General features: G+C 39.2%; 3 protein-coding genes across 12 annotated transcripts in view; all 3 read right to left on the reverse strand.

Moving 5' to 3' along the window:
- Window positions 1-46649: 46649 nt before the first annotated feature.
- LOC121855586 (2-acylglycerol O-acyltransferase 1-like) lies at window positions 46650-72232 on the reverse strand. Of its 3 annotated transcripts, XM_042350623.1 has the most exons (9): window positions 72138-72232; window positions 68771-69371; window positions 68236-68433; window positions 65204-65272; window positions 64294-64474; window positions 62047-62131; window positions 59228-59402; window positions 52917-53116; window positions 46650-52487 (listed from the first exon to the last, which is right to left on the reverse strand). In XM_042350623.1, exons 2-9 carry the CDS (start codon window positions 69346-69348, stop codon window positions 52333-52335), a joined length of 1641 nt encoding a protein of 546 aa, XP_042206557.1. In that variant the 5' UTR covers window positions 69349-69371; window positions 72138-72232; the 3' UTR covers window positions 46650-52332. The 3 variants fall into 3 exon arrangements, with proteins under 3 accessions (XP_042206557.1, XP_042206556.1, XP_042206558.1); XM_042350622.1 differs by lacking the exon at window positions 72138-72232 and having other exon boundaries at window positions 68771-69519; XM_042350624.1 differs by lacking the exons at window positions 62047-62131; window positions 72138-72232 and adding an exon at window positions 62215-62299 and having other exon boundaries at window positions 68771-69519.
- An 8419-nt stretch (window positions 72233-80651) lies between these two features.
- On the reverse strand, window positions 80652-110122 carry LOC121855467 (G patch domain-containing protein 2-like). 7 transcript variants are annotated; one of them, XM_042350409.1, is made up of 12 exons: window positions 109995-110122; window positions 108811-108893; window positions 106043-106218; window positions 105060-105291; window positions 102031-102228; window positions 100240-100434; window positions 99011-99227; window positions 95420-95509; window positions 94706-94804; window positions 93115-93281; window positions 87781-87974; window positions 80652-82491 (listed from the first exon to the last, which is right to left on the reverse strand). In XM_042350409.1, the coding sequence occupies exons 1-12, from the start codon at window positions 109998-110000 to the stop codon at window positions 82340-82342; spliced, it is 1809 nt and encodes a 602-aa protein (XP_042206343.1). In that variant the 5' UTR covers window positions 110001-110122; the 3' UTR covers window positions 80652-82339. The 7 variants fall into 7 exon arrangements, with proteins under 7 accessions (XP_042206343.1, XP_042206345.1, XP_042206346.1 ...); XM_042350411.1 differs by having other exon boundaries at window positions 108811-108878; window positions 109995-110116; XM_042350412.1 differs by having other exon boundaries at window positions 102031-102207; window positions 109995-110116.
- A 5373-nt stretch (window positions 110123-115495) lies between these two features.
- The window catches only part of LOC121855537 (lachesin-like), a 99223-nt gene continuing 70539 nt past the window's right edge, over window positions 115496-144179 (reverse strand). The window contains exons 4-9 of one of the 2 annotated variants that reach the window (XM_042350520.1): window positions 125302-125430; window positions 123375-123575; window positions 122551-122634; window positions 120832-120888; window positions 119560-119778; window positions 115496-115810 (exon numbers count right to left, since the gene is read on the reverse strand). In XM_042350520.1, the coding sequence (XP_042206454.1) occupies window positions 115719-115810; window positions 119560-119778; window positions 120832-120888; window positions 122551-122634; window positions 123375-123575; window positions 125302-125430 (782 nt within the window). In that variant the 3' untranslated portion in view covers window positions 115496-115718. The remainder of the gene's footprint in view (window positions 115811-119559; window positions 119779-120831; window positions 120889-122550; window positions 122635-123374; window positions 123576-125301; window positions 125431-144179) is intronic. The other variant, XM_042350521.1, reaches the window with a different exon arrangement.

The following is a 144179-nucleotide window of genomic DNA, read 5'->3' on the forward strand; positions in this document are numbered from 1 at the left end:
GGGAGGAGGAGAATAATGGGAGGATGCAAATGAATCAGGAGAAGCTCAGAAACGGGGGGAATGAGAGTGACAGAGACAGACAGACAGATAAACTAATATTTGTGTGAGGGGAGGAAGGGGAAGGGAGGTGAGAATAAAAAGGAATTAAGTGGGGAAAGGATGAATAATTTTTCAAGTGATAGGCCAGAGAGAGAGAGAGAGAGAGAGAGAGAGGGAGGTCCGCCCTAACCAAGAACTAGGTTAGGTTAGGGTGAAATGAGTTGGGTGGCTAATCTTCAGCTGATCCAATTATACTATTACACTATAGGCTGTGAGGGTTGGGTGTCAGGTGGGATCGTGTTAGAGATTCAAACACACACACACACACACACACACACACACACACACACACACACACACACACACACACGCACGCACCTCCTACACCCTGAGAGGACAGACACAACAGCTTCATAAGGTTACCTGGCGTATCCTGTAAAGTTGATCTTCCTTGACCACCACTGGCAGGAATGTTGAGCGTAGCAACTAACCTTATAAATAGCGTAACGTGAGGGCTGGCTGCCACGACCCCCACCAGTCAGCCAGCCCAGCCCAGCTAAGCCAGTCACAGTGACCTTGGTTCTGCCCCCCCCCCTCCTCATCCCTCTACCCCCACCACTACCAATTCACTATCAGTCCACCATAACAGCTTTCCCTCCCCCTCCTCCTCCTCCTCCCCCCTCGTCGTGTAATTATGAGGACGTCACCACCTGCCTGCCTACCTGCCGGAATTACTAGACGACCTGCCTGGTGGTGTTGTTGTCGAGGGCTGAGGAGAGGTGAACTGGATACTGGGTGTCTAGGGCCGGATGCTGGGATGAAGAGTCGGATGCTGGGTTGTAAGGTCAAATAACGTGCTTTAAGGGCCGGATACTGCGATGAAGGGCTGGATGCTGGGTTGTAAGATCAAATACCGTGCTTTAAGGGCCGGATACTGGGATGTGTGGGCAGAATGCTGGGTTCTAAAATCAAATGCCAGGTTTTAAGTGCCGGATACTGGGATGTAGGAGCCGGATACTTGATTCTAAGGCCGGATGTTGTGGTTTAGGGATCTAGGTGCTGAGGGGTTGTGTGTTATATGGCAAACTTAACGTGATATGCAATAGGTGGAGACAAGAGCATTAAGAGATGGGTTATGGTCAACACGCCCCCTTCCTCCTCCTGTTCCACGGCCCATCCCTTCCTGTTCCATTCTTCCCTCTCTCTCATTTCTCGTACTTCATCCCTTCTTCATCATCTCCCTATCATCGACTGTTTTTTTCTGTTTATTTCTTATCATCGTCTGTTTTTTTTTCTGTTTATTTCTTATCATCGACTGTTTTTTTCTGTTTATTTCTTATCATCGACTGTTTTTTTCTGTTTATTTCTTATCATCGTCTGTTTTTTTCTGTTTATTTCTTATCATCGACTGTTTTTTTCTGTTTATTTCTTATCATCGACTGTTTTTTTGTTTATTTCTTATTATCGACTGTTTTTTCTGTTTATTTCTTATCATCGACTGTTTTTTTTCTGTTTATTTCTTATCATCGACTGTTTTTTTTCTGTTTATTGTCGTTTTTTTAAGTGCCTCAACTACCACTAGGGTGATTCCCGACGACTAGTGACCAACTGTACCCGACGACTAGTGATCAACTGTACCCGACGACTAGTGATGACGACTAGGTGACCAACAGACGACTAGTGACCAGTGACGACTAGTGACTGGTGACGACTAGTGACCAACTGTACCCGACGACTAGTGATCAGCACAGTGACCACGACTAGTGATCAACTGTACCCGACGACTGTGATCAACTGTACCCGATGATAGTGACCAACTGTACCCGACGACAACAGTACCAACAGTGATAGTGATCAACAGTACCCGACGACTAGTGACCAACAGTACTTGACGAGTAGTGACCAACTGTACCCGACGACTGGTGACCAACTGTACCCGACGACTAGTGATCAACTGTGCCCGACAGTGATCCTGTACCCGATGACTAGTGACCAACTGTAGACTAGTGACCAGCAGCCCGACGACTAGTGACCAGGTGACACTTCTCGACTGGGGACTGTCGCACGCGCCATACTCTGACGTCATTGGCTCCACAGTGTTGCCATATTGATGAGAATACTTACTGTTAGTTTTCAATCTGTACTTCAGCTACACAGTATGTGTGTGTGTGTGTGTGTGTGTGCGTGTGTGTGCGTGTGTGTGTGTGTGTGTACTCTTATCTCTTCTCTTTCTCTCCCTCAATCAATCATTCCTCCTCTCTCCCTCACCCTCATCTCCCCTCACCCCCCCCCCTCCCCCTCTCCATCAATTACTCTCACTAATGAAAGTTTTCCAGGACCGAGATGATATACCCCTAAGGATGATACGTCATAATTATAGATGCGGGCGGGATGCTGGGGAGGGCGAGGAGGAGAGAAGGAGTAATGGGAGGAGAAAGCAGGAGACAGGAAGAGTGAGGAGAGGAGGAGGAGGAGAAGGAAGAGAGTAATAGGAGAAAGCAAGAGAGGAGGAGGAAGAGGGAGGGGGGAAGAAGGAGGAGGGAGGACGGAGGAGGAGGGAAGTGGGGTGCTGAAAGACGTTACATTAGGAATCATAACAGGATACAGCCAGAGAGAGAGAGAGATGAGGGAGGGCATACACACACACACACACACACACACACACACACACACACAACACACACACACACACACACACACACACACACACAAACACTCAATAACACCAGCAAATAACAATAACAAAACACAGTAACATCAGGATTTAACATAAAAAGATCACGAACATCATAACAGATCACCTGACCTCTGATGACCCCGTATTTACCACTGCTCCTTGACCTGTGTTCCTACACTTTCCAACGCCGCTCCCACATAGCCTCTCTGCTCACTAAATAGGAGATCTAGAGACGAATGGACAAGCAAAGTGTGTGTGTGTGTGTGTGTGTGTGTGTGTGTGTGTGTGTGTAGACTAATACTGACTGTTGGTGAGAGGTGCACACAACACGGTGAGGAACAAGTCAATACATCCTGGTGTGTGTGTGGTGGGGGGAGGACACACACTTCCTAGGTACCCCATCACTACACTACCCACCACCACCACCACCACCACCACCACCACCACCACCACCCCACTACTACCACCACCACCACCACCACACACCACCACCACCACCACCACCACCACCCACCACCACCACTACTACTACCACCACCACCACCACCCAGCTGGCGCCAACAGAGAGCGATAAACATTTCTATTCACGGTACTATATTTAGCAACAACCTACGTCGACTCTGTTATTAACATGACGTATTATACCAGTGGCACGGTGACGAAAGAGAGATTATTATTAATGCTCTTGATTTCAGTGTAAATTCGATTATTGTAAAAAATTTGAGTACTGTATTTACACGCCAGGTGGTATGGTCTATACTCATTAATAAAGAGGACCAACACACAAGCGCCAGGGAAATTTGGTACATATGCGTCATGCTTGCAGTCGTCGACACCTACATAGCTTCTTTCTGGACTCAGCCCAAAAGGGGATTTTACTTGTTGAATATGTAGGTCTGTGGAGGCTTTCAGGTCGATATATTTTGAGCATCGGGGCAATATTGAGATATTTATTGGTATTATACATCGGTGTTAAAGTAACTAGAAAAGATTATTAAGACGGGGAGGTGTTGTGACGCCATGAGAATAAAATAACCGCTCATCCCCTGGCTGCCTCAGTAACGGGCGCCAATTATTATGTTTTCTATGGGACGATTCTTATTACGTTCATCACGCCACCCTATTTGACGCTGCTAGTGACGCACATTATCTGTTTTAAAACATTCATAAGCGTCACAACACAGACCCAAGTCTTGAAAGAAATAGAGGAAATGAAAGAATGTCTGTAAGATATAAACCAAAATCACTACCTTAAAAAATATTAACATCTCAACTAAGCAAATTCGGAAAAAAACAAAGAATGTGTTGTAAATATGAGAAACACTGCATACAAGTTACAATTGCGGAAAAATATCATAGACAAAGAACGGCGGCTCGTTGGCTAGCCCCGACCCCAATACAACGAGTCAATCCTGTCTGACCATCAATAATAATGACAGTTTTCAGCCACGCCACACCAAACCCCACGACGGTCAAAACACAGATCAGTGACAAAAATATGTGATTGTCGAATTGATTTGTGACCTTGTGATAATTCCACTTACCATTTTTTTAAAGTAATTCATTGTTATTTGTGAGCGTTGTCGTGTTGTCATTCTCCAGCCTGACGCACTGATGACTGAAACTCAACTAGTCTCTCAGGCGGATCCAGGAATATCAAAAGGAGGGGTCCATAAGTTGTGGGTGGGGGAACATGGTGAACGCAGCGAGCCCACCCAACGGGAGGGGGGGCATAAGCCCCCATAATTTTTTTGAAATCTGACCAATATCATGGGCATTTTGAAGCCATGTGCACTTGATATTAACAGATATTTTGAAGTCCATAGTAAAGAAGCATAATGTATTATCTAAGACCCTGCTGTCATATGACACCACAAAAATTGTGATCAAGTCCCAGGTTGCTGACCTGAATTTCTGCCTCATTTACACACAATTGCAGGGTCTCAATAGTTTCTCTTACTTTGACAACACAACGTACTTATATTGTTTCTCACTATTAATCTTTTTTTCTTTATGGTTCTTATTATTATTATTATTATTATTATTATTATTATTATTATTATTATTATTATTATTATTATTATTATTATTACATTTTCGCCCCCCAGGCCCCGATGTGGGTCAATGACCTGTGCCCGGGTGTATAACAATGATTATATGGGTGAGGGAGGTGGTGAGAGGTAATTGTTTACGTTTGAGGAGAGGATGTGAGGGGGGGGGGTACAGGACTAACGGTTTGTGGTTAGAACATAAGAACATAAGAAAATAAGGAGTCTACAATAGGCCGGTTGGTCTGTGCATGGCAGCTCCTGTCGAGAGTTACTACCACTCTCTATCATCCATGAATCTATCTAGCCTCCTTTTGAAACTTTCCAGAGTTCCCGCACTTACTACAAAGTTGCTAAGCTTGTTCCACTCGTCCACCACCCTATTTGTGAACCAGTTCCTTCCTATCTCCCTCCTAAACCTAAACTCATCCAACTTAAAATCCGTTGCTCCGAGTCCTATCCTGCTCTGATATTATAAGAACTTTATCTATATCCCCTTTATTGATTCCTTTCACCCACTTAAATACTTCTGTCATATCTCCCCGCACTCTTCGTCTTTCTAGGGAATGAAAGTTTAGTTTCATTAACCTATCTTGATATGGAAGGTTTCTAAGTCCCGGAATCATTTTCGTCATTCTTCGCTGCACCAACTCTAGTGAATTGATATCTCTTTCAAGACAAGACTTGACCAACACTGGAGCGGGTTCAGGTACATTCAGGAGCCGGTGCATACCCAGTACTTGCCAACAGTGCGTGACAGAGACGTGACCGATCGCCCGGGCGGCTAGCGAGCCGATCTTTTGGTGAAGAAGATAAATGAAAAGGAAAAGTAATCAGAGACGTGACCGATCGCTCAAGCGGCTAGCAAGCCGATCAGTGGCGAAGAGGATAAAAGTAAAAGGTAAAAGTAAAAAGATATCCAATCTATAATAAAGGCACCAGAACTGAACCGCATAATCGAGGTGCGGCCTGACTAGCGCAAGAAAGGCGGACATTCTCGAGGCCATTAAACAAAAACAGGTCGATTTAACAAACTGCATCCAAAAGTCATCCGTTGGGATGATAAAAAAATTGAGGAATGGACGCACAGCGAACAAACCACGAATCTGAGGGATCCCCCCCAAAAACCAAAAACAAGATACAATGGACTCCCTACGTAAGGCAGTGAAAATAATGCAACATAACGTCCTCCACTGGAGAACTAATAAATTCAGTTTGTCCAGCCAATACAACCAAGTTGACGCAGATATTATACTCATAAACTCACACGGCCAAAAGGCGGCTGAGGAACTGAAAATATTTGGTTACAGGATCCATATAACAAATCTATCAGAGGAGCCAAATGACGGGGTGGCCATCGCCATAAAAAGAGATGTCCACCACAGAATCATAGACGACTTCACCTCTGAAACTCTCGCTGTTCAAATCAACTTGACCACAGGGCCAATCATAATAGCCACAACCTACCTCCCACCACTACCTGCCTTACGGGGACTTCCACAGACTCCTATCATACCACCACCCAACCTACATCATTGGAGACATGAACGCCAGACATCCTCTACTAGATGGTAAGAGGACAACTAACAATGTTGGAAGAGGCCTCGATGGCTTCATAACAAACAAAAAAGCCCAACTAATAGGCCCGGACTTCCCCACGTTCTACAGTAGGAACTCAGCCACTACTCCAGATATAGCAATAACAAACGGCAGAGGCTTCCACAACTATCTCTTTGAACAAGGCCCTGTAACCTCCAGCGACCACCTACCTATAATCATGACCATCTCAGTAACACCAATAACTATACCAGCTACACCACGGAGGATCGCCAAGCAGACCGACTGTGAACTATTCAACGAAAAAGCTACAGCCGAACTTGAGGCCAAGGACATGACGATCCTGCAGACCATAGACAGTCAGCCGGTGAACAAAATAGACGAAGAAATCAACACATGGTGTGAAGCCATAGGAACAGCCTACCAGGAGGCCACACCTCTCAAACGCAACAGAACCCTCCCACACCCACAACAGACTCCAGAACTCATAGCCCTCACAAACCAGTTCTAACTGCTATAGCAGAGAGCCGAAACCCATGGTTGGGACATCGTAAGCTACAATACATACAGAGGAATACGGGAGGAAATAAAAACAAGATCTCTGGAACAAAGCAACCTTAAATGGGCCGAAATAGTTGAACAACTCTCACATACATACAACGATCCAGGAGAGTTCTGGCGTCGAGTTAAGAGATTGAAAGGTTGCAGCCGTAACGAGTCATCATATATAACTGACCACGCAGGAAGTAAAATATATGACGACCAAGACAAAGAACCCATATTCAGGGACATGTGGAGGAGCATCTTCCGAATCACAAATGAAGAAAACAGGGGATTTGATGGTATCCACGAGGAGCTCGTCCTTGATGAACTCCGGGGCCAGACACACCGCACTCAGCCTTCCCCTGAAATCATATGGGAGGATCTGAGAGTGGACAGCCCACTGTCCAAACCAATCACCTCGGAAGAACTCAACACAGCCATCTCCAATACCAAAAATAAAGCCCCTGGTTATTCAGGCATCACCAAGGAGATCCTCAGCCACATAAACCCGGCCATGGAGATACTGAGAACCACAATGAACGCTTGCCTGACCTCGGGTTACTTCTCAACTAAATTCAAAGAGGCCATTATTACCCTAACACCAAAACAAGGAAAGAACCCCGCCGTCCCACTAAACTACAGACCGATCTCCCTCCTCGAAGTACCTGGGAAAATCCTAGAAAAAATCACCAATAACCATCTGAGAAATCACCTGGAAACAACAAACAGAGTCAACTGCAGACAATTCGGGTTTAGGAAAGGGAAGTCCACCACAACAGCGATAGCCCTAGCATGTGAAAACATAGCCAGAGCCGCGGCGAGTGGTAGACAATGTAATCTAACTCTCCGGGATGTAGCGAAGGCGTTTGACAAAGTCAGGCATGACTGTCTAAAATATAAGATCCTCCAACTCGGACTTCCCACCAACATTGAAAAGTTGCTTTGCAACTTTCTTGACGGCAGAAATGCCAGACTGAGGGTAGGACAACACAGAGGAGAGACCTTCCCACTCATGAGCGGAGTCCCTCAGGGGAGCGTCCTCTCCCCCACCCTATATATTATCTACACAAGTGACACCCCGCCTCCCACTAAAATAGGTAAAGAAGATATTATGCATGCAGACGACATCACTCAAATAACAACACATCAAGGAAAATCGCGAGCGTTACAGGCCGACAACACCAGGCGGGAATTAGAAAGGGTAAATAATTACGAAAAACAATGGAAAATCCAAACCAGTCTCCCGAAATTCACAGTGATACCCTTATGCAGAAGGAAAACCCATCCACTAGTAACCAATAATACCCAGATAGAATACAAAAGCAGAGGCACCCTCCTGGGCCTGCATATATCCACGACAGGTTATTCCCATCATGTCCACACTAGGAAGGAAAAGGCAAGAAGAGAGCTGAGAAAACTATACCGCTTTAAAGCGCTTCCTGAGAAAATAAAACTCCGCCTGGTGACATCATTTATCACACCGATATTAACTTACCCAGCAGTACCTCTTCATACTATGAGCACCACTCAAATATTAAAATTACAGGTAGTCCAAAATGAAGCCCTAAGATTCGTCACAGGTGAAAGATGCCCCTTCACCAGAACCACAGCCGAGATACACAGAGACCTGAGAATAAAACCCATCAACCAGCAGCTGCACACCCTGGCCAGCAGAATCTGGTAAAAGATAGAACGATCAGAGCAAGAATTCCTTCAAAGACTCCCACCAGATAACGACAATAACCATACATGGTTCCCAAAAAGTTACCAAATCTCAAAAGGTCCATTACCACCCCAGATCTACACGGCCAGGCAATAGACAACCTCCCTAGACCAGCATCCGCCAGTAGGGTCGGCGGAATATGAAATAAGGCCCTTAAAACACCCATATATGGGACAGGGTAGGATGTCTAGTGCCTGTACCGACAGACAATAACTAACCCATGACACAACCCTAACACACCATTAGCTTAGCTAGGCGGTCAGCTCGCCCTCTCTTACCTCCTCCTAAATTTCTTCAATTTCTGAACTATAACTTCCTTCCCCCACCTCTAATCTTCTTTCACCCCTTCTTTCTCTACAAAAAAAAAAGCTTACACCAAGGGGAGACTCAGGGAAGCTGGTTAGGGGGACTAAGATATCAATACTTCACAGAGGGGAAATATAGGATAGTTATTATATATATGACTCACCGTATTACTGTATAATACCAAGACAATTATAACACATCACTCTTTCTCAAGAGGGGACGGATGAATTAGGACTCTTATTAACGGTAACTGTATTTATTGAATTAGGGTTTAACAGCTATACTTCAAAATAATAAACCTATGTTCCTAGCTAGTTAAACGGGGACCACGTATCTCACAACAAATGGGAACCTAAGGATTTACCAAATAGAATACACCAAAATACCTGCCATGTCGTCACTACAGACGTCCCACACCTCCCTACACAAAATTCCAACACAGACTCTGCTATTCAAACTGTGACAGCCTACAAAAGGACGCCACAACTTTCATGATGTCACGCCTCATACGCTTTCTCATTGGCCTAAGACAGGCCTAAGGTCTTCATACTATTGGCTTAAAATTGACGGGAACTCTCAAGTGGCGGCAAACTCATGACATTGTTACCGGTGGGCTAATCCCCGCAAAAATAAAATAAAATACTTTTTACTTTACAAAAATGCCTGAGTACAATACTGCATTAAAGAAAAAATATTGGAATTTTCTGGTGAAAAGGGGGTCCGGTCCCCAGGACCCCCCTGGATCCGCCTTTGTTTCTATAACTCCTTCAACCTAAGTACAATATATTTAATATATTGATTAAGGTCTCTTAATCTTTGAGCACGATGAATTAGTCCCTTGAGTATGATGTCATAATACTTTGAGTACTGTAATGAGACAAAACTCACAAGATAATATTACATACAGGTAGAATATTTATAGTAGAAGGAATGTAAAGAGAGGAAGCTTTTGGTAGCATGACCGGGATGTTATCTACACTGCGTCAATACACTTATCTTATCTCATATGTCAATACACATATATTAGTATCACGTAGTTCTTAAGGGACAACTTGTTAAACACCTCTTCGATACAACTATTTATTAATTCACTCAACGACACGGACACATCAATATCAATATTATATCAGAGTTCTTAGTACATTATTTTTACGTTACTCGACACGGACTCGGACACAAACATGAAAGGAATACACTTCCCACAGTAGGCAACTCACCCTAGGGATAGTTCTGACAAGACTCACAATTGACCTGACGGAGGCCCAGTGGGTGCTGGCTGGGCTGCCTCCTATGGGTGACTCTGCTTAGCTGGTGACGCCAGGGGGTCTGGTCGGGAAGTCCCCCTCCCGACCTGAGGGGAGGACGAGCGTGACTCTGTGCGAGTGAACAGAATGATGACCCGAACGGGAGAATCAGAATGACCAGAGTGACAGAATGACAATCAGCCGAATGACCTGAATGAGGAATGCCCTCGTGGGAAGGACTGCAGGTCCTTTATATGGGCCCTCAACAGCCGGAGTTTGACCTCTGCCAATTAACACTAAACTGGTTAGATCTGGACAGCTGTGTTCAGGTGTGGTCATGCCCAGGTGTGTCTTGGAGGTGTGGTTGTAGGTCAAGTCCCCCGCTAACTCAAATCATTAGCAGACGAGGTCAGATCCCTTGGGTCCCGACCCAAGGTGTGTCAACCTGGTATGTGGTGGTACCACGAGGTCTATACACTTACTGTTATATGTGTTGTAATTCTCTGGGCTGTAAGCTATGGTCTTGATATTCATTCATTACAGTACGATGATCTATTATTTCCTTTCAGTATAATGATTTATGATGGTGGAGGTGGTGATGGAGATAGTAGTGGTGGTGGAGGGAGGTGGTAATGGGGAGAGAGGAGGAGGACAGGTGGTGAACAAGAAGACAAGGAGCAGGAGGTGAAGGAAGAAGATGTGGAAAGACGGAGAAAAGGAAAAGAAGACGAGTAGCAGGAGGAGGATGAGGCGGTGGAGGTGGTAGAACGTGGAGGAGGAGGTGAAGGACTTACAGGTAGGAGCTTTAAGTAAACAAACTGGGCCCTGCAGTGTGTGTGTGAGCCTCGTTGCCATAGATGGTCAACTCCCTTGTGCTGTTGACACCAAGTCTGCTGCTCTGATGGACACCAAGGCCGCTGCCAGTCCTCCTTTCTATTTTGTCACCAGAGAGAGAGAGAGAGAGAGAGAGAGAGAGAGAGAGAGAGAGAGAGAGAGAGAGAGAGAGGACAGCAGGAATACCAGACAGTATATATTGTAAACTCTTTCTCCCGTTTTCTCCATATTCCCAAAAGAATATTTCCACATTTTCTGTCAACATACACAAATAATCCCAAATATTCTCACACCATAAACGAATATTTCCAGATTTTTTTCCATGCCATTGCCAGACAAGGTAAATCTGCCCTACTTATCACCATTTTACCGCCAAAGAGAGGTCGCTTTAACCCAGATTTACACACACCCTCGGCATCAGTTTCGCGCGATGTTTGTCTTGGTGTGAGTCATTGTTGATGTTTGAGGTTAGAGTCCCTTAGTCCCAGGATCACAGATGGTCGTAAGATGAATGCCTCGTACCATAAGATTATACCTGATTGGTTGATACAAGGTGGGAATATGTAAGATTATATGTGATTGGTTAACTTTCAGAGGTGAAGATATAATAACATACCTGATTGGTTGACATAAAGAAGTGAAGTTATAAAAATGTACATGATTGGTTGACTTAAACAGATCTGAAGATAAAAGAACATACCTGATAGGCTGACTTTAATTAAAACACGTAAATAACCATAAAATAACACTTAAAATCTCCCTTAACTAGAAACATTCACTTAAAACACCTGCTCAAATTAATACACAGATTGTTTTTAAGTTTGTTTCATATGTTTGTGTCAGACAATATGACACAACGGACTAAGGATTTTGACAACCCTACCGAGACAACAGGAGTCACAGTGTTCATTCTGAAATTGATCGATCACTCTCTGTATAGATACTTTTTTTCCCTTGTGTACATTACGAGTGATATTCTTTATATGAACTTTTAGGAAACTTGACCTTGTTATTTCCTCTATGTTATTGTTCATACTTTTGTTTTGATAATTTCTTGGTATTCATGTATTTCTTTTATTGTGTTTTGTTAAATTATTCGGTCTATCTATCTACAGTACCTCTCTCTCTCTCTCTCTCTCTCTCTCTCTCTCTCTCTCTCTCTCCCTCTCTCTCTCTCTCTCTCTCTGTCTGTCTGTCTCGCTCTGGCTTACTTAACCTGCATGTGTTGACGTTTATCTTGGGCTTAAGTCAACATAAAGGCTTTCACCTATGTCCCAACCAACTATCTGCTTCCCTCTCACTTCACCTTGCATGCCTTTTCTCTCTCTCTCTCTCTCTCTCTGCCTACCTACTGTGCATCACCAGGACTCCTTGCTGTCGACTAATTAACCTACTACTACTACTACTACTACTTCTACAAAAGTCTTCTCTACACCCGTTCCATCACCCCTAAGCCTCTCTAAAGCCACTGTTTACGTCACTCCTCCGTTATGAACAAGCCACATCGAAATTTTATCTGAATGAATTCGCTGGGTTACTCCCCCCACCCACCCCATCCATCCACTACTCAGTTTATTTTCATTCACAACTTTCTATTTAGCGATTGTCTAAATGAATGAATCAGTCAGTTTAGGATCGATCCGTAATGTGTGATTGTATTTGTCAGAAATTTGCATGGGATTACGTGGAGAAGAGCCACTGCAGTTTATTTCACCTGATGGTTTAATACCTTAACGTTACCTATGGGGTTAGATTAGAGATAAATTAAGATTGTGGGTTAGGTTAGGTTAGGTTAGAGTAGGTTAAGTAAGCATTAAAATAGTCAATCTTAAGGTAAAATAATCAGGGAAATTAATTAATCTTCGTATAATCTCATTTATTTTATATAAACACCAGTGAAGAATTACAACAGAGGCCTAACCAAACCTAACCAAACCTAACCAAACCAAACCAAACCTAACCAAACCTAACCAAACCTAACCAAACCTAACCAAACCTAACCAAACCTAACCTAACCTAACCAAACCAAACCTAACCAAACCTAACCAAACCAAACCAAACCAAACCAAACCAAACCAAACCAAACCAAACCAAACCAAACCAAACCAAACCAAACCAAACCTAACCTAACCTAACCAAACCTAACCTAACCAAACCCTAACCAAACCCTACCAAACCTAACCAAACAACCAAACAACCTAGCCAAACCAAACCAAACCTCCAAACCTAACCAAACCAAACCTAACCAAACCTAACCTAACCTAACCAAACCTAACAAACCAAACCAAACCAAACATACAATAAAAAAAGGTGTAAATGAGTCACTTTGAGGTGTGTGGTTTGGAGGACAGATTGAAACCGTATATTTAGATAACAAACTATAGTCACAGGCTGAACAATAACAACAATACTGATATGATTATGTACCTTTGTAACTGGTTGAACGCACCTTTTGTAAGTGTGGTTGAACGCACCTTTTGTAAGTGTGGTTGAACGCACCTTTGTAAGTGTGGTTGAACGCACCTTTTGTAAGTGTGGTTGAACGCACCTTTTGAAGTGTGGTTGAATGCACCTTTGTAACTGGTTGAACGCACCTTTTGTAAGTGTGGTTGAACGCACCTTTGCTAAGTGTGGTTGAATGCCTTTTTGTAACTGGTTGAACGCACCTTTATGAAGTGTGGTTGAACACCTTTTGTAAATGTGGTTGAATGCACCTTTTGTAAGTGTGGTTGAACGCACCTTTATGGTGTGGTTGAACGCACCTTTTGTAAGTGTGGTTGAATGCACCTTTTGTAACTGGTTGAACGCACCTTTTGTAAGTGGTTAAACGCACCTTTGTAAGTGTGGTTGAATGCACCTTTGTAAGTGTGGTTGAACGCACCTTTTGTAAGTGTGGTTGAACCCCTTTGTAAAGTGTGGTTGAACGCACCTTTTGTAAGTGTGGTTGAACGCACCTTTTGTAACTGGTTGAACGCACCTTTGTAAGTGTGGTTGAACGCACCTTTTGTAAGTGTGGTTGAACGCACCTTTAAGTGTGGTTGAACGCACCTTTTAGTAAGTGTGGTTGAACGCACCTTTTTTGAAGTAGTGGTTGAACGCACCTTTGTAAGTATGGTTGACACCTTTTGTAAGTGTGGTTGAACGCACCTTTTTTGTAAGTGTGGTTGAACGCACCTTTTGTAAATGTGGTTGACACCTTTTGTAAGTGTGGTTGAACGCACCTTTTGTAAGTGGTTGAACGCACCTTTGTAAGTGTGGTTGAACGCACCTTTTGTAAGTGTGGTTAGACGCACCTTTTGTAAGTGTGGTTGAATGCACCTTTTGTAAGTGTGGTTGGACGCACCTTTGTAAGTGTGGTTGAATGCACCTTTTGTAACTGGTTAAACGCACCTTTTGTAACTGGTTGAACGCACCTTTTGTAAGTGTGGTTGAACGCACCTTTGTAAGTGTGGTTGAACGAACCTTTTGTAACTGGTTGAACGCACCTTTTGTAAGTGTGGTTGAACACCTTTGTAAAGTGTGGTTGAACGCACCTTTTGTAGTGTGGTTGAATGCACCTTTGTAACTGGTTGAACGCACCTTTTGTAAGTGTGGTTGAATGCACCTTTGTAAGTGTGGTTGACACCTTTGTAAGTGTGGTTGAATGCACCTTTGTAACTGGTTGAACGCACCTTTTGTAACTGGTTGAACGCACCTTTTGTAAGTGTGGTTGAACGCACCTTTGTAGTGTGGTTAGACGCACCTTTTGTAAGTGTGGTTGAATGCTTTTGTAACTGGTTGAACGCACCTTTTGTAACTGGTTAAACGCACCTTTTTGAGTGTGTCTCAGGGTCATCAGGGTATGTTTTGCTCACCAAGTCATGATTTCCCTTTCAAGAAGCGTTACCTCCAGGAGAGAGAGAGAATAGCGCAGACAAAATAAGAGAGAGAGAGACAGACAGACAGACAGACAGAGAGGCAAAGATGAAAACCTGAACATTGACTGGAACTTCCATGTAACCTAAACTAACCAAACCAAATCTAATCTAACCTAACCTAACCTAACCTAACCAAACCTAACCAAACCAACCAAACCTAACCAAACTAACCTAACTAACCTAACCTAACCTAACCTAACCTAACCTAACCTAACCTAATCTAACCTAACCTAACCTAATGCATGGTAAGTATAAGGAACAAGATAGATGGTGGGGATTACACACACACACACACACACACACACACACACACACACACACACACACACACACACACACACACACACACACACACACACACACACAAGGTAAACAAGACATGTACACACCGGCGTACGTGTTGTTTACCTGTTTGCTCCTCTTATCCTTCAATTATACGCTGAGGAGAGTCCACAAGCCACGAAAGGAAGAGAGTGTGTATACGTGCTGAAGTACTGTATTCAGAACAGCTTCACTCAGCCCATATTATGACTGTAGAGGAGAATATAATGTGGGGAGGAGGTGGGGGTAAGTAGGGGAGGTGGGGGTATGTAGAGAGGTGGGGGTGAAGTAGGGGGGAGGAGGTGGGGGGTAAGTGGGGGGAGGTGGTGGGGGGGTAAGAATGAAGGTGGGAGGTGGGGGTGTAAGTGAGGTGGGGGTGAAGTAGAGGGGAGGAGGAGGTGGGGGTGAAAGAGTAGAGGTGGTGGGGGAGTGGTGTGGGTACGTCAAGAGTATGGCACTGGTTTGGCACTCCTACACGCTCATTATTACTCCTCAGTATAGGACAGTTACCACCACTACAACTATTACTACTATAATCATTACATTAAGTTATATAAAAAAAAAAACATTATACTTGCACCATGTTTAGAGTTGATTGATTACACTGTATCTCATCTGATGGGTCGTGCCGGAGTTACTCATTTATTTTTTTTTTTTACGGGCATTACTTTTGCAGGCACGAAGGTCACTTTATAATGACCCACATCAAGGCCATGGGGGCGAAAATATAATAAAATACTGATAATAATAACAATACTACGACTACTACTAATAACAATAATAACAATAAATAAAAAAAAAAAAAAAAATAATAATAATAATAATAAATAGCCATAATAAATGCAAACTAAAAAGATCAATAGTGAGAAACAATATATGTCAATAGTAAGAGAAACAATTGAGACCCTGCAATTGGGTGTAAATGAGGCAGAAAGTCAGATTATTATCAACTTGGGACTTGGTCACATATGGCAGCAGGGTCTCCCATTAGACAATACATTATGCTTCTAATAGCTTCCCAGGTGGTAATAGCTCCCTGTCTGTTAGCTACCTACTATACCTACAGTACTATTTCGTGCTAGAGTTACTGATTGCTCGTGCTAGAGTTACTGATTGCTCGTGCTGGAATTCCTGATTGCTTGTACTATCTCTGTTTACTTATAAATATATACTTGCTTTGTTTAGACTTACAAATAAAGAAACAATGAATATATGCATTGTTTACGTCTATCAATAAGTAAACAACGGATTTATCCAGTCAAGAAGGGTGTGAGAGGCAGACCACAAGTGACTTGGTTTGTAGACAGGACAGCCAGGGGGTTACCAGTGAGTGTGTGTGGTGCAGCTGACCTTGTGGCGAACACTGTCTGGCCCAGGAGCAGAGGGAGGGAGTGGTGGGGGGAGGGGGGGTGGGGAAGGGGGATATATGGGAGGGGAGGGGATAAGGGAGGGAGGGGAGGGGATATGGGAGGGGAGGGGAGGGTGGGGGGAGGGGGATATGGGAGGGAGGGGGAGTGGGGGGGAGGGGGGAAATGCATTGTACTGTTGTCTCTTTGTTGTCATGTTCGTTGGTTGAACTCAGAGGGGGGAAGAGGATGAGAAGGTAGGGGAGAGGATTGGAGGAGAGAGAGAGAAAAAGGAAGAGGAGAGGGGATGGAGAAAGAGACAGAGAGGAGAAGGGAAGGGAAAGGATGGGATGGAGAGAGAAGGTTCTGGGAGAGAGATGGAAAGAGAGCGGAGGGAAAGAAGGGGAAGAGAATGGAGAGGGTTTGAATTTTTTGCCATACACAGCAGCTAGTTTATCGTACACCCCCATTACCATCCAGTGGGCGGTAGCGTCATAAACAATAATAATTTCTGAGTAGAGTCACAAAGGGCCCGGTCAGTAATCAGGATATTGTGGCGGTGAATATTAAACACCGCGTCCTCTAATTTGTTTTAGTACTGTATGTATAAGCGCCAGAGTTGTGTGTGTGTGTGTGTGTGTGTGTGTGTGTGTGTGTGTGTGTGTGTGTGCTGACGTAACGATTATATAAAATTTTCAACGCTATGGCTTTCAAGGCCTTTTAAGGTGAAGACGAGTCATAGGTAGGAGAGTGGGGGTGGGGGGGGGGGTGGGGGTCTAGAGTGACGTCACATCCTCTTCAAGCAGTAAACAAAAGGAGCGGAAAAGGTATGGGGGAGGGGGGGGAGGATGTTATGATTATACGCGTTCGTAGTTCTGGGCAATTTGGTAAATGTCATGTTGTTCTGAGTAACTTACCATGATATCCCGGCTTTATCAAGTGTTGTAGGAGGTTAGGTTAGGTTAGGTTAGATCAATTTAATGCTAGGTTAGGTTAAGTTAGCGTTCAGATGTGTAATCAACAGGTGAGAAAAGCTATACGGGGCTATTCTTCAGACGACCTAACCTACCCTAACCTATCCTAACCTAAACTATCTTAACCAAATCAAACCTAACCTAACCTAACCAAACCAAGCTTAACCAAACCTAACCAAGCTTAACCAAACCTAACCAAGCTTAACCAAACCTAACCTAACTATGGGGATAAGAGCCAGAGCGTCAACAGTGATGGTTCGTGAGTCCGCAACACCTGCCGCTCACCTGTTGCTACTGACCCACGTCCTCAGCCTAGCGGGTGCACTGACCTCACATACTGCCTCCCCTCCCCTCATCCTTCCTCTTCAACTCCACCTTTTCTCGTCTCCCTCCTCTTCTTCTCCATCTCCCCTCTTCCTCTCCCTCCTCTTCTCCTCCTCCTTCTTCTTCTTCCTCTCCCTCATCTTTCCTCTTCAACTCCACCTCCTCTTCTCCCCCCCTCCTCCATCCACTGCTCATCAAGCCGTCCCCCACTCCCCTTCACGTGACCTGGCATGGCACTACACACATCCTGTTGTGTGGCACAGTGCCAAGGGTAACCACTCTCTCTTTATCTCTTTCTGTCTCTCATCTCTCTCTCTCTCTCTCTCTCTCTCTCTCTCTCTCTCTCTCTCTCTCTTCAGGTAACAAGATGAACTGTAAACCACAACAATTACTTTTTAAGAATCGTGTGAAGATTAACCTCAACTTAATCACTCTAACACTAACCTAACCTAACCTAACACTAACCTAACCTAACACTAACATTAACCTAACCTAACCTAACCTAACACTAACACTAACATTAACCTAACACTAACCTAACCTAACACTAACACTAACATTAACCTAACACTAACCTACCCACACCCCCAAGTATGTAAAAAGAAACTGGGTTGCCTAATCTTCACGTGATCCACTTTAATCTTCGCATAATTAAGGCCCACTAACTATGACTGTCACCCCACCATTACAGTAGTTACAGCCAGCAAGCGACTGAACCTCAATCTGTGTGTGTGTGTGTGTGTGTGTGTGTGTGTGTGTGTGTGTATATGTGTGTGTGTGTGTGCGTTAGTGTATTGTCTGTGTGTGTGTGCACGTTTGGCAGCACTAACTGTAGTAAAAATATGTATAAGGTCACACACACACACACACACACACACACACATACACACACACACACACACACACACACACACACACACACACACACACACACACACACACACACACACACACACACACACACACACACACACACACACACACACACTTAGTTTGCACCGGGTGACACAATTGCACTAAGTTACGTGGTCTTTAATCTGATCGATAGATCCTTAGATAGATAGATAGATAGATAGATAGATAGATAGATAAAGATCCACCGTAATAATACAACTATGAGTATAGAAGAATAATATAGTAAAAATAATAATAATAATATAGAATTCCACGAGAGAGAGAGAGAGAGAGAAAGAGAGAGAGAGAGAGAGAGAGAGAGAGAGGGTGGGGGGGCAGGGTGTCCACATTGACCTTTCACCCTTTACAGTTTAATGAGTAAGGAAAACACACACACACACACATACCCAGATGACGCACCTAGTGCAGACACACAGAGCATCCCCTACCTCCCTCCCTCCAACACCCCTGGCCCTCTCCACCCTATCTCCTCACCACCTACACCCTACAGTAAGTCCCTCCACCACCTCCTCTTGGCACCCTACGTCACCCCCACACCCCTATACGTCACCCCTTACACCCCACATCGCCCCTCACCCTATACGTCACCCTCTCACACCCTTGTGGTCACCCCTTACAATTCCCACACGTCACTCTTGCTAATAATTATGCTTACACCCTACGTCACCCTTACACCCTACGTCACTTCACACCCTATAATGCTCACTCCTTACACCCCTACACGTCACCCTCACACCCTACACGTCACCCCCACACCCTACACGTCACCCCCTTACACCCTACACGTCACCCCTTACACCCTACACGTCACCCCTTACACCCTACACGTCACCCCTTACACCCTACACGTCACCCCTTACACCCTACGTCACCCCTTACACCCTACACGTCACCCCTTACACCCTATACGTCACCCCTTACACCCTATGCGTCACCCCTACCCCTCACCACCTGCTCCCGGCGCGTCAGCACTTACAAGGGTTCTGGGAAGTCTTCATCAACCTGTGGCAATTCGCTAACTCGTGACTGTGGTGACCAAATGTCCTGACACATCGAAACTAGGACTGTGTTCAGCCTGGCCTCAGTACGCAGTAGCATCCCACAACACGTCACAGCATAACACGAGACAGTTGTTTAAGTTCGAGTTGAGAGTTGAATGAGATGAAATTTACCGCCCCCTTCATTTATTTCATCCCCCTAGGATTAATTATTAACCACTCTAACTTAACCTAACAATCTAACCCAATCTAACATAATTTAACCTACCTTTGCATAATCTAATTTAACCTAACCTAACCAAAACAAACCAAACCTAACCTAACCAACCTAACCTAATCTGAACCGCAATAAAGAAAAAAGATGTCAGTATATACATTTTCCACCCCCCTTATACCAACCACGCGCCCTCCAGTTTGGGACCAGCGCACAGTCACGGGTACTGCAAATTTACATAACAAAATAGAATTCTAACTTACACTAAACCCCTACAACAATTCTCCAAAGACACACGCCATTTCCCGCAGGAACAGGTCTCAATTGTCTATTCAATGGCTAAAGACGAACCTTGCGACACGAGGAACAGAACATGAGCATTCATTGGTGTCTTGGATACCTGTCTTACTAACCCGACAAGGAATGGCGTATTTGTATTGTTATATGAGTCTTCTTGTCTCGTATGTACATGACTTGACTATAAGACTTGTATTAGGTGTGTGTGTTTGTGTGTGATGCCAGACAAATATATACAGCGCATAGATCTCTGTATAAAAGTAAGAACATGTGAAAACGAATAGTCAAATCAGTGGAGAGAGAGAGAGAGAGAGAATGTAAGATCTGTGAGGTTAGGTAATGTTATCCTTGACCGAATGTCTGTCTGTGTATACTGAGAATGTTTTACACCGTATTTAACCACGTATATCAACTACTGCTTGCTCAAGACTATACTACTACTGCTGCGTCACACTTCAAGGACAGACGGAGAATTGTCGTTTAGCTATGTCAGACAACGCAAGGACCTGATACTTCTATTGGGACGACCATTTCACTCAAAAACTCAATTATTCCTTTTAGCTACAGAGATGGCACTGAATTCCATCTTATTGCACTGAGTAAATGATCTACCCCAAATTCTCCAGGCTTCTACGCCCTTGAGTCTTCATGCTTCTACGCCCTTAACTCATGAGACATAAAGGCAAGCATGAACTTAGCATGCTTCCCTGTTGGGCGCTGTAAACGCTTCTGCGCTTCACCTTACACAAGGATGTAGGGGGAGGGCCCAATAATTTTTTTTTTATCCATCTCAGTCTCTGCTTCACCCAGACTCGCTATCCTTCTATCCTTATCATCTATGCCAAATATCTCACTTATTTTATGATTTTTTTTTTGTATTTCGTTGCCATTATCAGTTTTTCGTTCGTTTTAAGTCAGTATAACGTTCATATAAAAGAGACTCTTACAGGCAAACATCGTCGCCAATCTAAAGTCCAGAAGAGTGCAGCCCGCAGCAAGGCGAATCATGACCACGAACAACACTCCCTCCCTCCACCTGCCCTTCACAGCTGGACATGGTCAGGGCGAAACGGGAAGTAAATATTAATGTAATAGGCGGTTTATTGGAGCACGTACTCGCGATACTACACTAGGCGAAGTTACCACTATACCGGGAGAGGACAAGACGAGACAACGCCCCTGTCTGCTCAGTATTAACCATCTCATCTGCCCCTTCACCTAATTCAACCATAGTCAAATTAATAGTAATGATAAGTGTTCGTTCATTCTGTTGATAGTGAGTCCAAAGTGTCGGTCAGTCGTCGCTAGTCAGGTCTCTCTCTCCATGTTGTCCTTCCAAGGTCTTCCTGGTCATCAGAAGCGACCGGCCCCACCCAGCTCATTCTCTAAGGCCAGTCTATCACATCTCCATCCCTCACCCAGGAAAAATAACTATGTAACAAATCTAATTACATTCCTTACTCTGTAATAGTTACTGTCTAGTGTACGTATCTGCTTGGTGATAAAGATCTTTGGTGTTTTGCACAGAAATACTCATTAATAAACTTTGTATTTATATATGAGTTTTATTTAATGTTTAGTAGTTGATGTCTACTGTAGTGTGTGATCTTTACAATACACACTCAGTACCGTAAGTAGTTGAAGCTTAGTAATACAATTTCAAAATAAACATCCATAGTTATTATCAATCAATACTTCATAATAGCAAAACCCGACTAGCAAGACTTAATAAATAGTATAAGCTTGATGGTATTCCGTTTTACAAAGGTTACACAATAATAAAACATTAATATTGTCTTCAACTAAGTTCTTTGTAGGTTGACCTTTAATACTGTAATTAAAACATCCGAATATCGTTATGAAATCACTGAATCAACTCAATTCAAACACTAAAGTCATCTTCCCTCTCATTCGTCACACCAGACCACAAATACTCCACAACTGGACATTGGTATAACTTCTAATGATGTCAACACGAGGCTATGCTGGTGGTATAACAGGTGGCGGCGGGGTAGGTGAGATCAACCTCGTCTGCGGCTATACTGGTGTCCACAGCCTACCTACCCTCCGTCACACTTGCTCAATCCCAAACATTTTACCAGTTTACCGAGCGAGTAGACGTGTTTGTTTTCCTCATGGCCCCTTCTTTATAACTAAACTCTATGCTCTTGGGGTAGTTGCGTAAAATTTGCACGTGACATATATAATTGAATATGTCTTCCTTTGAGCGAAGTTAGTGCAGATAAACGGGGAGGTTTTCACAATGGTTCACTTAGAACCTGAGAACTGATTGGTAATACAAGCAAACGAGCGTGTGGTTGTATGGTTTGAGTTTTTACAGCAGCCAGTGTATAGTTCGTCAGCAAACACATATATATCGTCGGGTTATAACTCCTAGCTGAAGAACGTACGTCATAAGGTCTGACATGAACAGGTTCTGGCGCGCCAAAAAAGACAACGGTACAAGTTGATCTGTTGTTGACTCTGTGAACTTCACCTCCCAGCGACCACTGCTTGCACAACACTTCCCGTCTCACCACCTACAATGGCCTAACTCAAAGTTCCGCAGTTCTTAGCCTTCATAGCCTGCAGTGAAGACACCACATTTAACGAAGCGCAGTGCCTTGAATGTGTGACCACGAGAGCATCAAGCACAATGAATGATGAGGTATAGGAGATGACTATCGCATGGCATGAGGGGCCCGCCAGTAAGGCTTATTGCTCATGTGAATGATGTTCCAGCAGGGAGTGGGAGAGATGTGTTGGGGAACAGGGGGAGGGGCAGTGCCGGATTTAGACCTGTGGAGGCCCATGGGCAGCTTCTTTGTGGAGGCCCCCCTCATTATAACTACCCAAGAGGGTGGGGTGGCGAGTGAAGCGAGCCTAAACATCTGGGAGTTCCTGGGGGGCGCTGTAAGCCCCCCGGGAAAATTTTGAAATTTGAACACTTCTTTGGAGAATTTTGAAGCCATATGCAGTTATATTAAAAATATTAAAAATATACGGTTCATAGGAAAACCAGGTATTCATGAATTTCAAGGAGTAGCTAGCCTAATTTCTATCACGCTTCTTGCTGAACAAAGTGAACATAGTTTTACGTGATGGAATAGATAAACATGAATTTTAAAGAATGAAAATAAAAATAATCCAAATGAATAAACAAATAAATAAAATATTGTAATATGTGGAGGCCCCCAGATTGTGGAGGCCCCTGGGCAGCTGCCCACTTTGCCCACTCCTGAATCCGGCCCTGGGGAGGGGATACTTATCGTAGAGTGGGGGGGAGGCGGGGGAGGGGTCTGTCACATGCGCCCCCTGACGTCATCGGCTGAATCACCAGCGTGGTGTGTACAGAGAACGGCGGTCGTGCCGTGCCCTCCAATGCCCTCGGTGAAAACTCTAGGAATTTCCTGCGTCTGAGATGGTTTTCAGCTGACAATTCCTGGGGGAAAATTTTGTATTATGATGAAAATTTAAAGAAAAACAAAAATGAAAGGAAACTGACGAAATAACGTTACTGGACAAATTCACTTTTCAAAATCAGTGCGTTCGTTGGAAAAGGACTTACTGTACGTTAACCCCAGAACAAAAAAAACTAGTTCTGTTACGACCACAGATCCAACCAAGAAAGATTTTCCCCTTGCTTTGTGTTCCTTGTAGGTTTCCTTAATTCAGTGGACACATTATAATGGCTACATTTTCTGGATCCCGGAACAAAGATACAAGATCCGTAAGAATACTGGCCGGATGTAACAAGGTAAGGGGTGTAATGTGAAGGCAGACACACCCACCTACACAGACAAGGGAGTGTTGGCCACCATAGTGTTTGTATCCGTAGCCTCACCGGGATAACGTGTGGGTTAGCTGAGGTCCCGGACGCACGTGAGGGTATCATATGTTTACCACAAAGAGCCGGTAGCGTTCACTGCTCCTTGTGGCTCCCTCACATGACTCTTAAGAAATTCTATTATTATTATTTTTATTACTGCTGCTACTACTACTAACAACTATTATTATCATTATTAGTAGTAGTATCTCTATTATACTTCATAGTAGTAGTGGTGGTAGTGCTATGAGTAGTTGAGTACTTATTTTTCACTTTTTGGGACGCCTACAATCTCTTTCCTCCAAATATGCAGGTCCAGGGTGACACACACACACACACACACACACGCACACACTTTCCCTTCACTCGTTTTCCAGCTGCTGTATCACATCCAACACTAACACACTCAACACCCACACACTCAACACCCACACACCCATCACCCACACACTCAACACCCACACACTCAACACCCACACACTCACCCACACACACTCAACACCCACACACCCATCACCCACACACTCAACACCCACACACTCAACACCCACACACTCATCACCCACACACTCAACACCCACACACCCATCACCCACACACTCATCACCCACACACCCATCACCCACACACTCAACACCCACACACTCAACACCCACACACTCATCACCCACACACTCAACACCCACACACCCATCACCCACACACTCAACACCCACACACCCATCACCCACACACTCAACACCCACACACAACACCCACACACATCACCCACACACACCAACACCCACACACTCAACACCCACACACTCAACACCCACACACTCAACACCCACACACTCATCACCCACACACTCAACACCCACACACCCATCACCCACACACTCAACACCCACGCACCCATCACCCACACACCCGTTCACCACGACACCACCCCTCAGCCACTGTTATCACCCAGGTTATCACGTGTCCTGAAGCTGTCACAGAACACAACACTGAAACGATGGAAGTAACACAAACAAATCGAATAAATAATAAAAAAATAATAAAAAATAAATAAAAATCACCGACAAGGTAGGATTTGGGTGTTCTTATGTTCAGTTCAGTGAGAATTATAAAGATGGTGTATGAACGGATATATGATACGTATTTATTGATTTTATACAGATTTATACACGTGACTTACAGTATGGACGGCCGGGCCCCCCTTAGAAAACTGCAGCGAGTATAATTTGATGTCTCACTTGTGGGTAATGTCAACATGCGCAGCGGTGAAGCCCATGCAGTGACGAAGCGCTGGACAGTTTAGTGAGTAACCGATAATTAATCACACCAGAAGCTACGTCGTCTCCCCCAACAAAGTTTATTTTTATGCATATTTCGAGAATTTTACATTAAATCCGTCTATATACCGTAGCCAATAGAAAAGAGTCGACTGAATTACAAACAACTAATAGCGAGCGATGATGCCCTAATGTTGCTAAGTATTTCATTTCCAGTGTTATCATCCATACGTACATGTAATAACCCAGCCAGATGGACCTATGTTGAGAAGTGACCCGCCGCAACATGTTAACGTGAGACGCCTTGGGGGTGTTTTGGTCGATAAGAGAGATATAAGTTATCATCAACACACCAAACGAGATGGTCAGTGGGTTCGACAGTACATGAAAATTCCTGAAGTAGATAAGGCTCTTCCTCATGGCTCTCCCTCAAGGCTCTCCCTCATGGGTCTCCCTCAAGGCTCTCCTTCAAGGCTCTCCCTCAAGGCTCTCCCTCATGGCTCTCCCTCATGGCTCTCCCTCATGGCTCTCCCTCATGGCTCTCCCTCAAGGCTCTCCCTCAAGGCTCTCCCTCAAGGCTCTCCCTCATGGCTCTTCCTCATGGCTCTCCCTCAAGGCTCTCCCTCAAGGCTCTCCCACATGGCTCTCCCACAAGGCTCTCCAACAACACAAGGACGTGAAGATTAGCCCCAACTTATTTCGCTTGATGATTAAACACACTAATGCTAACTAGAGAGGAGGTTAGGTTAGGTTAGGTTAGGTTAATCTTAAGGTAAAAAACAAGCTGGGGTGGTTAGGTTAGGTTCGGTTAGGGTGGCTAATCTTAAGGTAAAATCAAGCTTTGGTGGTTAGGTTAGGTTAGGGTGGTTAATCCTAAGGTAAAATCAAGCGTTGGTGGTTAGGTTATGGTGGTAATCTTAAGGTAGAAAACAAGCTGGGATGGTTAGGTTAGGTTAGGTTAGGGTGGTTAATCTTAAGGTAAAAACAAGCTTTGGTGGGTTAGGTTAGGGTGGTTAATCTTAAGGTAAAAACAAGCTTTGGTGGGTTAGGTTAGGGTGGTTAATCTTAAGGTAAAAACAAGCTTTGGTGGGTTAGGTTAGGGTGGTTAATCTTAAGGTAAAAACAAGCTTTGGTGGGTTAGGTTAGGGTGGTTAATCTTAAGGTAAAATCAAGCTTTGGTGGTTAGGTTATAGTAGTAATATTAAGGTAGAAAACAAGCTGGGATGGTTAGGTTAGGTTAGCGTGGTTAATCTTAAGGTAAAAACAAGCTTTGGTGGGTTAGGTTAGGGTGGTTAATCTTAAGGTAAAAACAAGCTTTGGTGGGTTAGGTTAGGGTGGTTAATCTTAAGGTAAAATCAAGCTTTGGTGGAGGTTAATCTATAAGTGATGCAACATTTTTCCCACTGTAGGTATCTCAGTCGACTCAGATATCACTTATCGCAGAGGGAGTCTTTATCCTCAGTGACACGGTCCAGAATAGTGTCAAGAGACATACTGATAACGCTTCCCTACTTCTCTCGACACTTTCCTACATCTCTTGACACTTTCCTACTTCTCTCGACACTTTCCTACTTCTCTCGACACTTTCCTGCTTCTCTCGACACTTTCCTACTTCTCTCGACACTTTCCTACTTCTCTCGACACTTTCCTACTTCTCTCGACACTTTCCTACTTCTCTCGACACTTTCCTACTTCTCTCGACACTTTCCTACTTCCGTCAACACTTTCCTACTTCTCTCGACACTTTCCTACTTCTCTCGACACTTTCCTACTTCTCTCGACACCATTTCCACACCATCTACCACATCATCTACCGCACCCACATCCTTATTACCACTACAAATCTTCAGGTGATCCAATTAAGCTGGGGTGTCTAATCTTCAGGTGATCCAAATAAGCTGGGGTATATAATCTTCAGGTGATCCAAATAAGCTGGGGTATATAATCTTCAGGTGATCCAAATAAGCTGGGGTATCTAATCTTCAGGTGATCCAATTGCTAATCTTCAGGTGATCCAATTAAGCTGGGGTGTCTAATCTTCAGGTGATCCAAATAAGCTGGGGGTATCTAATCTTCAGGTGATCCAATTAAGCTGGGGTGTCTAATCTTCAGGTGATCCAATTAAGCTGGGGTATCTAATCTTCAGGTGATCCAATTAAGCTGGGGTATCTAATCTTCAGGTGATCCAATTAAGCTGGGGTATCTAATCTTCAGGTGATCCAATTAAGCTGGGGTATATAATCTTCAGGTGATCCAATTAAGCTGGGGGTATCTAATCTTCAGGTGATCCAATTACTTAAATTAGAATGTTAAGATAAAGGAGTTGAAGAGGACTCTGGATGGTGACTAAGCTTTAACGACATAACGAGAGAATAATGACCTTAATGACCTTCACTACGGTTTAGAGTACCTGTGATGACCACCTTGCACAGGATGTAAGGAGGTGCCCAATAAACTAGCCCCCCTCGTGGACAATCTAAATCTAAACCTGTAATTAACTACTAGAAGAGATCTTTACACACGTTAGCGCTATCATCGTTATAATGTGGTGGTTAGGTTAGGTTTGGTTAGGTTTGGTTAGGTTTGGTTAGGTTAGGTTTGGTTAGTTTAGGTTAGGTTTGGTTTGGTTAGGTTAGGTTTGGTTAAGTTAGGTTAGGTTAAGTTAAGTTAGGTTAGGTTAAGTTAGGTTAGGTTTGGTTAGGTTAGGTTTGGTTAAGTTAGGTTAGGTTAAGTTAGGTTAGTGCTGGAGGAGAGGAAAACAAGCGGGGGAGGTATAGTAGAGTTAAGACGAGCTAGCGGTAAAGGGGGATTGGTGTGTTGGCAACTTTGACCTTTCCGAGACACCGGGAAAGCCATGGTGGTCTGGCTGGCTGGTTGGCAATAAGTGAGTGTACCAGGCAATGTTAGGTTAGGTTAGGTTAGGTTAGGAGATATGTGTAGGGGAATTTTTAGGGTGAACAAGGGTTAATTTTTTCCCTGTCGGCTTCATCATGGCTACCTAGACATACAAACAGTTCTCACTTAACCTCAATTCTTACGTTCTTTTCTGTTTTCACGTTATCTTAGTTATATCTCTCTCACCTGCCACCCAATTATCTCACATTAAACCCCTATAGATCCATATACAACCATCCCTGTGATATAAACAAAGTGACTACACCACACACACAGTATTATCTCGTATCAAACACTAGCAACACGTGTATCAACTCAAACTCATCCGCCTGCAACTTTCACCTAATGGCGGGCCGTGGGCAAATTCCGCAAGCGACCACCCTATCATCTTGCCATCGCTCGGGCTCTGAGACGAAGATTAATATAAGAAAAACAAAATCTCTATAACTTGTAAAATTATAGGGAAATAGTTACTCTCTTGTATGGAAATAGACTAAAGGACCTATAATACTTAGAACACGACTAAAGTACAGATGCTAGACCAGTTCCTTACTACACGACAAGGGATTATTTATTTCCTATAATTAACAATACGTAATCGTGTTAGGGGGGAAGTTCAGGATGTGTTTGGCAACTTCGCTCTTATTCTATGATCGGTTCACGTATCCTGGTAATATGATTCTACCTGACGAGATGTGTATGAGAGAGAGAGAGAGAGAGAGAGAGAGAGAGACAATCCCCACAATGAGAAACTTGCTTTAATCTCAGGGAAATAATATATATTTTAACTGCAGAAATTATCATCTTAATTACCTATTGACAAAAACAACGCTCACACACACACACACACACACACACACACACACACACACTCACACACACACACTCACACACACACACACACACACACACTCCTCCCACATGAACCACAAACCAACACCATCGACCACCAGACATACTACACCTTGATAAGCCTCCCAACAGGTCAGGAGCATCATCAGCTGACGCAATACCCACAGGAGTGATTGTACGCCCCATTACCCTGTATTGTAATCACTGATAAGGTAGAGTTCTATTAATCTAATCACTTGTGTACTGTAGAGATAAGTAAAGCGAAAACAATACTGTATAGTGTATACTGTTTTGACGTGAAGGGTGTGTGTGTGTGTGTGTGTGTGTGTGTGTGTGTGTGTGTGTGTGTGTGTGTGTGTTTCCATTCACTAGCCTTAGAACTTTACATTTTTTTCCACATTAACTTGGATTTGCCATTTTTCAGTCCATACTAAAAGCGTGTTTAGGTCTTCCTGTTATTTTTCAGTCCTCATCAGATTGAATTTACGCCCTATTTTGGTGTCGTAAACAAATTTACTTATGCCGTCCACGCTGATACCTATGGCGTAAATGCGTGTAATAAATAGCAACGGTCTAAGCACTGAGCTTTGGGGTACACCACTAGTGACGTTAACCACAATTTGATTTATTAACATTTATGCTGTATCTCTGTTTCCTGTCCTGTAAACACATCCTAATCCACTTAATAATTTCCCGTCCAGTGCCATGAGCCTCCACTTACGTATTTTGTCTTTTGTGAGGGACCCTGTCAAAGGCTTTACTAAACTCTAGGTATATTACATCATAGTCGTGTCCATCGCCCACTGATTCGAAAACACCTGAAAAGAATGATACTAGATTTGGCAGACATGGACGCCCTCTGGTAAACCCAAGCTGAGTCATTAATCAACTTGTGTTTTTCTGTTAACTTCGAACTGAATTTATAACTACAACTTCCACTACTTTATCCACAATTATTGCTGAACCTCGCGGGCGGTAGTTTGAGGGTATTTATCTATGTCTCTTAGAAAATCGATATAAGAGCATAAGAACATAACAAAATAAGGAGTCTGCAATAGGCCGGTTGGCCTGTGCATGGCAGCTCCTGTCGAGAGTTACTACCACTCTCTATCATCCATGAATCTATCTAGCCTCCTTGTAAAACTTTCCAGCGTTCCAGCACTTACTACAAAGTTGCTAAGCTTGTTCCACTCGTCCACCACCCTATTTGTGAACCAGTTCCTTCCTATCTCCCTCCTAAACGTAAACTTATCCAAGTTAAATCCGTTGCCACGAGTCCTATCCTGCTCGGATATTATAAGAACTTTATCTATATCCCCTTTATTGATTCCTTTCACCCACTTCAATACTTCTATCATATCTCCCCGCACTCTTCGTCTTTCTAGGGAATGCAAGTTTAGTTTCTTTAATCTATCTTGATATGGAAGGTTTCTAAGTCCCGGAATCATTTTCATTATTCTTCACTGCACCGACTCCAGTGAATTGATATCCATTCTATAACAGGGGCACCAGAACTGAACACCATAATCGAGGTGCGGCCTGACAAGCGCAAGATATAGTTGCAATATGACCTCCGCACTCTTATTACTTACACTTCTGGATATAAAACCTTATACTCTGTTTGTCTTATTTCGAACATTAACGCAGTTTTCTAGGCCGTAGGTCCGGGCTTACAGGTACCCCCAAGTCTTTTTCACAAGTCGACTTCTCTAGGTTGATGTTGTTAAGGCTGTATACATTGACAGTATTTGTTCTTCCAATATTAAGTACGCTGCACTTGCTGGTGTTAAATTTCATTTGGTATTTTTCTGACCACTCCTGCAGTTTATTTAAATCCTCCTGTAATGCATTTGCATCCTGCCCTGAACTAATCTGCCACCCTATTTTGGTGTCATCCGCAAACTTGCTTATGTCACTGCTGATCCCAGTACAGTATCTTGATCGTTTATGTAGATTATGAACAAGAGTGGGCCCAGTACTGACCCCTGGGAAACCCCACTGGTTACACGACCCCATTCAGATTTAACACCATCTACACTGATCCTCTGTGTTCTATCGGTGAGCCATGATTTTCTTCAATTTAAAACTTTCCCCTCGATACCATGAGCCTTAACTTTCTCAGAAGCCTTTGATGCGGTACTCTGTCAAATGCTTTGCTAAAGTCTAAGTAAAAAACATCGTAATTTTCGTCATTATCTACTACCTCGAAGACTTTCCTAAAAAACGTCAGCAGATTTGTTAGACAAGATTTTCCCTTTGCAACCCATGTTGAGAGTCGTAGATTAATTTGTTTTTCTCTAAATGCGATCGGATGCTATTTGCTATAATTGAATAAAGAAATTTCCCCATTACTGACGTCAAACAAATCGGCCGGTAATCAGCTATCCTCCGATTTTAATAACATTAAACAAGTTCATCAAGGGTAAGGTCTTTCTTGCTTTAATGTAGGTTATATGTTTGTTATTCGAAACCCATATTGAGGTCATCCACGTTTGTGATACTCCAGCTGCATTACCCAGTCACTTACAACTAAAAGTCATGCAGCTATACCAGAATTTTTTTAGTCAGGATAGAAAATATGGTATAAGTCACTATAAACACAGCGATAAATTCATGCTTAAAAAATTTCAAGACTGATTAATTAATATTCTACAGTGTTATCAGCTGTCTTAAATTACCCAGAACTTTTCCCTAGCCTGTGTATGTATGTGTGTGTGAGTGGAGGAATTACACAAAGGATCCCTCAAAATAGTGTGTGCTTGTCGATACAGTATAACATAATCAAAGCTTAGTGAGTCACATGACTTCCTATAAACTTAATCTCATTTTCTGACTTCCTGACAATATTTAATTATATTTTTATTCAATTGGATTCCTCAGTTCTAATTTCCTCTCCTTGAAATATCGTAGTAGTTTAGGCTCACAAAACGAAAATAATTACTGGATGGGTATCACTGGGGAGGTGCAAGTCTGCCGCCATATGCAGAAAGAACTTAGCGGCAACGTAAAAACTTCACACAATCTATGAACTTGCTCTAGACTGTAGCTTCTAGCGGGACGAATATTAGATCATCTGAAGATTAGTCCCTTAACTATACTAACGCTAACCTATTATAAGATACCTAACCAAACGCTAACCTAACCTTACGCTAACTTAACCTAACCAAACGCTAACTTAATCTAACCATACAATAATTTAACATAACCATACGCTTACCTTACCCGAACATAACATATGAACCATGAGACCAAATATGTATAAAAAAATATAAACTCAGACAGGTAATTTAATCAATTTTTTTCCCCTTATGGTCGAATATAATTATGTTTCTTTTTACTTTTTTGTGTAAGTACAGTTTCTACTATGCTTGGCAAATGATTAAGAAGCATTGAATGTTAATATAGGACGAGGTTAGCCACTCAGCAAAGCCACAGGTACTGAAGAAAGAACTGTCACAACCCACGCAATCCGGTTTAGCGGGTATTTCCCCCCACGACGAAGCCATGATCGTCCAACCAACGTCTGGACGAGAGCAACAATACCGCCGCTACCGTGAACCATGATATTTATTTCTGGTATCTTAAGCATGCAGACCGCTCATACTGAAAGTTTAGTTGTTATGGAGTTGTAGCATATTATACGGTGTGAGGAGAGGAGAGGGGGAAGGAAATGAGAAAAGAGGAGGAGAGAGAGAGAAGATAAAAGGAAGGAAATGCGCCAAGAGGAATTTTTTGAGTTACAGGAAATGCCAATGCCAAGACATTTGTAATTTATTCATTTGTTTGAAAATATATTGGTAATAATATGTATAATGCGAAAGTAAAAGAAACTGAGGCTTATAAAACTACTTTAGATGTCTTGTCAAACAATGAAGAAAGTATATTACTGTGTTTTGTGTTAGTACATTGAGTGACCTCTGAGTCAAGGCTAGCGACCGTTACCAGCAGCAGGGGTAGAGCGAGCAGGATTAAGAAGCGTCTCCCTCGCTATCACAGTCCCGGAAAACACAACTTCAAAATGGAATAAAGATCACATTTCATAATACAAGACTCCAAAAAAAAAGATTATTAGAAAATAAACTTGATATTAAAAAATTGGCGTCAATGGACTCGCATAACTGCAGGACCGCGGTAATATTATGAAAATATGAAATTATATGTTCACTAAACTCTAATGTATCCAATGTGCTCAAAGACCGATTTAATCTCTCTTAACTTTTAATTATCATCGACGAGGAGTATTAATTATTCTACAATACGGGTTTAAAGACTTTAGTTATTGAAGCGTAGTAATACAGTACATCATAACGGTAACCAAATTGCTGAAGCACACAAAACTAAACAGAAATAAGTTACCTTAATTGGTGTCCAGTGAATGACATAGCTTGACACGACGCACGGAAGATGGCGTTAGAGACATCCAACAACATGCTGCGAAATGAAGGAGATAATAATATATTGTACACTATGTCATCTTTCTATTGATTGTCGCCCAGTGAATGAAGAAACTCGCTTGGGTACACATTTAGTTATCGAAGTTCGTACATAATAATAACCAGTTTAATAAAATCTAATCCCCAGGTAGCGTTAAGGTGTTTACATCATCGGAAATTAAATCCCAAAAAACTACACTACTTTCCAGTGTTAATGAGAAGACTGACAAATCCAGTGTACAGATTCACCTTAAAATAACAAACTAATCTTAGTCAGTTACCTTTCACATCTCCTTATACAATAAAAAAAAATATTTGCTGTTCGAACCAAAATAAAAAATAAAATAAAATAACCTAAACTAACTCGTGTGTCTGCAATGTTCATACTTTAAAACGATTACAAAGCAAACAGTATAACGACAATCACTTGTTTTTCGACTTTCTCTTTAGCATACGTTACTGAATTATAAAACTCTGTACTATTTGTTGTTGATTTTTGCCTTATAAGTTGAGAATATAAACATGATTCTAGGTTTTTTTCGTCTTTGCATAAACGAATCGTCAGAGAAAGTGCTGAATCACGAAATTTCAACCAAATACCAAAACAAGTTCCAGGGACTGATAAAAATTTCACGTTCTGTAATTATTCAGTAAATTATAGGCAAAATTACTTAACAAATATAACTAATTAACAAATTATGGGTAAAATTTACTTAACAAACTAATATAACTAATTAACCAGTAGGAATCCTTAAAAGAAGAACTCCGAACATTTTATTTTCAGTCCAGTAACTGTTCAGTACACTAGCGAGTCCTGGAAGAATAAAGGTATTACTAGTACAGTTACCCAACACAATTCTATCTCTCATTAACACGCCAAGGATATAATAATTACCTAACCAAGTGATCTGATCAATAAACAAGTAGAAAACCGTTGGGGGCTATAAGACACTGTGTACGCTGTTCCATCGAGTGTTCAGCAACTGTGCACGTAGACGGGTCATGGTATCTCGAACAAGGACGGCAAGTGCTAAGAGGTTCTTGGAGGAGGGAAGGGTGGAGGTGGATAGAGAAAACTAACCAACCTCTGCCTACATACTACCAATCATTCGAACACTACGTCCATGACTGAGAAAATAGAACCTTTTAGAGACAAGTCCAAGCATACTTTGGGTACACCGGCACAGCTTTTTATCTCTGATGGCAGAATAGCTGATATATTAAAACTGTACCCACATTTTGCACCTAGTAGCTAAGTCAACAATTGTGTACAGAACTAAACACGATGTACACTTAAACTCCCCTAATGCAGGTGTGAATTATGTCAACTCCTTTGTATTAAACAAACCACATACTAGAAATACTCTAATATCTAATTTAATAATATCCTAATCACTGGAAACTGTTATAGACACCCCCTTGTCTGTGATAAAATTCAAATTAAAGTTTCAATCACTCCTCCTCTCCTTTCCTCCCTCCCTGCCTCCCACTCCACACCTCATCATGCTAGTCCTACTTCTCTCCCTCCACTTAATACCGGTTACTTCCTCCCTCCCTCCCTCACCACTCACCCCTACGCACCACGGAGGTAGCCGACGTTACTTGGAACCCCTCCAGGTGTTGAGGCCTGAGGGTTACACAAGTGTACCCTACCCAGCCCCTGCAACACCTTACCGCGCGGGCAACACTTACCACGCAACACACACACACATGACAAGCAACACTAAACAGAAAAAATGGTTACGTGTTAAGTTGATGTGGCCAATTACACTTATAATTAAAATCTATTGTATTCTATAGGTTTTCTTTGAATTCGTGTGACATATATGTGGGACCATCATCATCAGTAGTGATTGAAGAACTGTATTATTATTATTATTATTATTATTATTATTATTATTATTATTATTATTATTATTATTATTATTATTATTAGATCATAAGACACACAGCTCGCAGATAAACAGAAGGTAACTTAGAGAGAGGAAGATTGTCAAACAGCTGTAGAGAAAGACGACGATAGTGCCAAGACAACAAGCAGAAATATCCCACACATACTTGCTTTCACCCTCACACACACACACACTGTAGTATGAAGCAGTATGGCGACCTTCACCCTCGTTCACCACCTATAAATAACACTCGCAGTTTTACTAGTTTAAACTTGACCTCCGCTGACAACCTTCAAGTTATTTTCTCCTAGTACTGTCGGGGAGGGTGGAGAGGGGAGGGTAATGCTAATTGAGTCATTGTTGGTGTATGTAAGTATGAGAGAGTAGACATGTGTGTGTGTGTGTGTGTGTGTGTGTACGTTTATTTACCTCGCGTGAAATTACTGTATATGTATATTAATGTAAGACTCCAGCATTTTGTCTACACACCCACACACACACACACACACACACACACACACACACACACACACACACACACACAGACACACACACACACACACACACATATACACATACATAATATACTGTATAAATTTTGTTCACCTAATTCTGGTAATCAATATTCAGTGTAAAATGTCAACACCTGTATACAATAACACCAATAAAAGTTTTGTCCTTATTAAACATCACCCAACAGCTGTCATCCCCTAATACTCGTGTACACCATAAACACATACACACTACTGACACCACACGTACACAAGCACCACCACACGTACACACATTACCATACGTTCACAAGCACCACCACACGTACATACACAAGCACCACCACACGTACACACGCATCACCACACGTACAAGCACCACCACGTACACACGCATCACCACACGTACACAAGCACCACCACACGTACACAAGCACCACCACGTACACAAGCACCACCACACGTACACACGCATCACCACGTACACAAGCACCACCACACACACAAGCACCACCACACACGTACACAAGCACCATCACACACGTACACACGCATCACCACACATACACAAGCACCACCACACATACCAAGCACCACACACTAGTAGGTCACCCAGTTTGTGTGGATCATCTGCTAATGGCATCCTTCTTGGTGAACGCCTCTACCTTCATTACTGACCAATCAAACACTCTCCACCCCCAGACAATTTACCCCTTCCCCCCCCTCTTAACCCCTTATATCTCACCTCAACCCCTTATCTCACATATTACCCCCCTCATCCTCCTATCAAACCCCTTATCTCACCTCTTCCCCCCTCCTCATCCTACCCTCTTCCTAACCCCATGCCTCCCTTTCTCCCATACCATCCCCATCCCATTTACCTCCCCTACTCCCCAACCTACTTATTCCCCCCTCACCTTTACCTCCCCGACAACCTCTCCTCTCCCCAGTTCATCAGGTAAGTGGGTCAGTGACGTACATTAGGTCAGAGGTAAGTCAGAGAGATGGAGTTCCTCAATTGTAGTCGCCACTGAGGTAATGTACGAGCACTTACAACTAAATAAACCCATTTACAACGTTCTTAATCTTTACAGACATTTTATTTTATTTTTTGTTCATCTCATTCTATTAGTTATATTTTTTTAATATCTTTGAACATTCAATTAAGCATTTTCAAGTTTTTTTCGGTTTAATTTACAATTTATAACTTACATGAACGTTATGTAAGCACATTTCTCCATATCAATCTACTTTTTATTTTATATAACATTAAAGAAGCATATTATGCCATGTTATTCTACCAATTTAACATTTTTAATCTATTGAAGAATTATGTACCCATATTTCTTCATATATTTTTTTTCAAGCATTCGCGATGCATCTAACCACCACGTAAACATATTCAGGAATTTATGTAAACGGATAAATGTATCAAATTAATTGAACTCGCTGTTGTGCCTGTGTTTACACCTCCCTCACAAGCCTTAATGCCGGTAATCATGGAAGTTAAAACACCCCGGGAATGGCTACTCCATGACTCGACGTACGTTTAACACATTATTTTGCCATGTAAATCTTTGGCGTGTGCAATACAATTGATACCCTGATAATAGTGGCGCTTTAAAGCTGTGGATTTAAGGATACAGTTATGTTTGGAGATTAGGAAACTACAGTATACCCGCGTAGTGAGGAGGGAAGGTAGCTTCTTGGTCGGTCGGTCTGGCTGCCTCAAGAATCTAAGTAAAGAAGTAATACAAAAAGAAAAAAAATCACAAAATGGTGACTTTTTTCTATGACTTTTTTTTCTATTATTTTTTTTTCTGGTCACCGCCTCAAAACACAACCCGAAACCTTGTACATGGATTTAAATATTCATAACTGCGAATGACTGGTGAGTGCCTGCATGTATGAGGTTAACATTTAACCAGTATACTCGAATATACAAACCTAATAATATTACAACCTCTAATTAAAGTTCATATATAGATAATTGGGGTAATGGTTCGTGATTGTACTGGACTAGGCTATCAACTTGGTTTTCCATCACTCACGCAAGACAACCTACCACGACGCAGCGAACAGAAAGGTGTTGATATTCTGATTTGTGTTGGTGTTTTCCATGAATTTTAAGATAATCACTATAATTTAGATGGTAATCACTTGTGCACATAATTATTCTCCTTCCAACCCCTCCTCCTTTATTTTTCTGGTATCGTTTCTCTCTCCTCATTCCGTTCTATTTTGCTACTGATAGTGAGTGTTCTGTATAACTAGGTATATTTTTCCTATAATAATAATTTAACACTTAAAACTCAACAAAATGAAAGCACAAGGAAGATAACAACCAGAGCATAAATACCTCAAGCAAATAACCAAATTAACATAAACTGGCAACATCTCCCGCCCAAGCTTCAAATGTTGTCACAGTTATTAATGCCATCTGTGTAATTGGATAGTATCATAAATACTGTACCACCATATGCTATAACTGAACTAACTTCACGGTATTTCTTTTTCTCCAAGGCTAAAATATAAGTGTGTGTGTGTGTGTGGGTGTGTCAACATCTATGAGTGCAGGGCCAGATGTGTACATAAGGATGTATTTATATAAGGCCATAATCATCAACACACACCTAGTTAAGCTCACTACAGTCTTAGTAAATAAAGTTACTCAATCGAGAAGAAATTAACCTTCGAGTGTTGACGATCAGTTTTTGAAGTCACTGTCTGATGCTCAACAAATACTAGTACATTTTTTCTCAGTATTTACATAATAATTTCCTTCAAATAAATCAATCACGGTGTAAACAGGTGTTAAGAAACGATCTCCAAACAGCGAGCCTCGACTGTAGATAACGTTACCACCCTCTTACATTATATATCTAACATTATAGATATTTGGGATTACGGTTTGACAATAAGATATAATATATGCAGCATATCACGTACCGCAATATAATGAGATATACCATTAAGACGACAAGAGGTTCAGTATTTATGATGGTATATGCGAACGGCTGGTAAGTTGGTTGTGGTGTATTCGTGCAGACAGTTCCGACTTTAAAATATTAAAGTAGTTTAATACCTGTGTTATTACTATCACAAGGCACAATACTGTCGTCGTTCTCAAAAGCTCTGTTATACGAGACTGCCACGTTATAGGAACGAGAACAATCATAGAATTTCGGTACGTTTCAAAAAGCTTCGTGGACTTAGGCAAAAGTTGAGTCATCATCCCAGAGTACTTCAGTTGAAACACACATAACATTCTGTGCATTGTTACACTGATAGTATTATAATGCTAAGCTCATTAAACGTTCACAAACACATAAACATACGTAGACGTGATTGGAAAAAAAATAGATTGGCTAAATTCTTGTCATTATTACATTATTCTGTACCTAGTGAGATATACCTATTGTGAACGTGAATAGTGAAACATTTGGGTAAAACAACAATAAGATTAAATTACCAGTGTATGTGTACTTTCCTACTCGTGTTTAAGCAAATTTTATTACTTCCATTCTACATTTCTTCGTGTTTAACATAAACACGTATGCCAAACAGTGACTGGGAGGTGCGCCAACAAACGGAAATGTACCCAACACGTGTGAAAGGTGTTGTCAAACATCAGAGCATGTGAGACACTGAGAGAGATACCCCCGCTATTACCTCGCCAGACCATAACACGGATAACAAGTGCACATTGCTGGTAGGCGGCGCTGAGGTAATAGGAAACCTATTACTTAGCGATGCCATCAGCAGGGTGCTGACAACAGGTCCTGAAGGTTTTCGAAAACATGAGTTAAAATAATTAACATCTCCTTATAACTTACAACTTCTTTCTACCGGTCTGATACATAATTATGTTATCAGACACCCTCCCTCTCTCCTTTTTTTGCATGCAATGAGCATTACGAATTTACGTTAGCAAGTATAGTGCTGTACTGCATATAATAATATTCAGATTAGGATTTTCAGATTTACCCCACGAAAACGCTATACAGTATACACACACACACACACACACACACATATATATATATATATATATATATATATATATATATATATATATATATATATATATATATATATATATATATATATATATATATACTATGGAAAGAAGAAAATTGCGCTTTCAATTCACATCTTCAGGGTGAGTACATGTGAATTACACGAAAGCGCTTGGGAATTTCTGTTTTCTTCTTTCCTTGTTATCATATACCTAGATCACGCGCACCTACAGTAATTTACTTGCATATATATATATATATATATATATATATATATATATATATATATATATATATATATATATATATATATATATATATATATATCCACAGACATTACCGAATAATTACCTTTCCGGGGAAAATTAAGGAATCTTACCATGGGACTGTGTCTTAAATAAAATTATGGTTATACAGTACGTGGAATAAAGAAGGAAACATGGCTGCTTGTTCCATCGGCAAAGTTCTAGGAAATAACTGGCAGGAGGATTTCTGAACGAAAGTATTTGGACCTTGTTATTGATCGACTGGCAGCGGGTGAATGAAAACCGTGCTCGTTAAAATAGAAATGAACGTAATAAACAGGTAAGGAAAAAACTAATAACAATTACACGAGGCAACTAATTTAAAAAAACAAATCCGTATCATGGTTCAGAGCAGCACTTACAGTTTATTTGTTATCAAAAAAATAAATCTTACAAATTCAAAAACTGAAAATTACTATTTTTCCTGTTATTCCTGTCACGTTTTTCCACGTCATCACTAAAATTCAATAAAGAATGAAAACAATCATAGGAAAACACAAAAAGTATTCAATTAGCCATTTGTTATTTTATTTCATCCTTTTATGTGTTGTATTGTCCTAAATTAGACATTTCAGTAGCGATTTGTTTTCATTCGCCAGTGCCAGGTAAACAGTAACACGAGGGGATATATTTTCCTCGTAAATCCTTGTCTTTTGACCGAAACTTATAGGTAATAAAAAATCTTCAATACAATGCCCTCGACAAAAACGTAATTTCACTGTAATAGCTATCTGAAGTATTACCAAAGACTTACCAGACCAATAATGTGAGAGTTATCACGCCATGGGCCCAGTATTTCTATGGGTTCTGAATACTGAATTTTTTTCGTAACTTAAGATGTGCGATTTAAGACAGAACACTCAAATTAAAGTCCAAAAAGGCATAACAAATACAATGACGATCTAGTAACGTTCCCATAGCATCAGCCAGGGATCATAATTAGCGTGTAGAAACTTTATGAGGAGGGCTAAGTTACGCCACAAGGCCTATCCTATTTCTAATCAGTCAGGCTGGGTGCACGTGCCCATCCCACCAACGCGTCCTTCAAGTCATCAGGCTGGGGATGGACCACAGACTGTGAGCAGCATACTTGATTACAGGTATACCGTTAGTGCGTAAACTCGTTCCTGGTTGTCGGACAAAATCCCATCTTATTACGATATTAGGAAATTAAAGAAAATTGAAGCGATAGGATTATGTAGTATAAGTTTATTTTTATCAATAGTGAATCACCTAGTAGGATCTTGTGAGACTTTGTTTGTGTTCTTGATTCTTGACTAATAAGTGAGATAGATACTTTTGGCAGGTTATCTAAACACACTAAAGAGAAAATTCTGATTAATTCTTTAGTATTTCTTTGCAAAGCACAGTTACTGAAAAGATACACCAATAAAATTAAAATTCCAGGACATACCATAACACATTTCCCAATGGTTGTTTTGACACTTCTTTCTGAAAGCAACGACCTTCCATTCATAATATTTATACTACAGCTATTTATCGCGATTCTGAGTAAAAAAAAATAAAACAGTCCCCCCAACTAAAACTTACTATAATGTAACAATGTTTAATAGCTGTTGGTTTTAATCATCACAGTACATACATGGTCTAACACGCTCAGAAAACCCGAGTATTTCACACATTGATCATATTTAGTGTACAGTACAGTACTCAAAAATGTCGTGTATCTTACCAGAGTTCTCTTACCTTCCGCTGTGACCTTGACGTAGTCCACCTGTCACCAATATTAAACAATATTTCTCTCAAGATGTTGTGCCTGTGTGCAGTATTTATCTAAATTGGTTCTTTAGTTATAGATGTATTTCCTAACATACATACACACAGACTGAATCAACCAAAATAGTTCCCACCTCTACCATTGTTAAAAAACAACTCGTTTAAATCCTTTTAATTACCTCTGTTTTAAATGGCATGAGTCAAACGAGGACCCAACCATACCAGTCAAGCAGCAAGGCTGATCTAAATACAGTACTAACGCGACCTTGAGCCTGTGTTGGCTGTTACACGCACCGCACAGCAGAGTACATAATATTAACTAGTTCGATCACTTGGTATTAGCTTCAAACACGTGAGAAATTTTTTAACTTTTAAGAGATGCAAACATCTGTACAAGTGAAGTCTATCGATTGTCCTCAAAATAATAGCAAGCACAGGTAGAATATTTTAGGATGCCAGTGAATACTCTTTCTTTACCAGCTGGCTAACTTACCAAGTTGAGTTTTGTGCCTGCAGTGATGCCACTGAATAAAGCCACCTACCAGCTAGCCAACGGTAAAAAAGAAGTCAAGATTAAATATATAGCCCAGGTAGGACGATACCAGTGTTGCTATTTGTACAGTCTCACCCAAAAGTTCATTTACTCTCCCAGCCAGCAATTGCTGCACTGCCTGCTTCAGCTGTATGAACTTGAGTCTGTTACTTCGAACCTTTAGATTCATTTGTATCGGTTTCATGTTCTGGTTGGTACTGAGACAGTTTCAAACATCTGAAGCAGGTGCTGCACTGCCTGGGAGAGTTAACGAACTTTTGGGTGAGGCTGTACTTTGGTGAATTTAGGCCAAAATACTGTATACCAGGATACACCGTGGGGATTAGTATATACTCCAAGATACGTGAAGAAACTACGACCTGTTGGACGGTGTTTGAAACAACTTAGTGAGTAACAAGCATAACTTATTAAAATATCAAATGAACAAGTGCAACGCTTACTGTTATTTTTTCTTAAACTAAAGTTTGTCATTATTTGGATTTTTTCTTTGAAACAACGAATTCATGTGTAAGAATGCACTTAAAATCAAGGAGACCTTGCTTATAATATTCATATTATCTGCAAAGACTTGACATTGAAGGGTAATTCTGTCTTTATTTGATTCTATACACGTTATAAGATCACTATGGTAAATATAACAGCTTTTAATATATTCCACTTATTGAACATTATAAAGAACATGACACCTCGCAGGGGGAGTGTAGGAAAAACTTGGTGCAGTTAGTAACGTAAATTATCGCATTACAAAAACAGATCCGTAAGGCAGGCTGACGTCAGGCCCAAGGTCATAAGAGCCACAGGACTAAGGAACCACGTAGGTGACATAACAGTGTACTTACTGTGATGTGAGACACTTGAGACATAACCTTAGGCAGCCGGGCAGTCAGTGTTTATTTCACGACACTGTTTGGATGGTGGCCGTTCGATTCTCATTAACAAGAATGCAGTATGTCATTTCAAGACAATGTAAAAATAAAATATCTGCTCCAAAATAGTGTGCACTTACAGAAATTTATTAAAAAAAATGAGAATGCCTTTCCCAAAATACATGTCCTAAAATTACACTAAAATTACCTAAATATAATCCATTTATACTAAAAAAAATCCATTTTATTGATTTTAATATTGCTTTTACCACCAATAATAACTGTAATTGTAACAAAATATATTAAGAATAATTATCCAAGTAATAGGCTATGAAATGTTAAATACCTGAAGTGTAAAAATAAGTACAGTTCTGTAATGATAAATATTATATAAACAATAGAATTGGAAACAAATACCAATGAGAAGTAAAAGTAAAAGCAATAACACCTCAAATGAAATAAAAGATTAGTTAACAAAATTAAGAGTAAAACGGGAGGCATGAGTAATAACGGATACAATGACAGGGGGAAGTAACAGGAAATAGAATTGATGGCAGGGCCGGATTCAGGAGTGGGCAAAGTGGGCAGCTGCCCAGGGGCCTCCACAATCTGGGGGCCTCCACATATTACAATATTTTATTTATTTGTTAATTCATTTGGATTATTTTTATTTTCATTCTTTAAAATTCATGTTTATCTATTCCATCACGTAAAACTATGTTCAGCAGGAAGCGTGATAGAAATTAGGCTAGCTACTCCTTGAAAATCATGAATAACTGGTTTTCCTATGAACCGTATATTTTTAATGAATGCTATTGTTTGTGTTGCTAATAATATATTTAGAATTCCGGAACTCCAAGATGTTTAGGCTCGCTTCACTCGCCACCCCACACTCTTGGGTAGTTATAATGAGGTTGCCCATGGGCCTCCACAGGTCTAAATCCGGCACTGATTGATGAGGTGTGAGGTAGGGTGGCTCTCTCTTTCTCTCTCAAATACAGGTACGGTGAAATGAAATATCCGTATACAGGTACAGAATTGACACTCGTTCGCCTTGTCCCGCTGAGAAAGTTGCTTAGATATCCGCCAAACACCTCACATACATATTGTGGTGTACACATCAGAGAATGGTTGGTCACTTGAAAACCTATTATATAAATATGTGTGTGTGTGTGTGTGTGTGTGTATGCTAACAAAATCCTATTAAAACTGAAGTCACTGTCAGCAGGACTTCCGTGGTCTTAAGTACAGTAGTCACCCTGACCTCCGAGGTACAATAGTCCCGAACAACAATACTATCACACAATAGACGGCGGTGACGCACAAATGCCATGACAAACCTCAACCCTCGTACCACAACCATTAGCACCACTAATAATTATACAACCAAACCACCACTCCATGACATCATTAATTTCACCACCATCTCCAGTATTGCATTCTCATAAACCTCCACCACTATCCTCAGTACAGGTTAATAAATCATCACAACAAACTTTTATCTCATAAGCAAATACTTCCACCTATTTCAGCTGTTGTTGTTGCTCACATGCGCTCTCTCCACTAGGATCGTTAAACACCTCTTGTAGTTTGTACACAAGTAAATGAATCCAATTCACAAAAATACTATTTCTGCCGATGTTGTTCAACACCAACATCAGTACTGCTGCATTCCATGAAATAATTTTTTTTTTTAGAATTTAAGCATGCATCATAGATTAGTAAATAATGTACATTTCGTATCAACTAAAAATTAAGAGAAACTTAGCTTGACTCTTTTGGGGGTTTGCTGGCTGTCAACGGCCGATATTTGCTGGAAAAAAATTATATATATATATATATATATATATATATATATATATATATATATATATATATATATATATATATATATATATATATATATATATATGTGTGTGTGTGTGTGTGTGTGCTGATTTTCGTATGTAGTTAATAGACGTATAATATTGTAAATATGAGAGCTGGTGTTTATGCCAACATGTCACTCACCAGGTCAAGGTGTTCCCACTCACAGACATTCACCCTCCTCACACCCAAAGGAAATTCTTTCGTTATTTAAAAATCATTCCTTGACGAGCCGGCTCGTTTTTAACTTATACGATTTTAATTTAGAACTTTATTAAGGTAATGACGTGATTTATGTAAAATAGCTGTATCCTACCAATCAGGTACAGTTATTTATATTATTTAGTTACAGTCGTTTAACTTAATATTATTTGTTGTTGTCAAAGCATTCCAAAAAATTTTCCTACCTCACAGCCTGGTTTAAAAGCAGACACCATTCATTGAGAAATTATCACACTTTAAATTCTCAAACCATGACAGCATCACCAAGTTAGTACCAAAGCCAAAGATCTGTCCCTCGTGTCGTGAAAAGTAATGTGATCAATGTAAATAGAATAAAGTAAAAAATACACTTATAAAGGTTCTTCATACAAAGAACTGTACCATAATAGATTATTAACTTGATGAAATGCCTACGTACCCAGTAACACGGACGAGTTGATAAAAGAAGTGAATTCTAATTAACCACCCAAATTACTAGGAAGTCAGAAACTATATCTTGGCGTGATGTGGTAAAACTATCCCCAACGAAGTTAATACAAAACTGACTCATAGTAAAACAGTAAAATTACCAAATATAAACAATAATAGATTTGTTGTTTCGCAGAAAGCCATATAACGCCCGAGTGTTTTTCACGCGTAGAATGGCCACGTGATGGTGCCGAGACTTGCCATGACACCTGCGAGTTAGAACTTAAGACTGCCTTTAGCACAGCAACAGTATGAAGTCAATACTGTAAAAGTTTATACAAAGGTTGGAAACACATGAAAGTATGGAAAGATTAAAGGATTTAGTGTTACATGACTAGTGTTTTGTCTTCCTTATATCTACAATACAGTACAAGCTTGATGCGTGACGGCCAAATTCACCCCCCCCCCCACACACACAAAAAAAAAATTCTCCAAACATTCTACAGTACTGTGAATGTGAAGATACAGTATTGTACAACATGAATTACAAGTTCTTGTATATATAAAGGTGCAGTAATGTACTATACAGTATTTAATTATGTTCGCATTAGTCTGTGAACGTGGGAAATTTCATTACAAAATTTTACAGCATATCTGTTAGTCTTTTTATTTGAGAAATTGCAATACAAAAGAATAAAAGGTAACTGAATCAGGCAAACAAAGTACACAAACTATTTTACTTTATTGCAGAAAAAATTTCCATTACAGGAATGCATCCACAAGAGAATACATCTGTCTGTATTAGTACACAGTTATTCATCAACCCCACTTTTCTGTTCACCCTTACGAGTCTCCTACATAATTCATGTTGACAAGCTGAGCTAGCACCAAAAATCAATATTCAGTATCACATGCACTCCTATACAGTATACACGTATTTTGTGCTATTATCCAAGAGTCCTAACTTTGTGAGATAGGGAGACAACTAAATCCCTTATCATGATCATAATCCTGCATTTAAAAACACTAAAGAACTTCAAGGGATATTACATATACTGTACTGTATAATATACTGTATATGGTACCTTTTCATACATTTAAGTCTCCTCCATAATCTGTTTTGATTTGCTGTGGCATAATGGCCTGAAGAAGACAAGTTGTATTAATTATTTATATTTTAAAATGAAACTACTGTACTACAAGGAATCTGAACAGCTCACCTCTTAAAACACCTTAAATCCTCTATATCAGTAAATGTAAACTTAATCAAAACACTTGACATGTGTACTGGAAGTATTCAGTTGTCATAAGACTCTGATAAGTCTACAGAAAACTTTCTTTGCTGTCCATCAAAAATACATGTCTAGTTTAATAGGTATATTTTTGGTTTTATCTAAGGAAAATATTTAAACTATTCACATCTATGAACTTAAAATACAGAACTTTTCATAACCCCCCAAAAATGCAATAAGTATGAGAATACAACTCAACAGCAGCCATAGTGGTTACTGATGTATATTTCATAATTATTACTTGTTATTCTGAAACCAGGTCACCTCTGGGATTTGCTTTTCTGATACTCACAATTGTTCCTACAGGTGGCAATCTTTCAACATGAACTTACATCAACTTATCACAAATGAGCACCACATATTCTAGGTGAATACCAGAACAAAAACAACAATAATGTTACTCTACAGATCGAGTACACAAGTGAACACAGCAATAACTGTACACCACAAGCTTAGTACATAACTGAACAATGATAAATCCTGAGTACAACAAAAGAAGGGGGCAGGGGGGTCACAGTAAACCACTCACTCATGGTAATACAGTATCTCACTTACACAACATGTACTTAACAACAACAACAACCTCACACCACACAATTAAAACCCAGCCTCCTCCTTAACCTGATAATAAATGCAGTGTCATGGAGATACAAGCAAATTACAGTATTGTACCTGTAATCTGTGTACAAGTATCATATTTACCATAGTAACATAAGGCAATGAGAAGTGAAGAAATTGGTAACTATTAAATATAATATTCACTAAAAATTAAAGACAGGATTTAAGTAGTAAAAGCCCTGTCCTTTTTCATTCAAAATTCAGTGAGTTTTTCTAAACAATGGTGTATTTTTTTATTCAAGGAGCCATAAGTATTTTATCTACAGAGCAGATTTACCCCTTCACTACAGGCACACTACTTTTAAAAATTTATTTGGCTAAAACCAGATGATTTTATTCAGCTCAGAAGGGGTCCTGCACACAAAGGCTCATCTCAAGGATCTAAAGATAGCATGATACTGTTATTACTGACATGCGTGAACAGAAGGCATTAATACAGTACAGTAATATGATTTGGGGAAAAAAATTGACTACTGTCATACCAAATGTGAACCTTTAGGGTCACCCCTAAACATTGTACTGTAACAAAAATTCATCTGGTTTGGGCATTTTTGTTTCCCCATTCCAAAGGAATTTTGTACCAGGATCAACACCACAAAAGTTTACAAATGGGAAGAAGCAGTTATCTTCTGACCTATAAACTCCATATTAATATCTTTTATACACACATAATTTCAAAACCAGTATATCTTGCTATCTCTGAACCCTCAAATAACCTTTTAAACTGTCATAAGAGAAGAATAACCAAGAGTTGGCCACATATTGTACATTGTTGGCTCATGTTGGTTGGAAGGTTATCTCTGTCAGTTAGAATGATATTAAATCAACTAATGCAGCTAAAAATGAACACTTGTGGTAGAAAGAAAAAATCCTTAATTCTTAAATACAGACAAATGTTTAAAGTAAATAACACCCAAAAACAACAAATTTTTCATTCTAATTTTCACACTAAATATGAACTTAAAACCTAGGCAAGTCTATTTTGTCAAGGCTCTGGTGTTCACGTTGTTCTATGTGCAAAAAAAAATTATCATCCATGATCTATAGTTATAATTTCTTCTTTAAATTAACAATTATACACAAATGCACATACAGCATAATTCAATTACATTTCCATAAAGATAAATGGGCACATTTATTTCTTCAACATATATACCGGGTATATCTTTACATAAACTCAACAAAAACCTATGGAATAAAAGTTCAAATAAAATATGATTCTGTCACTCAATCCATAGAACTAAACCAACACAACCCATAAACTTCAAGAATTGCCTCTCATATTCTGTTACTCTTGCAAATCCTTTATGTTATGATGCACAGTTCCCAGAATCAAGAGACCAGATTTTAATACATCACCATCGTTAAAGCAGAATATCGTAGATAGGGAGATCTTAGACCGTGGGATACCTGTATTAGTTTCACTTGGGTGACTTTATAATCCAATTTCTTTCATATTTTGGGACAGCAAGATATTCAGACCTTAACCAACTGAGTATGATGATTAATCTATCATTTCATCATGCAATTAAACCATCATCTTGCTTAACCACCATTCTCACAGTTTAATAACTTTTCTTTAGTAATTAAACCATGAGCTAAAGGTGTTATATCAACTTCCTTTTAAACCATCTTTCTCAAAAGGCTATACTCCAGGTAACAGTGAAAATAGGTGAAGGGATATCTTTGGAATGAGATGTGGCATTCATATACAGTATAACGTTTCAATGATTCTTAACCATAAACTATATTACTGGTATGCAGCTGGAATTCATTTATCAACAATATCATATGTCTATATACTGTACTATATCTACCTTTAAAATAGGCTTTAATATAAATCCTTTTCCTTATAAACTATGGAATATTTAAGGTTGACAGATTTCTCTACAAATATTAAATTCAATGATCAAATAAAAGCATGTTACTGGGCTTGAATGACAGGCAACAGCAATTCTTCTTGTAAACAAATTCATCACTAATTATGATATTTAGCAAGTACAGAAAAAAATAAAATACTGTACATCAACAAAAATTACAACAAATTCTTGCCTATTCAGTAAAAACTAATTATATAGATACAGTATATCTTTATTTCTCTTTGACATTTTTTCAGAGGGTTAAAGTAATGGGGGAACAAACACCTCAAGAAAGAAGAGTAATGGCTGGGTACAGTAGAATAGCATAGAGAGCAACCCAAAATATCATTATTTCAGCACCACCAAAGAACACAGTTACTATAAGAATCGGCTACTGACAAAAAAGTTGGATGACCTACAGTAATTTTCTTAAGAGGTCATTTCAGGAGTTCAAAGTGGCATGATATTGTTCTTGAGCTTGTGTGTGTGTTCAGGAGATATCAGTGCATCTATGGGACCAAAAATCACTATTGGTATTCTGTATATTAGCATTTTATTTTGCCATCCTTTTAACGGCAACATGTTTCTTATGAGACCACCGGTACAACTGCAAAATGCATCATGAGAAACAATTTGTATTTTTTTTTAAATTGTGCATCATTCAAAACACTTGACTTGTGTCCCTTCCTAGTAAGCCTCCTAACACTACCCACACATTTATATGGCCAATCAGTTGCCTGTGTCATCATGGAAGTGGCATATTCGATACTGTTAGTGGTAATCTGCCCCCACCACTCCTAGCACCGTAGCTCAGCCCCACACCACTCACTCACACTCCACCAAAGTTGAACAAATGTAAGTAAATAATTCATAATTTTTATTCTTTTGTTAACCACAGTCTCAAAGGTTAAAGTTTCACAGCTAACCTAACTTTAGTGACTTTGGTCTCATAAATGTACGATCACCATCCCCTGTTCACACACAAGCTCTAAAACAGTTTTGTACCATTAATAAACCCCTAAAATGTCCTTTAAAGGGAAGACAAATTGCTTTAAAATAAAAACAGTCATATCTTATCCTAGATGGAACAGATATACAGTAAGTTACTTCAGCTTAACTACCTAAAGCTAGTTATATAATTAATCTCATTTTCCCAACTATAAGATGATACAATTTTCCACCTCTAAATGCATATTAAAATAGTGAGTGAATTATTTCCCAACATCCACTACACAACTCTGTCATGGTAATAATGAATCTAGTGACAGGTATAAAAGGAAGGTTATAGTGTAATCAAATACATAATTTCCTCTACAGTCCCTATAATTCTACATACGAGTTATATACGTTACTCCAGAATTACACAGAGAAAGTGGAAATAAGCTTAAATTCAACTGTGTTTCCTTAAACCTTAGATCAGCATACAGGACATCTCAGTAAGTACCAGGTAACAGCAAGTATATTATCAAAAAACTCATTAAAAGGAAAATGTCATTCACAGAAAAGAATAAGGATAACCCACTTTATGACAGCATTAAATAAAGATGCAAACTTTTTGTCATCAATAAAATATTGTACTGCTTAATCACAACCAAAATTATCATCAAAACAACATTAAAATTATTACTAACAATCTAAGTTAAAAAAATACATTAAAAATTAGTGTAAAAACATACCGTATATAACATGCCATCCAACCTCTAAAAACTAAATAGAGTTAACAAATAAAATAAAATATACATAGTAATAAAATTTTTGCTCTATGGTCAGAGTACTGTATGACATGTGTACAAATATACACTGGTTACTTACAAGGATATATACTGTCCTGTACTGTACTGGGAATTATACTTTAAAAAATTCAAGATGACGAGGCCTTCTATTGTTGGGATCATCACAGAGCTGTGCACGAAAACATTTCCTCCATTATTCTTCTAGAAGTTTAATGTAATTCCTAACTTATATCAATAACTTCCACATAATTCATGATACCTTATTCATATAAATCTATAATGAAGATACAATATTACAGTACGGGTAATAAATACAATATCACCTACATATTCTTGCATTGATCTTCAATATTAACAAAAAATATATAATAATCTATTTCATATATTGCACCAAGTTCCTCAGATGCGACAAAAACTCTTGGTAATTTCCTAACCAACCATTATCCACTTACATTTTTCTGCTTATAACTGTCACTTTTTCCCCCCACAAATAAGCAATTACCGTCCGTAAATTTTAAATTCCACAACTTACATTTCTATAAACATTGCAATTTTCTTAAGGCATTTTGAATTTACCACAGGATTCCACATGTATTTAATCTAATTAAAATATTAAGGCAATGCTGCATGATCGCAGCCACAAGACATTGTTCTAAAATTCTCTACAAATTTTTAGATTTTTAGATTTGGAAAGCAAGATAAATTATGGTCCCAAAGATGATGGTTAGATAAAGCAAATATACTTAGAATTAATAATGCCCCCAAATTCATAAAATACCTGGCTGTAATGCAGCCTCAAATTTCTTGCACGCAAGACATACTCAAACAAATGCAGTATTTAATTATACTTTAAAATGTTCATTCATAAGCTCTTTCAAACTTAAAAGCTGGAATTAGTTTTGTCTTCTTCAAACAATCTTAATGTCACATTCTGGGAACTCAGAATACTTGTGTTTGTACTTGTTATAGAGATCAATCACAGCATTGACATAAGTCTCATGTAAACCCACAATTTCCTCCTTAGTGGGGTTCTTCACCAAGGGGACATCAATTGGAGTGCCAACTGAAACAAAAGGTGTCAGATTAACCTAAATAAATAAATTCTTAAGAACATATAACCTTATTCAATGATTCATAGGTTCCTCAAAAAATTTGTTACTTGAGAGGTATAGAATATAAGCAGAAACTGTGGATTTCCCTTGTGTTAGAAAGAAAACATCTACAGTACAATCTTCATGATAAAAACCTGGTGTCAAAGCAGAAACAATAGCCTATAGTAATTGGTAACTTAACATACCGGTGAAAAATAAAACTGAAGGAATAAGGTGCATATGGACACTAATCAGAAGGCAGAAATTATGAGTATGGCAATGTACGGGAGATACATTAACTGCTTTGGGTAAGAAGCTAAGTGTGTTTAAATAATTTATTCATTGCACTTCTCATCACACAATACATATTCCAAAAGATCTACACAGACAGTATTACTCACCAACAGTATAGATGGGCTTGCGGAAGGGAACAATACCCAAACTGTACTGAAACACGCCTCGGCCAATAAACATACATGGAGCCAAGCCAATGAGTTTTTGGAGAGCATTTTGAAAGCGACGTACGAATGAACCCTCGGGATTTGCAATTTGGTCGTAAATCTCATTTTCACCAAAAGAAAACATTGGTACAAGTGAAGCCCTGAAACAGAATAAAATCAATATTTTTGTATAAAGATTGGGTAAATCTTGCAACCAGGGACAAACTTAAGATAAAAGATGCCCAGGACTAGGGATCAGATTAGGGATATTTTTGGTACTTTTATACTTTTAATATGCTACTATCCATCTATTTTAGTATGCATCTGAATACTGAAACTGCATATTTGGATAAAACATAATGAAATATATATGTAAGACAATCAACATTACTCAATCAGAATAAAACTTTTCAGGCTTTCTCATATGCAAACACATGTACAGGGTATAATAACACACACTATCAGATTCTTAACTCATACAAGAAAGATTAGTGAAACACTGTGTCCCATGGTGGTTCAATTCAAATTTTTCATAAACATCATTAATGAGAATGACCAATGATGATAAAAATAAACTGTCTTCACTGATTCCAACTTCTGTATTTCATTGCACTAATAAGTCCCGTAATATTACATTCACATCCACCCCTCAGTAAAAATATATACAGGAGTCTGGAGCAACTGAGAGACAGCCTACACTGCCTGCTTGTCCATTACAATCTGGGAGCTCCTGTAGCAATGTTGCCAATTGGGGAACATTAACAAAAGATCATCGTTCAATCCTTCTATGTTTGACAAAGTTTTACCATACAGTATTTGTTTAAAAAAACGGATCAATTGTATTTTTATTTCTAAGTTTTACTACACTGATTTTTATTATCCATTTTCAATTTTAATATACAGTAATGGGGGCACTGGTCAACTGCCCTGTTTGCCTTACCTTTAAGTCAGCCCTGCTTGCAATTGCATCACAATCATGCGCATTACATCAATTACACGGGGGGGCATTATCTTTGTGCAATACACTTTTATTTTATCGACTGCCAGGTGAGCCAACCAGAGGCATGTAAGAGTGCTGACTAACAGCCACGTCGTATATTTCTTTACCAAAAACTTTTGTTCCTTCATTGTTATTAAGAACTTCTCTCTGTACTATGTTCGTATATTTGTATACTGAAGAAATGCAAAGTGCAGAAATGACTGTCTCCCAAAGATGGCAATTACCTAAACATTTCCATTCCGTTATATGTACTGTACTGTATTATATTCTATAATAGTTTTTGCACAATCTGGGACCTCAGGGAAGACTACCACTACACATTCATAATCTAATTACACACTGCCTTTAGAAGGTGAAAGAATTAATTTCCTTCATTATATTAAAAAGGCAATACAGCATGCCCTGACAATTTGTGGATTTTTAATTCGTGGACCTCGATTATTTGCGTATGACACCCTGGATGTACCCAAGAATGTCTAAGGGTAGTTTTAAAATTGTTGGCATTTTTGCGGTCGAGACAGGGAGCCATTCATTCTAGAGACAGTAATTTCTTTTACCTATATTGTATATATATGTGTGTGTGTGTCTAGACACACACACACATATGGCGTCACATCTTGTGACGCCATAACGTCACAAGATGCCCTTCATCAAACTTTGGGTAACTTTTCACTGTAACTGAAGAAGAGATCCATAAATTTGCAGAAGTGCATATAAGTTTAATGGATTTTTTCCAGTGTACAGTACTGTACAGGATGTCCCCAAAGGAACTTTTAAATGGTTTTCAAGAAAACCCTGACTAGTTTGTACCAAATTTTTATTTTTGCTTCACATAATCATTGAAGCCAATTAACATGCAAGGCATGAAAGTCTGAAAGTTTACTTTAACAATTGCTAGTAAAGCAAATGCAACATTAACCCCTTCTATGACCAGCTACCCAATAAGGTGAAATCCAGAGGGTTGTTAAATGTACTAATCAACCCTCCAGAACAAATTTCACACGCAGTCTTACCTAATTTTCTTCATGTGATGTTGGCTGATGTGCCATGTTTTCACAAATGCCTTCTTGGTAAGGCCCACAAGCAGTTGTGCACTCAAGTCCATGTTTTTTGAAGCTACATCTTAGTGTGTCAGAGTGAAACAGTTGCAGTGGATCATTTTCGGAAGAATGTCTGGTGCAGGTCTCTTCTCCATCATGATTGGAATCAGTTGATTCTCTTTATCTTTCCAACCCCATTCAGTAGGGTCCATGTCTCCATCAGTGCCCATCGACAACATAACCTGATAGTAACCCCTTAATGAGTGACCTTTTGTCGCCAATACAGTTGGCAGAAGTCTTTCAGACGTGACAAAAGTCTTTGCCCGTGCAACTTTCTTACAGAGCGCACTACACCTAATGGATGCCAGAGAGTCACTTTGGTTTCCAATGAACAAGGAAACCATTGCCTTGCAGCCAGTGTTTCCAACAGTCACCTTGTCTTCCTTAGGTGAACAGAAACCTTTCGAGCAACTACGAAAGGCAGAATCACCCTTGATGATTTTTTGGAACCCAGCCTTTTTTCCAATCCAAAAGATTCTTGAGGTTGTGTCACAACCTGTGAATGCATGCACAAACAGCAGATCAGCACAGACATCATCACCTAATAGTCACTTTAGAACTTTTAAATTGTACACATGAGGTTTGGATTTATCTGAGCGGTAGAAAAGATCTTTGTTATCCTTATCTGTCTACGTCTACATCTCCCTCAGCATGTATGACATGGCAGCCTTTTTGCAGTAACCATTCAGAGATTAGACCGATCATGGCCTGCTTGTTGGTATCATTTGAGAGAAAGTCCTCCTTTCGCCTAACAAACTTTGTTGCATCAGATGTTTTGACTGTGTTAAAAACCTTATTTTGACTTCATCGCTGATAGGTGTTGTCCTTGATGCTTGGTCCTCCCTCGGAACTATCAAATACGACTGTTGTATGGCCATAGCAATTTAGCATAAACAACGTCACCTATGATGTCATCAAGATATAACTTCTGATGTTCAATCCAAGATATTGGAATTATTTGGGTACCATCCTATTTAAAATATGGAGAAAATTTCATATTTATCATGGTTAAAACCTCTGAAATGAAGCCCATATTAGTTGAAATTACCCATTTGTTATATTTGCAGCCATCTTTTTTTGACGTCATTTATTTACACTTTCTGGTGCTCCAATTTTGGCCAACTTTTTATATGTTATGCAACAAACCATAAAAAAGACACCATAAACACACCATAAAACGATCTCTTATCAATTTTTTGGGGTACAGGGCGTCCTCGCTTAGCGTCGGGGTTATGTTCCTGAAAACGCGACATTATGCGAAACAACGTTAAGTAGATCAATTTTCCCCATAAGAAATGGATAAAATACGGGAGTTACCTTCCCGAGCCTCCCTTTACCCAATATAAAAAGCTACATATACAGAAAATCATTGCCATTTCTATAGAAAATAGTAAATAGAACTACAGTACTAAGTTTGTATTGGTACTCACCGATGGGCGGAGGTGGTAGAGCGAGTGTGTGGTGGATAGTGGAGCGAAGGAGGAGGATGGCGGGAGCGGAGGAGGAGGGTGGCAGCGGAGGAGGGCTGGAGAGGAGGGTGGTGAGTCACTGAGACTCTACAGCTGCCGCCTCCTCCTCCTCCTGCTCTGACTGGGGTTTCTCTGCTGCTACTTGCTCCTCCTCTGCTGCTGTTTGCTCCTCCTCTGTTGTTGTTTGCTCCTCCTTGGCTGCTGGCTGTTGTGAAGAAGCTCCTTCTGCCGTCCCGTGACAAAAAAATTAATCCAGTGTTGACTGTTTGGTGCTACTCATCTTCTTCTCCTTATAGATCTCGGTGTAACAACCAAGACTGTCCTCAATGCTGCATTGAACCTTTGAGCTACGTTTTCCGTTTGGGTCATCATCTAGAAGCATTTGCATTGCTTACTGGAACATGTTCAACGATTCTGTCAACCTCTTGGAAGTTAGCGTTCGTTGAGGTTCTTCTTCGTCGTCTTCAACGGGACTGTGTTCTGTTAATTGTTGCAGATCTTCATTGGTGAGCTCTTCTGTATGGGATGCCAGGACGTCCTCAATTCCTCTGATTCCAGCTCATCAATGCCTGCCTGTCTAGCCAAGCTGAGGATATCCCTATTCACAGCTGGGACTAAGTCCGTGAATCCCATAAAACTGTTGATGCACTCGGCCCACAGTTTACTCCACACACCATTCAGGCAACTTTCTGAAACCTCTTCCCATGCCTTGCCAATGTTGTCAATTGCATGAAGAATGTTAAAGCCGCGCCAATATTCATGGATTGTTGGTTTATTTTCTCCGTCTGTAGCCTTGAGCAGCTGGGGCATGGCACAGCGTAAATAATACACATTGAATGTGGCGATGACGCCTTGGTCCACAGGCTGCATCAGTGCTGTCGTGTTGGGAGGCAGGAATACTGTACAACTTTTACACTGTCATGCAAGTTGTCGAGATTGGGAGGATGAGCTGGAGTATTGTCAAGGATCAGAAGAATTTTTAAGTTAAGGTTCTCCTTGGCACAGTATTCCTTCAGTGCAGGGACGGCTTACACGTTTAATCACTGGCTAAATATGGCGTCAGTTATCCATGCCTTTTTGCTGCCTTGTAAATAACAGGAAGGTGATACTTAGAATAACCATTCAGGGCCCGTGGGTTGGCAGCGTGAGATATCAGCATAATCTTCACCTTGAAGTCACCGGCAGCGTTCGCGCCAAGCAACAGCATCAAGCAGTCTCTTTTCTCCTCCTTGGAGATATAGGTCCTCTCAGGCATCCTCTTCCAAGAGAGACCAGTCTCATCCACATTGAAGAATTGCTTCAGTGAGTAGCCTCCTTGCTGGATAATCCATTTGAATTCTGGTGGGAATGTCTCGGCAGCAACCGTATTTGAACTGGCAGCTTCACCAGTCATCTTTATGTTGTGGAAGTTATGAAGGCGCTTAAATTGTTGAAACCAGCCTCGGCTGGCCGTAAATGTCTCTTCCTTCGATCCTTCACCCTCTTCTGCCTTTAAGTCGTCAAACAAGGATCTGGCCTTATGCTGGATAAACATAAGGCTCACAGGGGCATTGCGTTGATTCTGGTCCTCCATCCACATTGCCAGCATCTTTTCCACCTTCTCTATCACAGTGCTTCTAGTGCGAGTCGTCTTAGTAGCACTCAGAGAAGAACCACTTCCAGCACTAACCTTAATAATCTCGTCAGCGTTGGTCCGGATAGTACGCACCGTTGTGGGGGTTAGACCAAGCACAGCGGCTATGTCCACAGCACGTTCCCCGTTTTCAATTCGGGTTAATACATCCATTTTCGTAGCAAGGGTAATGGTCTTACATTGCCTCTTCACTACAATAGCATCAGTAGCACTTGATGGGCACTTGGAAGCCATTTCGAATGGTTAGAGTACAGTTTTAGAGCAAAAACACTTAAACACACACGAATGATGTAAAGTCGTAACAAACTGGCTTGGCGTCGCTGTGAGTGAGGGCAGCACGCCGAGCCGAGAGAGCGTAGCGCAGCCAGACAAGAGCGTGTGATGCGCCGTGGAAAGTAGTGCGTGATGACGCAAAACAACGTAGTATCGGATCACCGGGACGTTAAACGAATTTTTGGTCTCTAAAGTTCAGCGACGTAGTACCGAAACAACGATAAGAGGGAAGACGTTAAGCGAGGACTTACTGTATCCCTTTTTTTTTCATATTTTGACCCGTCTATACCATACTATGCAACAGAATATTATCTAACTAAAGGAAAAATAACTTGTACAACTATTATGCAACAGGTTACACAATATACTTTTATTATTATTATCATCATCATCATCAATGTTCTACGGCCATTTTCCACAATTGTGTGAGTTAACCACGATTACTTGATGGCAGTTGTTGGGTAAAACCAGAACACGATGTCCCATCAATCCTATTCACAACAACAAACCTAGAGCACCATCCAAGAAAATGTAACAAACACCAGGGGATGGGCACTGCTTTAGTGACTGATACTATCAAGCACGCTGAACCAAAGTTTTACAATTATGACATTCCTAATACCAACCCACAGGGTGGAAACAGTTGGCAAGGTAATCATGACTATTCATCTACTTTATATATCAGCAGATTACTGCACAGAAAAACAGGCTGAGGATTAGTGGTAAAACAGGAAGTTATGCAAAGAAAGAATCATGTCTTGGTAGACATGAAAAAATGAGAAAAGTCAGGGGCTCACCCATGTCTGAGAGCCATCTTGCAGAAACCTTTACGTTTGTTGAGGTGTAACACAACCGAGCCGGGGTGACAATCAAGTGATTCCTTAGCCCCACCTACTACCAAGCAGAGGGCACGGCCAGAACCTTCTCGGCCTAACAGGTAGTCCATACTCTCCCTTGTAGCACTCACTGCACCTGATATATGGATGGGAAAATACTGTACGTTTATGACAGGAAGTTTGATCAAGCACTCGATCCAGTTAAAATTAGGAAATACAAAATAATGTTAAGGGTATAAGGTAAAACATTACAGATACTGTAGAGTGTACTGCCAACAAGGTTTATATAAGATTCCAAAGTAGGTACGATTACCTTTTTTCATATACAGTAGTTTCACTTGAAGGACTTTGTAAACCTTACCTCACTAACCAAAATACATGTATGTGTGTGTGTGCACAATTACTGGGTACAGCAATAACTAAAGACAAATAATATCATGATTGTATAAAAAAAAAGTATCATCACTGTGCATCTCTGAGCCTGTCTGTATTTTCTGCTTTCTACATAACCTTCTACATCTTGGAAAGGAAGTGCTGATTAATTATCAATGAATACCTGAGGTCCATTACCTTCACATCCACGTGATGCAGTAAAAGCCACAACAAAGAGGGAGGAGGAATACAGTATTACACTAATGTCAACTAACAACTACATCATCAATACATTACAACTCTTGATAATTTCTACTGATAAAACAACTACAGTATAGTCTGCATTTACGCGGTCAATTGAACCCGTGGAGGTCCGCGGAAAACGAGAAACACGTAAACGAAATAACAGAACATGTGGGATTAACTGAAATAGAGACTGGGCCCACCCCCAAACTCCACTTTTTCCGACACAATACGTACCTTGTAGTAAAAATAACATCTTAATTTTATGATGGTATGCACACACAATTAATATTTAAGAGAAATATAAAAAATATTAGGTTTTTTAACACGTTAGTAGAAAAGATGGGTCGGCACACATGGATGGCAGCTGGTTCCGAGGCAGAGGGCAGATTAGTTGCCCTCCGGTGAATCACTTTCACTACTCGCAGAGGTTTGCAGGGCCTCCCAGACAAACCTCTCAAAGTCCATATCCTCACTGTCACTATCACTGACTTGGGCTGGCTGTGGTTGTGGTGGGTTGCGGGCGAAGAAGTCCTTAATACTACGGTGACGACTAGCATTGATGTTGTCGAGATAGATCTGGATATACGGCTCCATAACTTTCGTCAGATGGTTATTAGACTCTTCATACTGATGCTTGTCTGGGTCGTTGTCAAGGATGAGCTTAATTTTCTCCCCTAACTCGATGATTTCCTTCACATAATCATGGCTTGGTCCAGGTAATTCAAGGTTTTTCTCGGGTGGTGGGGGTCCAGCGGAAGCCATTATGAGGGGAATAGCGGGCACAAGAAAGAACTGAATACACGGACTGAGAACAATGAGACTAGCCCGGCTAGGTCAGCACTTCTACCTTCTGGTGGCAGGGCACGTCATGTTACATTAGACCAATCACGGCTAGCGGCGGAGGGAATGCGTGGGTGGTAAGGATGCGTGGCCCAATCACAGTCTGATACGTCATATGACGTCAGCAATAACGTAAGAGCGACCTAATGCGCACCCCCTCACTGCGCCGCTACCCGCGTATGGTGAAGAATGGACCACGCGAGTAAAAAATGGCGCGGCGCGTCTGCACCTCTCCAGCTGCTCACCGCGTAAATGATGAAATTTACCGCGTAATTAAAACATTTCATTCTGGCAAGGCACCGCGTAAATGACCAAACGTGTAAACAAAAACTGCTTAAATCCAGACTATACTGTATTACTTTTTCACCAATACTATGAACACTATGTCTTCATATGGAGGATGTACAACACATGATCTTCAGTTAATATTTTCGTTAGTATACATCACAGTCTACCATTCTAATATGAAATTTCCTTACCATCTCTTTGCCTCTCATTCATTACTCTCAATTACTGCTTTGCTATGTATTTCTAACCATACAACAAATGTCATCCATATTGTGTCTCTAATAACAGCCTCATTAGCCAATCAGTTATGTTTCCTAAATATGTGACAGTATGTGATCTGGGGAGTGACTGACACCATAAAGCAAAGAGGAACCCATGCTGGTGATACAAGCTGCTGTCCAGTTACAAATTCTGAAAGTTGTCACCTGAGAACAAATGTGGTTAAAATGTAATCCATGCAAGGCCTTGTGAAACAGGATTTATTCACAATATATCAAATAGTGCATCTTCACACTAATCATATTTTAATTGCCAAATTTCTATTAAAATTTGTAAATACTACACCCATAAATCATTTACTATAAGACCTTAACAACAAACTAAACACTTATATTTAAGTTATGTGTACAATTTAAAATCTTCAAAATGATGACATATTAATATTACAAAACATCTGTATTAAATAATCATATAAACAGGAAGCTCAATCTAAATAAGTTGTGAGAAAACAGAATATTTCATACCTGAAGATGTAAAAAGCCTAAGTCATGCATGCCAAATTGATGAATATAAATTTTTCTCATTTATCAATCATGCACATCATATGCTGCTCTATAAACAAGTTATACAAACACAAATACTGTACTACAGTACTCTACTATGGGCTACAAACTGTCTCATAAACAGGTGGAGCAAATACTGTTATATACTGTACTGTACTACAAATCCTTAAGCAATACAGCAAATAATGCCTATCACAGGAAGATCCAATCAAAGATACTGTATATTGGTCTTCCAAACTCAAAAGTACTAACCAGAGGCCATGAAGAACTCTCGGTAGAAGGGGAGGAGGAAATGGCCTTCCAAAGTAAGCAGGTGAGGAATGCAGCCCGGGAAAGTCTGTTGTGATAGATGCACACAACATGAATTAATGAAGCGAGTTTCAAAAGAGTGCATTCCTAATATTACTCGAGTGTACTAACCAGTGGACATGAAGTATTCTCTGTAGAAAGGAAGAATGTATTGTGCCTCCAGTGTTAGCAGATAAGGTGTGAATCCTGGGAACCTCTGAGGTAGCAGTGCAATAAATAAGAAAAGTATATTAGTAGCCATGTCAAGCTTCACTCAGATGAAGCAGAGGATGATGACCTTCACCTTGAGACAGATTCAAACGCAGAAAGGATAATTTTCAACCAAGCATTGTTTAATACCTCCCAAGATTTTATCATCTGTTAACAACATGCACAGTTAATAAATACAGAAAGCAGTGAAGGATGTTCCATCCCAAACCCAAAAGCCAATATTTTAAACAAAATTTTCTCGTCTCTCAATACAGGGAAGCACCAGTACACTAATATTTATAACTTGCCAAAATTCTAATACTGTACAAGAATATATGTATATGTGATGAATGCTCCCCAAACAGTGTTAGACCAGACACAAAAATGCCAATTTTCGACCTTGAATCCCATAGTTTGACCATATTCTTCAAGATCAGTCATCTGGGGGATGTTTGTGACACATCATCTTGTTGACATTAACCTTTTTTAAATAATCATTAGAAAACTTTTATTGGAATAAAATTATTAAGACGGGCACAAAATGCAGGACAGACAAAACAGCAATTAAATGATCCTTTTTTACAACTACAGTATCATATTTTCTCAAACAATATACCAAAGAATTGAATAACTTTCACCCGTAGAAAGAAAATAAAAAGCTCAAAGTAACTGGGCTTTACAATCACCAACATTCTCTGAAAATGAAAAAGATGATAAAATAGCACTTACCTGGACCAACAACTGTGACCTCGAACTTTGACAGACATGAATTTTGTGTTCTACAGTTTTCTAATGATAATAAGTACTGTACAGTATTCATTTGAAATGTCATCAAAATACATCTATGAATACAAAAGTTATGTTTGGGATAAACTTTTGACCTTTGACCTTCAGCAATAAATTTAACTTTGAATTTGGGTGCTTTTTCCCATTGTCTTGCCCAGAAGTTTTATTCTGGTACCTAGAATTATGTAAGAGTTATCAGTATGCTCTAGAGTCAGACAAAGTTTGACCTAGACCTTTGGCACAGGCATCTAAAGTACACCAGAACACAAGAATGGAGGAAACTGCAGCGGTCCTATTCGTCCATACTGGGCAGTCCCATTTACACCCAACCCCTATTGCTCATATATCCATCCAACCTGTGTTTGAAGCTATCCAGCGTATTCGAGTTAATGATGATGTTTGGTAACTTGTTCCACTCGTCCACTACTCTACTTCCAAACCAATGTTTACATATTTCACGCCTAAATCTAAATTGTTCTAATTTAAAACCATTGTTACGAGTTCGCTCCTGGTTGGATAATTTAAGTACATTTGTAATGTCCCCTTTGTTCAGCCCTGACTACATCTCTCGAGGGAGTGCAAGTTAAGATGCTTACCGGGTAGGTGCTTTACACTCTATTTACCGGTTGTTAGGCTCTGATTGCTGATCCTGACCTTCATCACACCAGGGAGTTGTTCACTACACATCTTTCTTATTACAGCACTGTATTTGTAAATTGTTTAATAAAGTTATCTTGAGAAGTTTCAAAGTTGTGTGAACAATAAATATGATGGATGGATTTAAATACTGTACATACTGGTGGATGGAAGTATGTAAATAGTGTACAGGCAGTACAGTACACACAGGCATTCTGACAGAACAAAAGGACCAATTATACACTCCTCCAGTTTTCAGAGAAAATAAAGAAGTAAATACTTTATCTACTTTTTTTGTACTAAACATAACAAAGACTGTCACAAAAAAGCAGGGTACAGTACCACTTTGCTATCTGAAAAAAAATGGCACTGCATTCTATTTCAGAAGCATGAACATGGAAAAAGTCCTTTTGAAGTATAGGAAAAAGTCCTTTTGAAGTATAATATGAATTTGAACATATTTGAAAGTGCATCCAGTGGTTGGAAGAAAATAAAATAATTTTTTCCATAACATTAATTGAAAGATCATGGCGACCCATTTTTTTATTATCATTCAAATCTGAGAAAGTAATTTCCCACCTTACTGAAGTCTGTTCCTTCTGTGGCAAAATGACAAAATGCTCCAGCAGATAGGACACCATGGGGGTGGTAGCCCATAATGTAATTCTTGGAAGGATCGAGGTCAGCAGTCTTTATAAGGTGAATTGGGAAGAAGTCTCGGTAATGTTTCCACAGACCCCAGCGTCTCAACCATTCAAACCTGAAATGTCGGCACAGTAAAATGGATGATCATAATGATTGAGCAAACCTAAAACACTGGTACACTACAGTACAGAAGTAAGGGTGTCCACAAACTAGATATACTGATCAACCTAAACTACTGATACAGAAGAAAGAACGGTCAAAACAAGATGCACTGAACCCTAGCTATTTCTATATTGTCAGTGCTCTGGTCAATCAAATAATCATAAAATGCCAAATTATCCTAGGATTTTGGATTTTTCCCAACTTGCCTCAAAATTTTATATATTCATGAATTTTATATGATGTGTGTTTTGAAGTTTGACAATGGGAAGCCTAGCATGAGAACAACCAAACACCATCTGAAGAATAATGTAAACCATATTGTACTCAAGAGATACAGTACACCTCAATTTAAAATTAATATTAATACTTGTTCAGGTAAAATATGTAATGATCTAGTATGTAACACATGTGTAACATAACAGCAATAAAGTATAGTTTATTATAATATTCTGTAGTGTATTAAAACATTAACTTCATTTACAATATTATGGATATTGGAATACTTTTCAATTTCATCCAAGTTTTGTGGGTATAAGTTCCACATTACAGTACTTTTTAATCTCATTTTGTCTGCAACAGTAAATTTTGGGGGTAATACTTTTCACTTCTTAGTTTTACCATTAAGAAGACAAAAGCTGTGAATTGAACTTTTGATAAACTTACATAAATGAGCAACACTTACCTCCTACCACCTCTGTTACAGACGGTGCGATCTCCCAGGAACCACGTCAAGTAGCAGAGGGAGACCCACCTGCAAAATATGTAATACAGTACAGTAGTACATCATTTAATAAATAATGCTTCTCCAGAATTTTTTTTTAATTATTCTGTTACCAGGCATAACTTATAAAGGTACCCAATAATTAATATAAAACCATTACTGTACTATAATGCATAAAAATCTAAATCTGTGTAAGATATACCATACTGTAGAGTCATCCACACAACATCCAGAGCACAAGCCCTCATCGTGGGAAACTTCAATCACGAGACAATAGGCTGGGTGAATCTTCCCACACAAGACGAGGGAGAGGAATTCCTCGATGACGTGTTGTATATGGACTTCTCCAATGTGTTTGACAAGGTCCCACATGCACGAATAGTCTTTGATCTAGGCACACAGCATCACAGGCAAGATTTTGACGTGGATTAACAACTGGCTCGAAGACAGGCAACAAAGAGTGGTAATAAATGGAGTACACTCGCACCAAAAGTATCGGTGCAGGGTGAGATCGACGACTTCCGAAACAATATGTATACACTGTGATATGTCGGGAAGGTTGGTAAGTGTATCCTCATACCACCCCCCCCCCTCCACTAGGTGTTGCCATATGGCTGACAATCAGTGTGTTTGTTTCCTCTTTTCGGATTGTTGCTTTGTGTCGACTGGATGATGAGCGAGGGTTCAGTCTCGGTGAACGTGGGTATAAAACAGAGGCAATATGAAGCAGTAGGGATCTACACATGCCAGACGACACGGAAACCTCAGAGGGAACACGAGGAGCTATTATTGCCCTTCATAACGAAGGGTTCGGCGTCCAGATATTAGCCGGCGGGTTGGTGTCCACAGGAACACCGCTGCACGATGGATTCGGCGATACCTCGAAACTGGTGCTACAGACGACAGGTCTCGGAGCGGCCGTTCACGCTGCACCACCCCTCAGGACAACCAGGTTGAGTGGTTTATTTGGTAACATAAATTAATGTGGCAATATTCACAGGTACTATCAGAAATAATTTTGTTAACAGGGAGCTCCTCATATTTCATACTGTTTATTTATCACTTCTCGACCTTATTTATAACGGTTTGTTTCACTTGACCAGGCCACAGTAGCAGCTCAGCAGGATTACAGGGCTGCCAACATACGGCTGGAACAACTCGCCTTTCCCAATACCGAGCGTCACTGGTCTCAAATTGTTCACACTACAGTATGCACCGATACTTTTTGTTGCGAATGTACATTCTGAATGGAAAAAATTTCCCAGTGGAATACCACAGAGCTCTATATCCTTAGATCCACCTTGTTTGTGATCTACATAAACGATACAGATGAAAATATATCAAGCCACATTGTCAAGTTTGCGTACAACGTGAACATATTTGGGAGGGTGGCAAGTCGGGACAATGTCGCAACAGTGCAGGAAGACCTCATGAGCTGTTCAAAAGGTCTCGAGACTGGCATATACTCTTTAGCATTACGAAATGCAAGACCTTACATATAAGATACAACAACCCAGAGCACAACTCTTCTATTAATAACACTTTCCTGGATACTGTCGATTAGGAGAAAGATCTTAGCATTGTGATTACATATCATTGACTGAAGACGACGCAGCAGTGAGAAAAGCAAATCGAGCCTACCTTTGAGACAAAGATAGGAAAATGCTCCTTCAACTGTACACATCTCAAATATGTCCCAGTCTGGCTTACTGTAAACTGTACAGGCAAAATGACAGAAAGACCTAACTCACCTAGAAAAGGTGCAACACAGAGCGACTAAGATGATTCTGGAATTACGTCATCTTGATTAACCAAACAGACTGATGACCTTGAATTAACAACCCTTCAGTCGAGGCACAACAGGACAGATCTCATTGAAATATAGTATTCAAAATCATGAAAGAGATGGAAAACGTGAACCTGGAACATTTCTTTGTGATGTCATGCACCACCAACACGAGAGGACACAACTACGAGCTTGCCAAGTTATCAAACAGAATGAATATAAAAAACTTTTCACACAGAGGCTGGTAGACCTATGGAATGGTCTACCAGCCCAAGCTGTGGAATCAAGAGCAGTACTGGTCTTCAAATAGCCCTTGACAAAATTATCAAGAACAATGGAGGGATCCAACATAGGCCACTGGCCTTCCCATGGCATGGCCACCAATTATCCAATGCATTATTACCTCCAGGGTGAAGAGAAGTGGCCATGATAAGATAACCTCCAGAATGCCACATTTAAATACCCCATACTGAACTGTACTGAACTGTACTGTACTGTACTGTACTGTACTGTACTGTACTGAACTGTACTGTACTGTACAGCACTGCACTGTATGCCTTTCTAATCTAATCTCATATACTCCTACAATATATACCTTACCAGGATAGGTTAGGTTGAGTACCTGCCTGTCCTACCACTCTTTTACCTACTGTATATAACTGTTGTACATTCTTGTGATATTTTTATCCAATAAAATTCACTCTGAGCACAGCACAGTACAGTAACTTCTTTCAAAATTGATTATCATTCTTTCAACTTACAGTACCTTAATAACACTCTTAATACAGCACAGGTATTTCATAATTTTCACACATTTCAAAATTCACTTAGTTCCTCAATTAAAAACCTCAAACTACCAACCTTCTTTAAATAGATTTCTCCTTAATGTAGGAAGCATAGTACAGTAGCCAATTCCATGACAATGATGAATTTCCCACCAGTGCAGTTTAAAAGTTCCTCCGGTGATCTTTGTACTGTACTATCATGAAGATGCAATATTTGAGAGGATTACCGGTAGTAAACATTTGAAGTTGAAGTCTGTAGTTGCCAAAGCTTCAGGCATTAGGATGGCATCTAATTCATAGACTGAGACTTGACTTTACTTTTCTCCCAGTACACCAAAATCTCCATGTTTATACCTCTGGTCATTTAGTAATGTCTTTGTGCAGTGTTAAACATTTCAAAATAAAGAAAATTAAACACTCACCAATATTTAGTATAGAAGAAGAGGTAAAGCAGGAAAAGGGTCGAACTAGCACCCAAGAAGAGGAAGGTTGACATCCAGAACAGAACGGCAAACGTCTGAAATCTTCGTCTCAGTGGTATGTTAATGGGTGCAAATTGTGGTCCATAGCTGACACCCAAGTTAAGGACTCGACCTATTGCTCCAAACACCCATGGTAACCTGTTAAATAGTCATGAATTATGAACTAGGGACTACATCTCAAGCAATTTGTAGTACAGTACATACACCTAAGGGCTAAGTTTATTTAATTCCTAAGGGTTCTAGTATACTGTATACTATACATTGCAGACTATTCTAAAACACAAGCAGCCAGACATCATTATGGCACTTTGTTAGATTTACTGAAAAATAATATCATAATGACAATTTGTTATACCTCTGATCATGAAAGCCAAAGTTATCTTAAGTGCACATAATAAGTACTGTATTTGAATACATTACAGAAATCCTATGGAAAAACTCAACTACTGTACTGAACTGTATATTTTCTACATACCTATCAAAATGCTCATCAATTTTGTCCTTTTTCACAGCAGATCGTTCTTCTGGTATTTTTCTATTATACTTTCTTAGCTCCTCATCTTCCTTCATTCTCAAATTTGCTTCACTTGATTCTTCATTTGCCTCCTTTTCTTTTTGTATAATTACTTCTTCCTGCACAACAGATTTATCATCTAATTGTAATCCATTTTGTTCTGTCTTACTCTTGTTATTATCCTCTGCCTGTATCTTCTCAGTTATTTCTCCATTCAATGAGACATCATTGGTTTTGGTGTTGTTTAGAGACACATCCTCAACTTTCTGACTGCTTACTGAAATATCCTGAACCTTCTGACCACTTACAGAAATATCTTCAGCTTTCTGACTCATTACTGAAACATCATCTGATGTTTGACTACTTGGGGGAACATTACTAATATTCTGATTGGTTAGTGAATTATCATCAATCTTTGGAATGCTTTGAGGAACATCATTGAATTTCTGGTTTCTGGGTAATTGTGAGACACCCTGGGGTGGTGGTACACTGGTGTCATGATAAGCAGCTCCACTGTCGCTGTTGGTTTCAACATCCATTGTTATTGCTGGAAGACCTGCCCCTGTGAAGAACAAATTGTTCCTGAGTCACCACACAAGATATCAATAGTTTGTCCTTTCTGTAAAAATAACAATAAAAAGAATTGGTCATCAATGGGAACGTCAGAGTTACAGATGCAGCTACACACTCCAAGGCCAAGTTCTCAACTAACAAAAATCTTCTGATTAAGAGCAGATGTTCATCATGAACCTTCTGACTTGAAAGATAAGAACTTCTGATAACACTAAGATCTTTTTTTATGCACGTACACATGCATTCATGAGCGCATGTACACACAGTACAGTACCTGCATACATACCTAAACAATAAAAAAAATACACATTTTCCATGTACAAGTACAGTACTGTACTGTACAAAGGTGTAGTAGGCAGCTACCAAACGGGGAGGTACTACCGTCTGGGAAGATATAGGAAGCATAATGTGTTGTCTAATGGTAGACCCTGCTGCCATATGGCATCACAAAAATTGTGACCAAGTCCCAGGTTGCTGATCTGGCTTTCTGCCTCATTTACACACAATTGCAGGGTCTCAATTGTTTCTCTTACCATTGACAACACAACATACATACTGTATATCGTTTCTCACTCTTGATCTTTTTTCATTTTTGTATTTCTTTATTATTATTATTATTATTATTATTATTATTATTATTATTATTATTATTATTATTATTATTATTTTTATTATTATTATTATTATTATTATTATTATTATTTTTATTATTATTGCAGTTATTATTATTATCATTATTATTTTTATTTCTGTATTTTTTATTATAAATTTTACTTATCTGAATTATTATAATTATTACATTTTCGCCCCCAGGCGACGATGTGGGTCAGTGACCTGTACTCGGGTGGGCTAATCCCTGTAAAAAATAAATAAAAATAAAAGAGGACTGGTTCCACAACATAATTTAATTATCAAATTCTCCCAACTTACACTTTGTCTTCTGTTAAAAATATGTAAGAAAGAACAGGTAGTTTTGTTTACATACTGTATAGTACAAGTGTACTGTACAGTAATGACAAAAATTATACACCAGCTGCTATATCTCACACCCAGTCCATGGGCACAGCACTACAGTATAACATGATTTTCCTGATAAAATACCGGTAGCTGTTACTTCTATGGGTTAGACTTGAGTTTTAACATTTGAAGGCTAAATGGTGTGAAGCCTTGGTATGGTGACACTGGGTTAAATTCATGGGGTTATGCTTCAACAGATCTCAAGGATTGTAAACAACAGAGATCGTAAATCAGTTGTGTTTCTATAGTGAAAGAAGGGTTAAGATTCATGGTCACAAAAATGTTCTCCAGTATAAATCATGTAAACTCAAAAATAAAAATGAATTCCAGTTTGTATAACATGCTTTTGTCCCAGATAGGTTCCAACCTTAATAAACCCCAATCAATGTATCTGAATCTTGATGCCACATCACTTGAGTTCAGGAAGTAATCTTCATTTTCCAATAGAGTGGGTAAAAAAAAAAGACAGGATTCATGAGAACTTCTGAGCCCTTAGGACCCAAGTCTGAGAAAAGTTTAGTGCCAATGGAAAATGATAATGAAACCTTAACCCTAATGTGCTGATAGGTTAAGTTGTTGGGTGGACCATTTGGACACTGCAGTACAGTACAGTAAACTGTATTTCTAGTAAACCCTCAGCCTCAACCATGCTGGGTGAATGGGAGTGTAATGTATTTTAGATGTGTTTACTGTAACTGTGTATTGTATACTGTTTTATGTGTGTGTTCCCTCCATCACAACCAAAGGTTTAATCTACCATATCAGGTGTTGTGGAGGCCCTTTATCTCCAAGCCAGTATAGTGCTGTAGTGTCAGCACCAGCAGTCTCGGCCAACTCTTATGGTCAGCTCTGCCTATCTTGTTTCTTTTATCAGTTCCTTGTGTTACCTTCTTAACATTTTGTCTGGCATTTCTTTGCTCGATCTCAAAAGGCCAAATCCTGACAATATTGGTCCAATTTACTTGCTCAGCTTCTTAAGTCTCTGGCTAATACACTATTATATTATTTAAAGGGAAAGCTTCAGTTCATATCAACACTCTTAACGGTTGTCTCAAGACCTCCCATTATATTCCTTCATGTCCATTAACAATAGCATATTATCACAGTGAGGTGTTGGTGGTAGTGGTAGTGTGGTTGCCTCTCACCCCTGTGGTTGCATGTTCAAATCCCCAGGTTGGATGTGAGAAAAATGTTATCCGTGTAACCTTACAGATTTTCTCCAAGTACCTACAGTACAGCACTTGGGTTTCCTCTTGCACTAACACTAGACAATAAAGGCAGTGATAAAGACTTTAACCCATTCTCTCACTGTATACATTTCTAAAGTTATGAAAAGTGATAGCAACACATGCCACTCACTAATAATTATTGCCTTTGAACGTTGAACAACTACAGCTTGTAAGTCGATTGACATTAATTATGAATAAGATATTTAAAGCACTGATAAAGCAAGACTTACAGCGAAGCAGACTTTAGTACTTTGTGCCTAATGAGATGTGAATATATAACAACATGAAAGAATAATTACAAAAACACTGAAATACCAATTTGTAAAACGTCAAATACTGACCAATCCGTCCACTTAAACCCCTTGGTTCAGCAAATCACCCATAAATTTCACTTACTACCTTAACGCACTACTTTAACACTTATTACTTACACTTACTCATATTTACTTAATTTATAACTGTAGCATTGAATAAATGTCGATAAACATTAAAATAAGAACACAACATACCTCACTCCCCACACACCCGCTGTCATCTGCAATGTGTTTCTGTTGTGTTGCCGGGGAGCGGGACGCGGGAACAGTTGTTTTATAATGTATACCCATCAGCTGATATTCTTGAAGCCAAGGTAATTATTGTTTCTTCAATAAATAATACTCTTGACTATAAACCTGATAGGGCAATTTTTCTACTAGCATCAACAGCAGAAGAGAGTTTCTACAGGCTCAGTTACACAATCCTGCCGGACGTTAAACTGACTGTCTTCGACTCTTCGAGTTTTGTTAGTCACTTAAAATATTCAGTTAATTACTAATAAAAAACACAATGTGATTACGGTATGCACTACCTTTAATCACCATTGAGTGCTTGTACGGGATAGATCCGATTTGCAAACTTTGATGTGTATACTATTTCAAAACGTCCATCTAAGATACAATGTTATAATGCATATTAGAAATATCATAGTGAATAAGTCACTATGATAATTCTAATATGCATTATAACAAGACCTATAAACGCTTGTATAGACTTACTATCCTTTTAAAGTTGACTGATAACAATCAATGACTTTGAATGACTTCTTGAACTGAATTGGATCAGCCGTAATGACCATTTTACACATATGTACATCATTTATATATAACGTTGTATTACTTTAATTCTCTTCACCACTGATCGACTCGTTAGCCCCTAAGGCGATGGGTCACTTCTCTGTCACGCAAATACTGGGCATGAACCGGCTCCTGAACCTGCTCCAGTGTTGGTCAAGTCTTGTCTTGAAAGAGCTCACACTCGGTGCCGTCACAACTCTTTCTGGTAGATTGGAAATAACACAATGTAAAATGAAGTTTAAGTAAAAGATATGATTCGACCGCCTGTCATCTTAAACACATAAAAGATCACAAGGCTCGGAGAGATTTATTGTTTACTAAATGATAAAACAACTAGCGACTCGTAGGTTTGGACACGGACATGCAGTGTTAAGTGACAAGAGGAGCAATTAGATCTAAATGAAAGACTATCCATTAGATATTGATATCAATCAATGTAGGACTTCTCGATCATGGATACTATAGTGTAGACGTATACTAAATAAAACGTCCGGGTCTCACACACACACGCGTCTGCCTAGATACAGGTACTAATAGGATTTGATAGGAAGGGCAGTACAACTCAGCAGCTGAATACCCTGAGTCCTGACTCATCTTACCCTCCCACTCCTTGTCTGCCCATTTTATAGTTAGGTATTGATATTCGCTGCCTGTTAGGCTTGTGTCAGCACATTTAGCTATTCCTCTGTTGCTTCCTATTTAAATAAACTATCTAGCATGTCCCTGTACATGTACCAGAATACCTATAATTTCCAGCCTAAATTTGATCCAATAGTGTTAACAATAGGTCCTTAGATTGAACCCTAAAGTATGGTAGATCTCTAACTCATATTTATCATGTCCAACGAGCAGAGTAAATACAGCCTTATCTCTTATCAGAGATGCCCAAGTCCAGCGACCATACCACCTACAGGTCACACCTAAGCGTCTTCTGTATTTCCTTCTGGCTGTGAGAAAATAACATTAACTTTACTTTTACCTTGTGGCGTATTGTATGTGGTCAGTTGTCAAATTTCTCTTTGTTAGGTTCACATACATAGGTACACGTAAGAAATCTCGCACTAAGGATGGAGGTGAGAAGGAAAACTCACAATGGCGAGTTGCTGTGTGGTGAGGAGCTTGTTGAAAGGAGGTCTTGTCTGTTTGAGAGCGTTGAGTTTAATGACCTTCACGACATTTTTTTTCTTTTTTTTTTTAGATTTGTAGGAATATTACCTACGCGGACGACATACATACATAAAATGCTAGTGACAGGGGGGAAGGAGGTTCAGGGGAAGGATAAAGGGAGGATTGAAGTGAATTTTAGGAGGAGAGAATAGGTGCAGTGGCTTAACACCGCTTGCACAAAGGCAGAACGTACCATACAAAAAACTCAGATCAGACAACAATGACCCTAAGTGGATAAATAATTACTAAAAGAACATCATTGGCCAAAGGAAGGCTATAGGTAGAAGGATAAATCGTGGCGAAATTTACCTCCGGGATTATTATAGGGTATTGGCGAGTAGGGTTAAAACCGAGATAAGGAAAGCCAAGAGGAATAATGAGGTAAGGATAGCAAGGGAGGCGAAGACAAACCCCAAAGGATTCTACCAAATGTATCAAACTAAAACACGAGAAAAGATTGAACCAATACGGTCAGATACCGGCGAGCTCACTGATAACGACAGAGAAATGAGCAATAATTTGAATGAATATTTTTCAACAGTTTTCACCACCGAAAATTTAAACATGATACCCGAGGCACCGACTCTATTCAGAGATAGTGAGGAAAACAAATTAAGTGAGATAGTAGTGACTAGTAACGATGTTAGTAAGCAAATAGACAAACTAAAGCCTAATAAGTCACCTGGTCCCAATGAGATATTTGCCAGAGTATTAAAGGAATGTAAGGAAGAGCTTAGTATGCACTTAGCAAAGTTGTTTAACATGTCCTTAAAAACAGGTGTAGTACCAGAATCCTGGAAGATAGCGAATGTAATACCGATTTTCAAGAAGGGGGATAGATCACTATCCTCTAACTACCGCCCAATCAGTTTAACATCAATAGTGGGCAAATTACTGGAAGCAATCATTTCAAACTCTATTCGAAATCACCTGGAGAAGCACCGATTGATCAATGATTCCCAGCATGGCTTCACAAGCGGACGTTCTTGTCTAACTAATCTATTAACATTCTTTTCATCAGTTTTCGAATCAGTGGACGAGGGGCACGATTATGATGTGGTATATCTCGATTTTAGCAAAGCCTTCGACAGAGTCCCCCACGAAAGATTAATTAGAAAGGTAGATGCACATGGCATCAAAGGTAATATACTTAAATGGATTAGGGCATGGTTACAGGACAGGAAACAGCGAGTGAGCATTAATGGCACTAAGTCCCATTGGAGCAACGTCACAAGTGGAGTTCCCCAAGGCTCAGTACTCGGACCATTATTTATTATATACATAAACGACATAGATATCGGCATGGACAGCAACATAAGTAAATTTGCTGATGACACTAAAATAGGACGTGTTATTAAATCTGACGAGGACTCCGCAAAACTACAGGAAGATCTAAAAAAAATTTTCGAATGGTCTGAAAAATGGCAGATGAAATTCAACGTGGACAAATGTAAAGTACTCAGTACAGGAGATGTAAACAGGGAAACCAGATAACAGATGAACAACGATGCCATAGAGAAATCCGACTGCGAGAGAGACTTAGGAGTAATGATAAGTAGGAACCTTAAGCCAAGTAAGCAATGTGTTTTTGCTCGTAACAAGGCTAATAAAGTACTTGGGTTCATACAAAGGAGTGTTAGTTACAAGACTAGCGAGGTCATCCTAAAACTGTATCTTGATCTTGTGAGACCACACCTGGATTACGCAGTTCAGTTCTGGTCACCGTATTACAGAATGGATATAGAATTCTTGGAAAGAATTCAGAGGAGAATGACAAGACTAATCCCGGGCATTAGGAACCTTGAGAGTCATGATCGTGATGACGGCTAACCTGAAAACCTTAAGGATTCATATTATGCTCAAACGTCCACAAAACCTCCCGAGTCCCCTAGTGGAAACGTCCCCTGTTTTCTCTGTTTCCTTGATGACGTCATCGATAGGCCGTCTTTGTCTAAAGCGAACTTTGAATATAATCTGCGGATTTCGTAGCAAGACGCTGTATGTTGGGACCTGTTGCCATCCAACCCTTTGTAATCAATTTAAATTTGCTTTTGATAGCTCAGTCAGAGCATTGTTAGTGAGGATAATAGTAGGGAATGAAACGGAGTTCATAGTCTCAGTTTCAAAGTCAGAGTGTACAGTAAATTAATTCATCGAAATAGAAGTAGGTGGACTCCCTAACCTATTTTGAGTGAGGGTGCCGCGGGCATTTCAACTGTTAGTAAGTGCTCGCCCTTCACCCATACAGGTCCGTAACGCAGCCTAGGCCGTGTCTGTAGCGTGGATGCTGTATCCACTATGTCTGGGGAGATGTCCGAGGTCCAGTAGGATCAGTTACCTTCGTGAGACCCGACCGTCAGACACTTCAGACTACCTATGGCCCCCATAGCTGGCTCGTCTGGCCCTAACGCTCGGCCTGCGAGGTTGTGATCTCAAATTAGTCATATTATACAGTACAGTATATGCAAATCTTGAGAATATGGATTATTATTAATAACAACAAATTTGCAAAACTTTTATTTTTTAAATAAATTTCACACAAATATTTTTACAAATACGGTACTTAACAGTGTCAGCCAGCTGTGAAATTAACATACTGTACAACAAATATGTTTAGGAACAACTATCTTGAACCTTGTATGACTGACCCAAAAAGTGGGCCTGCAGTCCATCTGTACATTCTACTGTCTGGTAACCTTGTGCCATATTATAAAGGACTTTCTAGAAGGATATACTGTACAGTAGTTAACATCTGAAATATTTCAAAATATACCCTGATCAAGGTTTCATATCATTTGTACATTATTTTATGATCTGTAATGTGATTATCAGAAAAACTGTAGAAGGCATAAATTTGGGCTGATATCTTACATGTACACTTAGTCTGAAACTTATATGAACCTATAAGATAGCCCTAAACTATTTAATCTACATCACAAGTAGAACTGAAAGGATCATAGAATGCACAGTCTTTGTTCCAACCAAGTTCCCACTGAGCTGATACCTACTACCTCGTGTTAAATCTTTTGAAGTAAATAGTAGATTTCAAATAAAGATAACTTTGTACAATGAAACCAAGCATTATACTGCTAGGTTTTAAATTTTTTAGGACTACCTAATTATCACAAATTAAAGTTTTCGTATATTAATTTGCATTGCTGTGTTGAAGCTGGATATAAGCAGGAACCTGTGACAACTTAAGATGCCAATAAGAACAACAGGACAGATACAATAAAGTTGTACTTCCATATTGTGCAAGATGTTATCCTGATGAAGTTAGTCACCTCATCATTTTGTATGTTAATTTAAAAAAGAGGAAACATAAGAATGATTTTCATCGAACAACAAACATTCAGTAGAGTATTTGACTTGAAAAATTGATGTTGGACAGATACACTGGCAATTACTCCACCTAAAAGGAAGTGAGAGCAAAAGGATAGAGTGAAATTGAGAGTTCATTGATATGGTGGACAAAAAGTTTTACATTTAGTTTGAGAAAGGTAAGAAACTGAGAGATGTAGTTGCATGGATTATGATAATTACAGAACATCTTACTTCCAGTCATTACACTTGGATGCTTTTAAAGATGCAAAAAGTGATCAGGCTCTAACTTCACATCAGACAAACTGAGAAACAGATAATAATCATATATCAATGGTAAAGAATCTTGCTATTCCAAAAGTATGACAAGTTTAATAATTGTAAAAACAAGTAGATCTTTGAAATCCAAAAATCTTGGTTCACTCTTAATCATTTGTAACTTTTTCCATTACAAAAAAATAATCATTTGCATTAATCAGCCCATAAACACATAAATTTTTACTTGCCAATGATACAAGATATGCCTACACAGTATACTGCGATACATAGGAATTTTTCAACTCGTTCAGTTATTTCCTGGTTTGGAATTCTTACAGGGAACAGCTGTAATTACCAAGGCATTCCATGATACTCAAGTATAGTATGTCATATTGGGTAGATAGTCTGTACCCATAGCCCCTACATAGCATAATGAGCTCCTATTTTATTCTTTTCATTTGTGTCACAATTACTACAGTATTACTTCAGTATACTGTATCTTATGCACAAAGGAAGAAAAAAATATAACTTGTAATGGTAGAAGAAAAATATTTTAAAATAAAAAAATAGACTGCATATATGTAAGGAAATATTTTGTATAATTACAAATAAACCTTGTAACAATTTGCCCTGTGGAGCCCTTAAGCACCTTCGGATATTCAGGTGGTGGGTTTGTGTGTTAATTAAATGTGAAATAGACTTGTTGTCAGGAGTAGATCATGGATTTCTCACAATAATTTGTATAATCCATGATTCATGTGTATAAGAATATAAATAGTGGTGTTGGTTTATGACTATTATTAATAATTACTGTAGTCTTATGAAAGGAAGGACCCATCAGATGTTTTAACAAGTTGAGACGAGTTAAATTCCTCATCAACTACTTTAATTTGGGTAAATTACTTTACATAAAACTAATAATAATTACTGTTGTATTATAACTATTAATTATATGAAGTAACAGAGTTGTGCGAGTAGACCTTAAACTGATAAATTAGTTAAGAGATATGTGTTGAATGGCGATTGGTTCCCACACTTTTAGCCAGGACGAAGGCCTAGGGTACACCAGCAGAGCTGTTTAGACAGCCACCCCAAGTACACGTCTAACAACTAGAATTCGTGTTTTATCCTTTTATGTTAACCCAGTTGGACATCAACGCAACAACCTTCAACACTCGCTGAAGTCTTCAGAGAACTTTATTTAAGATTCATAAACCATTCTTACGAGAGAGCTAATCTGATTGCTATTGCAGAAGAGAACAGTTGTTTTGTAGGGGAGGGTGGAGGAAAGCTTTCACGGTTTAAATTTATTAAATTATTTATTGTGTGGTTCAAACATCACCACACATGTATTATATACATTAATGAGAACAACATTATGTGCATGTGATGTGAATTATGTTAAAAGGAATGTATTGAGAAGTTCAGTACTGTGCTAAATTGAAAACTCACACAAGCTGTTCATATTAGAACTACAGTACATGTCCAACATCATGTTTTTGGCGATACAAATTCCACATTAATGTTAATCTCTGATCGGCAAACACTTCTATTCTTGTAGTACCAGTAATACATTTCCATTCATAATGTCACTTCTTGCTTATCTTTAATCCCAGCTGTGGGGAGTAACTACCCGTGTATCAGCTTGAAGTCATGTAATTACACTTTGGATTTTGTTATTCAAACACAGTCTGCTTGTGAAAAATATGAGAAAAAAGCATCTACTGTGAAAACGAGGAGAAACCAAAACTGTAAATTATATGATGTACAGTAGATAGCTGGATATCATACCAAGGAAGAGATATTACTTCAACATAACATCTCACTGCACTTAAGAATCCATGTACTACTTACATAGAATTTAAAGTGCAGGTTTTAAGTAATAATAATATATATATATATATATATATATATATATATATATATATATATATATATATATATATATATATATATATATATATATATATATATATATATATATATATATATATATATATATATATACTAAACCATCCAGTTAATGAAAGATATGGAAACTGTTTGTTCAAATTTTAGATAATCTTGTAAATTGGTAAAAATGTATGAATGACAATGAATGACAATGTATTAGCTCTTGATTTCAACCACCAACCATAACTGAGATTATAAATAAATCTTTAAAATGCACGTTACATATTGCCCCCCAAAATTCTGATGTTATTCCGAGTTTACAGAAAGTTTACCAACATACTTTGATATCCTAAATAAGTACAGTGATCCCTCGGTTAACGAATTACCTTCCATAAGATTCTTAACTTCGGTTAACGAGCATTCCCTCGATTAACGAATTCCTTACGAGCGCCCCTCAACATGTTTTCGCTTGCACACTAGCTGTCGTATTAGTCCGCCAATACAGTAATCGGTTCTAGGGCTTAAATTCCTTACTATTTTAGTAAATATCAAGAAGTTTGTACTATTCAATAATTTTAAAAGTCTTATATTAAATTTTTTTGTCATTTTAACAATTATTTAACATAATTTAAGTACAGGGAAACTAGTTCTTAGCGCGCCAAACAGCCTGTCAACACACCATACAGGCGTCAGTCTCTGTGTCTTTTCAGTGGAGGTAACATCTTGCTTCAGACTCTTCAACATAAATGCTTTTTTCTGTGTTTCCAGTCAAATTATTGGTCATTTTGAAATATATTTTACATATTGACAATATATAATGCAGTGCAGTGTTGATTTAAAGAAAATAATCTTGAATTACACCAAGTGAACTAAAATTTTATGGGTGAAATGGCGGCATGGGGTGACTTCTCTCCCACCCCAATGCCTTCTCTTCTCCTTTCTCCTCCACCCCCATTCTAATTCCCATCATCATCATCAACCAGGAGCCTTCTACATGCACACCTCAAAGTAAGTGTACTTTACTGCATTGAAACAATGGTTTCGGTTAACGAGCAACCTTCTGGAGCGAATTGTGCTCGTTAACCGAGGGACCACTGTACTGTACTCCACTGCTAATACGTACGATAGTTGCTATGGTTTACCCTAATGATGGTTTATTTCTGAATATTGTCACATGGCTTGACCACATGCTAGTCATTTTTAAATTTCAATATAAATTCTAGCCTGCCCCCATCTAATTAAACCTCAATATAAACCACATTTTGTAATTCATTTTTAAACTTCTCACCGTTTCAAAGGTTCCCATTTCTCTTTTTTTTTTACTTTATCATTTGCTTTTCCTTACACTATTCAAAACCTCAATATTCCTTTCATCGACATAATTATGAAAATCATACACCAAGTCTTTTCACATACCTTCATTTCTCAATACAAAGTGAAGGTGTTATTTTGTGCTAAATAAAGAATAACTGACAAACAGACATATGACTTTGTATCATTATGCACTCTCATAAGTTGATACATAAACAGGAAATTTGATAACAGACAGAGCAGTGTTAAGACATGTAATCTCCCTTTACTTTGTTTAGGCTTTTTCATTGTAACTGGAATTAAGAGCAAAAAACAAACTCATTTTCCTTCATCCCATCACTCTACAGTTACTGCTATACATATCCATAAACAATAAAACAGGTACGGTCTCTTATAGTTTACATGTTCTGCAGCTTCCTATTACAGCTGCTCAGCAAGGAAAATTCTGTGGTTTATACTGAAACAAAATATCAGTAGGGAAGGCAAACACCTCAGTAAATTACAATCAGTGATGGCAGGCAGAAAGTATTGAGGGGGACACCCTGGAGGGGGACATTATTTTTGTGTGGTAAATAATTAAATATGTCACCATACATTAGTTATATATATTTTTATATATTTTCAATAAACTGGATTATTCTCAATCCAAATTAATTTCTATTACCAAACAGTTCCATCATTACACATTCATCACTAGTAGGCTTTAGCAAACTATATTTGTCTATATATCTCATATAAATAGTGTAAACTGTATAACAAAAAACAGCTTCATGTATCCCAAATTGAGATAATGTAGCTGGTTGATCTTAAAACCCTTCGGCTGCAGTTTCCAGTAAATTTATTGTGGGGGGGGAAAATAAAAATTATACTGTGTGTATATATATATATATATATATATATATATATATATATATATATATATATATATATATATATATATATATATATATATATATATATATATATATATATATATATATATATACACAGGTTAATGGGAAATGAAAAATAAATAATTTATCTATCTTGGTTGTTCCAGGAGGAAGAGCCGAAAGTCATCTTTGAGGTGGCTCAGACTGTATTCACAATCGTCAAGAAAAATTAAAATTGTTAAAAAATGTATTTTTCTCTTCCCCAAATAGACTCAGTGTGTATACTGGGAAATGAAAGAATGAATCATATATCTAGTTTGGTGCAGCCACGGTGAAGAGCTCCTTTACTGTGTGACGTGAATGGCTCTGGGTTACTAGGAGATGAACCATACTTCCTTCATGATGACAGTGTGTGTACTGAAGCACAGCTAAAATATTGACAGCCTGCTGGCTATTGCAGCCTCTACAGCAGAGCACTACTGGTTTTTCACAGCCAAAGGGTTAAAGAGAATACAAAACTTCATCAACCAGTAACATAAAAGTTGTTTCCAGAGTAGGAAAATAATTTTTTTCCCTAGCTGTAAGTACTCCATATGATACAAACAATGTGAAGAAGGAAGAGAGTCACTGGTAATTAGGAAAATCCTCTAAAGCTTGAATGTTAAATTTTAAAGAGTGGTGAAGATGAAATGATCAGTAGGCATTTCAAAATTAGATGAAATATAAATACTATGAAATATGGCAGTGAGGTATGACAACAGTATTATGAAGTGTAATTTAGAGAGTGCAATCGTGAAGGCCAAGAGATGTTGGGGAGGGAAGTGGTTCAGGCTCGGAATCAGCCAAACGCTCAGAGAGTGAATCGGCACAACAGTCACCAACATCATCATCCCAACTGACACTGGGCACTGGAGGACGACACATGGTTCCTGAAAGTAACATCTCATTAAAACCAATAATATCTTTTTCTCAGGTAGATACATAGTTCTTAAAAAATTACTAATAAATAAATAAATAAAAAATGTTTGACTGTTAAAATTTACCCTATCACTCAACTGTGCATGCAAAACATTTTTAACTTCTGGGTTTCATAAAAAACTTATCAGATCACTCTAATGCAGATAAACCAAATCCTTATTATCCGCAAGGGATAAGGACGAGAAATAAACAGTCCCCCCAAAAGTATCGTTAGCCATGGGGGATCGATGTGATTTGAGGCTTTTCGAGCAATGTTACTCAACCTGTTTCTCAACGGTTGGTAATTTTACATCTGCAACCTTTGAGCATGAATGAGTACAGGGTATATACGTTTTTGAAAGATACGTACATATACATTATTATAACTTTAATGGATTTCTTGTTATACAGTAAAGCCTCCAATAATGATGATTCAACTACAAAGATTCATATCTAAGATCCCTGGTTAATTTAGGACCCAATTCAATTTACGCCATTATTTTCTTCATATTTACGCCGAAAAAATATTACATTTTCGTATAAATAATAATTAAATCCAGATATCATAAAAAAAAAAAAAAAAAAACCACGCCTTGCACAAGGAGGCTGCCGGGCTTGTTAGTGGTGACGCCAGCATCACTAGCATAAACAGTCACAGCTAGGCAGGCCTTTTGTTTTCACGCATCTGAACAGGAAAAGGAGAAAAACTTTCTCAGGTTTCTTACAGCACTTTTGCATCCCTATTCAACATGAGCAAGAGAGCAAGTGATGGTAGTGTTGTTTCATAAAGTGTGTGAGCTTAGCCAAGAAACTATATGTGTTAAACGTTTTGAAAAAGGTGAGAGGTCTGTGGATTTTATATGGAGCAAGCAATGAACATATTTTCTGAAGTGGATCCATTAACAGAACAAAGCATTAAAATTTTAATAAACGCAAATGACCTCTACATAAAGATGTATAATGAGAAAAGAAAGCAGCTGTGCAAGGTTCTTTCGACAGCTTTATTATTCAATGGCCTAAACCATCAACTTCAGCTACACCATCAAATTCAGCATCATAAGCAACTTCAACAACAACTTCAGGTTCAGTAACAGTTTTAGCAACAGCTTTATGGAAAGCTACAGCCAGAGTTGAACCTGATGACTTCGTCATCTGAGTAAAAACTCGCACATCATCATTGGCTGTCCTTATGTTTTAGACTTTACCACCATTGGCGAGTAAAATTTTTGTTTTACATTTGTAAGTATTATTAAAACATATATGAACAGTAAATAAATGGTGCTTTCATATTCTTATGTAGAGAAATTATGATGTTTTCACATATACTGTACGCACTTACACACATTGGCATTCCCAAGCGTCTCGCTTTATTTCTTTACCATTAGTGGTTAGCTACTTCTAGTGTTCAATTTATTAACATTAATAACATTACTTAAAACATACAAACAGGTATTAAATTTTTTTTTTACATTAAGTTCACTACAGCTACAACCAGGGTCTTATTTTCTTCAGTTTCTTATGTAGAACCATCGTCACTCACGAAAACAATGCCGTCTTGTCTCCTCATGTGTGTTTTTTAATATTCTATGAATTATTAATGAATTGCATTGTTCATTTCACATATATATATATATATATATATATATATATATATATATATATATATATATATATATATATATATATATATATATATATATATATATATATATATATATATATATATATATATATATATACATACATTAATTCAATCAAATACATATTCAGTAATAAACAATAATGAATCTTTTGTACATAATCTTAAGATAAATGACTATGTTTCCTTGAGTGCGCACGTACTGTATACATTGGCGTTCCACTATCAGTCTCACTTTTTTTCTTTTATATCAGAGGTTACTTCTTCTGTACAATAAATAACATTAGTTAAAACATACATATTTTTACATTAATTTTACTACAACAACAACCAAGGTCTTATTTTCTTCAGTTTCAGGCGGATAACTGACATTATGGGTGTAAACACTGACAACAATGCCGTCTCTTATCCTCTTGTGTGTTTTAATATTCTATGTATTATTAATGAATTGTATTGTTCATTTCACATATATAAAGATTATTCAATCAAACACATATTCAGTAATAAACAATAATGAACCTTTTGTACATATTCTTAAAAAGATAAATGACGCGGTATCCTTAAATGCGCACGTATATGTTGGCGTTCCCAATCCATCTCACTTTTTTTTTCTTTGCCATTAGTGGTTAGCTGCTTCTATTGTTCCATTTATAAACATTAAATAACATTACTTAAAACATATATATTTTCATTTTTTTACATTAATTTTACTACAGCTACAACCAGGGTCGTATTTTCTTCATTTTCTTGTGTAGAACTATCGTCCCGGCTGTAAACACTAATGAAAACAATGGCGTACCATCTCCTCTTGTGTGACCATATTATTATTCATTCATATTGTATAAGGTGCATTCAGAAACATTTTTAAAGAATATAGTTTACAATTTTCTTTAATTGTATTGTTTTGGGGGGAAAAGAGGGTAAAAAATGATTTGCGACACGATGATTCACCTTACACTGCAATATTGGAGGACACATTACCGTCGTTATTCGAGGCTTTACTGTACTGAAGTATCTAGTATGCCACACAACAACAACTACCTCCTCTAATCCTACCCCCATCTCGCTGATACAGCCAGCAGGCATACCAACTTATGATCATTAATTGGCGATCATGTCAAAGTATTTCGTCGAGCATTTCAAATTATAGCGACGGAAAATCTATCTATACTTTTTTGGGGACTGTACATACTGCATATAGTTCTTGAAACTATTAGGTCTAATTGAAACCCACCATATAACTAACTAATGTTTGTAAGAGGTCCTTGAACTAATCATATCTCGTGAACACCAGCTACAGGTATATTCTAATGTGATATATGCAAATTATATTTGTACAGGTTGCACCTCTCTAGTCCGGCATTCTGTGGTCCGGAAACTCCCGTGGTCCGGAACGATTTTAGTTTGTCCAATAGGTAGATAGGCAGCTTTTTTTTTTTTTTTACTTATCTGAATTATCATCATTATTACAGGAGTATTAAATTTTTGCCCCTCACGCCCCAATGTGGGTCAGTGACCTATGCCCGGGTGGGCTAATCCCCATAAAAAAGACAACAACAAAGCCGCGGGAAATTAAGGTTTGTTTACATCCGGCAGTTCGGCTGCTCTCTCTCTCTCTCTGCTTGTCTATACAGAGTACAACATTTAACCCTTCAATATATATGATCAGTAAATAAGCGTTGCTTTCATATTCTTATGTAGAGTAATGACGATATGTTTTCACATGTGCGCGCACTTACATACGCGCAGTCTCACTTTTTTTACCATTAATGGTTAGCTACTTATATTGTTCCATTTATTAACATTAAATAACATTACAGGTACTTCAAAAAACCATATTAATTTTACTACAGCTACAATCAGGGTCTTATTTTCTTCAGTTTTATATGTAGAACCAATCAGTCACTGGTTTAGTAAGCTTTAACATAAACAATGCCGGCAGCCGTCTCGTCTCCTCTAATATTCCACGTATTATTAATAAATTGTACTGTTAATTTTGCACACACAAACACCAATTCAATAAAAACAAATTCAGAAACATTAATTAAAATATATATGAACAGTAAATAAGTGTTGCTTTCATATTCTTATGTAAAGTAATGACGATATGTTTTCACGTGTGCGCACTTACATATGCAATCTCTCTTTTTTCTTTACCATTATCGTTAGCTACTTCTATTGTTCCATTTATTAACATTAAATAACATTACTTAAAACAACCATATTAATTTTACTACAGCTACAACCAGTCGTATTTTCTTCAGTTTTATATGTAGAACCAGTCAGTCACTGGTTTTGTAATCAACGAAAACAATGCTGTGTCATTTCCTCGTGTGTTTTAATATTCTACGTATTATCAATGAATTGTATTGCTCATTTTGCACACAAACATTAATTCAATAAAAAAGACATTCAGTAATAAACAATAATGAATCTTTTGTACATAAGAGAAATGACGCTGTTTACACGATTATGCACGTCGTCTGCACGTTGGCGGGCCGTTCAAACCCGTCGAAATTCAAGTTTCCGCCGTCAAAAGTTTTTTTTTTTTTTGTGTGTGTGTTCCAATAAAATACGTTGAATTAAAAACTCACGAAATTTGAGAAGCTACTATACGACATTTAACCCTTCAATATGTCTTCAAAGAGACCATGATGCAGAGAAAGTGGTGCTAGTGCTTCCAAGCATAAGCACAAGTCACTATCTATCCAGGAAAAGGGTGAATTTCCATGGTCCGGCACCGGTCAGGTCCCGAGGTTGCCGGACTAGAGAGGTACAACCTGTACAACGTTCAACTGTTTCTTTGACAGATGTAAGAGTATACAACAATATTATAATTGTTATTATTATTATATTACCCAGAAATATAAAAGCTTCTCATGAAAAGTATTAACAAGATATTACATGTCACATAAATGGCTCAAGAAGCACAAATAAAAGTAAGGACGGTATAAGTTAAAAAATTGGTCAATAAAAACCTATTTACCCTGTGATCCAAACACTAAGATCTTGCAGGTTTGCCACCTTGGTCTTGTAGACCACATCTTTGACAGTCCAAAGGTGTGGTGTGCATTCCCCATGACCTCTTGGTGGGTCTGTTTTTCATTGCAGAGAAGTAAGTGACATCAACAATGTGCCTAACATTGTTGGGAGGATTCGTATCACCACACATTGAACACCTGCAACCCCATATAATTTTTCAACAGGACGGGGATCCCCCTCAATGGGCCTTAGTCGTCAAGCCGTCCTAAATGAAAAATTTCCAGGTCGCTGGATTGACCGAGGCGGACCAATCACCTGGCCACCATGATCACCTCCCTGTGGGAGTTTGTCAAAGATGTGGTCTACAAGACCAAGGTTGCAAACCAGCAGGATCTTAGCACACTGTTAAAGGTGAATACAAACCCAGAGTTGATAAGTATTTTATGATGAAGGCTATCTTATTAGACAGGCAAGGTCCATCATTAAAATGAAAGCAGGAGGCAAAATATACAGAATTTTTTTTAAAGAAACACCTTAGAGAAAACTGAGACAAAAATATATGGGGGTGATTAAATGTAGTGGTCACATTATGCTAGATAAGAATGTGAGCAGGGACTTTCAACATGCTGGCACCCTTTACCTGACAAACCTGCACTATTGGAGATACTCTCCACTGAATCATTGCTGCCCTCAGTTAGGTTGTTAGTAGGTGGAGGTGGTGTGCGTCTGCGTCGTTTCAAGTCACTGAGTGGTACAGGTAAACCACCTGGGAAGGAGCCACCACAAGCCAAGGTTTCCCCATCTGCTTCCAGTCTCTGTTTCGTAATGGTATTCCTATGGACAAGACCATAATTGTAAGAGAAAAATGAAACTCACAAAGTTAAGCTCCCACATCTGGAGATACAAGAAATGAAACAATTCCCTAGAAAGGGTGCTGGAAGATGTTCCTAAAGAGCATTACATTCACATCCCTGCTTGTATAAATGACAGCTGCTGATAAATCTCACTTTTCAACAATCAAATGGGATACTTACTCATTTGAACTTTAACTTTAATCAAACAGGTAAGTTCATCAATCCTTTCAACATAAATGCACTCCAAACTAATCAATATAATACAAAACAAAATTTCACTAATATCTAATTAATTAATAAATTAATATAAAGAGCATGATTAGATCAGTACTAAAAGAAATGATTATCAGCAAATACCAACTAGTTAAAAGCACATCACTAACAGATTTAATTTCAACAAATATTAAATGATAAACTGAACACAAAAACCCCACAGAATAAAGCAAACAATATTTATTCCCTTCACCAGTATAGTACTTTCATAATCTATCAATTGGTTAGATATCTATGACATGACTTCTATTATCTAACTAACAGTTCTACACCTCTCTCACTTTGGCTCAGTGAATCAAGGGGCACAGTAGAGAAATCTTAAGGAAGGGGATGAGAGAGATAATGGTGGGTGGTAGTGTAGTAGAAAGTGACAGCAAATGGTTAAGGCAACAATAAATTACTTTTACAATAACCAACAAGGAGAACCACACTACAGCATCAATAACTGTGCTTACCACTATTTTGATCACTAGTATTATGTGGAGCTCTACTTGCGACCTATCCCTCCTTGCCCCACACACTTACTGAGAATTAATTATGTGTGACATTCATATTTTGGTATAATATTTATAATTTTAATTTTATGCATTAATTATCATATTACAGGTGTATCTGTATCCATTACTATTAAAAAGGTCTCAGGCATGAAACTTGTTGTGAATATCGAAATTGCGAATAGCAGAGCAATTTCACCCATAAGAAATAATGTATATAGGGGGGATACGGGTGGTCACGGCCGTCAGATTTTAACACTTGTTTTACTCAATACATATAGAACATAAAATAAAGAAACAAGGGCAAAATATCAAATAAAACATCAATAACAAACACTGAGTTTATTAGGCGTATATGTTTACAAGTACAGTATACTTTATATGTTTGAGTGTGTGTGTGTTTGTGTGCGTAGGTGTGTGAGGTAAGTTTTAAACGTAGACTGTTAATTAACCTCTGATATGCTGTGTTGCTTGCTTGCTGAAGTTGGCATTAGGGGAGAGGAGGCTGGGGTCGTCAGCCACCTCACTCTCCTCACTGCCAGGGTCGTCAGCCACCTCACTCTCCTCACTGCCAGGGTCGTCAGCCACCTCACTCTCCTCACTGCCAGGGTCGTCAGCCACCTCACTCTCCTCACTGCCAGGGTCGTCAGCCACCTCACTTTCCTCACTGCCAGGGTCGTCAGCCACCTCACTCTCATCACTGCCAGGGTCGTCACCTCCTCTCCTCACTGCCAGGGTCGTCAGCCACCTCACTCTCCTCACTGCCCAGGGTCGTCGCCACTCACTCTCCTCACTGCCAGGGTCGTCAGCCACCTCACTTTCCTCACTACCAGGGTCGTCAGCCACCTCACTCTCATCACTGCCAGGGTTGTCAGCCACCTCACTTTCCTCACTGCCAGGGTGGTCAGCCACCTCACTCTCCTCACTGCCAGGGTCGTCCAGCCACCCCACTTTCCTCACTGCCAGGGTCGTCAGCCACCTCCTCTCATCACTGCCCGGGTTGTCAGCCACCTCCTCTCTCCTCACTGCCAGGGTCGTCAGCCACCTCCTCTCATCACTGCCCGGGGTTGTCAGCCACCTCACTTTCCTCACTGCCAGGGTCGTCAGCCACCTCACTCTCCTCACTGCCAGGTCGTCAGCCACCTCACTTTCCTCACTGCCAGGGTCATCCACCACCTCCCCTTCTCATCACTGCCCGGGGTCCAGCCACCTCACTCTCCTCACTGCCAGGGTCGTCAGCCACCTCACTCTCACTGCCAGGTCATCAGCCACCACTCATCACTGCCAGGCTCACAACCACTTCGCCTCATCATCACTGCCAGGTCATCAGCCTCACTCTCATCACTGCTGGTGTCATCAGCCACCTCGCTCTCCTCACTGCCAGAGTCGTCAGCCACCTCACTCTCATCATCACTGCCAGGGTCGTCAGCCACCTCACTCTCCTCACTGCCAGGGACGTCAGCCACCTCACTCTCATCATCACTGCCAGGGTTGTGAGCCACCTCACTCTCCTCACTGCCAGGGTCATCAGCCACCTCACTCTCATCATCACTGCCAGGGTCGTCAGCCACCTCACTCTCCTCACTGCCAGGGTCGTCAGCCACCTCACTCTCCTCACTGCCAGGGTCGTCAGCCACCTCACTCTCCTCACTGCCAGGGTCGTCAGCCACCTCACTCTCCTCACTGCCAGGGTCGTCAGCCACCTCACTTTCCTCACTGCCAGGGTCGTCAGCCACCTCACTCTCATCACTGCCAGGGTCATCAGCCACCTCACTCTCATCATCACTGCCAGGGTCGTCAGCCACCTCACTCTCATCACTGCCAGGGTCGTCAGCCACCTCACTCTCCTCACTACCAGGGTCGTCAGCCACCTCACTCTCCTCACTACCAGGGTCGTCAGCCACCTCACTCTCCTCACTGCCAGGGTCGTCAGCCACCTCACTCTCCTCACTGCCAGGGTCGTCAGCCACCTCACTCTCATTATCTCTGTTATTCTCCACTGGTTGAAGGCTGTGGTTCACTTGTTGAAGGCAGTGGTTCACTTGTTCAGGCGCGTGGTTCAAAATTTTTGCTCGCAAGAATTTGCGAATAAACAGGGCAACCATTGCGAATAGTGGAAATGGGTAACAATAAATTGATTGTGGTTAAACGGGGTTACGAATACCGAGGCAATGAATAACGGGGTTTGCCTGTACAGGTGCTCCTCTACTTAAGAACATTCAACTTACAAACTTTAAAAGATACAGACATCATCACTGAGGGGGGTTACCTGCCAGAACAGGTGTTTAATGTGGACGAGATGGGATTATTTTGAAGAAAATTCCAGATAGAACAAACATTACCTCAGAGAAGAGTGAGCCAGGTTTTAAAGCTGTATTAAAGAGTATAGCTGTACTAAATATCCATAATCTTTTAATTTTTTACAATATGTTTGGTATCGACAAGAGTAAAGTTGGACTTACAAACAAGCCTGAGGAACGTAACTCGTTCGTAAGTAGAGGAGCACTTGTATATATATATGTATATATACTGTATATATATATATATATATATATATATACAGTATATATATATATATATATATATATGTATATATATATATATATATATATATATATATATATATATACTGTGTATATATATATATATATATATATATATATATATATATATATATATATATATATATATATATATATATATATATATATATATATATATATATATATATATATATATATATATATATATATATGTATATATACTGTATATATATATATTTGTTAGCCGGAACAATTGGTGCAGAGCACTTACGGGAATGAGAGATTTCCGGGTAACAAGACGACTCTCAAAGACGGAAAAAAATCCCTCCGGGTAATGGAAAAATTTTCTCGAAAGTTCCAGAAATTGCCATTACAGCATCTCTTGAACCCGAAAAAATATCCCCCATCCCCGGAATTTCTGGGTATCGGGAGAATTTTCTCTGAATTTTCCGGGAAATGTGACCCTCGGACAATCATTCCCAAAGTCGGAATTTTCCAGCTTAAGGAATGATTTTCCGGCTCTCGGAGAATTCCGGCTAATGGAGATAATACTGTGTGTGTGTATGTATATATATACCTTGGTAGGTCTGTGCAAAAATAATGTGATACAATATTGGAAACAAATATTTTTTTCTCTATTCAGTGAAAAAAATATTCTTATTCTCATTTTTTTTGCTTATCCCGGTATGCTACAGTGATAACAAAAACGAAGCCATTAAAGTAAAAAATCATGCAAAAAATATTTCTTGTGGGATACATTGGCTGCAAAACAAAGGTGACCAGACCTCACATGAATGGTCCCATGACTTTTGTTGTGGTCTTGGAAACTTAAATATTTACTGCGTGCACGAGAAGGTTAATAGAAACTCCCTACGAGGAACAACTCCCTGTAGCAGTTAGTCCAATATTGAGAAGCTCTATTGTATGGACAAATTAAACTTACAATACAGGGGGCCCCCCAAATTCGCAGGGGTTGGTTCTCAACATGGCCACGAATCGCCAAATCAGCGAATAACTTGAGGGTAGACTGTCACATTTTTAATAAATTTGTTTCTGATTATTTGTAAGAATATTTTCCCATTATTATTTATTTGTATGTGACACACGGACACACACATATTTACAATACCTGTACAGGTAAAGGAAATTACTGTCTCTTGAACGAATGGCTCCCTGTCCCAGCAGCGAAAATGCTGGCAACTTTAAAACTACTAACAGACATTCTTGGGTGCATCCAGGGTGTCATCCGCGAATAATAGAGGACCGCGAAATAAAAATCTGCGAACTTGGGGCCCCCCTGTACAACATAAAATTAAATACTGTAACTTGTCATAACAGTGAAAATGAAAAAAAAAATAAAAAATCCTGAAATAAAAAGCAAATTTAAATTATAATACTTACCAGAATGAAAAGGGCCTCTTAATCCTACCTTCTTCTATAGGCTAGTGTCTACATTCCTTCATTACCACTCAATTAATTCTTCCAACTTTGAATATAGTCTTGGGTCTTCTATATGCCTCAACAGCATACATTTCCAGTTATTCTTCCCATATCCATCTTTTACACATAACCTAAATACATTACACCCTTTTATTGCAATAACCAATTACTTCTCCACCTCTTTGTCTCTCATTCATAATTCACCCAACTCCAAATCTTAACTAAAACAGAGAAAAATTTATTATTATGTCTTGCCTGCTTACAAGTGTTCCCTTAATGTATGGCAGTCTCATTTTTTTCATACAATATCCAATTAAAACTATTGAGAAATTTCAGTGTACGGAAGAGAACAACACCACCTAATATTTACCCTTGGCAATTCCTATGTTGAGCCACACACCTGGTCTTGGTGAGTATAGGAGCCGTTTGGTCATCGCTGCTACGGATGGTGAGAGAGTACAAATCAGCCAGGTGGTTTAGCTGGTCACGATCTTTGTCGGTCATTGGCTTTAATCGTAGCTCTGATTGCCTTGGGTCCTGGATAGTAGAAGTAACACCCAAAAAATTAGAAAGTTCAGGACAAACAAAACCAAAACTAACTCCACTTGTCTGTTTCTCGCACACACTGATAATACAGCTTAAAAAAAAGATTTACTTAAATAAACTTACTGTATAGTATCTTCTACCAAATGAGCATGTTTTAATATGAATAGAAACTAAATCACAAATTAGATACAACAAAAATTCTTGCTATCATTTGCTAAACCTGTATCCTATAATTAATGCCTTAATCGTAATGCATACAGGTTATCAATGCAGTCTCTTATAAATACAAGTCTCCCTACCCAATCATGGTTTCTAATTCTAGATGAATAATACAGGTAAGCAGGTAATATTTGATTACCTCAGAATAGTGACAATGATTTGCCAGCTACAAAGGCACCTGGAAGTCCTACATATAATGCCTAGTTCCCAGTCTGTAAAGTGGGTTGATGAAAGGAAGGTGATCCACCCATAACACCTGCATCAAATTTGCCTGATGACAACTGGTACACCACACCAGCAGGTAATCAAAGCTATTAAGACAAATGGCTGTAAAAACGATGATGATGAAGTTACTCAAATTTACCCTTGTTTGAATTTTGGATGGTGTGGTTAGAGAAAACTAGAAAATATTTGTCATAAGTTAAGTCTACTTGGCACTTGTTCTGCTTGACTGGTTAGCAAGGATAGAGCTTACCCACATCCTTCAATTCCATCCTCCTTCACCTAAGTGTCCACAGGAGAAGTATACCTGGCACTCTTCTTCACATACGGTTACAGTGTTAATTTATATGGATTTAACATTTGTGCCACTTTCCAACAATACAGCCCTCAAGGTATAGTGACGACTTACTGTATCTTCCTCTCATACCCACCTAAGAGTACCCTAGTGTACATCAGTATACCCCGGTGTATCATCCACTTTATATCACACTACACAAGGCCATCCATTCCACATACAGTATATACATACGTTGGGATTCGGTAACCTTCAAAAATCTTCTCTGTGGCTCCAAAAGCTTCTAAAATCTAGACCCTTACCTAGATCTGTTAACACTTTAAATAAAAAACAATTGAATTTACTTTAAGTTAAGTACAGTAAGATAATTTTACTTGAACTAATTTATCATGAGATATGTAATATGCTAGCCGTTGTCTTGAACAGTTGTGCCTCCCTGCTGATATGGATGTCTGAATAACATATTCCGTCTCATTAACGACATTGCTATGGTTTAATTATCCCAGTACTTGGGTTTTTTCAACACTTGTTCTTTAAACTTTTACATTTTACTTGCAATATCTTTATGTGAAACGATGATCTGTTTCCTTGGGGATAGCAACAACAATATGAAAAGGTGGGAAGAACAGAAGTGTGTATGATATGAATTTCTTATACAGTACTGTAGTCCTTCACCCACCTGCAAGAATCGCGAGACTTTATCATTCACTGACGATACTATACTGAAACCGGGCTTCCTGTCTCGTATTCTTCTACGTCCAGCACGAATTTCACGTCTCTGGAATGTCAATCGAATTAATATCACAGCATATTTATATTTCAGTTATTCCTACCTCAGCACCTGTTAAGGCAATGAACTGTGAACTGAGCTGAATCTCGTTCATTCATCTCATTCAATGAAGATTCAATTATTACACTATGAAGATATGTGATTCATAAAACAAATTAGATATACTTTTCAACACAAGATTTCTTTAAGCATGGTAAGAATTCAGCTCAAATTACCTAACTTTTCTTGGAGTATTACCCTAGAGAGAATTTGCAAGATTCAGCTCTTATTCTCCTTCAATTTCTGAAAAACTTTTATCATCTCAACCCTCAAAGCGTCAGGAAACCTATTTTTTTTTTTAATTTTCCCTTTGATAAATAATAAACAAAAACATGCAAAAACACCATTTTGTAAACTACAAAACCATGACCTATGATTTAATCAAATTTCATTCTACTGATAGGTAATTAATCTACAAACACTCTTACTCTCTCCTGACCTGACACTTTGAGAGTAAAACACAATTAATGGAATTAGCCTCCACCAACTACAGGCCCCCACACGAGTCGACAAACTATCCACCTTGTCTGAAAATAACAGGGTGCATGATACGCCAATACTCACCAAAAGCCTCTCTCTCAGCTTTTGGAATCTGAGTCTGCAGGCTTGTTGGTTCTCCACGGACATTGTCTCATACCTCTCTTTGAACAGAGCCTGGAAAGGAAAGAGGGAAGCAACTCACGCCACCCGTCAACAGAGGGAAGCAACTAACACCATCCTTCACTTTTACTGGCAGGTACTCTATGGGACACAGCCATTACCCCACTGTTCTCATGAGCTATAGAGAACATCTTAAGGTTACAAGACATTATTATCTGCTCTCTTAAATGAATCAGAAAAATCTACTGAACAATCCATCAGCGCCTTCTTCACTTTTCAAGCAGATAACATACAGAAACAAACCAGAATCACTATATGCAATACAATCATTCAAATATAAACACATTTACTGCTTACAGACACAGCCCAAATTATTAACAACACAGATTCTCCCTTCATCTACCGCCACTTGTTCTCTCTCGAACTGATGTACTGTATTCAGCTACAGTCAACACAGTTTCCACTTTTTCTAACTTTTTGTAAGGAACTTGTTCACTGGTCAACATAAACTAAAGGAGAATACTAGCTTCATGGATTCAAAGAACACAAGTGGTTTTCTTCTTTTTGTAATGAAAAAGGCAAAATAGGTTTAAATATTATGAGGGGGAAGAATAAAAAGTGGAGTGTGTTGTAAAAGTGATAATGTACAGTGACTGACTACAATATTCTATAGCAAACTGAATTAAAAAATAAAAAAATGGCTGAAACTGGGTGCTAAAGTATCATATAGTATTTTAAGAGACAAGCAAATTGCTGAAGTTGTAAACTGAGTTTTGATCAAAACAATAATGAAAAATGGCCATTTACAAAAATTTTCCTTAAACATAGAAGTAGATGATAGAATGAGGACAGAAGATGACAGTGGTGCCGAACTGAGAGGTTTTAATCCAAAAGATGTTACCGATTAAATGCCTTATAAAAATACAACGGTAAGTTGAGAAATCAGGTGAGCTAGATCAGACAATGTAGAACGTATGGAAATGACTGTGTTTGACCATCCCACTAAATACTGGATAATGTTTTAGTGGATGGATACGGATTTATTCCTCTTAGTACAGTATATAATATAACCTTGCCTGTTGTATGGTAAAATGGGCCATGGAGAACCTAGTTCACTTACTGCACCTAACTTTGATATCTAGAGCGGTGATATCAAAAGAAAGATGGCAGATAATGTGGGGAATGCAGTTAGGTTCAGCACATAAGGGAAGTTCTCTGTGAGATATATTACTATGGAACAGGAAAGGTCACATTAGACCTGGAAAAATCCATCTATGTCCATTCACTAGTCTCCTTTCTTACATTATCCTCTGAGTGGGTCAAGTGTAGTCTATATATCCTTATACTGTATAGATATAACACCAGAGACAGACATGCAAGCACACACACACACACACTTTTTATTACCTAGAAAAGACTGTATACTACATTCCCATTAACCACAAGGTCCTTTCTCAACACTCCCCCCCCACACACACACACAAACTAAAGACCACTGATGGACATGCCCTTTTAAATCATCACCCTTCTGTTATCCAAATTCTGACATTCCTCTTCAGTAACACCAGTGAATTCCTATAATTGATCTAAGACTGTACCTACCATTACAGAGCTTTGCTATGACTCATGGTGCCAATGTCTGTAGCTGGATGCTTGATTCACCATTACCATCCTACTTATCTTTTGCTATCTACCCTATTCTTGGCAACAGCAGCATTAACACTGTCTAAAGGACATTAATCGCCACAACATAAACTCCATTTCCCTTCTACCTATTATCCCAAATTAATCTACTTCAATTAACAGGTGTTGGATAAGTACAGCTCAGATTAACCATAGTCTATACACACAACTGAGATGAACAGTCATGGATCATGTTATATGAATAAGTAATGCATGGATAGCCAAGTACTGCATGAGGTTCAAGACTGTGGTCACACAGGATGCCACTGGACCATAACCCATGGTTAACGTGTGCTTCTGCAACTGAGTTAACTCTGAGTTAATTAACACTCTGTGCTCATGTAGATAATCAAAGTTAATGACATCACTAATTATAAAAAATCTAATTTATAATGCATAAGAACTATGGATAACTTTGGCAGAGATTTATTGAAATATTTAATCTAAAGAACCCATAACAATATTGATTAAAATTCAAAACTCTCAAAGGCAAAATATATAACTTTGGCTAATATTAGTTAATTTAATTTCAAACTTCAAATCTAAAATGCTGACTTTCCTCTAAAATTAATAAAATGTTGGTTAAATTTGGGGCTATATATTTTTTTGCTCTGTCAAATGGTCAACATGAGCAAAGAACGCTACTGCATGCAACATTCATAACATATACTACTATTACCACTGTCTCTACAATATATTGTCCTTTTTACCCAGACATTTACTAAAAATTACAGTTGAACAATGTTCTCAGTTCACTTAGAACTGTGCAAGGTATCAATACCATTAATATAATAAGGTATTAAGACTGAGTGATGACATTTTCAGTGTTTGGCAATTTCTTAGGATATTTTGTGTGCTTAATAGTACCATAAATTCAAAGAGAGACTGAAACTTAACATACTGTACACAAGACTCAATACTGTGAAATCAGGATAATGATGAGAATTATATAATGTTTATATTCTCATAAGGCAAAATTTTACTGAGCAACTTCAAATTTTTACTTACAGATAAAAAAGTGGCCACTTCAATTTTTTTTAGTAAGGTCCACAGCAGCAAAGTACCAAGCACTGTTAAGGAAGCCATGCTACCCCTTTAAGTTATGTACAGTACAGCACTATAACTGATCAACTGTAATTTTTGTAGTACATTGTGCAGACCATCTACTGTATTGGTTCTAGGAAAATGTTTACTGTATTATGTCCTATATACTTTAATTTCAAAATAAGACTAATAATGATGTTATTTAACACTTGTAAAGCATTAGAACAAATTCTACAAAATGACATAACATTAACACATAATTATCATGTTTTAAAGGTGAATATTTATTCTTGAGTAATTATTTTATTTGACTATGAAATACGTGGTCACAGCTTCATAACAAAGCATACCTGTACATCACCATGAAAATATATTACCACGTTCATTTTCAACGTACATAATATTAATGAATTTTAAATCTTTTACTGGCAACACAGTACAAACTGTATCAGAGAAACATGAGGATGAGGAATACTGCAGGAGATTTATATTGCTATTATGTTTTCATCATTAACTTAGTGAAGTAAAAATACTGTAATGTCCTGAGGAGGTTTGTACTGTATATCGCCTTTGCTTGAAATTAATACCAGTCTTTAGGTTTTACTACATCTTTTGAAGCTGTACAGTTAAGGTAAGCCTTGGAAAAGTTCAATGTTGACTAAGACTTCCAAAATATAATGATTCATTTACATTGAGCCACAGACCAGGATTTTGCCAATGAAAACAATGACCTAGGGAAAACCTTGAAACTGGATTTACAGATACGGAAGTGACTAGTTTTAATCACAAAACAAGTATTAAAAAATACCAAGAATTGATGTATAGTACCTTAGCAGATGATGAGAGACCAAATTCATTGTCATTCCACCAGGAGAGACGATTTGAAGCATTTCTCTGCCGAGGTGTGTTCGTTGAACCAGGAACCCCATACACAGGATCTGGTTCAGCAAACCAATCGCTCTGCTCGTCATCCGCTTCCCTGCCTTCATCACACGTATAAATACCAGTCTCGCTCTCAGTGCTGCTTTCACTGCTGCTGTGTTCCCTGAAAGTTGACAAGTCATCTTATCAAACCGTCTCACAAAAACAATAAACTATCATAAGTAATGTTGGCAGAACATATTTCATAAATTATGACAAAACAATGTTATGCCTTACTGCAGCTGTATTCTAAAGCTGGTAAATATCTCAACACAGTCCTACACATCTGCTGCAACCAGTAACAGAACTACATAGCTTGATAACCTGGACTTTTAACTTTATTTATTTATCATTTTTTTTAATTTTAGCCACCCAGAAAGTTGAGTAGTTGTAATTTCCCAAGAAAACAAGTTCAACTCAATGAAGAGACTAACCTGTTTTCCTAATACTGTATTGTGTTATGGCAGCACACTCTCAACACTCCTCCCCCACTAAGCACAAACATTCCTCCCACTTTCAGACTTACCTTATCTCATTTCACACTTGCCAATTTACATTATAATACCACTAATTATTCCCAATTCAAAATGAAATGCAAAATCCTGTGACCATCCATAAAACACAAGTACACAAATGGGGAATGCTGGTACAGTGCACAACAAACTAAAGTTTTACTTCATTTACATCAAACTAAGCAAGTCAATCCTTACAAAAATTCTAACCAATTGTCAATAGATACAGTACTATATACTTTTACCCTGTAATTCAAGATGGTACAATGTAAGTGAACAGGTAGTACCAGGGTCTCAAAGATTGCATGATGCTGTTGTAGAAACATGCATATACTGTACAGTACAGGTATATGATTATATTGTAGTGTGTCTTTTGGGGCTAAAATTCAGCATCATGCCAACTCTGAATCACAGAATTTAAACAGATGCTGGTACAAATATTCAGGCATCTTGGGGAGATACTGATCTTCCCATTAGTTCTTTATTTTTGTAAGGGTTGAATTTGAACCCTTAGACACACTATGAATATCTTTTTTATAAACATACTCAATCAAATTCCTAAAATAGATTTATGCCAAACCTGACCCTCTATATATGACCCTTTACAGAGTTTCTATGACCTACATATTAGCATCATCTGAGTGATCATATTCCATGCTGTCCTCAGTGCTTGGTTGGGATGCCCGGTGGACTCGTAGGTTGTGAAAGTGACTTGACGATGATCCATGACGCTTGCTGTGTGACACGTGCTGCCCGCCACACCACTCCACGCTGCGTTCTCTGCCCCGCTTCCGTTTACCAGCAGATATTGCTAGATACCTGTTAACAGATAAATTATTTACGATACACATATACACAGACATCCATTACAGTACGTGGCACTAAAGTGAAAAGTACTGAGTTACTAACCTCTACCTTAGTGAATGTTCTCATAACTCAACCATGTTCCTTCCAGGTGCTTGTAAGACACCTATTGCTCTCAATAAGGTTCAGTCATGTATAACCCATGTTATTATAACTACCATAAACTAATATTACCCAGTGCCTTTCTGTAACATCTACTGTAGGTACTGTAGGTTCTTTTATAATATTGGTGCAGACACTCCGGATTACGGATGGGTTCCATTCCTGGAGGCTAATATCATAAGCCGAATTATCCATAAGCCGGATGTGACCCTTCCATAGGTAATCATAAGCATAAAGAGAGCAAATTTGATACAAGTTAGTGCTGTGCCAGGGGCACTCTGACCTCCACACTTACCACACAGCTTCATGGTGGGAGCCTGTAGCTACATATAACTTTATACCTTATGATAATTATTTATTTTATTTATTTTTGCACTTTCTTTATGTAGGATTGTGTCTGTGTAACTGAGTAAAAATAATTTAAGAGAATATCTATCTGAAATTACAAATTAAAAATACTTTACTATCTATGATTGTTGCCGGTATTTCTTTTATTATTTTCTTGCACTTTCTATGGCTATGTAAGATTCAGGGTGTATGTAATTAAATAAAAGATTAAAAAATAAGATGTATATAACTGAAATTAAGAGTTAAAAAATAACCTTTACATAACAATGAGCTCACAGGTGAGGTATGGTTGGAGATCTCCCCATTCAGCTTGGAAATTACTTGCCGCTCATTTTAAATACCGGTAGGACGGATGGGATCTGTAAAGTAGGAAATCCGTAATCCGAGTCATTCTTAACCAGGGGAGTGTCTAGATTTCCTTTTCTTAATACATTTATTTTCCTTGAAATCTTATTCCAATTTTTAAATCGATTTTATGAGTAAGTGTTTTATGGTCACAAGACAATGTTACAAACAAAGTGTTCTGTTCATTAAGAGGATAAGGTGTCTAACAACATTGGCTATTCTTAATCTGGTTAAAACAAACTCCTTTTCTTTATGATAATATCCACTGTGTAACAAAGATTATATTTCTTATATTATTTAGAGTCATATTCCATTCTTTTTTCCATTCATTAATACAACTACAGTACAGTGCCGTATAATTAAGACTGAAGCTCTTACAGATCTCAAAACAACTACTGTACAAGTGCACTCTAGTCCTCCTCAGCATGCAGTGTAATTTGGCACCTGACCAAGGACTACTGTACACTCAGGCTCCAAGACTCTGGTAAGGTAGAATCATAGAACTAAGGAAATATGCTGTAGTAAGGACAGGTAATTTAGGGTAGTGCTATTAGGTTAGAAAGATACTTGTAAAGGGAATTTTAAAGAGCACCCAAAAATTTTGTCATATACAGTACAAAGATATACTATGAACTGATAAATCCTTAATAGCCAGTGCCTATAAAAGAATACAATTGAACTACCTTTGTACACTATGAAAAGATAATAATGGTAAATACAGCACAAATGACCATCTAAGCTACAAAAATTCCTTACCGGCACTCGGAGTCAGGCGATGGTCTTAGAACTTTCTTCCTGCGACCGTTTGAAGCTCCGGATAAGATAGCTGAGGCAATGGCTGTGGGCTTAGCCATGGGCAGTCCAGATGAGGCTTGTGTGGTGGAGGTGGATGGTGCATCAGGGTCCAAGGCCAACCTCTTGCATTTCCTCTTCCTACATAAGAAAGGGTTGACACTGAAAGCCATTAGTGGACTTCTGACCATATTTCACATTTGTCAAAAGTAATCATATGTTATAAATGAAAGTCAAATGGAAAATAATTACACATTAAGAAACACAGTCTACAATAATTCCCCTTACATTATATAATATCTTATGTCAAAATTTAAATGAATGACAAATACAGTAAACCCTCCCAATAATGGACTTCTCAATACCAGATAATCCCAACAATGGACATGTTTTTGTTCAATATAATTTGTGGACCAAGCAAGGAGAATCTGTTAATTGGAATGACTGTCTGCTATTGGTCAGTTGGTGTGGTGCATGTCACATCCCTTCCGTCTAAACCCTCGGGCTGCTAAAGTACCCACCTAACCTTTAAATGACCAACCTTCAATAAATGTAAAAATAATAATCTTTATACAGGCGGTCAATTGATGAAAAGCCCTGAGATAGAAATTCTGCACATGCCTTTTCAATTGCATTTCATATATATTTGTATTTATAGTATTTCATATAATTTTTATCAAGTTTTAAGTGTTTTGGATTTTTTCCCGTGGGGGGGGGGGCATGACCGAGAATAATGTAATGATCACAAGTGCATAATTAAAACCGAGTGTGGTGTGGAATGTATTATTTAGTGTACATGGGAGAAATAAGGAAACCCTCCCAATTAAGGATTCTCCCAGGGCCACCACAGATTAGTCCCAGTAATGAATCAAGAGGATTTATATCACAATATATACAGAATATTTAGATTACAGACTTAACTAACATAAATACATATTCATCTGCATTAGTTCTCTCACAAGTATATTCATTCTCTCCAATTTATACTTCACCTTCCACAACATCTACACCAACATCATCACATTGATATAATACTCTTTCAGTAGTTACTCTTACATCAACTCATGCAATATAGACACACAGTACCACCTATACAGTATAACAATGGGCTTACTTCAGATTCATTTCCATTTTCCACTTCCTTACCACAGGTTATAAACGTACAGCACAGTATTGCTTACACACCCACCATAAGCTTCTCTTTGGGGGACTTATAGTAACATGAATATCAAGTTTATCAGAACTATAATGTATTTTTGATGCCCACTGTTATCATCTTCTGTTGAGTGTAAACAACAGAATGAGTTTGATTTATGAGCTTGCACTCCACTTTATACTGAACCTAGCCTCACTCGCAGATACAATAGCCTCAGGTTATGTTGGCAAATGAGAATGATATTCATTAAAAGAGTAAACATTCTTCGTAAAACAATGCAGGCTGTCATGCATAGCACTTACACAACAGAAATAAGAAACATTAACAGCACTTTGAGCAAACGATGATATATGTAACCTATCGCCACTTTACTGCAATAAAACAATAGATTAATGAACTGAGTGTGATAAGATATTGTTCCTTGATACAGGAATTATTATTATTATTTTTTAATTATCTATACTCCTGTACTCTATGTAGTGGGTCATGACTTTGTGCATGCCGTCCTGAACACATGAACAGCGATGCACAACAACAACAATAGCTCCAACGTTTACAACTGTGACAGACTTAGTTTCCTCCTCGGAAAAAATTTAATATTAAGGACAATATATTTTTATGGGGTAATACTGTAATACATTTTCCTTCTATAGATTAATTTCCTGTAGTTGGTCATTGATGTACATAAATGTCTTGAAGTATTACCTACGTTGAGTCAGATGGAGACTGTATAGCTGTGATGTCCAGTATTGCATTATTTTATTATTATTATTATTATTGTGAAATATTCTTTTTAGTAGGCTAGGGTGGTCCAAAAATTAAAAGATCTTAAAAGCATAATTGGTCTTTGCCATCCATCTGACTTGGTGGAATGCCCCAGGTGCCCTGATCTTCACACCTCCCTCTGGAATTTCCCCCATGAAGGTGTATGAGAGAATGATGAGTTCCTTGTAATCGTCCCTGAGGTGAGCTAGAATTTTCACGAGACTAAAATAACTAAACGTTTTGCGGGACCCCTAAACATCATCCAATTTTCTTCAAATTTTATACAAAGCGTCACTAGTGTACATGAAGTACAACGAGGGCACCATGTGCTCGCTTGGTTCAGACAACTTTCAAATTTTCACCCTATAATTTGGACTACCCTACAGTGTACAGTCAACTAGTAATGTCTGTTCACCTCTCCCCTTGAACCATGAACCCCGAGATTCAGACTCATGAACCCAATAATGTATCGGCCTAATGTTTCAGGTTCACGAGTCTGAATCTTGGAGTTTGAGGTTCAGGGGGAAAGGCAAACACAATGGTGATTTTTTTTTTGGGGGGGGGGCCTCTGGTCCCTAAACCCTTATTTTGTATTGACTTTCATTTACTGTAATTTTAAATCACAATTTTCTACGGATACTTCATAAATGCTCTTGGTCCCTAGCTCACAAAATAACCTGAGGCTACTGTACAACAATAAACTGTGTTGCAGGCACACTTGTGGCAAATTATAAATCTCATGTGTACCTATGAGCTTTAATGTCTTATTTTCTTTCTTTTTTGATTCAGTAATTTGATTATTGTGCAATATTAATCAAACTTAGATTAAAACTTCAATTCCCACAAGCCATTTGAAACACTTATTATTTTCCAAAACTGTTGAGTTTCTTCCTAGAAGTAAATTTTCAAAGAAAACTATCAGTTGATATCAACCCAATAGTCTTCCTTCATATACGGTACTGGCATAAATTAACTAGTAACTTCCATTTTTTCTTATCTAAGGCTATCTGGTGTAATATATTTCCACTTAAAAGCCACAATCCTATCACTTTTGAGAAATTCCAATACCTACCTGCGATTGTGAGGCCGAGCTGGTGAGAAGTTCTCATTGACTGAGTCAGATTCTGCGAGGTTTGAAGGCGCTCTTTGATGTGTCAAAAGTTGGGTGCGGTGGCGTAGCTCAGGAGGGGGACTCATATCATCAGAATCCGTGAGAGGTATTGAGGATTTGTTATCCTGAGAGAGAACAACTTCACCGATACTGCTAGACGAATCTTCGCTCAGTGCACGGTTCGTAGATAAACCTGAGAGGAATGAATAAAAGTAATAATCCAAGTCCTAGGATTAACAATAATAATCACCTAATAAAATCAAAAGTTAATTCAAGAATGTTTGAGTTAAACTGTATACTGTATACCATAGAGAGGTTGACCAAAATAAAAATTTGGTGCTGGGATATATCCTGAATGATGCAAAAAAATCAACCAGAAAATTCATTACAATAGATATGTGTCACGAAGTTCCTGCTGACAGGCCCGACACATACTGAAAGACGATCTCTCACCCAATCAAAGTTCACATGGTGCAAGAACTTCACGAGATGATTGCAACCAGTGATAAGAGTTTTACAAATGGAAGGTGACAGTGAAAAGGAAGTGTTTTGCATAAGTGGACATGCAAATCATCATAACAGTTGATTCTAGATGGATATAAACCCACCAACCCATGTAGAGTTTGGTAAAAAATGGGAGGAGGTCATTAGTGATACAACTCTATTACTGCCTTTGAAAGACATCAGTAATGTGCTTGGCCTTATAACCAAGAAAGCCGACCAAAACCTGTTGTTGAGTTGCATCAGCACAGACCAGGGTAAATGATCTTTCTACTCAGTACATTAGTTTGTCACAGTTACTCTCTCTTGGTCAAGGGCTAGAAAATTTGTAAAAATGAGCATCTTATCTTCATTGTCAACACATGTAAAAAGCCATCTAGAAGTTCACTTTAATTAATATGCAATCATGAGATAAATAATATATACTGTATACAACTCCTTACTTAGATTGTTAGCTAACTTGACACGCCGTTTGAACCCACGTCTCTTGCGGTGGTATTGTGGAAGTTGAGATTCATCCAGGGCGTGTGAAAGGTCAGACACGAGAGCATCCATTTTGTGCCGCAGGTTCTCCGCCGTCACCACTCGCAGCCTGTCCCCACCTCCACTCGCCATACCACTACAAAATAAAGTCATGTACAGCACAGTATACTTCTTTATTCCAAGCACCAAGTGTTTATCCCAAGCTTCAACTTACCATTACAGTAGCCATATTTTTCTTACATTAAACTCATCATGAAAGATATTACCACATTCAATATGTGTTATGCTTACTTAAAATCAACAAGGGGTAGGGTTAGTTACAGATACAGGTACAAGAAGCTATACAGTACTGTACAATATACAGGACCATTTTTTATTTCGGATAATATCGCTAGATTTTGCATACAGTATTTTTGAAACTTAACTTTTTTTTTTGCACCATATTCATGTCATGTCCTGATATATTATGACAAGAATATGGCATGCAAAAAATTTAGATCCAAAATTACACAAAAACTTGCAATATTACCAGACAAAAAATGGTTCTGTATAATTAACGCATACTGTAATGACGTTTTCTTCATATTCAAAGTCAACTTCATTATGGAAGAAAGTGGGTCCCAAGTACAGCACAGTCATTATTAAATTGTCCAAGGGGTACACAAAATAAGAACAAAAAGTTGAATGGCACTGCTGTAGAGAATGGGGCATTGACCAGTTACCTGTGCATTGGGTGGGAGAGGGACTAGTAGCCTTTCTTAGGTTCACCAGGGGAGGGAGATCCAATTTGGGAATTGAGAATTTATATTTTTGGACTGGCCTTTTCCCCAATTAGTCTGAAATTGTGAGGATTTACTGTAAATTTAGACGATGATATCCAAATACTGTATCAACAAGACCCTTTATCATTATAACTAAGAATGGTTTACTTGTGTCTATTACCGGTACTGTATATGAAACTTAAGGATTTAGGATTCATATAAATCTTACGGATATTATATTGCCATCTTATAATGTAATAAAAAGCATTTTTCTCCACATAATAATGCTTTTTAAAGAAATTATGTGTCATGCATGGTATCTTTTTATTAGAAAAATTATTACAAAAGTTTGTATGAACAGTTTCATTTAGTGATGGAAAAATAACACTTATTGGGAGCCAACCTGAAACTCTGACACAATGAAAGGGTTAAGCCAGTTTCCAAAACCTTGCCAACACTGCTGCTGACCAAAACCTTCTGTTTTAGTGTTTGGTATTCTTCCTCAGCTGTTTTCACCTGTAGTCTAATCTTTATGACAGTCCTTAATGATGCCATGGCTATATAATCAATACTTCTCCTATACTACACTGTACATTGATAAGGATTACTGCTCTGCCTTCACAGTCATGATGATAAAAAGTTCCTGATGACATGTGAATAAGAACGTCTAAATGTCATTAAAAATATGAAATCTTCTCATACTACTGACGTCTACTGTACCACAGCCACTCCTTTATCATACAGGGTACAGGTATCTTTAATATTTTAATGAATACCAGGCAATACCTGTACAGTACAGTAGTTTACTTTGTAACAGAATACAGTATGTCTTAAAAACTGAAGAAAGAGATAAGCATAATTTCATTTCTTGTTATTTTGAATTTTTTTAAAGCAACCCAGGAGGTAGATAGATAAACTAACAAAGGTGGGCACGCGCAACTTTTTTTTGGGGCGCCGCAATCGCAACCATTTTCAAAGAGTTTCGCCGGAAGCACAACCGCAACGTGCAACTTTAAAAATAAATAAATAAACAAATACTAAAATAAAAAGAATTGCCTATTTACAAGTAAAATAAAATATAATTGATACAAAAAAGTTAATATCAATATTTTATTAAAAAATTAAAAAAAAATGCCTCACTGCCACTGGCCTCAGTCACTTCAACTTCCGTGTCCATGTCCTGGTCGGCAGCGGCAGGATCACTGCTGCCAGCCACAGACTCATCCTCGTCACAAAAAATCCATAATGCCAGTAATAACAAGCAACAAAACAACAAGAAACTGACGCCTTAGCTGCAGTGCTACTGACTGCCTGACTGGTTATGATATGAATCATTCCTCCCTCCCCTTCCCTCGCTGTAGTTGCCAGATTTCATCTTTCACATTAACTCTAGTTTCTAGAGTTTATGTGAAAGATGAAATCTGGCAACTACAGCGAGGGAAGGGGAATGAGGGAGCGACGGAGGGGGGGGGGGGTCTCATCTGGTTTACAGTTCAGAAATATGCTGCCCGACCTGTATCATGTGTATGCTGAATCATTGTCAGAAACAGAAATTTTCGTAATCCCAGCTCTAGGGATGCCCGTTTGTATATGCAGTTGTATTCCAATTTTAAATTATTGCCGAAAAATTTTGCGCGTTACGCTTGAAAATTCTTGTAAAAGTTGTGCCGCAACCAGTTCCGCAACTCTGGAAAAATGTGCGCTGCAACTGCCCACCTTTGAAAACTAAGTTGCAAATTTATGAAAACAATGTACAGCAGTCACAAAAGCAGCATCACAGTCACCTAATGTCCGGTAAAAGTAAGAAAAGTGAGGAAATGTGGGTTTCTAGAAAGATTAAAACAATGAAAGAAAAGTTAAATGACATTGAATCAGGCTGGGTAAGATTTTTTCTGATCATCACATGACCAACCTAATTCAGCCCAGCCCAACCTTACTTGAACTTAAAGGAAAATACATATTCTTACCTTAATTTTGTGAAGGACAGTAATTTGCATAAAATAAATGATGGAAGTACTGACGTCTTGAGTCTGGGCTGAGCAGAGCAGGACTGGGTTGAGTAAATTAAATGGTTTTGGGTTACATGCTAGCAGTCAATCAATCAATCTGTCTATTACCTATTGTAAGGCCTTAATAAGCTTGCCAAACCTTACATAACTTCTCCCTTGTTATACTCAGTCAAGGTTTAGCTGTCAAAGTATAATTACTGTAATAAAATAACAAGATTCCTAAACAGTTCAAGTGCAATCATGGCATCGTCGTGTGGATGGGAATGAATTATCTTCCGGGAAAAACTACAGGAAAACAAAATACAAAACATGTATAATTCCTCCTCGTGATTTAGGTTATTCTTGAGGTAAGACAAAGAGTAACTTTGGTATTGTTTGAGAACATCACTACCACCAGATGATGTTGTTTGATTATGTTAATTTTCCACATGTTCTTATCACTATAGTTATCGTTTTATATGAGGTGACATTTACAAGTACCTAACCAACCATAGAAACCTACCTAACCTTACCTAATTTCCTTCCTATTTTGATATCAAGTACCAATGAAAGTGTCATGGTGTAATTTAAATTTTTTTTTTGCGGACTGAGCGGGTAGGTCGGAAACAAACCTCAGATGACAACACGAGGTGACACGACAGATTTTTTCAGAGGAGTACAGTCATTTGCGAGGGAAAAGTCATAGAAGAAATGTCTTAAAATTGTCTAAACTATGGATTGCAAAAAATAAAATTCTCGACATTTGGTGGGTGGCAGCTTATACAATACTGATCCCTCTCCTTCCAGAACTACTAGCTAGTGTTTGTATGTGTTGAACCCAATGTAAAAATGAGATAATGGTAATTATTCCTTTTAGCACACCCAAATACATCAGAAACTAAACATCTAGACCCCTAACTTTCATTAAATTAACCTGGCTATATTTAACACTCTCTCCATAGGTACATCACATGATATTTAACCCCCACTAGATAATCTCAGGTTAATATAATCCAGCCACAAACATATTCTTCTATGACAATAAACTACGTAAATAAAAAGACTACCAAAGAAAACAAAATGGAAGACTCAAATAGTATCCTTTTTCTACTTTATCTCAAGAGGAAACACACATATATTCTGATGGCCTATTTTAGTTTTACCTCCATGCACTGTGAGCCTCTATTCCAGCATGCAACAGCTGCCACCGTAATATAGCGGCCTCTTATTAGTAAGGGAATAACCCGCCCGAGAGTCTTGTCATTGATCCTCCCCACACACTAGCCACAGGTTCCAATACTGTCTCTGGCATTGAATAAAAACATAACTAATTAATATAGAAAATATATAATTCATTGTATTTTAATGTTTTCTGAAATTTTACTATTCACGGCTATTTTTATATACAAAATATACTTGATAAATAGGAACTTATCATGAGTAATCACATTTTAAGAGTATAATCTATATACTACAAGAAAATTATAATCAGCTGTTTTCTCTGCTAATTTATTTACTATTGTATAAAATAATATACTATATATATGGATCTTTTCAGTTTCACGTACCGCAACCCAAAAATGGATATATATTTTTTACTATTATATATATTTATGTTGATTCCAAATATGTGATTTTTTTTCCTTTTAGAAATATGGCCCTTTAAACTTTCAATGTTCTACACTGAAATGTTTTAATGTGGGGTAAAATACTGAAAAAAACACTGGACAAACCTCTGAAAGCATTACCTAACCTTTCCTAACCTAAAAAAGGAGGGTTAAAATTAGCTTTCGAGTTCATGGATTCCCCCCCTTTTTCATCTGAACACCGAAAACTTCACCAATGCCCACTAGACACCTTAAACACTAATAAGACAAGTGTTTTAAAGTTTTTAGATTTTTATAGGTTAGGTAAAGGGTACTATTATAGCATGCGGTCTACAAAGCTATCCTTAACCTAACCCAGACATGTGCCGCCTGGGTAACCATTCCTCAGTCATGGGCCGCTTTACGATTTAGGTATTTTTCTGCAGGTCAACCCAGAGAAATTTATATCCTACCTAACCCAAAACAGAGGCAGGTCCAGGAATCTCAAAAGGGAGGGTCCAAAACGGTGTGGGGGGGAGAACATGGTGAGCACAGCGAGACCACCCAGCTGGGGGGTTAAGGGGGAGGGAGGCGCTGTAAGCCCCAGGTTTTTCTTAAATCATCTACATTTTGAAGCCATGTGCACTTGATATTAAGAGATATTCCGAAGTCAATAGTAATTACTTTTTACTATACAAAAATGACTGAGTACAATACTGCATGAAAGAAAAAGCATTATCATCACGTCTACCTTACGATATTTTCAATTTGCAATCACAGTCTTTTTCCCATTTATGAAACCAATCCATCATATTTTTTTTTTAGTAAAATGTTAATGTTTCTTGGCATTTAACAGATGAGTGAAGTAATCTGTGAATACGTTGATTTTTCCTACAGTTAAAGCCTTTTCTTATGAGACACCCACAAGAATAATGTCAAAGTTAATCTTGGTGCATGAGGAACTACAATGAAGCAACCTATGAGCCACAAGAACAACAAAAACAATCCCAAGCTTTGTTATATTCCACACAAAGCTTATTAAGCGCAGTGAGCCTCCATTAGGGATTGCCCGTGCCAACTATGTGCTCGTGTTTCCTAACTGGATTCGGTAAAATGCTACTCCGACCACGTAGTTAGCGAGGTGGTAGTGATTACCTGTTCACATGCGGAGGTCCAAGGCTCGATTCCCGAATAGTGAGGTATTGTTTGTATATGATGTGTAATTATGAGGTTAGGTGCCATAAAAGTTGACCAGCACAGCGAAAGTCTCCACACAACATAATGACGTGTGGTATTCAAAGCCTGGCAGTTGGTCCGTGATTGGCTTCTGGGGTTCACAAGCTGCCCCCCACTGAGCCTCTGATTGGTTGCCGGTTAATGGTCTGCCAGGAGTGTGGGCTGAGGTCTTTGTGCTGTGGCGCCACCCATCAAATTATCGGCTGTGTTTCTTTTTAATTTCTTTTTATGCCACGTTGTTTTAGGGGCGGAAAATAACACATTTCCGAGTGACGGAAACCTTTGTCAAATGGTCACGAAAATAGGCTGGCGGAGAAATGTGCTAGAGGCAAGCAGTGTGTAAATGACTATCGTTTCTCCCCGGTATTATTAATGTTATGTTCGAACATATATGAACATCATTAATATTGAGGTTGATCTTGATTATTACTACATTAACGTAATAATAATAATAATTACATACAGTATTTATTACCCGTCAACTGTATAACGGTAAATATATCTGCTGTCACGTCCATCCCAGGACTATTTGCAAGTTTAATTTAATTCCTTACCTTTTCCTCGAGGGAAGGGTGTTAATGGTTTATCTAAGCTCCCCATTTTTCCTAATGAATTTGATCTGCATGGGTCAAGCGTTATACATTATGTTTGTTGGAGTTCTCGTGTGTGGGATGATAAGGTTTTCAACGTCACAGGGTCAAGGGGGATAGTAGTTACGTGCGATATAAATTTATGTTTAATAACAATATACTAAATAACTATGGTACTTATACTGAACATGATTCTGTATGTTAGTTTTAAAGCTGGCTTGAGCAAAGTCGCCAATAGTTGACTAGGGTACATGAGTCGGAGTAGGGACAGCTGTTCACAGTGCATATACTGTATGTATTTTTATCAAGTATAATACTTGAAGTATTGTACTCTACTTGTGTTTGTTAGTAATTCACGTTACCACTTCATGGTTTTATTGTAATAAGTCATTGTATATAATACATTTATTTTTACGGGGATTAGCCCACCCAGGCACAGGTCACCGACTTACACCGGGGCCTGGGGGACGAAAAAATAAATAAACTTAGCCACAAATAAATACAGAAATGGAAAAATTAAAGAAATCACTGAGAAATTATGAATATGTTGTGTTGTCAATAGTAAGAGAAACAATTGAGACTCCTCAATTGTGTGTAAATGAGGCAGAAAGTCAGATCACCAACCTGGGACTTGGTCACATATGGCAGCAGGGTCTACCATTAGACAACACATTATGCTTCCTATATCTTCCCAGCCGGTAGTACCTCCCTGTTTGGTAGCTGCCTACTACCTACTATCTGTGATTGCAATGAATATAAATGGTTATGTTATGTGTTTGTTAAGTTTGAGATGGTAGTTTGTGTTGATAGACTTAATGTTGATCATTCTAGTATGTTGAGAATAGTAACTTCTGGGTCCTGCCTAGGTGGCGTCACACTGGTATTCTTTCGTAATTGTTTTTTGTCAACTTTCAGAAAATCGTCAAACTTCTTTGTTGTGCACCATCACACATGCGTTTAGAACCAACTCGCCAGTATCCCTTGTTCAACAAGTGTCAACAAATATGGATCCAACTGACGAAGAAAACGCAGCAATTCTACATATTTTTTTGGTGTATGAAGAGTCCTAATGATCCCAGAGACAGCGGCGCTGCCTTATCTGATCCACCAAGAACTCCTCGGAGAGGCGTGTCCGTACTTGGGAAATTATTTTATCTGTTGGCTTCATCATGTTGTTATTCCCGCTTAGTCAAAATGTAAACAGCAAATGCCATTTTCTTACTTATTTTGAAATCACGAAATTAAACCTAATAATGAGTACTCTTGGGAAGAATAGTAATAATTTTAGCTTTATATTTTAAATAGAAATTAGTTAATTTTTAGAACTATTTGCAGTAGCAATTATAAATCTTGAGTTGACTCCGTACGAGCTGTCAGTGCAGACGGTCTGTACCATTTGACGAAGTTCAATGTCAATGTAGAGAGGTCAGCCGGACAGCGGTCTAGCTTTCGCTCGCTGTGCACAGTGACCAGTGACCACTCTTAAATTATAGGTGGCTGGCCGGCTCCCCCCACTAGTCGGTCTATCTTTACAGTATCATCATCATAAACCCGTTTCTTATATCCTGGCACAGGGGGTTAACTCGGGAAGGAGAAAGATGTAGATATAGTAAAAGGGTGTCATAAAGGTGTCTGGCCCCTTCATTGTGGAGGGAAGGTGAGCTGACATTATTTGAATATTCTTACTAATTTCCTGAAATTCATGCGCTCATTTCAGTGCAATTTATCTGTGCACTTGAGTTCATAACTGCCTCCTCTGAAATGTTCTGCATGAGTGTGTATGCATCTAAAAGTGGAATAAATATATCATATGACTTATATTTTATTTACACACATATAGGTTATAACTAAATAACATACATGATTTATATCAACTGTAACCCAAGGCAATCTGTTTTTCCAGCTACCATTTTGATATTTTCATAAATTTTCTATTTTCACTTCTGCAATTCTTACTTGTTTTCTTATTTATCCTAATACTACTGTTCAGTTTAAAGAACACATATTTTGGCGAAGAAGGATAAAGCATCCTGGGGTACATCAACTCTCTATCTCAAACACAATTGTTTTGAAACAGTCTTTCCCCTCCTTAAGACTGTCCCCATGTACAGCCTTAAATTATTATATTATTATTATTATTATTATTATTATTATTATTATTATTATTACATTTTCGCCCCCCGGCCCTGATGTGGGTCAGTGACCTGTGCCCGGGTGGGCTAATCCCCGTAAAAAAAAGAAAATAAAGACACACAGGTTCCAAAAGCAGTATTATGTCAATACTTTCTTATGTGATAAGTAACTCTGTCTCCTTTTTCCAATTTGTCAAATATTTATAAAAGCATTAATCGCTTTAAGGTGCCACATAAAATACTTAAAATTTTGTTATACCCTGTACATAATTATAATATTTGTTTTTATGATTTTGGTAATCAAATCAAACCTTTCTATTATCCGAAAATGGCGTGTAATTCACCTTTATTGACCGCTTCACACAGAACAAAGGGGATTATTACCAGCGATACACAAGACGAGTTGTAAATATTTTTTCCGGCGCTCTCCTCCCATGTGCTGGAATGCCATACGGATATCAGTAATTACATCTCGTCAAGGACTCACTTAGTAGCGGATGTTACTTATCATTCTCTTTATTTACTTTTTCAATTTCACGTTCCCGGTCAGTACTGGGTGTGCACAAGCTAAATACTACGCAATATTATATTATTCATGAATCACTTTCACTTATCGTAGACCAATATCTCCCTGTCATTCTTGGACATATATCACCAGAAACAACTCTACAGTAATTGTCTCCTGGCTTAAAGCTCATGAATATGCCGCTGTGTTGGTAGTTCAGAGACTGTTTCTTCGTTTACCAGGAACTTTAGCAATTAAGTAGACAAATTATAGTCGAAATTAAATAATATGGTTTGATAGAAAACGACATTGTTTAACGTAACTCGATCTAATAAAGTGGCCTAAATAGAGTACAGCAATTATTTTACCCGCAGGCGTCAGCAGGTACAGTAGTTCACACCTGCTGTTAGTAGTTTATTGTGGATCTTGGTCATTGTGTATAATGTTCAGGGATTTTGTTTATCGTGAGTATTGCTGTTCACAACAATTTAATATTACTTTGAAATTAAAGCTTCTTAGGGTTTGTTGCTTTTTATTTTATTTATTTTTATTATAAAGTGATATACGAGAGGTTGTGACGTCAATATAAGGTTGTAATGCATAAAAACACACTCATTCAAACAACATTTTATTTACACTCAATGTATTACACTTAGATCTTACACAGCTAGTTATACAGATTGTTGATATATATATTTATGGTCCATATATACACAAATAAAGACATGATTATGTGATTCCACTTAAAATTACCCGTAAAGTGTACTGAAGATAAGGGGAGACCTTTAGCGTACATAATGCAAGCAAACAAGCAAACAACTACGGTGATAACCAGCTGTTAATGGTAAAGAAATAAAGCAATCATGTAGGCGAGGAGGCAGGAGGCGGCTAGGGGCGTGGCCAACAGGGAGCCACCACCACTAACACCAGCTGTAACACAAGTTATATTAAGTCACCCAACATTGACACCAGTACTAGAATATCTCAAATAATTTACATCTACTTTCAAATCTGCTCAGTTCATTTAAACCTTTCTGTATTAAAAAAAAAAATCATGATAAAATAAGCTTCGAATTCATCTACAGTTTGTGAGGCCAAGTGCATATGCGTGTCCCGCCCCATAACGTGGTTAACACTGGAGCATCTTGACTTGAGGGTTGACGCCACACACACCACTAATGCGTTTACAGGAGCACATCAGATTTTATGGAATGAACGTAAAACAATATTAAAACAAATTTCTCAATGTAATAATGTGGAATGTTTATATGAAGAGCCCCTGTAAACGCACCAGTAAAGGGGACTGCATATTACATTAAGCAGGAGAAAACAGTTAACTAAATATAATTATTCTACAGCACTTTTGTCATTGCTGTAAAATTATAGGCGTTATTTCGTTATTGTTATAAGGTAATTCTACGTGGCATATATTTACTGCTGTTAAGAAGTTTATAAATCTATCATTATTATTGTCCTATTCATTTTTAAGTACTGTACTGTATATCATTATTAATCTTCTTAGTTATCTCTCCCCTGCTTTCCACCCTTTTTCTTGTATAGAGTAATGGATCCAAGGAAACATTGACCTCAGGGTAAGGAAGCGATGGTGGAGGAAATGAGTAGAAAGTGAGAGAAAATCACCCCCTCCCCCTCCCCCCTGTAGAAACACCCCTCATACGTTTCCTCACATCTTCAACCTACATAAATAAAGTTAATCCTCATTCTCAACACTATGTACAATGTTTCATTTAAATTCACTGGCCTTTGTCTCATGTTAGGTTAGGTTAGGTACAAAACACTTCATTATACAGTATATATACTGTATTATGGGTTGTGGGAATATATTATATTTATAAGGAATTTGAAACTCTTCATTGAAAAATTCTTAAAATATGTCCTTAATGTTAATAAAAATATATAATATAGTATATGGAAATTAGGTAGATGACATATTGATAGACATAAAATGGTGGTATACTGGACAAGGTTAATACATGGGAACAGAACAAACTGAGCTATCTTATGTATTAGTGCCCCTGGAAGTAAAAAAAGAAGGATAGATTAATTTCTCCATGGCTGAACCAAATTAAATCTATACTAAATAATTGCAGGATGTTAGGTATATGGGGGATGCAAAACCAACATAATTCAATATGGTTTAAAAAATGCTATTGAAAGAAAATTAAAAGACCAGTGAATTACTTAGTGGTATGATAACCTGACAGTACATCATCATTATGTAGTAGTTATGTCAGTTTGAAGAATATTTAATAAGGTTACCAAAAAATCTCAGATCTATCATGTGTAAATTTAGAGCTAACAATATTCCTCATTGTAACTGGTAGATATTCCAAGAGAAGTGAGTATTTGTATTAAATGTAGTTATAATGTTATTGGAGATGGATATCATGTTATTCTATAGTGTAATAATCATTATATCGCGGAAAAGAGATGCAAGTATATACCAAGATTCTATAGAAGTCATCCTAGTCGTTTGTTTTCTAAATTAATACAACAGACTAATGTAATGTAAGAATCATTCATAACATTGTGAAGTAATAGATATGTTTAGTTAGATACAGTAATGAAATACAGTACTGTAGTTCATACCAACATATATAAGGAAGTACTTCAATAATAATAACCATTTTTTGATAATGTAAATGTATTTTATTGTAATTTGTGTTTTTGATATGTGACTGTTGTGATAAGCAGTTGTGTTCCTTAATTTGTAAACGTCTGAGCCAAATAAATGTGTCTGTCTGTCTGTCTGTCTGTCTTTAATGCCACTGGTATAGGCTGTACATGTTATCTCCTCTCACATACATCTCAAACTGTGCTCTCAAAAAATCAACCTTCGTCACCAGTCAAGCTCCTATTATAACCATCACGTATTCTCATCCAAACATCCCTACAGACTCTTTTTCACCTCATTAATTCTCTTTACTTCTTCAGTCTTAATTACATCAATAGCCTGACTATCTCACTAGTTCACAGGGCGTCCATCTCAAACACAACACCTAAACATAAGAATTAAAACAAGTAAATCTTCCATACAGATCCCTTGTACACTACTTACTTGGACTCTTCCCATTTATATATATTCTCAAGACTCCATTTTATCCTTTTTATCCCTTCCATCACATTCCCAATACCTTTACTGATAGTGACGTGGCTCTCAAACGAGTCTACCCTTTCCAATATTTTACCTGTAATATTCTTCTCGTATAAAGTTCACCTAAATATACACCCAATGTCTTTTAACTCTCCTTCAGCAACCTGGACAAATAGCACACCATCATCCGCATACAGTATTCGTGACATCTTCCACACCTTTACTAGATTACGGTTGTATTCTAGAGTCATTCATTCTCACTTAAATTTCTTATATTTGTACTTCTATAAAGATAATATAATACCCAAGATGACACCATAATCCCATAATCAATATAAATATTATGGAGAGTTATAGCTGTAATATATCATAGGCTCGTAGTTACTTCGTTAATAGATCACCCTATACAATAACTTTCATCACTAATGTTAACATACTCACACAGTCGTCTCATTACTGTGTCGTGTCATCTTACTGTTGTTATGACACTTATGACACACTTCTGCCACGTTCTGACCACACTGACTCACTGTACTTGGAGCATATATGACCCCTAGATGACTGTGGCATATGTGACACCCTAGATCATGTGACACCCTGGGTCATGTGACACCCTGGGTCATGTGACACCCTGGGTCATGTGACACCCTGGGTCATGTGACACCCTGGGTCATGTGACACCCTAGATCATGTGACACCCTGGGGTCATGTGACACCCTAGATCATGTGACACCCTGGGTCATGTGACACACCCTGGGATCATGTGACACCCTGGGTCATGTGACACCCTGGTCATGTGACACCCTGGGTCATGTGACACCCTGGGTCATGTGACACCCTAGATCATGTGACACCCTAGATCATGTGGGTCATGATGTGACACCCTGGATCATGTGACACCTAGATCATGTGACACCTGGGTCATGTGACACCCCTAGATCATGTGACACCCTGGATCATGTGACACCCTAGATCATGTGACACCCTAGATCATGTGACACCCTAGATCATGTGACACCCTAGATCATGTGACACCATATAACAACTACCTAGAGCAAGTGACACCTGTAGCATAATATAACACACCTGACCAGTAATTGATTATGTTACACTTTAGATGACCTACAGTATATATAGCGTGTGTGACCCTGAATGGCCTGACCTGAAGCGTGTATGACCCCGAATTACCTCACCTGGAGCATGTATGACCCCAAATGATCTCACTTGGAGCATATATGACCCTGAATGACTTCACCGGGAGCATGTATGACCCTTATTGACCTCTGCTGGAGCATATATGACCCTGAATGACCTCACATGGAGCATGTATGACCCCGAATTACCTCACCTGGAGCACGTATGAGCCCGAATGACCTCACCTGGAGCATATATACCCTGAAAGACCTCACTTGGAGCATATATGACCTTTAGTAACCCCTCCTGGAGCATATATGACCCTGAATTACCTTACCTGGGGCATGTATGATCACGAATTACCTTACCTGGAGCATGAATGACCCTGAATGACCTCACCTAGAGCATGAATGACCCTGAATGACCTCACCTGGAGCATGTGTGACCCGTGTGGCCTGTTCATTCCTGTGACCTCTTTTATAGTCATGCTCCAGTCTCTTCCTCTCTCGTTCCTGGTTCCTCCTCCTGTCCTCTTCACGCCGTCTCTCTTCTTCCTCCTTCTCCTCCTCCAGCCTCCTCGATGATTCCATATCATGTTTCCTCTGTGAGTTCTTCCTGCCGGGTCGTGTCTGGTACGTGTGGTCGTCTTCTGTGGAGAGTGGGACATGTTCAGTACCAAAAGTTAACTCTCTGAGAATAACAAATTAAAGTGTAAAATTATATGTGTTTTGTTATATCGATGGGAAGTATTGTAGTTCTGATTTAATGTACAATTAGCAAGGGAATGATAGGTAGTGGAGAAATACATTGTAGTTTATGTTTCAGCAGAGATTCAGGGATTTGTGTGATGAATCTAAGATTATGTGTTCCGTATCTAGTGTAATATGTCAACAAACTGTGTGAAACAAGTGATCAACATTAGGGTAGTGAAGCGTCAGCCAATAAGAGTCATGGATAATATTTTGTTTTTCTTCAACACTGATGGAAGTAGCAAGTGGAATGAAGACTCTACTAACATATCCAACAATATATTAAACTATTTCAGCTGTTTGATATAAGTAGCAATAGGATTTACTTTATATTTTATACATGTATATATCACTCGTAAAAGGTCCTCAAAATACAAGTGAAGCTCAATTTATTCTCATGATCACGTGGAACAGTATGACATTATGATAACATGTAACACTGACTCTTGTATGATGATATGACACAGTGTCACATATGAGTGGTGGAGTATCAAAATGATTCGTGATACTATGGCAGTAATATGTGACATTTTGAAAACGTTGGGTGACGCTATGACTGACAGATACAATATGACAGGTAAATACACTAAGACAGGCAGGTACACTATGGCTGGAAGTACACTATGTCAGGCAGGTACACTATGGCTGGAAGTACACTATGTCAGGCAGGTACACTATGGCTGGAAGTACACTATGTCAGGCAGGTACACTATGGCTGGAAGTACACTATGTCAGGCAGGTACACTATGGCTGGAAGTACACTATGTCAGGCAGGTACACTATGGCTGGAAGTACACTATGTCAGGCAGGTACACTATGGCTGGAAGTACACTATGTCAGGCAGGTACACTATAACAGGTACAGTACTCTATGACACTTTAAGCCGGGCTAGCAGGTACATATGACTAGCAGGAGAGTTAGGATAAGAAGATATACTGTGACAGGTACAGTACCGTCGTGGCCGGGGCGGTGTAACTTGGTCTGGGGAGGTGTGGTCGGCCGGTAAGTCTCTGGAATAGATGATGATGAAGTCACCAATGAGTTGACCTGTGTGTGTGTGTGTGTGCGTGTGCGTGTGTGTGTGTGTGTGTGTGTGTGTGTGTGTGTGTGTGTGTGTGTGTGTGTGTGTGTGTGTGTGTTTATTACGAGCACACCACACTACCATTTTATGTTGACATATCACCAACAAGTTTATAAATATAGAAGCACATTAGCGAGAGCCTGCACGTGACGTCATTCACACCACACCTATAACACCTGTGTAATCTCTTGTAAACAAAGACTACACCTCAAGGTATTCGTTCACTCAGACACACTAAAGAAGACGACCTACACTAAAGATGAATAACATAACCAAATAACTTGAGGGTGAAAATGTTTGCCTTCAGGTATATTAACAGACGGTATAATTTATACTATATTTAGTACCGTAGATGTTAATCCCAAAATCTTGACCATTAAAAACTGTTCGTGTGTTCGTAAGGTTTGGTTCTCTAAAAGTCTTAAAGTTGACTAAAAGAAGAAATATAAACACAGTTACTAGGTAGGCTATAATGATGACTGACACTGCTGTCCTAACTCACTCATAAGTCTTGGACGTACAGCATTCCCGGGTTAACGTTTAAAGGTTATTTCATAGTTACAGGTCAAAATTAAAGGTCAATACGTTCACCCCCAAATATGTATAAACAATACGATTAATGGCCAGTCCCCCACCAGAGCCAGGATTGAGAACTAAACATAATAACAGTGAGTTGCGACTTTTACTTTACTTTTATCCTCTTCCCCACTGATCGACTCGTTAGCCGCTTGGGCGGTCGGTCACGTCTCTGTTACGCACTGTTGGCAAGTACTGGGCATGCACCGGCTACTGAATGTATCTGAACCTGCTCCCGTGTTGGTCAAGTCTGGTCTTGAAAGAGCTCACACTCGGTGCCGTCACAACACTCTCTGGCAGATTGTTCCAAGAGTTCACAACTCTCACTCCGAAAAAGTTCGCCCTCACAGTTTTTTGGACTAGTGGCTTCTTCAACCTTGAGCTGTGACCCCTTGTAGGGCGAGCGTCCGCCAGCTCCAAGTATGTACAGTACACTCTCGACTTAAGTCGCTCCATACCAAACTTTATTTAGATCTACATAACCTTTTCTACCTTACTGTATGGAGACGAGTTCTGTGGTGAGACTTAAAAAAAAAAACAGGTGACATCACTATTCCTCTTTGATGTAGATTCTTAAATAACACAAACTAATTAACAACTAAAATCCCATTCGTAATACCCAGAAAAATAGTATATCATATATAAGGACATATGAATATTATTTTTTCAGAGTATCCTATAATTTGATATACTCAGAAAGTTATATACTGTAGTTTGTCAGTGTAGTGAAGAGTTAACGTCTTATACTTCAGTGGGAGTTAACAGGACATAACTCTTTTATTACCTGTATACAATAACACCCTTTGATACTATTTCTATTTCCCGTATACTATTGCACTTTACCATACACCAATAAAAATCCTAAATAGGCCTTTTGGTGTTTTAAAAAATCATACTGCTTCGTGCGGCTCCGTTCAAATCAAACTGCAATCATGTGGTTGATAACGTGACGTGCAAACTCTTAGTAAATCACATACATAAGGCAGAGAGCGAGAGACAAGATACAAATACTTACTATTAAGAGTGATGGATCCGTCAGTCTCAGCGATGGAGTTCTTAGAGATACATTTATACATACCGAAGTCTCCCTCCTGAAGATCTGTGGAGATAAGGAAGGATATTACTCTATGACACACACACACACACACACACACACACACACACACACACACACACACACACACACACACACACACACACACAATGTATTTTGGCTGTTACAGAGAGAAAGAGAGAGAGAGAGAGTTGCATAAAGGGAGACAACGAGATAGGGAACGATGGGAAACAACATAGCGAAAGATAAACAAGGTCTGAGATAACAGAAAATTGAAAGAAGTAACAAGAAATCCACGATAAGTTTCCCAGGACACCAGTATTCTCCCTTCACACTAAGAACCCTCAAGAACCCGAATTCTTCCTTTAAATCATGAAGTCACACGAAATCCAGAACCGAAATCCCCAGAGAGTCAGATTTTTTCGATAAAACATCCCCCCACACCCACCCCCCCCCCCAGAGAACTAGAACCACACGAAAGGAAATCAGACGCCTAATTTTAGAGATAAAATCCTCAGAGTCATATTTCTCAACAAATAACCCACAGAAAAATAAACCCCACATTGAAAACCCCAGAAAATAGTACCCAGAGTCAGAACCTTTACAAACAAGTCCCTAGATAGCCAGAACCCACAAGAAATAACCCAAGTAGAACCAAAATCCTTAAAATTGGAATCTAGAACCCCCTTGAGAGAACCCCAGAGTTTTTAGCCATACAATAGAACCTTTATAACCCCCAAGAAAGAACCCCCTTAGAATCAACCCCCCCAGAAGACATGACTTACTGCGTATATTGAGAACCATATGGATCTTGTAATTATCCTCCAATGTGTGTGTGGTGACTCGAGAAGTATTCATCACCATGGCGTCACGATATTCCCAATAGGTGATAGCCCGTGGGTGAGCCTCGACGAAGCATTCAAGGTGGACCTCCGTGCCCAGTGGTGCCCCTACCAGCTGGTTAGGTACGTGCATCTGAGGAGCGACTGTAAACACAAACCAATACAGTGTTAGTTTGTGTTACATGAGTGTTGGGAAAGGGGGGGTTGTTAGATAGTGGATTATGGGGATAGTTAACAAAGGGAGTTAATCATATTGTTAGAAGGGGGTGTTATTGTTGTTGTTGTTACGAGATATTGTTTGTTGTTGTTGTTAGAAGGAGGTGTTGTTGAGAGATGAATTAGACCTTACTTTAAATTCTCCTCTCACCCACCCTGCCTCTCCTCTCACCCACCCTGCCTCTCCTCTCACCCACCCTGCCTCTCCTCTCACCCACTCTACCTCTCTTCTCACCCACCCTACCTCTCCTCTCACCCACCCTACCTCTCCTCTCATCCACCCTACCTCTCCTCTCATCCACCCTACCTCTCCTCTCACCCACCCTACCTCTCCTCTTACCCATGCTATCCACACCATCTCTCCTCACAATAAGGTGTGGTAGTGTGGCTTAAGGTGTGGTAGTGTGGCTTACGATATAATAGTGTGGCTTAGGTGCGTAGCTGTATCCCAAACTTATTAGTGTGGCCTGAGATGTCTAAATGTGGGTCAGGTGTGGTAGAGTGTGGGTCAGGTGTGGTAGAGTGTGGGGGGTGTGTGTGGGTCAGTGTGGGTGTGGGAGTGTGGGTGTGTGTGTGGTGGTGTGGTAGAGTGTGGGTCAGGTGTGTCAGGTGTGTGTGGGTCAGGTGTGGTGAGTGGTCAGGTGTGTGTGGGTCAGGTGTGGTAGTATGGACCAGGTGTGGTAGTGTATGGACCAGGTGTGGGTATGGACCAGGTGTGGTAGTATGGGCCAGAAGTGGTAGTATGGACCAGGTGAGGTAGTATGGGCCAGGTGGTAGAATGGTAGTATGGGCCAGGTGTGTAGTATGGGCCAGGTGTGGTAGTATGGGCCAGCCAGGTGTGGGCCAGGTGTGGTAGTATGGGCCAGTGTGGTAGTATGGGCCAGGTGTGGTAGTATGGGCCAGGTGTGGTAGTGTGGTAGTATGGGCCAGAAGTGGGTAGTATGGACCAGGTGTGGTAGTGTATGGACCAGGTGTGGTAGTATGGACCAGGTGTGTGGTAGTATGGGCCAAGTGGTAGTATGGACCAGGAGGTAGTATGGGCCAGGGTGGTAGTATGGGCCAGGAGTGGTAGTATGGGCCAGGGTGGTAGTATACCAGGTGTAGTATGGGCCAGGGTGGTAGTATGGACCAGGTGAGGTATGGGCCAGGTGTGTAGTATGGGCCAGAGTGGTAGTATGGGCCAGGTGTGGTAGTATGGGCCAGGTGAAGTGGTAGTATGGACCAGGTGGTAGTATGGGGCCAGGTGTGGTAGTATGGACCAGTAGGTGTGGTAGTATGGGCCAGGTGTGGGTAGTATGGGCCAGGTGTGGTAGTATGGGCCAGGAGTGGTATAGTAGTAGTATGGACCAGGTGGAAGTAGTGGGGGTAGTATGGGCCAGTATGGGCCAGGAGTGGTATGGCCAGGTGGGTGTGGTGGTAGGTGTAGTATGGGCCAGTAGTATGGGCCAGGTGGGCCAGGTGGGCCAGGTGTGGTAGTATGGCCAGGTGGTAGTGGGTATGGCCAGGTGGTAGGGTGGTAGTATGGGCCAGGAGTGGTATGGGCCAGGAGTGGTAGTATGGGCCAGGTGTGGTAGTATGGGCCAGGTGTGGTAGTATGGGCCAGGTGTGGTAGTATGGGCCAGGTGTGGTAGTATGGGGCAGGTGTCTTACTCACATTCCACATCTAAGGTGATTCTCTTGCTGACAGAAGGTGGGACGCCATTGGTAGCGATACACAGGTAGGCACCCATGTGTGTCCGACTCACCTGCCTCACCCTTAGTGTAGGCCCGTCCACCTGGTGCACTGTAACAAACAATAACAGTTAATGGTGTAGCCAAGAATAAATCTACGGGGTTTATTTGGCATTTTTCAAGTTAATCAGTCTCTCTCTCTCCCGTCGCGAAGGATCAGCTCTGGTGCGAGGTAATCTATCAGAGATGTTATGTAGCCCAGGTGTAATTTTTTTTTGTATTAACACTATTTTTGTAGATCAGCTTTTGTGTGGCAGGTTAGGTACAGGTAACACAACGAGGTATTTAAGGGAAGAGACAGTGCCAATGGTGTTGATAACTTTGATGGTCCGTGTGTGTGTGTGTGTGTGTGTGTGTGTGTGTGTGTGTGTGTACGGTTACCAGCTTGTTTCCTCATCACCTTAGTGCTCTCGTTGAAGACGTAAATATTTATCACACGTTGTATGTACAATATTGTGTGTAGTTTAGGTTGATTTGCATTTCAGGATGGGGTTTAGTGTGTAGTGGGTGTAGGTGTAGAGGTGTAGGGTAGATGGTGGTGGTGGTGGTGAGATAGAGAGAGAGGGGATACAGGTGAGGTGGAGGGAGGGAGGAAGGGGGGCTCAGGTGAGGTGGTTATTCTAGAGGGGGGGTAGACCCCAGGCACATACTTCCAATATATCAATTATTTCCGCCGCTTTGAAGTTTTGTTTGTGATAGTTAGCACAAAGGATAAAAAACATGGAGCGTGACGTGTTCATGCATAGCTTTTCTTTGTTCAACCATATGCATTTTTAACTTCGGTGTTTATATATATATATATATATATATATATATATATATATATATATATATATATATATATATATATATATATATATATATATATATTGTTTTGGTCTAAGTTAATATGAAAATGCTGTGTTGTAGTTGTATGTTAAGGGTTGTAACTGGTGTGGTTGAATGATGGTAGGGTGTAAGGGTGTGCGTGTCAGGTTATGTGCTAGTATGATATTGTGATAGTGTGATGTTATGACTGAGTGTTTTTGTGGTCATATGATTGTGAATTAGTTTGGTGTTAGTTGTGTGGGGTTGTATGCTGGTAGCGTGGTTGCATGGTAGCAGTGTGATTGTGTAGTGGTGGTGTGATTGTGCGGTAGTTATGTGCAAATACTTAAAGGAAAGACACTCAGAGTACTACCGACCAGTTCAACACAAACACACTGAATTACTCCGATACAACGTAGACACACTAAAGCATCAAACAACACGTGGAAAAGTAACAATTGATGGTTACTCGGTAAAAATTACTTTGCCCGACTTGACCTGAATGTTGTTGGGCACCAGTACTGTATAACGATGACAGAATCATAGTGCCAGCAACTGAACTCACAGAGCTGACCAACCCCGACTTGTACAGCTGACCAAAAATTACGTTAAAATTTTCAAAGATGTTTAGTTTCTGAGGCAATTCCCCAACCATAGGAAATACAATGTAAAAACACTTTTAGAAAATGAATTAATGAACATTTTTATATCTTCAATGAGGGAAAATGAATTCTTCCAGTAGTTAATTTGACAACAAATCTGCGGTTAGTTTGAACGTATCAATACCGTTCACTAGCGGTTAACGAGCCGTTCACTGGTGAAGAGGATAAAAAGTAAATGTCTTCAGTAAGTTTTGGTTACTCATTCTAATACGCTGTTGAAGACCTGAGAGTCGAAGCGTAGTGATACACCAACAAGTCTTTGCGTCGTCCCGTATTTACTTCCTGTCGTTTACAAGTCTCGTTTATAAATCTTCATGAGCTTCATATGTAAAGACTTTCGTTAGTACCTGGTTATACTATGTGATGCTTCAGGTATAAACACAATTACAACAAAGATAACAATATGATATGAGTCCAGAACTTCCACATACAGTAATTAGAAACGGTTTATTCATCATCCCAATTAGTCACTTTTTCCAAGAATTGTGAATGACATTAATTGCTCATATTACTTTTTTTTCAGTGGATCATTTTTACCACTTGTTATTAATCAAAGAAACGAAAGTAAGGCATTACAAACAATCCATTATTTTTCTTCGAGGTTAGTTTTCGTTTTATCTAATGTGTAAAATAAAACATGTCGAAGTAACATTGAATTTTCTCACATATATTATACGGTGTGTGCATGTACTGTAATATTTGCTCATCTTATCCAATGTTTTATATATAATTAAGCAATAAGGTTAAATATGTCACAAATAACTGACTAAAGAAAGAACAGAAGATTTAAGATATTTTCAAAACCAACATTACAATTACGTTATTAATACCAGGAGCAGTGTTTCATGACCCATACACTGAAAATATATAAGAATTTGGATGCCTCAAAGTATTCGTTCTTACTGAAGGTGAATAACACTGTTTACCTTGTTGACTCCAAGCTTAGTGGTTGCTCGGGTCTATAACTCTTGATACTCGGCTTAGGTACACAAACTGTTTAGAACTTTACCTCGTGTTTGTTGATCAAATTATTCATATGCAAAGACTTACTTTTAAAGAATGTCCTACTTCTTTACATGTTTACCTTCCTGTCGACATTCCAGCTACAGTCTGCATTTAGTATTTTGTATTACTTATTAGAACCGCAGTATATACATAACAGAGAACGACGACGTGAAGAGGAAATGGATAAATGAGGGAAGAGGAGGTGAAGGGTGTGTCAAGGTTAGGTTAGGTTACATTAGGTTAGGTTCGGTTAGAGCAAAACTGATTACCAAATTTGTCTTGTGAGGATATACAGCACACAACTCGTCGTCGGCATCGTGGTCTTAATTAACACAATATATGAGGTAAGTTCCCCCCTCTCGATCATTACCCAGCCTATTTCAAAGTCTAATTCCCGACATAAATTAACCCATAAAATGACTGTCTTATTTTTATTACCGGGATAATTTTCTTTACAGTTAAATATATCGATGAATGAGACGTTACATAAGACAACACCGAATGACGACAAAGCTCACAAAACTGATACCGACTTCGTTTTAACTTTTCGTAGGGACTTTGATCTCGATGCAGCTGTTAACACAAAATAGTCTCTCCCTCACTGTCATCCTGTGTAAGAGTGTCACTAAAATTGATTCATTAGTTCTTTGATATCTTGACGAAATACATATGTGCATACATGAATACATATAGCACATGCATACAAACTGTACATACATACATACATACATACATACATACATACATACATACATACATACATACAGAAGAGACCATTCGTGAACCACCACTTCAGCATCACTACCACATATTCTTGTCTCTACACCACACTAATATAAATTACATTATATCCGTCACACAATAAATTAAACTAAATTAGGCAAACTATAACTGATCTATATTGATCAAAGTTTATACAACACTAACCAACACTACCAGTAACAATATAACTATACCAGTAACACTATGACTACACCAGTAACACTAAGACTACACCAGTAACACTATGACTATACCAGTAACACTATGACTATACCAGTAACACTATGACTACACCAGTAACACTATGACTATACCAGTAACACTATGACTATACCAGTAACACTATGACTATACCAGTAACATTGTAACTATACCAGTAACACTATGACTATACCAGTAACACTATGACTATACCAGTAACACTATGACTATACCAGTAACACTATGACTATACCAGTAACACTATGACTATACCAGTAACACTATGACTATACCAGTAACACTATGACTATACCAGTAACACTATGACTATACCAGTAACACTATGACTATACTAGTAACATTATAACTATACCAGTAACACTATGACTATACCAGTAACAATATAACTATACCAGTAACACTAAGACTATACCAGTAACACTATGACTACACCAGTAACACTATGACTATACCAGTAACACTATGACTACACCAGTAACACGATGACTATACCAGTAACACTATGACTATACCAGTAACAATATAACTATACCAGTAACACTATGACTACACCAGTAACACTATGACTATACCAGTAACACTATGACTATACCAGTAACACTATGACTATACCAGTAATAATATAACTATACCAGTAACACTATGACTATACCAGTAACATTATAACTATACCAGTAACACTAAGACTATACCAGTAACACTATGACTATACCAGTAACACTATGACTATACCAGTAACAATATAACTATACCAGTAACACTATGACTATACCAGTAACATTATAACTATACCAGTAACACTAAGACTATACCAGTAACACTATGACTACACCAGTAACACTATGACTATACCAGTAACACTATGACTACACCAGTAACACGATGACTATACTAGTAACACTATGACTATACCAGTAGCAATATAACTATACCAGTAACACTATGACTACACCAGTAACACTATGACTATACCAGTAACACTATGACTATACCAGTAACACTATGACTATACCAGTAATAATATAACTATACCAGTAACACTATGACTATACCAGTAACATTATAACTATACCAGTAACACTAAGACTATACCAGTAACACTATGACTATACCAGTAACACTATGACTATACCAGTAACAATATAACTATACCAGTAACACTATGACTATACCAGTAACATTATAACTATACCAGTAACACTAAGACTATACCAGTAACACTATGACTACACCAGTAACACTATGACTATACCAGTAACACTATGACTACACCAGTAACACTATGACTATACCAGTAACACTATGACTATACCAGTAACACTATGACTATACCAGTAACACTATGACTATACCAGTAACACTATGACTATACCAGTAACACTATGACTATACCAGTAACACTATGACTATACCAGTAACACTATGACTATACCAGTAACACTAAGACTATACCAGTAATACTATGACTATACCAGTAATACTATGACTATACCAGTAACATTGTAACTATACCAGTAACACTAAGACTATACCAGTAACACTATGACTATACCAGTAACACTAAGACTATACCAGTAACACTAAGACTATACCAGTAATACTATGACTATACCAGTAACATTATAACTATACCAGTAACACTAAGACTATACCAGTAACACTATGACTATACCAGTAACACTATGACTATACCAGTAACACTATGACTACACCAGTAACACTATGACTATACCAGTAACACTATGACTATACCAGTAACACTATGACTATACCAGTAACAATATAACTATACCAGTAACATTATAACTATAACACTAAGACTATACCAGTAACACTATGACTATACCAGTAACACTATGACTATACCAGTAACAATATAACTATACCAGTAACATTATAACTATACCAGTAACACTAAGACTATACCAGTAACACTATGACTATACCAGTAACACTATGACTATACCAGTAACACTATGACTATACCAGTAACACTATGACTATACCAGTAACACTAAGACTACACCAGTAACACTATGACTATACCAGTAATACTATGACTATACCAGTAATACTATGACTATACCAGTAACATTATAACTATACCAGTAACACTATGACTATACCAGTAACACTATGACTATACCAGTAATACTATGACTATACCAGTAATACTATGACTATACCAGTAATACTATGACTATACCAGTAACACTATGACTATACCAGTAACACTATGACTATACCAGTAACACTATGACTATACCAGTAACACTATGACTATATACCTGTACTATGACTATACCAGTAACACTAAGACTATACCAGTAACAATATAACTATACCAGTAACACTATGACTACACCAGTAACACTATGACTATACCAGTAACAATATAATATACCTAGTAGACCATACTAAACACTAAGACTATACCAGTAACACCATGACTATACCAGTAACACTATGACTATACCAGTAACGCTATGACTATCCAGTAACACTATGACTATACCAGTAACACTATGACTATACCAGTAACACTATGACTATACCAGTAACATTATGATTATACCAGTAACACTATGACTATACCAGTAACACCATGACTATACCAGTAACACTATGACTATACCAGTAACACCATGACTATACCAGTAACACTATGACTATACCAGTAACATTATGATTATACCAGTAACACTATGACTATACCAGTAATACTATGACTATACCAGTAACACTATGACTATACCAGTAACACTATGACTATACCAGTAACATTAAAACTATACCAGTAACACTATAACACCAAACAAGAATCACTATAACTAAAACTATATCGTCATTGTCACTATAAGCAGTTATACCATCACTAAGTAACGAGAAACACACTATGAACCCCTACCGTGTTACAGAGCACAGTGATACACGTGTTTGTACCTCAGTTATCAATAATCTGTCGCCACACACACACAAACACGTCACTGGTGTGTTCAATAACAGCGACAGATAAATAAGGTTTTATTTTACACAACATCGACTCGACCAGCAAAACAAAAGATTCCGCCAACCAACAGAACTAAATACTGTATCTACCAAAACAAAGCAATGTTTCCAAAATAACTCTTTCAACCATAAAGCTCCATGATTATTCAGTAACAAGAACAAAACTATCCTTAAATAACAAAGACTATTTATACTCAGGTAAAATATATTCTTAAGTAACAACAAAGTCATCGTAGATAGCATTCCTCACCCCAGCCGCACTGTTTTGATGATTGAAATAACTTGAAAATATTTAGGCATTGTAACCTTTCCGTTTTACTATCAATGTTTTTTATTTCACATACTGTACATGTAAATTTTTCTCTCTCCATATTTCGCCATCTTTGACGTCATAGAACTCACACACACACACACACACACACACACACACACACACACACACACACACACACACACATCAATATCTTTTTCGAGACGACGTAAAAAAATCAAAAACAAATATAATTCAACTAACATAAAATAATAATTGTATCTTAACTAACAAAATCATCACCACAAACTAAAAGAAAAAACAAATTATTAACACAAAAACTAATCCACCTCAACTAAAACAAAAGACAATAAGAACAGGAGGACAACAAGCTTAGTAGTCCCGCGCGACAACCTGGTCAGAATCACGATAATTTGTCACGAAGTCGTCGCTTGAGTGTTGGGAATATTTCTGAGAATTTGGCTGCAGTAGCTCAAAAAGGGTTGATTAAAACCATTAACCCCATGACCTTGACCTTTAATCTATCTTAAGTGAACATAAGAAACTTTTAAGAAGAACTTTAAACAATTTGAATTCCAAATTTAGTCAATTATTTCAGTGTTTGGGAAGAAGAGTTAACACCCTTCATTATATTATTTGATATCGCTACTCAAACCTTGACTTCGACTGGTTAAAAACTTGTATCGTAGCTGACAAAAGAGCGAGAAAAAATATCCAACCTTCACTGAGGAACTAAGGAAAATTAATAACTTTGAAACATCTTGACACAGTCCGTTGGGCACACTGCCTCCTCATGAAATAGAATTATTATTTTTATCCACACAGCAGGCGAGCAGATACAATTCTCAAAGTTTGAAGACAAGGGTAAAATTATTCCTGAGGGCGCTACCAAGTAACAGTTTATATAAGACGCTCCACTTGGTATATGAGAAACAACAACCCAGCACGAGGCGATGGTGGAGGCAGACAACAAAACTGGCGGCCGTCAGCAGACACAACAGTAAAGGCAGGACAGGACGCCTGGAGAGTAGTTGGCGTCATTGCAGTATGACGACGCCCCTGGGAGGCTTCGCACGACAATGTGGGCTGTAACAGGCTCCTGGAGGGCTTAAAGCACGCTTACAGGACGCCATCACAGAAACAGACAGCAGAGGGACTCTCCCGCGCTGTGATGTTCAAGGTGGCAATGGTATGATTAGCTGCTGCTGCCTCGTGTTGCATCTTCGGTCTCCGTCAGCGGTGTGTGAGGACGAGAGTGTGACTCCCCAGTTTGTACGGTATAATACTGCTCTCCTTATCGTGACTTTCCAAGTAACATATTTATCAGAGGCAGGGAGAAGATAACTTAAGTGGGTTATATGCATAGTGATGTGCAAAGGCTGTCAGCGCTGTACAAATGTTCGCATTATGTTTAGGAGTAAACCAACACAAGACTTGCAAATATATAAATCATACTTTGTTGATGTCACTACCGGTTTTAATTAAACTCAGTAAATACGCGCGCGCGCGCGTGTGTGTGTGTGTGTTTCACGATAAGAACTCACAAAACAACTATATTCAAGATAAACTGTTTACATTCAAGCTCGAATCTCTAATACACAGCGTCCCGGAACAGCTGAAAGAAGCATCAAATAGGGTAAGTTTACACTTCCTCGAACACAGTTTTGTTATAATAATTCTTAATGATCTGGTCAGGTTGTGTTGCAGCAAAACACAACACACAGGTAACTCACCCATGGCGGTGTTGCTGGGTCTTCGTCTACTTTCTACATACGAATATGACGAAGTATAAACCTTAAAGAGCTTTTTTGTGTTGTGTAGGAGATGGTTGGACGGGGATGTGTTTTAAGACTGAAGGTGTGATGGTGTGGCAGGTGTTGTGTATGTGTGGTTGTGACAATGGTTGTGGTGTGGTGGTTGTAGCAGTGGTCGTGACAATGGTTGTGGTGTGGTGGTTGTAGCAGTGGTCGTGGTTTGGTCATGGTAGTGGTCGTAGTAGAGGTCGTGACAATGATCGTGGGATGTTGGTACACTTCGCTCCACCAAGGGTCAAGATGGCGGGGTTGTTTATAAAGACTTCAATTCTTCTCCGACATGACAGCCGAGTTCATCGTTATACAACTTATAGTACACCTACCCAATCATCATATATGTACAGTACAGTCATCCACTAAAGTCATGCCGCCTCTTTCCGAACCCCGAACCCCTAGATCAGACTCGTGAACCCGAAGTAGTAGACACAGACGCTTAATTCTGCCCATAAATGCTTCGGATTCACGAGTCTGAATTTCGGGGTTCGTGGTTCAGGAGAGGCGACAGGACGTATTCATTGTTGACTTGTGTTGGACTGTGAGGTCAGTATCGACGAGGTCCTTAATTCTGTGGATCTGTTCGCCGCTAAGTCCGTCCCTTTCGACAATACCTTAGTCCAGAATCTTTATGAGATCTGTCTCTATTGATGTTCTGTTGTTTCTTTGACGCAAACAAAAGCATGAATTACTTGCATTAAAAGATGTTTCCAACAGTCAATATTGTTATTCGTCTACAATTCTGGGGGGAGGGGGAAGGGAAGGCTTTTTTTAATACTGTACTTCTCACTACATTCATAACTCAGGGGAGCGGCTGATGATGGTATATGAGCCACTCCAGCCGTCTGCCTGTAAAATTTCTCATTTCTATTCAGTTTCTTACGTGTTAAATTTGTTTTGGTGTGAAAATATTTTAATTTTAAGATCTTTGGTGTTTGAGATTGATGATAACCAATGTTAAGTTTCTTGACGTCACAAATAATACATTGTCTCCCGGATCGCTCATTAGATGTCTCTGTAGTCTCAATTATACGCCCATCCCCGGAAGCTGCTTTCATGCATGCTCTACTGGTACTTTCTCCTGCCTCTCCCGCGTTGTAACTTCTTTCTCTCCCACTCTCCTTCTGCCCACAAACAGTGTGGGCGTGGGAGTGGAGAAGCGAGCATGGGAGATGACCCAAGGGAGGCTGGGGGCGCGAGACTTACGGAAACTCTGCAATTCAAATGATGCTTTCTGGGACTGATCTTGTGCAGCGTTACCAGAAGCGCGCCACACTCTCTTCTTCCCTCCTAACCCTCCTAGTACAGTATTAGTCTCCAGTCGTAATGTAGATCTTCTCTTGACTCTTGAATTATTTAACATCATAAGTACAACTATACTGAATTTTTGCAATAATTATTTATTAACCGAAGGGAAACTGTTATCAAAATACCAACTAAAATATAAGATCAAAGGAATGTAAATATTGGATTAAAGGAATCTAAGAGTTGGTACCACTTGATCCATCATTCCCGCCATTTCTGGCTCTCGAGCGCCAGTGTTACAACGAAATATTTCTTACGGACTAATAAATCAGCTCTCGCCTGCCAGAGAAGAGAGACAATAAGGTAAAGATTGAAGAGAGAGATGTAGAGAAGAAGAGAGACAGAGAGCTAGAGAGAGAAGGAGAGCGAGAAAGAAAGAAAGAAAACCAGAGATGGAATGAGAGCTTCGCCATCAGTGAAAAATGTAAAAAGTCAAGGTAGAGAGAGTGGGGCTGATGGCCTCTACCCGCCGTTTGATGTTCTACACCGTCATGTTTCCCGCCAAATTGAATTATAACCAACCCTGTCGACTGCGCCTCACTGGTCGCATCATGTAGCTGTCTGTCTGTCTGTCTGTCTGTCTTGTGTGGCTGTCTGTCTGTCTGTCTTGTGTGTGTGTGTGTGTGTGTGTGTGCTACAATGTTCTTATGTTACGCTTGTTTGTGTCTGCTGAAGTGGTTGTTTGGCTTTGAGTTGTTGTCTGTTGGTGATGTGTGTCTGCTGAAGGTGTCTGCTTGAGTTGTATCTGCTGAAGGTGTGTCTGTTTGAGTTGTGTCTGCTGAAGGTGTGTCTACTTGAGGTGTATCTGCTGAAGGTGTATCTGCTTGAGGTGTATCTGCTGAAGGTGTGTCTGCTTGAGGTGTATCTGCTGGAGGTGTTTCTACTGGAGGTGATGTCTGCTGGAGGTGTCTGCTGGAAGTGTGTCTGCTCGGTCGCTACAGTACTCAGCCTCGAGCAAACTATTATGTTGTGGCAAAGGTAAAAATTTGTATATTACACCATCCACGCTGTTGCTGCCATTAACTGAATGAAGCCGCTGTGTGTCTGTCTGTCTGTGTGTCTGGATGTCTGTGTTGTTGTAGTGTGTCTGTGTTAAGAGTGGACTGTCTGTGTGTCTGGATGTCTGTGTGTCAACTGTCTGTGTGTCTGATGTCTGTGTTGCTGTGGTGTCTGTTTAAGAGGGACTGTCGTGTCTGTCTGCTGTGTTGGTAGTGTGTCTGTGTAGGGCTGTCTGTGTGTCTGTCTGTCTGTGTTGCTGTAGTGTGTCTGTGTGTCTCGTGTGTCTGGATGTCTGTGTTAAAGGACGTCTGTGTCTGTCTGTCTGTGTTGCTGTAGTGTGTCTGTGTTAAGAGTGGACTGTCTGTGTGTCTGTCTGTCTGTGTGTCTGGATGTCTGTGTTAAGAGTGGACTGTCTGTGTGTCTGTCTGTCTGTGTTGCTGTAGTGTGTCTGTGTTAAGAGTGGACTGTCTGTGTGTCTGTCTGTCTGTGTGTCTGGATGTCTGTGTTAAGATTGGACTGTCTGTGTGTCTGTTTATCTGTGTTGCTGTAGTGTGTCTGTGTTAAGAGGACTGTCTGTGTGTCTGTCTGTCTGTGTCTGGATGTCTGTGTTAAGAGTGGACTGTCTGTGTGTCTGTCCGTCTGTGTTGCTGTAGTGTGTCTGTGTTAAGAGTGGACTGTCTGTGTGTCCGTCTGTCTGTGTTGTTGTAGTGTGTCTGTGTTAAGAGTGGACTGTCTGTGTGTCTGTCTGTCTGTGTCTGGATGTCTGTGTTAAGTGGACTGTCTGTGTGTCTGTTCGTCTGTGTTGCTGTAGTGTGTCTGTGTTAAGAGTGGACTGTCTGTGTGTCTGTCTGTTGCTGTGTGTGTCTGTGTGGTGGCTGTCTGTGTGTCTGTCTGTCTGTGTTGTGTAGTGTGTCTGTGTTAAGAGTGGCTGTCTGTGTGTTGGATGTCTGTGTGTTACGCCCCAAAGATTGTCTCCGTTGAAAAATCAGTTTATTTTAGTTTTTTTTTTCTTAGAATGGTGTGGAAGGAGAAGAGAAGATCTGGGGCTGTAGTGAAGATCTGGTGCTGTAAGAAGATCTGAGGTTGGGAAGATTGGTGCGGTAAAATCTGGGGCTGTAGTGAAGATCTGGTGCTGTAGTGAATATCTTGCTGTAGTGAAGATCTGGTGCTGTAGTGAAGATCTGGTGCGTAGTGAAGATCTGGTGCTATAGTGAAGATCTGGTGCTGTAGTGAAGATCTGGTGCTGTAGTGAATATCTTCGGGCTGTAGTGAAGATCTGGTACTGTAGTTAAGATCTGGGGCTGTAGTGAAGATCTGGTGCTGTAGTGAATATCTTGGGCTGTGGTGAAGATCTGTGCTGTAGTGAAGATCTGGTGCTGTAGTGAAGATCTGGGGCTGTAGTGAAGATCTGGTGCTGTAGTGAAGATCTGGTGCTGTAGTGAAGATCTGGGGCTGTAGTGAAGATCTGGGGCTGTAGTGAAGATCTGGTGCTGTAGTGAAGATCTGGTGCTGTAGTGAAGATCTGTTGCTAGAAGATCTGGTGCTTAGTGAATATCTTGGGCGGCGGAAGATCTGGTGCTGTAGTGAAGATCTGGTGCTGTAGTGAATTCTTGGGCTGTAGTGAAGATTCGGTACTGTAGTTAAGATCTGGGGCTGTAGTGAGATCTGGTGCTGTAGTGAAAGATCTGGTGCTGTAGTGAAGATCTGGTGCTGTATAAAGACTGGTGCTGTAGTGAAGATCTGGTGCTGTAGTGAAGATCTGGTGCTGTAGTGAAGATTCATGTAGTGAAGATCTGGGGCTGTAGTGAGATCTGGTGCGTAGTGAGATCTGGTGCTGTAGTGAAGATCTGGGCTGTAGTGAAGATCTGGTGCTGTAGTGAAGATCTGGTGCTGTAGTGAAGATCTGGGAAGATCTGGCTTGGATCTGTCTATGAAATCTGGTACTGAGTGAAATCTGGATGTAGTGAAGATCTGGTGCTGTAGTGAAGATCTGAAGGCCACTAACAAACGATGCACTCCACACCAACAACACAATTGATTAGCAGCGGTCCAGTCGACACTCACCCACAAACCCAGCGAGGCAGAAGATTTGTCACTATTTACGACATACATTTATACGTTACAGTAAGTCCGTCTGGTATACTAGGGATATATGCTCGTTATATTTTATGATCTGTTGGGAAATATACAAGAGATGTAAGGAATAACAAATGAGGTAGGGGGGTGTGGGTAGGGGGGGTGGATGGGTGGTGTGGGTAGATGGGTGGTGTGGGTAGAGGGGTGGATGGGTGGTGTGGGCGTTGTGAGACATTGTTAAGTATGGGATGAGGAACAGCGCACTAGAGACAAACTGTGAAGTACTGATTAGAGCGTTGGTATTCACGATACTTGATAGTGTAAGTAACAGAGGAACAAGGGAGTGAAGATACGGACTGTATTGAATGATCATTACTAAAGACGGAAAAAAAGTACCACGTCCTTAGTTCTTGTAGATAGCTGTACGTAAGGGGCATGGAAAATCCAAATAAATAATAGGAAAAGAAAATAGAGCCAAGACTATTTTTCTATTACCTTACCATGTGTGTGTGTGTGTGTGTGTGTGTTTGTGTGTTTGTGTGTGTGTGACCAGAAGGGTAACAAAAGTGCAAATAAGGGTCAAAGAGTAACAGTTTGGATCATACGCTTTCAGTACAGAATTCTAATTTACAACATACATAACAATACAGTTCTCTAGTTTACAACATACATAACAATACAGTATTATACTTTACAACATTCATAACAATACAGTATTATAGTTTATATCACACATAATACAGTAACATAGTCTACGAACGCCATAACAGCCACTTAAAGCTATCTTGTGTGATGCAGTTAATCTTGGTGTCTGATGGATTTACCGCCAGGTAGTCGTCTCATTGTGGTGTGAGAGGATCAAAGCTGGTGTATCTGTGTGGTTGCCGACACCTACTGGACCTGTGCTGGGCTGAGGAGTATCTGATTCGTCTCAAGATTGGTGTTGTTGTTGTTGTTGTTGTTGTTGTTGTTTGTGTGTGTGTGTGTGTGTGTGTGTAAAGATTGGTGTTTGTGTGTGTCAACACTGGTGTTGTGTGTGTCAAGATTGGTGTTGTGTGTGTGTGTCAAGATTGGTGTATGTGTGTCAAGACTGGTGTTGTGTGTGTCAAGACTGGTGTTGTGTGTCAAGACTGGTGTTGTGTGTGTCAAGACTGGTGTTGTGTGTGTCAAGACTGGTGTTGTGTGTGTCAAGACTGGTGTTGTGTGTGTGTGTTTGTGTGTGTCAAGACTGGTGGTGTGTGTGTCAAGACTGGTGTTGTGTGTGTCAAGACTGGTGTTATGTCAAGACTGGTGTTGTGTGTGTCAAGACTGGTGTTGTGTGTGTGGGTGTGTGTTTGTGTGTCAAGACTGGTGTTGTGTGTCAAGACTGGTGTTGTGTGTGTGTTTGTGTGTCAAGACTGGTGTTGTGTGTGTCAAGACTGGTGTTGTGTGTATGTGTTTGTGTGTGTCAAGACTGGTGTTGTGTGTGTCGCAGACTGGTGTTGTGTGTCAAGACTGGTGTTGTGTGTATGTGTTTGTGTGTGTCAAGACTGGTATGTGTGTCAAGACTGAGTTGTGTGTATGTGTTTGTGTGTGTCAAGACTGGTGTTGTGTGTCAAGACTGGTGTTGTGTGAGCCAAGACTGGTGTTGTGTGTCAAGACTGGTGTTGTGTGTGTCAAGACTGGTGTTGTGTGTGTCAAGACTGGTGTTGTGTGTGTCAAGACTGTGTTGGTGTGTCAAGACTGGTGTTGTGTGTGTCAAGACTGGTGTTGTGTGTGTCAAGACTGGTGTTGTGTGTGTCAAGACTGGTGTTGTGTGTGTCAAGACTGGTGTTGTGTGCAAGACTGGTGTTTGTGTGTGTCAAGACTGGTGTTGTGTGTCAAGACTGGTGTTGTGTGTGTCAAGACTGGTGTTGTGTGTGTCAAGACTGGTGTTGTGTGTGTCAAGACTGGTGTTGTGTGTGTCAAGACTGGTGTTTGTGTGTGTCAAGACTGGTGTTGTGTGTGTCAAGACTGGTGTTGTGTGTGTCAAGACTGGTGTTGTGTGTGTCAAGACTGGTGTTGGTGTGTCAAGACTGGTGTTGTGTGTGTCAAGACTGGTGTTGTGTGTCAAGACTGGTGTTGTGTGTGTCAAGACTGGTGTTGTGTGTGTCAAGACTGGTGTGTTGTGTGTGTCAAGACTGGTGTTGTGTGTGTCAAGACTGTGTTGTGTGTGTCAAGACTGGTGTTGTGTGTGTCAAGATTGGTGTTGTGTGTCAAGACTGGTGTTGTGTGTGTCAAGACTGGTGTTGTGTGTGTCAAGACTGGTGTTGTGTGTGTCAAGACTGGTGTTGTGTGTGTGTCAAGACTGGTGTTGTGTGTGTCAAGACTGGTGTTGTGTGTGTCAAGACTGGTGTTTGTGTGTGTCAAGACTGGTTGTTGTGTGTGTCAAGACTGGTGTTGTGTCAAGACTGGTGTTGTGTGTCAAGACTGGTGTTGTGTGTGTCAAGACTGTTGTTTGTGTGTGTCAAGACTGGTGTTGTGTGTGTGCAAGACTGTTGTGTGTGTGTCAAGACTGGTGTTGTGTGTGTTCAAGACTGGTGTTGTGTGTGTGTCAAGACTGGTGTTGTGTGTGTCAAGACTGGTGTTGTGTGTGTCAAGACTGTTGTTGTGTGTCAAGACTGGTGTTGTGTGTGTCAAGACTGGTGTTGTGTGTCAAGACTGTTGGTGTGTCAAGACTGGTGTTGTGTGTGTCAAGACTGGTGTTGTGTGCAAGCCAGACTGGTGTTGTGTGTGTCAAGACTGGTGTTGTGTGTGTCAAGACTGGTGTTGTGTGTGTCAAGACTGGTGTTGTGTGTGTGTCAAGACTGGTTGTTGTGTGTGTCAAGACTGGTGTTGTGTGTCAAGACTGGTGTTGTGTGTGTCAAGACTGGTGTTGTGTGTGTCAAGACTGGTGTTGTGTGTGTCAAGACTGGTGTTGTGTGTGTCAAGACTGGTGTTGTGTGTGTCAAGACTGGTGTTGTGTGTGTCAAGACTGGTGTTGTGTGTGTCAAGACTGGTGTTTGTGTGTGTCAAGACTGGTGTTGTGTGTGTCAAGACTGGTGCTGTGTGTGTGCCAAGACTGGTGTTGTGTGTGTCAAGACTGGTGTTGTGTGTGTCAAGACTGGTATGTGTCAGACTGGTGTTGTGTGTGTCAAGACTGGTGTTGTGGCCGAAGACTGTGTGTGTCAAGACTGGTGTTGTGTGTGTCAGATCGGTGTGTGTCAAGACTGGTGTTGTGTGTGTCAAGACTGGTGTTGTGTGTGTCAAGACTGGTGTTGTGTGTCAAGACTGGTGCTGTGTCAAGACTGGTGTTGTGTGTGTCAAGACTGGTGTTGTGTGTGTCAAGACTGGTGTTTGTGTGTGTTCAAGACTGGTGTTTGGGTGCCAAGACTGGTGTTGTGTGTCAAGACTGGTGTTGTGTGTGTCAAGATTGTGTTGTGTGTTCAAGACTGGTGTTGTGTGTGTCAAGACTGGTGTTGTGTGTGTCAAGACTGGTGTTTGTGTGTGTCAAGACTGGTGTTGTGTGTCAAGACTGGGTGTTGTGTGTCAAGACTGGTGTTGTGTGTGTGCCAAGACTGGTGTTGTGTGTGTCAAGACTGGTGTTGTGTGTGTCAAGACTGGTGTTGTGTGTGTGTCAAGACTGTGTTGTGTGTCAAGACTGGTGTTGTGTGTGTCAAGACTGGTGTTTGTGTGTGTCAAGACTGGTGTTTGTGTGTGTCAAGACTGGTGTTGTGTGTGTCAAGACTGGTGTTGTGTGTGTCAAGACTGGTGTTTGTGTGTGTCAAGACTGGTGTTTGTGTGTCAAGACTGGTGTTTGTGTGTGTCAAGACTGGTGTTGTGTGTGTCAAGACTGGTGTTGTGTGTCAAGACTGGTGTTGTGTGTGTCAAGACTGGTGTTGTGTGTCAAGACTGGTGTTGTGTGTGTCAAGACTGGTGTTGTGTGTCAAGACTGGTGTTGTGTGTGTCAAGACTGGTGTTGTGTGTCAAGACTGGTGTTGGTGTGTCAAGACTGGTGTTGTGTGTGTCAAGACTGGTGTTGTGTGTCAAGACTGGTGTTGTGTGTGTCAAGACTGGTGTTGTGTGTGTGTCAAGACTGGTGTTGTGTGTGTGTCAAGACTGGTGTTGTGTGTGTCAAGACTGGTGTTGTGTGTCAAGACTGGTGTTGTGTGTGTCAAGACTGGTGTTGTGTGTCAAGACTGGTGTTGTGTGTGTCAAGACTGGTGTTGTGTGTGCGTTTTTATAAGTAATATTGTGTGTATTAATGTAATAATAAACGTGACGCTTAATTAATACCTTTCATGAACTAGAGGTAAAATATTCAGGTTAATTAACTACACATGCTCTAATGTCTCCCAGGTTGGTCGAATGTATGCTGGCGTAGTCGAATATCTGCCAGAGTGGTCGAACCCTCCTCGTGTCGATTTTCCTTCCCCGCCTGGCGAATGATCGTCCATTGAGCGAAAGAAGACTAAAAATGCAACATCAGTGGACGGAGTGTGGTGTTGGTGGTGTAAAAATAGGAGTATAGTGACACCAGGTAGCCACCAACCCTCCACCTAACCATTACTCACTTCTGTATATTGCATATTTCATCCCACCTCGAATGCTCCATCTATTATTTAAACTTTTGACTCCACCTCTTTGACCGGCTGACGTTCATGTGTAATTTAAAACTGTTTTCAATTGCTCCGGTGAGTTTCATTCAAATGAAAGAGTTGAACTTTATTTTTTCGTTACAGAAAAAATTAAAAAAATAACCTTATCATAATAGGAATTAAAGTTTTATAGCAGAACAAATATGGCTGATAATCCCTGGTGATATGTCTCTTTTAAAACAGGTACGGGCACGGGTACCTAGACGGGTACGGGTACCTAGACGGCACGGACATGGATCGCTAGGCGGGTACTCAGATAATTAATCTAAAGCAATCACCATTTTCCACCACAAGACCCACACAGCCACACACCCCAGGCACGTGACAACTGGTGGCAGGTGTTCACACTACGACTCTAGTAAACAAAGTATGTCTCGGTTATATAAGACTGAAGGCATAGTTAAAAAGTTGACGAGATACTGTAGAGTGAGGGAGGTCTAACAGGTCTATTGATACAACACACTGTATTCTAACCCTTCGGTGTACAAACAAATAAGTTATACATCATTTGATTTAATTTCTGCTTACATTTCGTTCTGTATTTTGTAAAACTGTTTATATTAATACTTTATGAAGTATCAAGTAGGTGATTTTAGTGAGGACGAACCCAGTCATATGAAGTATTTATGAAGTATGTTACAATCATTAATACCTTCTCGTGTTTTTGTTAGCTTCATATGGTAATTTTTTGTGAAATTCTACATTAATATTTTATTCAAAGCTTTCAGTTGGTGATAGCCAATGAATATTTTTACGGTCGACCTCCTGTTCTCTTGTCTCTACCCAAAAACAAAACAAAAGATGACCAAACAATTTTCTCGGGGCAACTGTCTCAAGTGTTAATTAAGTATCCACGAATAATCTCACTATTACAAAAGTTTACTAATAAGAGGCGACTTCAACAAGCCTAAAGTTGGTCTTAGACACTACTTAGGATTTAGTTGGAGAAGGAGCGGTCTTATTTAGCCAGCAGAGGCCGGCGGCGGTTCCTTGGCTTTGTCAGCATCATTACGCCACGCCAAGCTACCATTTTCTTAGTTTTTATTTAGATCGTGAAAAAATGAGCATCATATTGCTCTGGATGACAAGAATTCATTTAATTATCATTGTTCTCGAAGATGAAAAAAGCCATCTAACTCTTGCAGGCGACACATGAGTATTTCCACTTGTCGAAAGTTTCTGCGCGATTTCCCCAGATTTCCTGGCTCTAATTTACCAAA

The sequence above is a fragment of the Homarus americanus genome, unplaced genomic scaffold (genome assembly GCF_018991925.1).
Source record: "Homarus americanus isolate GMGI-L3 unplaced genomic scaffold, GMGI_Hamer_2.0 scaffold48406, whole genome shotgun sequence".
Lineage (NCBI taxonomy): Eukaryota > Metazoa > Arthropoda > Malacostraca > Decapoda > Nephropidae > Homarus > Homarus americanus.

What these genes read in the sequence shown, in the direction of transcription:
- LOC121855586 (XM_042350623.1), bottom strand. Translation starts at nt 69,348, where the DNA reads ATGGATGTTGAAACCAACAGCGACAGTGGAGCTGCTTATCATGACACC. An exon ending in TGTAACAGAGGTGGTAGGAG is followed by an intron (nt 64,475 to 65,203) that starts GTAAGTGTTGCT and finishes CCGACATTTCAG; the next exon opens with GTTTGAATGGTTGAGACGCT. An exon ending in AGAGTTCTTCATGGCCTCTG is followed by an intron (nt 59,403 to 62,046) that starts GTTAGTACTTTT and finishes TCCATATATCAG; the next exon opens with GTGCAGTGAGTGCTACAAGG.
- LOC121855467 (XM_042350409.1), bottom strand. An exon ending in AGCTGAGAGAGAGGCTTTTG is followed by an intron (nt 94,805 to 95,419) that starts GTGAGTATTGGC and finishes TTGACATTCCAG; the next exon opens with AGACGTGAAATTCGTGCTGG. An exon ending in CAACATAGGAATTGCCAAGG is followed by an intron (nt 87,975 to 93,114) that starts GTAAATATTAGG and finishes TCTTGTCCATAG; the next exon opens with GAATACCATTACGAAACAGA.